Source organism: Aquila chrysaetos, chromosome 24 (genome assembly GCF_900496995.4).
Source record: "Aquila chrysaetos chrysaetos chromosome 24, bAquChr1.4, whole genome shotgun sequence".
NCBI lineage: Eukaryota > Metazoa > Chordata > Aves > Accipitriformes > Accipitridae > Aquila > Aquila chrysaetos.
Window position 1 is genome coordinate 3680155 of NC_044027.1, and position 121896 is coordinate 3802050.

General features: G+C 57.3%; 4 protein-coding genes and 2 long non-coding RNA genes across 17 annotated transcripts in view; 2 read left to right on the forward strand and 4 right to left on the reverse strand.

Moving 5' to 3' along the window:
- ATP2B4 (ATPase plasma membrane Ca2+ transporting 4) overlaps positions 1–12594 on the reverse strand; it is a 54114-nt gene extending 41520 nt beyond the window's left edge. For 3 of the 8 annotated variants that reach the window (XM_029999947.2, XM_029999949.2, XM_029999948.2), the window contains exon 1: positions 12451–12593. The gene's annotated coding sequence lies outside the window, so the exon portion shown is untranslated. Of the gene's footprint in view, positions 1–7003; positions 7023–11614; positions 11632–12450 lie in introns of those variants that run through there. The other 5 variants (XM_029999951.2, XM_029999944.2, XM_029999946.2 and 2 more) reach the window with 5 other exon arrangements.
- Positions 12595–49213: 36619 nt separating this feature from the next.
- On the reverse strand, positions 49214–53319 carry OPTC (opticin). Of its 3 annotated transcripts, none has more exons than XM_030000742.2 (7): positions 53190–53319; positions 51940–52275; positions 51353–51488; positions 50265–50423; positions 49960–50162; positions 49721–49816; positions 49214–49600 (listed from the first exon to the last, which is right to left on the reverse strand). In XM_030000742.2, the coding sequence occupies exons 2-7, from the start codon at positions 52162–52164 to the stop codon at positions 49430–49432; spliced, it is 990 nt and encodes a 329-aa protein (XP_029856602.1). In that variant the 5' UTR covers positions 52165–52275; positions 53190–53319; the 3' UTR covers positions 49214–49429. The 3 variants fall into 3 exon arrangements, with proteins under 3 accessions (XP_029856602.1, XP_029856604.1, XP_029856603.1); XM_030000744.2 differs by having other exon boundaries at positions 53254–53269; XM_030000743.2 differs by lacking the exon at positions 53190–53319 and having other exon boundaries at positions 51940–52821.
- Positions 53320–56881: 3562 nt separating this feature from the next.
- On the reverse strand, positions 56882–68426 carry LOC115335282 (proline and arginine rich end leucine rich repeat protein). Of its 2 annotated transcripts, none has more exons than XM_030000739.2 (3): positions 68136–68426; positions 60559–61514; positions 56882–58698 (listed from the first exon to the last, which is right to left on the reverse strand). In XM_030000739.2, exons 2-3 carry the CDS (start codon positions 61497–61499, stop codon positions 58104–58106), a joined length of 1536 nt encoding a protein of 511 aa, XP_029856599.1. In that variant the 5' UTR covers positions 61500–61514; positions 68136–68426; the 3' UTR covers positions 56882–58103. The 2 variants fall into 2 exon arrangements, with proteins under 2 accessions (XP_029856599.1, XP_029856601.1); XM_030000741.2 differs by having other exon boundaries at positions 58277–58698; positions 60563–61514; positions 68136–68408.
- A 3476-nt stretch (positions 68427–71902) lies between these two features.
- On the forward strand, positions 71903–79419 carry LOC121232586. Its single transcript, XR_005931356.1, has 2 exons — positions 71903–72750; positions 77937–79419. It is a non-coding gene; the product is annotated as an uncharacterized LOC121232586 (long non-coding RNA).
- A 16840-nt stretch (positions 79420–96259) lies between these two features.
- On the reverse strand, positions 96260–105018 carry LOC121232597. Of its 2 annotated transcripts, none has more exons than XR_005931379.1 (2): positions 104917–105018; positions 96260–96619 (listed from the first exon to the last, which is right to left on the reverse strand). It is a non-coding gene; the product is annotated as an uncharacterized LOC121232597 (long non-coding RNA). The 2 variants fall into 2 exon arrangements; XR_005931378.1 differs by lacking the exon at positions 104917–105018 and adding an exon at positions 96865–96940.
- An 882-nt stretch (positions 105019–105900) lies between these two features.
- On the forward strand, positions 105901–113168 carry FMOD (fibromodulin). The gene is made up of 3 exons (XM_030001136.2): positions 105901–106427; positions 108798–109808; positions 111882–113168. Exons 2-3 carry the CDS (start codon positions 108818–108820, stop codon positions 112031–112033), a joined length of 1143 nt encoding a protein of 380 aa, XP_029856996.1. The 5' UTR covers positions 105901–106427; positions 108798–108817; the 3' UTR covers positions 112034–113168.
- The last annotated feature ends 8728 nt before the right edge of the window (positions 113169–121896 follow it).

Genomic DNA, 121896 nt, shown 5'->3' on the forward strand with positions numbered 1-121896 from the left:
CCCCCAGGAGCGGGCTGGGACAGCAGGAGGAATGACCCAACGCTCAGATCCTGACCCCGAGGCTGGCAGCAGCCCTGGGGACACGGCAAAGGGCTGGCGATAGAAACACCCCTCCTGCCGCTCTCGCCACGTGGACGAGGGAGACGGGATGGGTGCCCCTGGATCCAGGGGTCCGGCACCCAGAGCTCCCACCCGTCTCGGCTCCGAGGGCTCCCGTGCAGTCCCACTGCGGATCACATCCCAGACAGACAGCGTGCCAGGCAAAGGGTAACTTCTCCGATCCCGGCTAGCAGGTATCCCTCGTGCCAGACCGCGCCTGTGGCAAATCCATATTTTTCCATTTAAAAGTCCAAGCAGAGAGGGGACTTTCCAGGCAAAGGAGAAGAGTAAGCAACCAGGGGGGGCTGTGATCCCCCTCCCTGCCCCAAAGGGTTAAAAAATAAAGCCGGCAAAAGTGTGTCTGCGATAGGAAAAACACACGCGCTCCCAGGGAGAGCGCGCCGGCTGCTCGCCGTTTCCCTTCCCGACATGCCCCGCTCCTGGGAAAGTGTAGGCTGTTTTCCATATATAACTGCAAACTGTTCCATGCAGTAAGAAGTCTAATTAAAGGGAGGGAGGGAGAGCGGGAGAGACGCAGAAGACCGAAAGGCAATATTTATACGAGGGAAGAAAGCCTGCATCCCGGGCACCAAATTAGACCCTTGCAGAGCAAAGCCCGTGATATCATCGAGAGATCAAATCTGGGCAGAACAGCAGCTTTGCAGAAGAGGCAAATCAGAGCCTGGAAAATATGTACCAATAAATAAGAGGAGAGAGCCAGATGGGCCAGGAGAGCACGGGGAGGGGCAGAGGAAGGAAAAGCTAATCTGAGCCAGTTGCTGGGATAAGGCAGAGTGCCACGGGAGGGTGCACATACACCCCCGGCCCCCCGCAAGCCTCCCGGGGTCCCCGCTCCCCGTCCCCCACCACCCTGTGCGTCCTGCGGCTGGAAAACCAGTTATTTAAGTAAATAGCAAGAATCTGCTTGAAAAATAAATGTTAAAGTAAAGCCGCACATGCAGGAACAGGGCTGGGGGATGTGAAATGCCAGGGAGGAGAGCGGCACGCTGGCACGGTGCAGAAGCCAGATGCCATGGCGGGTGGGGAGAGGCTGCAGGCGAAGGGGCACCCATCCCGGGCACCCACCCCATGCAAGGGGCGACCCACGCAGCACCCAGTCCTCGCCCCACTTAAACACACCAGTCCTGGCTCTCTCCATCCCACGTGCGGCTGCATCCCACCACCCCAATGCTTCAGGGGCACCCCCTTCCCCAGCATCCCCAGCCCGGCCAGGGCAGGAGGGGTACAGGGGGAGGCAGCCCGGGCTGGACGTGGAAAACACGCACCCGATCTGTTCTTCAAAGCCTCTTTGTTAGAGCTGCACTTCCCACAAGCGCCAGCCACAGCCCCAAGGTAATCCAACAGCCAGCTAACACATTCCCGGCGTTATTAAGTCCTCTGCCTACACTAGGTGTCAATGCATTTTAAAACCGTTAACATGCTTTAATTAAGTGCCAATATATTTAAAAGTCGCCCTACCTAGGCTGAGCCCTCGCGGAGAGGCTGGCTTACCGCCTGGCCACTGGGTTTGCTGCATCGCTCGGTGCCGACAGCGCCGTCGCAGACATCCTCGCGGGCACTGCACGCTCCACTCCCAACGGCGGCTGGGGACCGACCCCTCCGCACCCCAAAAACGGACCCGACCCGCCGCTACGCCGCTGCCGCCCCGACCCGGCGACGGAGCCCTGGTGTGCTGGGCACCGCCATTCCCAGCACCGCCATTCCCAGCACTGCCCCGGCCCCCATCCCCACCTCCGCGCAGGCACACACCCTTGTGCCCCGGGCGCCCAGCACCGTCCTGACCTGCCATCCTGTTTATGCAGCGTCTCGAACCCCACGCGCTCCCTTCCCCCTGCACTTCGGGCAACGCCCCAGAGGCTCCCAGCTGCACCAGTAACCCAGAGAAACTGGGATATCCCTTTCCTCAAGTGCCAGCGCGAAGCCGCTGGCGAGGCTCCCACCTCCTGCATCCTTCCAGGTGGGATGCTGCCCTCCAGCCCCTCCGGCGCTGACCCACGCCCCAGGCTTTGCCACCGCACACATCCTTTGTGCCCATAAATCGCACCTCACCGTGCTGGGGGAGGCCAGCCTGCCGTTCGTCCCAACCCCCAGAAAACCTGCTGTTGAATCTGCAACGAGTCCTAAGCTTGTGTTGAGCTCTACTTCAAGCAGAGACACTCGCTGCAGAGCCGGGACAAGATGCAACGGGGACAAGGACACCCTGCTGCGTGGGGGGGGGGGGTCCCACCGCCCAGCACCCCCACCCCACCGAGCGATGTCCCCTGCTAATGCAGAGCCAGCCCCGAAGCCCTGCAGCCTCTGCCCAGCCTCCAAGCAAGAGGAACAAACCAGCCCCGCATGGCACAGCGGAGCCCAGCACGGCCCCGGGGTCACCCGAGGTGACTGCCGGACACCAGCCACTTTGTACTGGCTGGACCTGGAGGCACAGGAGCTCTGGGAGGGTTTATAACAGTCCCTGCCTATCACCAGCATTTATACAGGTGGGTATCTAAGCACCAGCGCTAATCTGGGGATAATAGCAGCTTTAGCAGCGATAGGGCAGAGATTACTGCCGCAATCCGGGTGTTAGGGGCGTTTCGTTGGCAGTAAGCAGCGCAGCAGGCAGGCAGACAGAGCAAGGCGGAGAGGGGAATAAAGCGAGCGGCCAGCATCGCGACCCGGCTCCTGGCAGCTCCCCAGTGACACCAGAGCCCAGCACCGGGCTGGTACCGGGGTACGGGAGGCAGATGTGCTAGCCCACGGCTGGGGGATGCGCTGCCTGCAGTGAGCCTGCCCGCCATCCAGCCGGAAAAATGCAAAACCCACCTAGTGCCTGGGGTTTTGCATGGACAGGATTCCTCCTCCTCTTCCTCCTGCCCCAGGCATCCTACCCAGGATCGCCGGCATGCTGTAATCCCCCCTGCTCCCAAAGCTCTGGCTCCTCTTCTCTGTCCCCACATTTTCCTGGCTGCCCCGTGCATACGGGGTAGCTGCCCGCAGTAGCGGGGTCCTTCATCATCCTCTCCATCAGCCTTCTGCACCATCCTCTGACCCCAGGCAGGGTCAGGGCAGGCGTTCTTGCTCTCTACATAACAAGGACAGTGGGAATGCAAAAAGCAAGTCTCACTGCCAGCGGAGCCTGCTTGGTTTGGGGTCCCCCAGCACCATTCAGGGACCCCCAGCACCACCTGGGCTTCTTCTGCCCAGGCAGCACCCTGCTCCCACGCAGCCCCTCAAGGGGAGGCAGCCAGACAAGGTCCTGGAGCGAGGAGGCTGAGATTTGGGGAACCCCATCCCCTCCCTGCCTGCTTTTCTGGGTCCCTTCTTGGTGATGCTTTGCCCAAACCGATCACCTTGAGCGGGGACGGAGCACGGCGAGGTCTCAGAGGCTGAGAAACAGCAAGGCCAGTCTGCACAGGCAGCTGTGTCCGGGGGAGCAAGAGGAGGAAGGGAGGATCCCTCATTGTTCTTTCCAAAGGGAAAAGGGACAGTCCCCTGAATGGAAGTGCCAGGCAGGGCAGGAAACACCTCCAGCCTCCTCACTCCAGGCTGCATCTGCCCGTGGAGAGCAGAGGACACCTGCATGCAGCGCAAGTGCCCCCCGTGCTGCAGAAGCATGATCCACAACATCTTGCAAGGATTTGATGCATTTCACGTTCAACTGCAGGAGCGAGAAGATCCCCCGGCTGCTGCCCTGCAGAGAAACACCCAGACGCTGTGCGGAGGGGAAGAGAAAGGAGGAAGAAGGGCCATTCCTGCACCGAGACCCAGGTAAAGGCAGTGGGGAATGCCCAAGCTGGTGCTCAGCGAGGTGAGACCAGGCGCACAGAAGATAAGCCTGTCTGCAGATAGCAGGCGCGGATGGGAAGAGATGGAAATAGTGGGAAAACAACGCCAAGAAGGGAAGCAACGAATGGAAAGAGATGAAAGGCAGCAGGTCAGGAGTTAGCACAACAGAATTTAGCAGCGGATACGGAGCCGGAGCATGATGTGGAAGGATTTTGGCTCACCACGGCTGCACCCAGGGGACCAGCTGCACCCAGCCCTCGAGCATGTGCTGGGTACCAGGGCAGCCACCTCTCCATCACCCCCGGATGAGCCTCCCCCAAAAGAGGCACCTACAGAGCAACATCTCAGCACCCTGACCCACGGCTCCAGCCTCCTTCCCCAGCAGGCAAAGCAGCCGTCTCCTTCGGGAGCCGCAATCGGCTGCATTTGGCACCCAGCACACGCCAAGTAATTCAAGCTGCCCCTGGGAAGAGCAGCCCGCGGATTTAATACTCCGCAGAGCAGACAGGCGTTTGCAAGGCCGGCTCCCGGGGGCACAGCGTATCCCCGGGGATGCTGAAGCAGGTAGCGGGATGAGGTTATACAGCTGTTTTTTTCCCCCATGGGGAGGTGAGCAGGTCTTGGCTGCTTGCTTTCTCCCTCCCCCAGGAAATCTCCTACTCGTTTGGGAAACACCCCCAGGTGCCCTGCAGTTCTCCGGGGAGGAAACACTGCCCAAACACAATCTGTTTTGGTCCTTCCCTTTGTTTTTGGACAGTCCACTTGGGGTCAGATTTAAGAGCAATTCGTCACTTGGGAAATAACACCACTTCAGGCCTCCTCCCTCAAATAAACCTCAAAAGACATCATTTAGGTGAGCTTAATTTGGACAACTAAAAATAGCCAGCACTAGTCACACTGGAAAATGCAGGCTGCAGAGCTTCACGCTTTCACAGCTCGAGCCAGGACACGGGAGTTTCTGGCTGTGGGTGCCCCCGGCTCCGCAGATGTGCCCCTGGGTGAGAAGCACAGCCCTGCTCCCACGGGGGAATGGGGTGGGCACAGCGGGACCCACCGGGGACCCATCCCTGGGGCCCCCAGCACCCTGCACAGCTGTTCCAATGAAAGTTTTGGGTCCCCACACTTTCCCAAGCAGGATGCGGTGACTCACAGCCACGTCTACACCAGGACACCCAGGAAAGATCAGCCGCGCTTTCAGCTTCTCCGCAGCTAAGCCAAGTTTCTGGTCCCGGCTCCCTGCAGCTGATTCACCCCCGCTTCCCCCAGCGTCCCCAGGCAAACGCAGTCAGGCCTCTCCGCCAGATCTGCCCGCACACGGGATAAATCCCCTGCACTGAGTAATGCGTAGAGGCGGGTTGTTATTACAGCTTTCCTCCTGTTCTGTAGCAGTGGGGCTGTCACAAGCGATGCGACCCTCGCAAGGCACAATCCAAGCCTTGCTACAGCCCGGCAGCCCATCCCACCGGCAGCTCGGGCTCCTCCACCACCAGCCTGGCATTACCGGCTGCCGGCATCACCAAACGGCCTCTGGCAGAGCCACAAATCCAGCCTGCCCTCGTTTCCCTGCAATCCCCCCTCCTTGCACCAATCTCTCCCTGCTCCGGAGGCAAGAATAATATTTAACTCAGGTTCACGCTGGAGCACGAGCTCCCTCCCAGCCTGGGTCACCCCCAGGCTGTCTCCATCACAGAGGCCACGCTCGATCCGTGCTCCCACCACAGCCACGTGCCCACGGGAGAGCCCGGCGCCGGCAGAAAGCCCCTCTGGAGCGGGTGGTGCTGGGCTGGGAACCCCGGGGAAGCTCGGCACCGCGCGCTGCCGGCTGCCAGCTGCAGCGATATGTCACGGCACGGTTTTGTATGCAGCCGGCGCCGAGGCGGCTTTCCCGGCACACGGGACCGGCAGGCAGGCTGTACAGGTGCCACGCTGGTCTGGGAGCCTCACGCAGCAAACGAGACACCCTGCCCTGGATTTCGTGGCCAGCAGATCACGCCTGGAGCTGTCCTCCTCTCCTGGAGTACAGCCCGGCTCAGCCTGCAAAGCCAACGATAAGGTTGGGGCTTCAGCCCCTGCAGAAAAGAGATGAGATAACCAGACGCTCGAGGACCAAGCCATCTTCTCGCTCGTCCTCGTGTCCCTTCGCTGCCCGCAGCAGCCACAGCCTGCGAGACGGCATGAGCAAGAAAGCAGCCTTCCCATCTCCAGTTAAAAAGCATCCATGCAGCCTGAGATCCGCCTGCAGCAGCCGAGCGCTCGAGCAACCCGGGGTTACTTTTAAGTGGTTGGTGAGAAGGTGGGAAGAGAGAGATGAAGAGCAGGAGCACCTCCATGCCGTGCCACTAAGCCTCTGGGAGGGCCGAAGCAGAGAGAGACGAAGCATCAGCATTCCCGAGCAGGAACAAAGGGCGAGAAGAGAAAAGCCGAGGGCATGCCTCGGGGCTGGCTGGGGCGATCGGCACCTCCTGGGCAAGCGAGGGGTGGAGAAGGGACAGTAAAGCTCTAGCTGTCGCAGCAGGGTCCTTAATTAGCATCTTGGGAAACCATGCTGAAAATCAGACACCTTCTGTCCGAAATCCGAGCCCGGACCTGAAAATCTGATCGCTGGATCCGATGCTCAAAGAGCAAAGGTCACATCAAGTCCCAGGCAGGCCCTGGAACCGCGGTGCAGGGCTGAGCTCCCTCGTGGTCCCCTGCAGCCCAGCTTCACCCCCTGCCCCCCCCAGCCCCCCCGGTGGGAGCAGAGGCAGCACGGCAAGGGCCAGTGGCTTATTTTTAGCCTGGGGAAGGCAGGAGCCTGTGAGCAGCCCTCTCGGCTCTCGCCCTTGGCACGGGGCTCGCTGCTTTTACCGCTGCCACTGCTGAAGCGAGTGCCTCGGGCCTCAGCCCACCCCGCTGCCCCCCCGGCTCTGCAGTGCTGGGATTCAGCCCCCCCCCCCCGGCTGGCATCACCAACCGGCCCAATCCCTCCCCCGGCACAAATCCTTTCTCTGCCCAGGGAGGAGGAAGATGATGCTGGGATCAGCCCAAGAGCCGGCGGCTGTCGCGGCCCCGCGGCAGACGGATCCAGCTTATTTATGGCTCCTTAACGGACCGCGGCGAGTTAGGCAGGGCTGACCTTTCTGCGCCTGAGACAAAGAGGAGATGTCAGCAGCCGCGGCGGTGGAGGAGTCACAGGATCGGCGGCACGGAGCCCTCCTCTGCCAGCTGGGACGGAGCAGGAGACCAGACCTGTGCAGGGGTCTCGGGAGCGGGGAGTCAGCTGGGATCACGGGAAGCGAAGCTCGCTGGGATCCCAGCCTGGGAAAAGGAGGGATCGGATTCCTCCCTCCCCGTCCCTGCTGGACAAACTCTTCCGGGTAGGGACTCCTACGCGCTGTACTCTGCCCAGGCACACCAGCAGCTCGCTGCTCCCCTCAAACCCCAGCTGCTTTAGCAGGGGGAAAATATAGGGATACTGCATAAAATAAAAAAAAAAAAGGGGGATGGAGACTTGTGCCCGGCACCCCAGCGGCCACAGCAGCGCTCGGCTCCTTTGGCTGTCGGTGCCTCGGCTCAGCCCAGCTGCCGACTCATCCCTGCCATGGAAGCGTAGAAGCTAAAGTTTCCCCGTCAGCATAAAACACAGACAACCGGCCAAACCTTCAACTTGGCTTCTGCCACCCCGGCGAGGAGTCCCCACAATGGGGACCCGCCACGTCCCAGCTCGGGTGCCCGCAGTGGGCGGTGGGGTGCAGGGGACCGGTGTGTCCCCACGGGCTCGCCGCAGACCCTTGTGCTGCGGGAAGGGAAGGGCTGGCTGAGACAAGCTCTCCTGAGCCAGCCTTTGGCACTGTCCGACGGGATGATCCTTCCCGTGCCCCTTCCCTTGCTCCGAAGCGAGTTAGCCGCAGGATTTTTGGCAGCTGCACGGTGCCCCCTCCCCAGCCTGGCCCCTCCCGGTCCGTACGGCGTTTAGGACTGGATGCCACGATGCAGAAGCACAGATGTCGCATAGAGCCAGCCCGGGAGCACTCGGCATCCCCCCTCACGCCTGCGCCGGGGTCCCCACGTCCCTCTCCATCTGCCAGGGCAGCGGAGGCCCGTCCACACTTGCGAGAGCGGGGCCAGCTTTGCTGCTGAGGTAGCGCGGGCAGAGGGATGCTCCTGGCCAGGACTCCCACAGCCCCAATTCCCGATTCCCCCCAGGGTCATGTCACTGGGCATCAGCTTCCCACGTTTAAATCCAAGACCCCTCCCAGAAGCTCACAAATGCAGGAGGACACCAAACTCATCTGTTACTCAGAGAGAGCTCTCCCAGGATCTAAGTTGCTTAATTAGTGCTTTAAAAGAGTCACCATCCAGGTGGGTGACACACCAGCGGGTTGTCATGTGCTCCGCACATCTCAAGCATTTGCTTTCTTCGTTTCTCTATCCAGGGTTAGCTTGCGTTCCCGCCCCCCCTTTCCTTTTTCTAATGAATAAATAGAGGGGCAGGTTTTATAAGTCCATGGAAACTCTATTATCCCTCTGCATTAAAGCCAAAAGCAACTAATTAAAACATCAAAGTCAGATGTTTCATTAGTTCGGCCTCAGAAAGCGCTGCCAGGAGGTGGCAGGGAACGTGGCTCCCACGGCCGGCTGCACCGAGGGACCCCAAGGCTGGACCCGCACCCTGAAACACGGTCCCCGTCCCAGTGTCACTGGGAAGCCCACGGGGAGCTCTGGGCTGGCCACAGCTGGGCAGAGAGGGGCAGGGTGCTGTCACCCACCTGTGCCTCTCCTCCAGCCGGTCACTGCTCGTCGCAAGAGGCCTTTGCATACACTGATTTTGAGAGGTGGGAGGCTGGGGAGATGTGCACCTCCCTCTCCCCATCAAAGCTGCTTCCCCCAGGAGCATGGCCATCACCAGCACCGCGGGATGGGTCCCTATTCCGTCCCGGGCACAGCACGAGGATGAGGGAGACAGGTTCAAATTCCCAGCTCGCCCAGACTCATTTCCTCTTTCACGCACCGGTTCTCCACTTGTGTGATAGAAAGGACGTCGCTGCCTCCATCCATCCCGACCGGGAGGGCTCCAGGCAGCCAGCAGCCGTCGGCCAGCATCCCTCACCCTACCTAGATCCGCTCCCAGAAGCCCCCAGCGAGACAAGAGGAGTTGGGGGAACACCAGAGGAGGTGGCACCACTTTGCGCCGCAGCGGCCACCTCCTCGCCTAAGGATCTGCATCCCACTGGCACGGTCACGCCGAGCATCGCCGCATCCCTCCCCGGGCTCCCGCTCCGCAACGAGCGCGTCTCCGGCGCGCGGCGGCACCCGGAGCAAAGCGGGGTCCCCGCGCCACGGCTCGCTGGGGGTTTAATCCAGGTTTTCCTCCGGTTCCCGGAGAGCAGCGGTGATTTGCCAAGCGCACTGCGGCCTTCCCCGGCGGGGAGGGGCCCTGGGTGAGGAGGAAGCCGGAGCAGCAGCCAGCCCTTCCCCGGGCCCTGCCGTTGGGGAGCAGCGGATACGGGGAGCGGCAGCGAACGGGCATCGGCAGCGTTGTCCCTGCTGTAGAGCTGCTGCTGCTCAGCGCTGGGCTCCTCACGTCCCCCAAAACCCCGCGGGCTCCTTCCTTCCAGCGCCGCTGCAACAGGCGTGTGCAACCACTGCGGGCAAACTCCGCTCGTGGCCTAGCGGGGGGAAGCGAGGTGGGGAGAAAGAGGAAAAAAAACAAAAAACAAAACAAAACAAAACAAAAAAAAAAACCAAACCCAAGAGAACCTGCAGCCCCTGCGAGGTGCAGGCAGGGAAGGAGCAGGCTCGTCTCCCAGCACGGGCAGCTGGGGAAGGCCTTGGGGAAGAGAGGGAACTCCAGGCACAGCTCCACCCCGGCGCTTTCTACGGCAAAACAATAGCAGAGAGGAGCAGCAGTCTCTCCCTGCTCTTACTCACCCTGCCCAAGGACCTGTGCCACCCTACGGCTCACCCTTCCCTGCCCCGTCCTCTGCACGGCGGGTCCCAGCTCCTCGGGCGCAAGGCTCCGTGACGCTCCAGTCGGCAGCGGCGCACGCTAACAGCGAGAGATCCTCCGTACGCCAAGCGCAGGGAATTCCCTCCATCATCATACCGAAGAAAAAAAAAAAAAAAAAAAAAAAAAAAAACAACACCACCACCCAACAACACCTTTCAACCTCTCAAGCCTCTACCTGTAGCGCTTGAGCCACCTCCCCAGCACCAGCCAGCTCCAATCCTGCAGGGAAAGAGCCACAGCTTTGCAGAGGTGCCTGCGCGTCCCCTTGCACGAGGCTGCTCCCAGGGCAGCACCCACAGCCCCGCCGCCGGCAAGGGTGGGACGGGGATGGAGCCTGCACCCCGAGGGGCCGGGCTCTGGAGGTACGGAGAAGCCGGAGCTATGGGGAAGCTCTGTCTCGCTGCCCTGGATGCTTCCCAGCTCCGCTTGCACCATAGCACCGTCCCGGCAACCCCTCCGCCGCGCCGGTGCAGCGCCAGCCTCGGCACGGGGCAGAAAACCCACAAATCCGAATCCGCCGCTCCAAACAGGCTTTGGGGGTTCAAAGGGCATGTAGGTTTTGGGAGGCCTCCAAGACCACCCAGCTCCCTCCATCCAGCCTGGGAGAGCCCTCCGCTATCCGGGGGGGGGGGCACCTGCAGCCACCCCTGACCCCACCACCCGGTCCACGCCATCCCGAGGGGACGGGTGGGATTCCCTGGAGAGGGTCACTCGAGGGGGCAGCCGGCAGGACACCGGCACGGAGCCGGGAAGGGAACCCCACGCCGCTGTGGGGTGGGGCTGGCGGAACGCGGGGGCGTCAGCTTCTCTCGCTCATGATTAAATAATTTAGGTGCGTTTCGGTGCTCAAGGAAGCGAAAGATTGAGGGCACTGTCTGGAGCCAGGCAGAGCGGCAGGCAGCCGGCGCAAACCCTGGAGCAGCCAACAGCAGAAGCATCGTGCCCGTTTTGGGGTGGGGGCACAGAACGGTGTCCCCCAGCCCCAGGACAGCTCTGGACACCCCGTGGGTAGCTCTGAGAACTCACCTCCACCCCAGCTCGCTGCCCCTGGGTGCCGGCCAGGCTGTCAGTCCACGGCTGCCCGTCCACAGACAGAAACAGGCTGCACTGGTTTGAGATTTGCAATCCAAACCCCCACCCAACCTCAGGTCTCCAGAGATAAGAGCACAATAACCTATTGTCCCTCCTCCAGCTCCCTCCCCTCTCAAGATTTCGACTTGCCTCCCGCCAAGCAGAGAGGGACCACCCAGCTCTACAACCCCCCCCACTGCCAGGGGCTCCCCTGGACCCCACGAGGGGCACGACCCCCCGGCCCCTGCCCGCCGAGCCAGGCCAGGCAGCCGGAGCGGATGCTCGGAGGCTCCGGAGCCAGGGCGCAGGCAGGGCTGGGATGCAGGCAGAGCGCTGGAGGCAGAGGCAGGAGGCGGAAGAGGCTCCTGCCTGCTGGCCATGTGGGCCAGAGCCTGCCTGGTTTTCTTCTTTATATATTTATAATTTTTTTTTCCCCTTTTTTTATTTATTTTTTTTTCCCCCCACTCCTGTTTTCTGCTGTGGATTTGATCAGCTGGATTGGTGCAGGCAGGAGGGGGACGTGCCTGACCGTGGCGTGGGCAAACACCAGGCAGCCTCCCCATCCCCGGCGGTACCGGCGCTCTGCCATCCCACCCTCCATCCCACCCCCGGGTCCGGATCCGGCCCCACGCACACCCTACCCGGGTTACCCCATTCCAGACACACCTCAACCAGCTCCGACCGGGGAGCAGCACCCCTCCTGCCCAACGGATGGGGAAAACCACCCACGCAGCACCTTCCCCGCTCTGTCCTTGGGCTGCCGCAAGGCGCTCCCCCCCACACCCCCCCCCCCCCTCCGCCTGCGCTGCCTCTGCCCTTCCCTCCAGCACCAGTGCCAAGCTGCAGCGTGGCCTGGGATGGATGGAAGCATCGGCCAGACGGAGCCCGACCCATGGCGGTCGCATCCTGCACCCCCCCCAACCCCTCTGCAGTGCCACAACACGCTGCCCTCCAACAACACGCGCGACCGGGAACCCCACGCCCCCCCGCCTTCAAGGGCAAGCAACAAGTTGCAGGATACGACCAGAGCGGGTTCCCACCCACCCCAGATACTGGGGAGGGGGGGGGGTTACACGCCTCGCAGACACACACCACACACACCCCCCCCCCCCCCAAAAAAAAAAAGCGGAGGGACCGTGGGCATCCCACCATCCCGCCCACCTTCAGGGACCCACCCGGCTCCACGCTGCAGCGGGACCGGGCAGCTCCGGGGGGGGGGGGGGGGGGGACACGCCATGCCAAGCCCCCCCCCCCCGCCCCACCTGCTGCACCTGGGTGCAGCACCCCAGTGCAAACAGAGCTGCATACTGGGAGAGACTGGGGGGGGGGGGGGAAAGCGCCGTTCCCACCGCCCCACCCGCGGCGGGGGCTAAGCCCCCGCCGCGGGTGGGGCGGTGGGAACGGCGCTTTCCCCCCCCCCCTTGCACCCAACACCGCAAAACCAAGCACCGAAAAGCACCCCCAGGACACCACCCCCCCCCCACCCCGACACACACACTCACCGGTTCAACCCCCACGGCGCCCGGTTGGCGGCGGAGCCCCCGCGGCTGGCCATGGAGTGGGGGGGTATGGGAGAGAGGGGGGGGGGGGGGCCAAAGAAGCGGGTCCCGGAGCTAGCGGGAGAAAATGCTTGTCATGGCAACCCGTGCCGAGCCGAGCCGAGCCGAGGAGGGCTCGCCCCAGCCCGCCGGGGGAGGGGCTCTCTTAAGGTGGCGGCCCGCCCCGGCGGCTGCTTAAGGGGGACGGCAAGGAGCGGGAGGGGTCCGTACACCCCCCCCCCCCCCCACTCCGGACAGTGTGGGGACCTATCCCGGGTAGCACGGTGCATGCACCCCCAGGTAGCGCGGGGACACCCCCCCCCCCCTTCGGCAGCACTGGGCACGCACCCCCAGGTAGTGCGGGACCCCCCCCCCCCCCCGTGGCACTGCAATGTGTGCCCACCTGGGCAGGGAGGTGCACGTACCCCTAAGCAGCGGGGACCCCAAAAAGTGAGGGTATCTTCATGCATAAAGCCCTCCCCGCTCCGGGCGTGGGGAAGGCAGATGTCCAGAGCGCTGTGAACGATGGCAAAATTGGGGTTCCTCGTGGGCGCTGTGGTTTTGGGGTTCCTCGTGGGCACTGTGGTGGATCGCCAGGGGCTGGCGTGTGACCATTGGGGTGTGCCCAGCCCTGCAAAATCGTGGGGCACGGTCCTCTGACATCCCCTGAGAGTGAGTGTCCCCTTGGATGACAGCATCACTCGGGAGGGGTACGCGCACTCCGTGAGCTGCAGAGGGTTCAGCATAAATAACTGCCCTTTCGCCCAGGCGGATCCGACCCTCACCCTTTTTTAGAAGCAAGCAGGAGAAAAACCTTCATTGAGACGCGCCTGAAGCGTGTGAAACGCTGCGGTTGTACTGAAAGCGCAGCGTGGCATCGGTGCAGCAACGCTGGGTGTAGGCAACCTTAAATCAGCGTTAATCCCGTCTCTATCCCCACGTTTGGGCACGCAACCCGGTTCAAGTTAAACCAGTGGAACATCTGTGCAGGCACAAGCCCTAATTAGTGCTTGTAACGTTTTTTCCCCCCCTTGAGGGCCTGCACCTCAATAATTTTGCATTCCTGAGCAGTCCCAGGGCAACACGGTGCTGCAGGAGGCGGGTTACGCCGGGCGAGGCGAGCCAAGCCCTGCCGCGGAGTCCCCCAGCCAACGCTTTGGGCCCTTTGCCGGGGGAATTCCTACCCGGCTTGCGGGACCACTATCCAAAACCTGTGCTGGTAAAATCGCTTCCGTTCGGCTCCCAGGGAGCGGATCTGCCCGCTCGGGTGAGCTGATCGCGGTGCAGTTTTGGTGCACGGGCAGTTTTGGTGCAAGAGCAGTTATTTGAAGTCAACTGAATGACTTCAGAGCTGCCGATGTTGGACGTAATAAAGTCTCCGCATCCTTTCAGAAGTTTGCAGCACAGAGGGCATCAACCTGCTCTTGCGCTTTGCAGCGGAGGGGAGGAAGGGGCCTGGGCTGGTAATTCCTCACTCATCTTCAGTGGTGGGGTCCTTGGCATTTTCCTGGGGAGTTTGACAAGGTTATTCCTTCTTAATGTAAAAGACTCCAGGGCTGGAGACTCTCATGACGAGAACAAACCTTGTATCTCAAAAAGCAAGCTCAGGCATCTTCCATTTCTTGGCTCCACGGCTTGCCCACTACAGAAAGTGGGAATAAACATGCGGCTTTTAGCTGGTGCCTGGCTCCCCCTCCACCAAAATAAAAAGCAGACGGCACTGACCACATCGGGTCTAGGTGATGGCCGAACAGCTTGAAAATAGATGGCGGTGCAGGCGGCAGACAGTGCTTCCAGTGGGCTGGGATGCAAAACTGCTGTTGAGACATAATGGCCTTTTAAAACAGGTTTTCTGAGCTTGGAAGGAATCTCTGACCATCTGGATTTGGACTCCTGAAAGGAAATCAGCCTTCCTGCCTGGGGGAACCTGTTGTTAACAGGGCAATTCACGCTCTCAGAAATGCTGAGAATTTGCAGCCTCCTTGGACTTTGGATGAAATGGGGAAAGGCAGATTTTACAGTCCGGGCACTTGCCGTTGAAGGAACTAGCCAAAATCCTTTTGAAAAACGTGCTTCCCATCCAGTGGCAGCCTGCAATTACAGACCTGGTACTTAGCAGCTCCTGCCTGGTGTGTTTCCATTACAGCGAGAGCAACCATAAACACTGAGGCTGAAATCCCCTTCCATTTTACATTTAAGGAAAAGCACATGGAGGAAAAGTCAAAAGCCTGGCTGGAGCGGCAGCGGGAGCAGGACCATTGCCTCTGAGCGAGCAGCCAGACCCTGCTCGCACCGATGCGTCCCCACACACCACAGCCAAGTGGGGCAGAGCAAGTGAAAAGTTCCTTCGTGGGGTATTTTGGGGTCGTACAGGCCCGCGGCTGATGCTGATCTAAACCCGCTCTGAAGACTCTTCATGTGCCCCCGCTTCCCAGGATCGTGCCTCCGCTCGCCGGTGCCACCCCTCCCGCTCCATCCCGCTCGGTCACAGGGCCACCCGCTCTCCTGCTGTTGGGAGACACGAGGCTCCTCCGCCATCCCTGGAGGGGGGACAGGGGTGTCCCCACGCTGCTCTGCCGGGGGTACAGACGATGCTCTGCACTCCTGCACCCAGAAGAGGAGGGAGAAGGAAACAAGCCTTGAGCCAGCAAAGGCTCCCCACTCGTCTCCCAGGCGGCCAGCCCCGAGCTGCAGGAAGGGACCTCCCAGGATTAGCCGGGGCTCCGGCTGCTGCAGCCACGGGGGTGGCAGCAGGGACAGGCTGCTTCTCGTTTGGCTCTTGGCAGGAGCTCACAGGCGAGCTCCGAGGGAGACGCTGGATCCCGCTGGCAAGTCTCTGCAGGGCCGCTCCGCCGCTTTGTGCTTGTGCCTTTGGCCTCCTCGTTCGCCTTGGATGACGGCTGGATTTTCATTTGTTCCCTTATGTTCGCCCAGAACGAGCTCCGGCCGCGTGTGCGGGGCCAGCTCCGTGCCCGGCACATGGCTGCGGGGAGCACATCGGCTTTCACGGCCGGGATGCGGGCAGGAGAGGTCACGCTCCGAGCTCCGGCTGTGGGAGGGACGCCAGGACCGGTGCGCCTCGCTGCTCTCCCCTCTTTGCCGACACTTTGCCGACACTTGACGCCTGTTGCGTGCAGGCAGGGCTGTGCCAGGAGAGGAGCGGGACCCCCATCCTAGTGCAGGAGGCATCTTCCTCCCGCACCTCTCTGCAGGCAATTTCTGCTGCTTCGGAAAAGGAGCAAAGACTCCCACAGTGACCAGCGGCATCGGAACCCACGATCAGGGACCTAAACCCTGCGGGGAGCCCTGCTGTGATGGGAACCTCAGCTGTTATCCATAGTTTGGCACCTCTCTTCTTTTCCAAATGCTTTTCTGCTGGGTGCTCTGTAAGCAAAGCAGACAGCAGTCCCTGGCCTAAAAGAGAGCAGCAGCAACATAAAATAAATAACCCCAAAATAGAAAAGATCAATCCACCAGGTTCTTCTGTAAAAATTGGGCTTAACTGATGATTTCCCTTTAAAACCAGTATGAAACTGTAATAATTTGCCTTTAATGTCTCCCAGGCTGGGAACTTGTAGGTGGAGTTTTAGCCCAAAATGAATTGAATCAGCCAAGTTGTATCAGCCAAGTTACAAACCCATCAAAACCCAAGGCCAGATCCTGATCTCATCCCCGTGGGTATAAATCCAGCGTCGCTCCGCTGGAATCAACAGGGAAGATTTTTGTCATGGTGCCGGATAGCAGAGAGCAGGATTGGACCCCCAGGGTTTCTAATGGAAACACTGACTGACTCTTAAGCACAAGGCAGCGTCGGGCGTCTGTAAAATCTCTCTCCATTCAAGGGCTAAATATAGGGAGAGAGAGCGCCAGCGATTTGACTTTCAGTGCTCAGGGATAAATAAACCCCCGATCGCTGCTGCGGGAGAGGCTTTGGTGGAAATACCAGGGGCTGAGAGGGGGTCCCGCTGCGCCGAGGTCCCCTCCCGCGGGGCAGGGCAGGGGGACCCGCAGGGTCCCCGGCGGGAGGCAGCGCTGGCCGAGATGCTCCCAGGTGATTCCCACAGCCCTGCGGGACTGGTGCAAAAGGGGTTGGGGGTTTTTTGCTGCCTCTTCTTCCCCTTTTTCTCTCTCTGCTCAGCCCTGAGTGCTGCTGAGCTTCAGCGCCCACGGATGCCCGTTTGCAAGGCTCAGACTCATGCTCAGGGCAGCCTGGGTGCTGCCGGTGGGAAGGGTCCCATCACGGCCACACCAGTTCCCCTCTCTGCCTTCTGCCCGCTTTGCCTCACTTGGGTCTGGGCTTTCCCCTTGCTCTGGGGCAGCTCCCCATGGCTTTGCAGCCCCAGAAAAATCCCCCAGCCATGGGATTGCTAATAAACCCATTGCTGTGCTATTACTAATAAGCCTCTCCTAGGCCATTTCTGCTCTCAATTACTCTAACAGCCCTGTTAATTTCTAATTAAGCAGCTACTTCATTGGGGAAGGGGGCTGGAAATAAAAAGCAACCCAGAAGAGGAGAGATTTGGGCCCAGTTTTGCTTTATGGATGTAATTAGGAGGCAAAATTGTTCACTCACCTAAGGAATTCATCACCAAACTGCCTGCGAGCTGACAGACATGCTGTGTTTTCCCTGGGAGCCCTGTGACTGACGGTGCTTTTCCTTTCCCCACCCCTACATGTTCCCATTTGGAGCTGGAGCCACAGCAGGCTCTAAATCTATTAGTGCCTGTTATTAAACCCCTAATATTTGCAACAGCTGAGGAAGAGCCTCTGAGCTGCTGCTTCCCAAGCACCCGTGGGCAGGGTGAGGGGGAACGCCGTGTCGCAGGGATGCGATGAAGCCTCACCAGGGCTGCTGGCACGGTGGAGCTCCTTCCTTCTCCGTGGAGCACCCCACCAGAGCACCCTTTGGTTAGGGCAATGCACATGCCCCCCCCCTTGAGATCTGGGGGACCCCCGGTCCCCTCCCGAGGAAGTCGGAGGGAAATAGCTAGATCCTCAGCTCCATCTCAAAATGAACATTTTTCCCTCCAGTTCCGACCTCGTTTCGTTCCTCACATCAAGGAGGAACCTTGTACTCGGTGTTTGCATCACGGTAACAGCTCTGGGACCTTAGTGGGACTGAGGAAAGTCCCTGCTGCCAGGAGTGACAACGCGGTGGGTAGTGCTGAAAGAGAGGAGAGAGAAGTGACAGCGCGGGAGAGCCGCTCTCCCATCACTCGCAAGCTGTCAGTCCCGGAGCTGGGGAGGCGGAGGAGCGCCCGGGCTCCCGAGTCCTACTTTGGTGCCTTCCTTCCAGAGATGGGGAGAAAAGCCGGGCTGGGGCCGGAGGGCAATTCCCCAGGGCTGGAGATGCTGTTGGTCCCAGCCTGGGCGCTGTGGTACCCGGCACGGCGATGCTGCTGCAGAGCTCCCGTGGGGTTGTGGTACCGGGACGTTGGCAGGGATGGGGACAGCACAGCAAAGGCAGGGTTAACCCCAGCGGGTGCCTTTCTGGGGGGCATTTGTGCCCTCTTGCTGCCCCTCCGTAATGCTGTGGGGTCGGGAACAGCCCTCTGAGAGGAAGCTACTTCCCTCCAGCCCGGCTTGCCCCACTACTCCCCAAAAACCTGCTTTTGGAGCCCAAAGCACCCGTGAAAGGCCAGGGAGAGCAGCCGCAGGTCACCGTGCTGCGTGTAGAGCCTGGGCAGGGCTGGCGTTGCCCCTGCAAAACCACCCTGAGCCTGCAGACATTCACCTCCTCTACTCGCACATGCTTCGCTGCACAAAGTCAAGCTCCAGCGTAGTATTACCAAAAAGGCTAAGCCTCCCCTAACCCTACGTTAAGGCTGCTTGTTGGGCCCCTGGGCAATATAATTAAGGGGCATCGCTGCTATTTTGCTGGTGTTGATGCCACAGGGGAAAGCTGGGGCGAGCTCAGCCCCTGCAAACACCCACCATGAGGGGGAGAGAGGTGGTGAAGGTGGGTTGAAAAAGTAGAAGATGAAAAGGTGACCTCTTCCTGAAATGGAGAAAGAGGGAGAAGAGAAAACCATAAACACTGCCAACTGCGTCCACAGGAAAACAAAAAGAAACGACTATTTTATTTGAATAATAACCATCAATAATACATTGCTAAGAAGCTGCAGATGACTGCAATTAAAAAAAGCATTGCATTCCCTGAGCAAAATCTAAAATTATTCCTCACAGCTTCTCCGCTCGCTGAGTTATATTAAAATGAAGCGGTTCCTGGTGCGGCATGGCTCAGCAGAGCTGGGGAGCCCGGGTGGAAGGCATAAAAGAAGAAAAAAGGCGAGGAGAAAGAAGAAGAGCCCTAATGTAGGGGGTTATAAATATTTTACAGCCGAGGAGGAGTGGGGAGCCACAGATATAGATGCAATTGCGGGTGTCCGTGGTGGGAGGGAGGAATTAATCACATAAACGGAGGAGAAACTTTTCTCGAGGAGCACATGCCCACACCCACGGCCGAAACAGTTCTGGAGGGTCCCCGGGTGCCAGGGACGGACAGTTTCGGGTTTGCTCTGGAGGATGCATATGTGACTTGGATGATAACCTACCTCTGCCGGCCGCCACGGGCAGCATGCCGGGTCCGGGACAGGCACCGTCAATTCCTCGGGAAACACAAAGTGCAAGTATTTACTGGGAAAACCCCAAGAAACCCCACAGGTGGGGCTGGAAATGCTCCTTGCTGGGAGTGTGCCAGCTCCTTACTGGGGCCATGCTTTACAGCCCAAGTGTTGTGCAGGGTCCTGCCTCCCGTGGCCCCCGGCCAGCGTGAACAGCCCCGTGCACGGGCTGTCTGCTGCGGGTGCTGGTCCACGGGCTCGGGCACAACCTGCCCCCACGCCGGGGCTGCGGGAACGGGGTGACCAGTGAGCGGCCGAGTCACGCAGGCATGCTGCACCCTGCAAACTCTTCTCCCAGCTGCCGGCGGGCAGGATCCTGGTGCAGGAGAGGCTGTGGCTGCCGCTGCAGCCCGGGGAGCAGGGTAACACCACCGCACCTTGCACCCTGACATTCACAAAGCCAACACGCAGAGCAAACACCAGCTGGCAACTCCTCCTATCGCTATCCAAACAGCAGCTCCGCTATCCAAAGAGGAGCAAACAGGCCCAGGTGCTGGGCTCGCTGTACCTCACCCCCTCCCTCACCTCCAGCCCCTCTGCCCCTGCCCCTCCTCACCCTGGTGGGAAGGGAGCGGGGAACCGGCCCTCCAGCAACTCATCACTGTCACTGTCACCCTCCATGGGGACAGCAAACACTTGCCCTGAGGCAGCTTCATCTCCGCCCCAGAAGAGCATCAGCGGAGCTGGAGCAGAGCGAGGTCAAGGCCGTTTGTGCAGCTGGAGCCATTCCCCACCCTCCGCAATCTGCTCCGTCCCTGGAGCTGACCGAAGCCAGCGTGGGAGGCTGTGGCTTATCTGAAACTGCAGTGTGTGGCAGGACCCGGGGAATCGTCCCAAGGCCAAAATGTTTTCTCTTTCCCTCGCAGCAATCAGCTGCTTCCCAGCCATCCCAGGCACTTTGCAGCGGCGGGGACATCCCCATCGTCTCTGCCTCCTTCTTCCGCGGGCTGAGCAGAGGGACAACCCTGCAGGCAGCGTGGGACCCCCGTTCCCAGTTCGAAGCCTGGTCTCCATCTGCCATCTATCTGTCCTGGCATGGTCCTGGGAGCAACTGGAGTGCTGCTCAGTGCCACCGCCCCAGCCGTCTCTCCTCCCATATCCCCATCCACACTGATTGGAAAAGCTCAATGGCACCTGCTGAGAACCTCTGCAGGTATTAAAACCTCTGCGGCTAAGAGTGCCTCTTTAAAAATTAAAGCCTCAGTGAGAAAGAAATGAGTCATGACAGGGCGAGATGAAGCTCACGGCATCTGCAAATCGCTGAAGAAAGGAGAGCCAGCAGCAGGGCCGGGGCTGGCTGGAGCCGTGACCATCTCTGATGCACCGGGTGAAAGGATGGAGATTAAACGGAAAGCAGCCAAGGCATGGGACGCCCTATGGGGCGTGCTGGGGGAGCTGGATACTTGGGTGACAGCCACTGTACAGGTGAGGGCACCTTCCCTCACCCTGTCTCATCCTTCCCCACCAAGCTGAGAGCAGAACTTTTCTCTACAGCCCTGCAGACACCAAGCCCTGGCTCAGCATCCAGGCACACCAGACTTGGAAAGACAGATCCCTGCCTTGTCTGGAAAGGTGACAGGGGTCTCCCAGCCACCTGTCATGTAAGGCACTGCCCTGACCTGCAGCACCAGCGGTGGTCAGGCTTTAAATGCCTCTCCTGGGTCCCGACCAGCCATCCTCACCTGATGCTGAGCTCCACTCCCAGGCACCCGTGTGCGTGAGCAGCGTGGCTGGGGCGGCACCCCAGTTGTAACACCAGGTTCCCCAAAGCCACGAGGATGCCGAAGGCTCTGCTCCCCCCAAACCAGACCCAACCTCCTGGCCACCAACGCTTTCTGCTAAGTGCAAGACCCTACAACACAGCCAGCCCTGGGACATGGTGCTGTGGAATTACCTTCCTCAAATCCTGAATGCCCACAAACTTAACACTGCAGTGCCTAATACACGAGCTGGAATACCTTGTGCTGCAAATATGGCACAGATGTATCTCTTCTGCAAGACGTGCATGTGTCTCACATCAGCGGTGACGCCAGCAACTTATTTCCCTGCTGACTGCTGAGATGGCTGCTCTGCTCCTCAGCTGTGACGTGTGAACCTGCCCTTAATTTCCAGTGGCACCAATATATTTTCTTCCCTCCCTTTTTTCTCTGCCAGCCCCAGTTTGCTCCATGTAGGACACGACAGGCAGTGATAAAGCACCCTGAGTGATGCTGGGACGCCCAAAGGCTGGCACATCCCAGACTCCGGAGGAGCAATTAGCTAACGGAGGCCAAGGGCTGGGCTGGCCTCACCAGTCAGCAGTGTCCCTGGCAGCTCACCGTGAACCCGGGTCACGCATGACACATCGCATACATAAAGGATGTGTATGTATGAGTCTAGAGCAGAGCTCCCAGCAAAAAAAAAAAAACAGGGTTCGCTTTGGGGAGGGAAGCCAACAGGGTGTGTAGGCAGGAGGGTGAGTGAGCATCCTACCCTAAGCCTGAGCACACGCCTGCACCCCAGCTAAGGGGATATTGCAGGAGACAGGACAAGGGATGAAGCTGCACGCATCTCTGCAGGACTGGGATGCTGTGTATTTATATTTAAGGGTGCGTATATCCAGGCCAGGTGTTCGGAAGCTGGGACGCAAGCCCGCAGCCAGGACGCTTGTGTGCTCGGCTGACTGGTGCAGCAGTTGCCAGGGCTGTGCTGTGTGGTCTGGCAGCTGTGGAGTTTTGTACACATATTTGTAAATACACTAAGCCCATGGTTTGAAGAGGAAGACACGAGCCAAGTGCCTGCAATTGTCTGAACGGGAGCATAACCTTTGGGGAGCGGAGCCTTTGAGCTCTTTACTGAGCTCAACAGAAATTGTTCTGCTCTGCCAAGCTGGAAATTGGCTGCAGATACCATCACCCAGGCATTGGGTCTGAAGAATAGACTCTCCTTTCAGTCATTAGCTGTGGGCAACACTGCAAGCAGCTGGGGAGGAGGAAAATGACCAATGCAGCCCCTCGGGTCTACCACGGTGGCAGGTGTGGGCTCAGCTCTCCCCATGCAAACCCAGCCACAGGAAGAAACAAGGCAAGGAGATGTCTGCACCAGGGAGGGGAGGCAAAGATGCCGGACTCACCCCCCCATCATTTATCCTTTGTCTTGGTCCCTCCTCTGACTAATATCCTTCCTCCCGTTTGTCCTGCTCTCCTGCTTCCATCCCTGCCTGCAGCCCCAGCGATCAGCCTTTTCCTCCCACCGCCGACCTGAGCAGGGATTGGGAACATGGCTTCCAACCCAAATCCTAGAGCAAACCAAGAGGAGACAAAGCAGCCGCAGGACCGAGATGACTCCCTCCGGCAGCCCAGGAGATCGGTGTCCAGCTTTTGGACAGATCAGATGCTTTTTGTCATTAATTATCAGCTGATGAACGGCACCGCAGCGTTGGGCAATGGAGCCAGACGAAGCACAGCCTCACCGGTAGCATAATTCAGGCAATGCCTTTAAAGGGAAAGGGCTCCGCGGCAGCTCTATCTGCCCACAATGACTAACTCCCTCCCTCACACACCCTCTGCTCCGGGGGCTGTGGCAGGAACTGCTATCAGAAAGCAGAAGCTGGTTCCTTCCCTCTTGCTCCCCACTAAGATTTTCCAGTGACCAGTCCTTCTGCAGCGCTAATGGAAACTTGCCCAGTCTCTGGCTGTTTCTTCTCCAGGGTGTTTGTTTGGGGTTTGTTTTTGGTCTTTTTTTTTTTTTTTTTCAGCTGTCTCTTAGCATCATCTGCTCTGAACTGACTGCCCTCAGAGGATGAGCATCATCTCTGGCATTGCGCTATTGCCTCCGAACAGGGGACTCGCTTGGTTTTGCTTTGAGCACGGGAGACCCGTAAGGACATGCACCTCATTCCCCTGCACCCAGCTCCAACATGGGTCATGGGGGGTCCCCAGCAAAGGGGAACTAACCCCGGGCACAGAACACCACAAAATACAGCCCACCATAACAGCAGGGGCTGGCTCCAGCATAACGGGCACAGCTCTGCTGAGGACAGGCTCCAGAGATGCAGCGTTAAGAGTAGCCGGGGAGCAGGGAGGGAGATGGACGCAGCAAGCCCCCCTTCCCTGGGATTTGTTAGGGTGAGCCAGGAGCAGCAGCACGACCTGCAGAGGAGGAGAAGCTGCCACCCGAGGGGACAGGCAGGCCTCCAGCATGCCAGCCTGAAGCACCCAAAGATTCCAAAGGGACAGACCTGTTACTCCCCCAGGTACCAGTCTGATAACGCGGTGGAAAATTCAGACGCTCAAAACACATTTTGGTAGTCTGAAAAGCAGTTGGCAAAAGCCTCACACCCAGGTGCCGGGGAGCCTCACTCCAGCTCCCGGCAAAGCCCGACCTGCCCAGCCAGGCACCCCGCAGCTCCTGGCCACCTTCACAACTTCTCTGGCAGCACAAGGACTCTCAGCCAGGCTGGATCCAGCCCAGCTCCTCGGCCAATGCCACCGACATGAACCACAGCAGCATCTCCAGCTCCATGACTCACCGAGCCCGCTTCCTCCAGTGTACTAACTCAGTCTTAATCAACTCCTCAGTTATTAATTAAAAAGCCCCACAGAGTGTAATCCCCAGTCCATGCTCAACTAGAGGCAACCAACAGCCAAAGAGATCTCCTAGTGCTCGTTCCCCAAATCTGTTCCTAATTAGGAGTGGACTTACCCCTGCAATTAATTGCTGGAGTCATTCATTAGTGACTAGGTATCACAGATGATCTGTTTGGAAAAGGAGGCAGCAGAGTGGCTAATCAGTTCATAATGAATTGGGAGTGTCACAACCGTGGTAAAGCCTCCGTACCTGGCTGGGGGACAGCAGAGGCTGGAGGTTTCCAGCAGAAAGCTCCTGGCCTTGGGACAAGTGGGGTTGGGGGTTTTTCGCCTGGCTCTGGGAATGCTGCAGAGATGATGCTCAGGATGCTGCCAGCCCCAGGGGCTGTCACTGCAGACCAAGGAGCTGCTGGAGGAGCTGTACCCAGCATGACGCAGAGCCAGTGTCCCGGCTTACCCCAGCCCCGCGTCCCTGGCCGCCCGCTCCTCATCACCACGTCCAAGCCCCGAGGGGAGCTGGGACTGAAACAATCCTTCCAAAGCAATTACTCTGAACTAGCTGGTTTGACTCATCTCCAGGTATCAGCAAGCCTTCTGGAGAGCGCTCTGCCCAGGGCCAGCGCTGGGGTGCAGGAACCCCACTTTCTCCCTGGCTTCCCACCTGACACAGGGTTTTCCCCTGTGCTGTGAGCACTCCGCAGACCTGGAAAATCAACAGGGTCAGCTCACGTAACCCGGCATCGGGCAAGGACAGGGAATGTCCTCCACCATGTGGCATCACCAGCCTTGCAGGAGACAGCGGAGTGACACAGACGGGGTGTAAGGAGAGCACAAGCCCTTTCCTAACCCCTCCTTAAGCTAGGTTGAGGTCTTCTGTGCCTCAGTTTCCCCAGCTCCCCCCACCCTCCTCTCCCTCACCGCAGGGTGCATAAAGCACGGGAAGCCTGTTGGCTGCAGTCACCACTGAAAGCATTGGGTGCTATTATTAGCTTTAAGGGAAGTGAAAGTGTTTCTGTGCCTCAGCATTTAATTTTCCCTCCTAATACAATCTGCATGGAAACAAATTAACCCCCCTACACCCAGACTCACCCAGGAAATCACCAGCCTACAGGTGAAAAAGCCGCAGGGCCATTCCCTCTGGCTGGGGAGCAGCAGCTCAAGGCTCCCAGCAGGTTGAGGCTGCAGTTACAGCTGGTTTTCAGCAGTTTTACCATAATCAGGCTGTTTCGGTGATGCATGAGCTCCATGCTCCCTCCACCACTGGCAGGTCACCACAAGGGGCCGGAGCCCTTGGTGCCTTCACGACCGAAGCAGCTCCATGGTTTCTCAAATGAAGATGCTTAGGGAAAATGTGTTAAGTGACAGAGGAGTTGAGCTGCATTCTGGGCTAATGGCTGGTGAAATGACATTAAAAATGGAGCAAAGCAAACCCTGGAAGGTAGATGAATGTAAACAGCAAGAGAAACTGGGACGCAACTTCTAAGCAGGAATAGCTGTTTATTGCTGGTTGACAGGGGAAGCTTGGCTGACTCACGCTGGGGACGGCCAACTGGTTCCAGCTCTCCTGGGGACTGGTTTGACTCAAGGCTGAGTGACCGATGATCAGTCCCCCAGTGATGGGCTCTGTGACAAGGACCTGGTGGCTCTTGGCCCTGCTCTTAGTGAGGACAGATTTCTGCATAAGGCAGCAGTTCCAAGCCTGGCCAGCCTCACAAAACTGCATTTCCCCCAGCAGCTCATCAACATCCACATGCTTTCTGGCCACCATGAGCCAGGATGGGGCTGAGCCGATCACCCCGGGGGCAGATGGGCTCTGTAGTCCATCACCAAGTCTTTAGGGGAGCTCCAAAAGAGGGTTATTTGCTGCTTCTGTCTGGCAGCTGATAAGGCAGCTGAGGACAGTGAGGCTACCCTGGAGAAAGCTTGGGAGAGCACTTCGACAGGGAAGCAGTGTCCCCTAAATGTCCCCTTCAGCCCCAAGCCAGCACCTGGGCAGGCAGATGGGGGACAAGTGAGATGGATAAATAGGTGCTGCAAGGAAAGCAATGAATAATGAAGGCAGTTGGGCATAAGACAGACAGAAGTGGGCAGAGTGATGGATGTTGAGGGACAGAGAGACAAGCGCACGGCCAGACAGACAGCTGCATGGCCAGAAAGGCGGCGGGTGCAGGGTCTGTGGATGGAGGGGAGAAGGATGGGCAGAGGCAGCGTGCAAGGTGCACGCGTACTTGTGCTACCTCTGAAGGAGAGCCACCTGATGAATAATAATAATGAATTATGATAATGAATAAGCATTCAGGCTCAGCCGTGCTTTCATGCCAGGCTCATAGGGCTGAGGGAACCAGGTCTGCTGCAACCCTGCCTGCCCGCTGCCTTCCCTGGCCTGGTGCCTCAGCCAGCCCGGAGGCCACCAGGACATTAACCCGCTTTTCCATCAGCGGCTGCCGGCCACGTCAGCCAGCTTTTAATTAGACCGAGCACTTCCGAGCATCCCCCGCAGCCCATTTGAGAAGATCCGGGGGCTGGTAGAGCCCAGCCTTATGGCCAGAGCCTGCACTCAGGCAAAGGCAGCGCTCGAGACTCATTGCAGCTCCGTGCCAGGTCTCCGGCGGAGCTCCGCGCTCTGCCTGCCATTCGTGCACCCCCAAACCTGCCCCGTCCCCCTTCAGAGGTTATCCTCTAACAACTGCTGCCTTACCAGTGCTTCTGAGCGTTTGCTGCTCTCCCCGCCCCGAGCTGGGACAGTGCCACGACCTGCCGCTGGCTGTCAGAGGAGCCAAGCTGCGAGGAAATCTGGTGCGTCTCCCAAAGCCTCCGCTCCCAGAGCCCTGTCATTACGGGTATTTCGCTTTCCTTTCCTTCACTTTAATTTGCAGCCTCTGTGGTTGCGGAGCTGTGCTCCTCCCAGGAGCAGCAGGTCCCCGGGAGACGGGGGGAAGGCACCCACCCTGCCAATGCGTGGACCCTGCGGATACAGAGCATCCATCCCTCAACCCCCTCTGCAAACAGGACCCCCCCCCCAACTATTTTCTGTGGCACAGGGCCACCCGTGCCCAGCCCCATGCGCCTCTCGGGGGAACTTGGCAGCAGGTGCCTGCTCCTCACCGACTAATCCTGCTCCCTGCCACCGGCCAAGGGTTGACGGGAATAAACACATCCACGAGCCCGCTCACGACATGCCTTTCCATAAGGGGAGCGAACCTGCCGGCACCGCACGCTGCTGGCGGAGGTGCCGCTCAATCCCGGCTTGCTTCCAGGCCAGCAGGTCACCGGGTGCCAGGCGGGGAAGGGGCAGCGGGTGCTTCTGCAGAGCCTGAAGCCTGGTGTCTGCTGGGCACCCCTTGGCAGGGTGCTGGGGGTGAGAGCCCACCCGCAGCCCCCACCCTCCCAAACCACGACCACCCCCGGCAGCACATCACCTGCAGTCAGCGCAGCACCTCTGCTCGCTACCCCTGAATCCAGCAGCAAAGACTGACCTGCTGGTCACAGCACTGTGTGAGCTGAATGCAAAGAGGCCGTCAAATAAATTAATTAACGAGAGTGTTAATTAGAGAGGAGAAGGCTCTGGGAGAGCAAGGGGGAGGGAGAGGAGCTGGCTGACCTGTGCACCCCGCAGCAGAAGGGCAGTCCTGTCCGGGGGACCCCTTCGTGGGTTGTTCTTGCTGCAGCGGGGCCATGGAGGGGACACGGTGGGGACACAGCGGGGGGCGGCTGGGACCCCTGGGTGCCACAGTGGGTTCCAGGTGCTACCTCACCCATCAACAGGGATGCCCTTGCAAAGATAGTGCTCCAAGCATCACTTCCAATAACCGTCTGTTTTCCCATCCTGCTATGGAGACGACTCCTTATATAAACCCTGTTAAGTAGGACGGTCTTTTATATCTCTTTCTGCCATCGCTGCTGGTGGCTGTGGAGGCTCCAGGCCTCCGAGCCATCTCCACTGCCTGCTTGGCTACTGAGGAGAAAAGCGATTAGAGTGTGTGCAGCTGGGCTACCCTCGCACCCAGCCCCGTACCACAGCCGTGCCAGCGCTGGAAGGGACTTCACCCAGCCCAGGCGCCGGCCACTGGTGCCGTCTGGGTGCATCCAACACTGTGTCGCGTCACGGAGGGCCCTGGGGTGGCTTCAAGCCAGCACCAAGGGGTGGGGAATTAACTGAAGTGGCTGAATTCATGCAATGCCCTCCCCGGGGCAGGGGCTGTTGTAGCAGAGCAGATGGAAGGGGTGAGCATGAGATGGTGGCACCACCACACTCAGATGCCTTTTGATCCCCCCATGCTCAGCCAGGAGGGCCCCCTCACCAGGGCAGACCCCTGCCCAAGCCAGCAGCTGCCCACGGGACCACGGCATCCCCTAATTCACAAACCTTTATGGTTCCCTCTGGCCAGAGCATCCTCTCCTCGCTGCCCTTTCTGTGCCTCCCTGCTGCCTTTTCTCCAGCCCTGTCAGACATCTGAAATGACGGCTTTAACAAGGGTAAATTTTTGATGAACAAGCTATTAAATATTTGTGGCCATCGCATGAGCTTTCAATTATTCAGCATGAAAGTGCAGGCAAGGTGTAGGGAGCTCCGGCAGCAGTGTCCTGGGCTGCTGTGCTCTCCCTGTGGAAGCGGTGGCCGTGTGGGACATGGGATGCTCTGGGGAGCCTGGGCAGAGCCAGCTAGAGACCCTCCACCCTCCACTGCACAGAAAAACCTCCAGGGATGAAGCTGCTTCACTGGCAAAATCATTTTAATTCCCATGAAAACTCTCCCAGGGAGCAAGAGGCCACTCGAGCTGGGTGAAGCCTCATTGGGATGGAGGCAATGCTGTGACATCTCTCTGCAAACTTGAATTTGCTGCCTGGTTTCCATGCTCACATGTTTTCTGCTGCTCCTTGGATTTGCTGCTTCGGCCGTGGAGTTGCTCCCAGCAGCACAGCTCCGGGCTCGTGGTGTGTCCTCATTCCCAAGGCTTGCTTTGAGTGGGATCTGTGGGGACACCAGGAGCTGGGACACCAATCCCGCCGCTCCCGAGGCTGGACAAGGTGAAGATTTCCATTGCTCCCATTTCTGGGCCAGCCTCACAGAGCTGGTGGGCTGGGCAGGGGTCTGAACTGTCAACAGGGAGAGGACAGACATCCCTGCTCATCTCCTGCCCAGGGGAGGTTTGGGAAAGGCAGGAAAAGCAGTGACGTGCCGGACACTCGGAGGACGCTCATCACGTGCTCTGGATGCCCAAGGCTGTGGTTACGCGGGCTACACCTCATCAGGGCACTGGCCAAAGTCGTCTCTGCCCCTCTGGCTCCTTCCTCCCCAGGTGGGACAGGGCACGGTGCGACACGCATGCGGCCGGCCAGTGTCGCCCACCGGGAGAGCACCGGGCAGCTCCCTAAGGAGAGTACATCGGGCCATCCTCGGGATGCCAGCAGCTCTGCTGGGTTCCCAGCTGACGATCAAACCCTGAGCATTGTTTGAATCAGAATCACATTCTCAAATGCCATCGTTTCCCACAAAAGAGCGATGCGGAGCTGTGACCAGCTCGAGCCTGGGAACACTCCAGCGCTGCATTGTTTGCAGAGGCAGGGGCATCCCGTCCTGCCTTGGGCATGCTCCAGCTTGGGTGTTTCTTATTTCCCTACTGAAGCTGCTGCTTGCATTTCATTCCCGTTGTATGCAGCAACACCACTGAAGGATATTTAACAGCTCCTGGGTCTCACCCCTCCTCTGCCTGCTTCCAGCTTTCGGCAGAAGGATGTCAGCATCCATGGGGAGCACTGGGGAGGTGCAGAGCATCCTCAATCCCCCCAATCCTTGCTGCAGCCCACGGTCCCGGGTAGAGCTGCTGCTACTGCAAGTTTGGCTGCATTATTGAGGGAGCTCATTATTGCATTGGGGCTCCATCAGGGTGCTGGTTCATGAGCCGACACTGGGTGCACGGATGCCACCCAAACCTGCACCCCGCTGAACTTGGGTGCCTGCTGTCGCGGGGCTGTTCCTGCTCGGTGCTTTGCAGTCGGGCAGTCCTGGAACATACCTGGGGGAAGCAGCCAAGAGGCATAAACTCCCTGCTGAGCCTCTGCCAGCCAGAGGAGTGGCAATTAAAACAAAATGATTAATCACAAACAGTGAGTGGCTATAAAACATTCCAGTAATAGGAGTGAGAGTGGGGTAAGCAGCTCAGGAGCTGAAGAAGCTCCCAGCTGTAGCAGGGGAGCAGTGCTGTGTTTCCAGCAGGGTTTAGGAGACGAGTGCTGCTCCTGCCGAGGGCAGGGACGGTCCCCGGTTGCTCACAAAGTGCTGAGTTCCCTTTTGGCTTCAGAGAGAGACGAGCTACTTGGCTGGAGATATCCCCTTGGCCAGGAGACGGCAATGCTCGCTGGGCTGGATGCTCTTTGCTACGGCGTCCACGACATTGCCGTCTGCTCGTGACGGGGCTGCTCTCGTTTGGCTGGGGCGAGGGGGAAGGCCAAGGGCAGGATTTGCCCAGGGTCTGGTTTCTACCCATAGCGGATGCTTGGGCAGGGCGTATTTTGGATTGCCTTTCCCCAAGCATCACGTTGGCTGCATCTACACCCAAGCTGCATCCCTCTTTGTGGTCTGCTCAGAGCCCAGGGGAGCGTCCAGAGCTTCACCCCAATGCTGCACTCCATCATCCCCACCCGCGATGGGGAAGGCAGGGACACGGACAGGGGTGTAGAGCAAATAAATAACCAGGGGATCACAAAGGGGAGGACTGGCCCCATGCAGCTGGATCGCAACGGAGACCAGAAGCGAGGTACTCTCCCCCTCCTCGGGATGGATTTGGGTTGCATTTACTCCAGCGTGTTGCGTGTGTCTGTGTGCGCAGGCACGGGAGGGCTGGCAGCGCAGACTGAGCGTCCTGCCGGGCGCTCACGCCTGCAGTCAGGTATGCAAACTTTCTTCCCTTTGAAGAAAGGAAACCCAAGGATCGGCTGGGCTCTTTCATTGCCATGGCAACCCTAAAACATTTGTCAGAGATAATTGCTGAGAGGCCAGATCCTGATCTACTGTGGGCACAACATTGTGGCAGGTTGCTTTCTGCCCAACTGCTCCTCTTGTCTTTGAAACCTGCATCTTCTGAGCATCGCCATCCCAGTGCAGCTGGGCTGGAAACTGCAAGCAAAGGCCAAGGACGCCCTCCCCGTCCCCGACACCCTCCTGTCCCTGGGAGGTGCTGGAGGGCTGGGGCAGGGCTCCAGAGGGAGAGGGATGCTCTTTCCACTTGATACATTGGCTTAATATGAGGGGCATCCATTCTCCCCAAGAGCCTGCCCGAGGCAATCGAGCTGCATCGCCGTGGTAGAAAGGAGAATCCATTTCCAATGCTTTATTATTCTTATTAATAATAATTTTTAAAATTGACTTAAAATGGTAGTGCTGACCTTGGCACAAAGTGTGTGCTGGGACTCAGCACCGGTTGGGGTAAATGGGGTTTTTGGATTCATCTCAAGTCATTAACTCCTCCCAGCCAGTCATTAATCCCCAGGAAATGTCCTGTGACTTGGATCATTGCTGCTTAATTAATACAAGCTCCCATCCTCGGGAGCCCGGGGCCAAATCCTGAAGTCATTCTGTGCAAAGCTTCCCCTTGGCTGCAGGAGCTGCTCCCCAAGCCCGCGGTGGCTGTGACGCCAGCAAAACCCGAGCCAATACTGAGGGATGCCAGTGCTGCGGGATGAGGGTGCGGAGGGATGTGGGTGCTGCAGGTGCTGGTGGGGCCAGCGAAAAATTACGCACAGACAGGAGTCAGGGATAACATTTTGTTGTGGGTTTGTACAACACCAAGCACCACACCATGGCCAGGACAACCTCCCTGAGGCAGGAGCATGACCCTGAGCAGCGCAATATATTATCCTAATAATGCAGAGTCGTATGGGAAGCCCTCACACACACTCGTATTCCCTCCATCCCCAGCAAGGGATACGCAGCAAACACTTGTTTCTTCCCCTCTCTCTTCCAACAGCTCTCATGCAATTAGCTTTATCCCCCTTAACTTGTCAAAAATAGAAAATGCAACACTTCCTCTTCCCCGCTCTCCCCTGCCCTGGTCTTTCATGATCTCTGTTCTTAAAAGAGAAATAAAACCCCATTCATCACAATAATGATTTTTATTTCCAAACGTTGCCGGTGATTTATAGACCTGCTTCCCGAAGCCGCTCTCTCCTGCAGCAGAAATAGATGAATGTGTTTAGGGGTGGGCTGGGGGTGCCAGTGGGGGAATGGGGACAGGCAGGAGGGAGACACGGGGACACCGTGGGCGAGCACATGCCAGCGAGTCCCATGGCAGCACGAGCTGGAAAAAAAGCTTAAAATAAATGAGGTGGTCTGATAGGAAAGGGAGATGTCACCCATCCAACAGCCTGAAACGAGCCCCTGGTGCCACGCAGATGCAGGAGCATCACGGGGCAGCCTGCGCCATCCTGACCGTACCCTGCGGCACACGGCGCGGGCTGGGCAGCGTCGCCCGACCCTGCTGGCACTTGAGGCCGTGGTGACAAACGAGCCTGTAAAAACCTGAGTGATGTGGGGCCGTAAATCCCCCCCATGGATCCTGGTGGGAGCCATGCAGAGCATGCCGAGGAAGGTCACGCTGCCTGGCGTTTCCCACTGCGGTGATTACTGGTGGGCAATGTGGCGCTTAAATATCAGCAGGATTTTGGTCAGGGAGCGGTCACGGCACTGGGCGGCCGGGCAAAATGCCACCAACCCCATCTCGCAGGTAGTGCCACCACCGGTCCTCAGGCCCCCAAGCCACTGGAAGCCTTTTGAGAAGACCCTTTACCAGCCCCATTGCAGATGCCTCCAAACCCAGACCCTTCCCAGAATCACTAGTCGCTTTGCAAATTTAGGCTGCCTGTATATTTATTTTTGCCTGCATTTATTTGCCTGCATCTCCTTTTTTTTTTTTTTTTTTTCTGTTTGTCTGAAGTTATGGCTCAATTTCAGGAGTTAAAGAAAACTCAGTTTATAAATAGTTTGCTCAAAGCACCGCTTTCCAGAAACAACAGAAGTCAGGTCCCAGCGAGCGCTGCTTCCCCAGGGGAGGGTCGCCTCGAGGGGAGGGGGGATTTTCATCTTTCCCACATCATCTCCACAAACAACATCTAACCTTCCTGAGAAAGCTGGTGGGAGTATTTGAGGCGGCTGCTCCCTGGTGCTGGTATCACAGCCAGGACATTTCCCTGCTCTGAGAGTGACAGCGGAGCTGTTGTGGTTGGGGACAGCCCGACCAGAGCAGCACCGTCCCCGCTCCGCACAGGTCGCATCGCCCTGCTTGGAGCACGGGAGATGCCCCCAAGCCGGCATATGATGCTGACGTTGGGAAAGAAATGGTGAAAGGAGGAAATCTGGGGGGAATTGTCACCGTCGGAGCGTCCCTCCCTCTCCTCCCAGCATGGTGCTCCTCCTGAGCCCGAGCTGGTCACACGAGAGCCAGGCTGCTGCTCTTGTCACCCCTTTTAAGGCTGTCGCTGTTGTCCCCAGAGCTGCCCGCGCTGCAGGGCTGGGACCCGCTCCAGGAGGAGGGCAGCTGCGTGCCCACCGCTCCGGCTGAGCCGGGGAGCCAGCCGGCGTTAACGTGCAACGCTGTCCCCACTGAGACTCCCTCCACACCCTCGGAGAAAGCCTCCCCTTGGCCCAGCGAGACTAAAAACCCCGCAGATGCTGCAGGAGAGCGGGCTGGGGTGGAGGAGCCCAGCTCGCTGCCGCTTGCATCCCAAGCCAGTCTCTTGCAGAGGGCAAGGAACGATACAGCCAGATACGAACCTTCAAAGGAGACAGTTTCTTCCAGGACAGGGTTTTTGGGTAATCTTTGGAAGTAAGCATCTCGAGCCAGACTATCTCATCATACCCTGTGCTGCTTCCTGAAGCCATCCCAAAGGATTCAGCACCAGGAGGCTGGGATCCAGCCCCGCTGCCTCCACTGAGCACACAGGCAGGGTCGCCCAGCTCCCGGAGCCCTGCGGAACAAGCCAGGAGAGGCATGGCTGCTCTTACCCTGTTTTATTTCTTTCCCCCTTCATGGGCTAAAAACCAAAAGCAGGTGTATCATTTTTAAATTACTGGGAAGGGGGGTTGCGGAAAAGTCACATCATTTGGATCAGGTTTTAAGGACGCGAGTCATCAGGGTTGTGCGGAGTTGATGAGAAACATATAGCGTTTTGTCAAAGAAGAATTTATGTCAGCGTGACTAATGGGAGCAATAACGAGAGTGTTTGGGATGAATCATTTAGCAGAAACAGGATGGAGGGCATTGCTAATGGGAGGAACCTATAGCCGAGATTTTGGGAAGAACAGGTTCATCACAAAAGCCGACTGACACTGGAGAAAGCCAGGCAGATCCAGACAGATCCAGACAGCACGGAGCTCTGCCAGCCTCTCGGCCGCTGTCCCGGCGTGCCAGGACACCGGCACTACTTGTACAGCCTGATTTTCCTTCTGACCCTTTTTCCCTTGCTCAGACTTACTGAATTTCTAGGGGCCAGGCTGGCGTTTCTCCAGGCTGAGGAATCCACAGGTATTGAGAGCAGCAGCAGCGATGGGCAGATGCTGGCGTTGGGCTGTTGGAGCTGGTGTTATGTGAGCCAGCGAGGTGGTCTCAATTTGACTTTTTGCCTTTTTTTTTTTTTCTGATGCTGTTAAGGCGCTGTCTGCACCAGAAAACCACCCAACAAATTCACGGATCAAGGATACATCCTAAAAAACTGAGGGTCAAGAAACCAAGCGCTCTGCAAGGTGCCCTGGAGCAAGCCCTTCCCTGGGGGACCATCTCATCACTTCGACGGTACGTGGAGAGCCAGCACCGCGGGACGGGGACCATCATCCCCAGCCTTACCCTGTGCGGACCTTGATTCATCGTGACCTCTGGTTCCTACAGCGATGCGGGAAATAGTGCTGCCGATAGCCGGGACCACTACTTTCCAGGCAGCAGAGATCACTGCCCGGCATCCTACGGGGACCTAACCCCTCCTGGGCACCCCTTGGTGCACGCCTGCCTCCGGTCGAGCAAAGGATGCTGCAGGGTGAGCGGGACCCAAAAGACCCTGGATCCGAACATCTCTCCCTCTCTCTGCAAAGCTTCAGACCAGGGCTCCGCTGGCGGCTCTCGGCCGATTTCCCGGCCCAAAAAGCAGCACCTGATGCGCGTCTCTCCTCGGTCAGGGCTTCACCACAGGCCCAGCTCCCAGCATCCTGAGGCTTCACAGGGACCTTCAGCTTTTAAACCACATTTCTGGCTCTCTGGCCCCTGAAGCAAGCAAGCCAGGAAACTCTCACACCCCAACCGGGCAATAAAACCCCTTAAACACCCGTATTTCAAGGTGCCGAATGCACGAGAGCCGGCGGTGGGCAGCCAGCAGTGTCAGGGCATGTTCCCATGGCACGGCAGGACGGCTCCCAGCACCCCTCGCGCAACCATCCCGCACAGCAATTAAATACACAAATATTTGCTGCAATCTGTTTTCTATCTCCGTGTCCCTCCTGGGCTCGGCTCGCCCCTCCCGGCCCGAGGAACGCCGGCATCTGCTCCTGCTTAAAACGCACTTCTGCAAACTTGCTGGCTTGTTCCAAAAAGGAGGGAGATGGGGGGGAAAGACAGCACTCAGCTTTGCTAGCTTTTGTTTTTTTGTTGGGTTTTTTGGTGTGTTTGTTTTTTTTTTTTAAAGGAGGGTTCGTTACATCTCCCTCTCTCTTTCTGTTCCTGCTCAGTATGGAAAGTTTTGCTTCAGCTCGCCCTTGTGACTGGAAAAAGAGCCAGTTCACCACAGCAGAACAAGGGGGCTGTTTCTTCTTTCTTTTTTTATTCCAGAGTTCTTAGGAAAGCATTTTTGCAGGGAGGCTGCCGGAGAAAGGCAGGACCGAGGTCTCCGAGGAAACCCCTGGCAACAACCCGGGCTGAGAAATGATGAGGACCAAGATGTGGGGTTTCAGATTGGCGGGTTTGGGGGGTACGTGGGAGAGAGAAGAGCCTGGGAGAAGGCGACAGAACCGCTGCAGAGGGGAGCAGTGTCCTGCCGGCCAGGGCAGAACCGTTGCCCTCCCCAGAAAAAACCTGCGCCGGCGTTTGGGGCTGGGGCTGGCACCAGGGATGCTCTGCCAGGCAGGGGCCTGGATCAGTCCCCAGAGAGCGGGTCCCACGCAAAAAGGCCAGGAGGTGATTTCAGCTGTCCCCAGGTGTTTGCTCGTGCTCGGACACACTCGTGTGCGAGGGCAACGGGAGGAATCAGGGCAGGAAAGATGACGGGATTTGCCCCGGGGTCGCAGCGTGGGCTGTGTCAGAGCTGGAGCAGATGCTCCATCTGCTGAGACCTGGTCCAAGGTTTTAACCCTGGCTCCATGTTTCTTCCCCCTGATTTCCCAGGACGGTTTGGGAAAGGCAACATGCCCTGGTCTTTCTGCTCCCCCAGATTCCTCCCTTGCCTCCATCCTGGGACTGCAGGCAGGGCTGGCTGGCTGCAGGCAACTCCGGCAAAACCCAGGGAGAGGCAAGCTTTGCATCAAGACCAAACTGCTGCGCTTTCAGCATCAAACTTCAAGCTGACGGGGGGGTGTCTAAGTGAGAAGACAGAGCCAGCACGTCCTCCCCCACCTCCCCAGAGCCCTTTGGGGCCAGGCAGGGATTTCCACCCCCAGAATGTGACCGCAGCCCTTCCCAGGACAGCCGGGATTCGTGGCCAGCTTCCCGCTGCAGGCACAGATGCTCCTGCCCCAGGTGCCTGCGCTTGTGGAGTCAGAGACTGTCGCGACGGCAGGAGCTGGCACAAGCTGTTATACAGGGACCCCGGGGGATGGTGACACATCTGCGTCACGGATGACAACACTGAATGGCCTCAGCATCACTGCTCAGACCCTCCCCACCGCCAGATAACACCCCAGCGGCTACCAGAGGCCAACTTGAGCCTTGTCAGGCTGCCAGCGCTTCCCCTCGCTCTGTGAAGGCAGGAGGAAGGGGAAAAAAGGGAGCGCAACGGGATGCTTGTAAAACCCTGGGTTTTGTCCGTAATAGACTCTGCCCCTTCTCCCAGCTGCATCCCAAGTGCTGAGCATCTTTGCCCCACTCCAGGGTTTATCCTCCAACATTGGGCTCTCCTCCACACCCCTGAGGGTAGGGATGCATCAATCCTCCTCCCCCAGCTGCAGGAGACCCATCTTACTGTGGGTGCACAGAGGCATCGAGCAAGACAGCGCTTTTCCAGCAAGGAGGCAGAAAGCCAGCCTGCCGCAATTATCAAATCCGACAGCTATCGCTGAAAAGCAGCAGAAGGACGCGGCGGAGCCTGCCAGGGCTCTGCTCAATGAACCAGCCCGTCGCTCCGAGCAGGATGCATTTGTGCCCACTCCTCTTCCTTCCCCCTGCAGCCACTTTAGCATCAAAGGGATTTCCCTGCACGGGGCAGGGCGACGATCTGCTCTCGTGCTGCGTGCTCCGAGCATCGCTGGCACAGCTCCCTGTAAAGCATTTGTTAGCACTCGAGTTGGAGCAGCAGGAGGAAGGGGGTGGCACAGGGAGCTGAAATAGCTCCTGGCTCTTCCCTGCATCCCTCCACCCTCCTCAAACCTTCCCCGGCTGGGAACTGGATATCCCACTGCCAACCCATCACAGACTCTCTAACAGATGCATTTATGGGCTTGTTATAATTTCAGGTTTCTATTTGATTGCAAGGGAGGCATCAGACCCAAAGCCAGTGAAGTCCACGTGGACACCAAAACCCGATTCTAGGTCAGCTACAAAGGACCCAGCCCTGTCCGCACACCCTTGCAGGCTGAGAGTGCCACCAGGCTCGGCAAGGAGGTGATACCCCCCGGGCTTTGCTGTAAATCCCTGCACCGCTCCAGGACCCAGTCCAAACACCTCTGAGCCTGGCCACTGGCTTCGATTCCCTTTTTTCTTGAAAAAAAGGAAAGCTTGGAGCACACTTGGAGCCTGAAGAAGTTTGCAAACAACCCAGCCACGTTCTCCAAATCCTTGCCAGCTCTATGGAGGCATTGAAACATTTGATTAGAGTTGCATGAGATCTGCAAGCAGATACAATAAAGAGAAAAGCAGGTCAGATTTTGACTGCTCACCAACACAGCCACCATTTCATTAAGTCAAGTTGAGCCATCAGCACAACCACCAGTGGGAATCCGACACTTGTCAGTGCAACAAGATCTTCCAGCACTCTGGCCACAAAGCATCGACCATTGGTACAGGGTTCCCAGACCCACCTCCGCCCCCGTCTTTCCAAACCCAAACCCCGCTTGTGCCTGGAAAAGCTTGTGCAGGGGAGGAGGGGGCTACTTTGGGAGAGTCCTTTGGGTCCAGAACCAAACCAGAGATTTCTCTGGAACCTCCTGCATCCCTACGGCTCTGGCTGCATCCCACTGTGAATTTGGAGAGCCCTCGCTCTGCCCCAGCATCTCTCCCAGGCGGGTGCAGCCCGCAGGCTAGGCCCCCACCTCCTCTCCAGGAAAACTAAAATCTGGAATTAAGTTATTAGTTTGATTAATACTTAGGGGGCAGAGAAGGGTGCAAAATGTATAGACATGCCAGTTTAATAAACAAGCTGCTCTCAGCTCCAGCAAGGCTCCCAAGCAAAATCTCCGTCGTGCCGGTGCTCTCGGCGTGCCCTGCGCTTGCCGCACTGGAGGCTGCATTTCCAACCTGCAATTGCAATGGCTTGGATAAGACGCAGACTCATATGGATGGAGGTGGTCCCTATCTGAGATATCATCCCACGCCTCATTGAAGGGGATTATTGCTGGATCAGTGCAACAACAAGATCTTCCAGCAGTCTGGCCACAAAGCATCGCCCGTTGGTACAGGAGAAATCCCTGCAGTGGACCAGACCATTCACCAGCATCCTCACCCTGACTGATGCCAGGTCCCCTGCCAGCCCTTAATATTTGGCACCTGTAGATGAAGCAATTTCCACACCAGGAAGGAATTGCTGGTATTAACCATCCTGCAGGAGGATGAAAAACCATCACCGAAAAGAAAGGAAAAAGGACATTGTTTGAAAATCCAGACCCCAGGCTGGAACGAGTTAACCGCAGTCTGTTGCCGAGATCCTCCCCAACCGTTTCAGTAGGATTTCAGTCCCCTTTCAAAAGGGGATTTTGCAATACATTTACTTACATTGCAAAATGAAAAGTAATTTGGAGCTGAGAAATGGATTATGCTCTGCCGAGAAAGTGTTCAACTGGGGTCTTTTGACAATTTGGAAAGCTTTCCTTTTTCTTCTAAAAAACATGTTGAAACAGAAATCTGTTGAAACCGATGTTTTTCTATAAACATGCTGGGTTTCAACAAACCTCCATTTTTCAAGCAAAAACAATTTGTCTAAAAATTACCAGCCATTTCTGCCTGGGACTGGTCTCCTTTCCATGGCACGTGGTTAGATATTGCCCCCAAAGCATGCACAGCCCCCCAAGCCTCATCACTGGAGTCATTTCCATGGCCATGGACTTGCAGCAGGGCTTGGCCAGCAGCTTTTTGGGTGTCAGAGGTGGTTTTTTGTAGTCAGAGGGGACCAAGCAGCCACCATGGGCAGGGAGCATCACTCCAGCTTGTCAGGGAAGTCCCAGCAGAGAGACAATAGCATCCCTCCTGCAAGGATTGCACCCAGCCCCACAGCTGCTACTCTATTTGGGGTTTACTTAAGGAAAAATTCTATAGTTTTCAACTGAGAAGTGTTTGGCATCATTTAGTACCCCCAGCTGCTGGGACTCTCTCATCTGCAGCCATGAAAGCTGATCAAAGCACAGTGGAGAGCCACAGCGGTGGAGCCACAGATCGATGGGGCCACAATTACTTATTGATTTTTATTTTTTTTTTCTAGGCAGCTACTTTAATGCCACTGGCTTTCCCCTCTCTCCGGGCCCTCACCACACTCACTCTCTGCAAGACAAATGGGCAGGATGGGTCAGAGCAGGAATTTCCCCCGCTTGATAATCTCAGTCTTTAAATTTTCTTTAAGCTTTAAGGCAGGATAAGCAACTCCCCTGGCTGCACAGAGTCCTGGCCCCTCTCCCATGATGGGGACACCAATCACACACATTTCCAAACCCCCAATAATTAATGTTGCAAAGCCAAGTTTCCAAGCTGGGGCACGCAAGGCATTACGACAGCCAGAAGCGGGGGCTCTGCCGATGCTGGGGACAGCAAATACCGAGACAGCCATGGTCCCTGCCCCTCGCGGGGAAGATGCTGTGGCTCCAGCTGATTGAAGCAAATTCATGGCATTACCATATTAGCAGCCCTGCACTCTCTCCCCCATCTGTTACCCTAATGGGGATTATTATACTTATTACAGTCTCAGCTGCCAATGCTTATTGATTCTGACACTGCAGCGGTTTTAATCAGGGATCCGAAACATGCTATTATTGGTGCCAAAGGGTCATCAACACACAAACAGAGCCACGATGACAAGGACAAAAATAAACCCCGGGGCAGAAGGCAATGCCGGGCGGACAGGGAGCTCGATGGTGGGGGGACAGTCAAGCATCCCCAAACCAGGCTGCTGGCGGTGACGCTGGGGGGGCAGGGGAGCAGCAAGGCAGCTGGGAGCAAGGTTTGCTCCGGAGCAAGCTGCAAACCACGGAGCACCTGAGCAGCTGATTTTCACACCTCACACGCGCGCAGGCGCAGCCGGCCGCCTCCGAGCCGCCGTTCGCCTCTCTCCCCCCAAAGCCGGTGAGTCACCGAGAGGTTCTTATGCAATTGTGGCAAAAAGCTCTAATTGCAGAGATAATGCCACGGGAGTGACACGTGCCAGCACCAAGAGCTGTGGTGTTCGATTAGAAATTACCCACATACATATTTATAGAGCCTGCCTCTGATTCAACCCCTTCCAGCACGGAGCCAAGAGCCATCGGCCCTTTCCAATGTCGTTCTCCCCCCATGCCCCCCCCTGCAAAAAGCAGCAGCCCCCTCCCCGCAGCATGCACGCACCGGGTCTCTTTCATGGAAATCACCTGCTCTCTGCTTAAAGCAGCTGTGGGAGCAAATGCAAAATAAATATACTTAAAACACAAATAAATAGAGACGCAGAAGGCGCTGCAGCAGTACATCGGTGGCCCTTCCCGCGCTCCCACTGCTGGTGTTCATTAGCAATACAGCATGGACGGGGCAGGCTGCATCGATCCGCTCAGCGATCATTAATTCATAAGCACAACCATTGATTTTTGCGCATGTCCTCATGCAAGTTTTATCAGCGGAGCCACGTGAGCGCCCGCCAGGTCCGGGCATTGCCGCGCACGGTGCCAGCAGCGGCGTGCGGAGCAGCTGGCCAGGGAAGGGCAAACCCAGCTTTGCCACCCCCGGGGATCCTCCCAGCCTAATTATCCTCTTGGCAAAGCCACCTAATGACCTGCTGGAGACCAGCTCCCTCCACTTCTTCTCCACCTGCTTACCTAAGAGATGCCCCGCTGCAGCCCTGTCCGTCCATCCGAGACGTCCCTCTGTCCCCAGCCACCAGCATGCGCCTCCTCTGTCTCTTCAGCAGGCACAAGGGAGTCTGGATCCAGGCAGGAGGTTCACAGGGAAATGGAATAACGTGCTTTTGAGCAGACAAAAGAGTATTTAAGATGCTGAATGGGACTGACCCAAGTCACCCCCATCCCCGCTCCGCAGCCCCCACCGCGCCTCTCCCGTGGAGGACCCCGGCACCCCCAAACCCCCATGCAGGGCTCTCCATCCCTGTGCTGAGCCAAATTTCACTGGGGGTGATTTCCTGGTCGGGGGGAAACTGAGGCCACAGATGCGTGTGAGGGACTGGTGTCCTCTTCCACGGCTCACTGTGCCTTGGGAGATGCCCCTGTCACTCTGTGCCTCAGTTTCCCTTACTTACGGAGACCTCATCCCCTCTTTGCCACGAGCGCTCGGAACTGGGGGTGAGAGGGACCAGGGCCAGCAGCTGCAGGTTTGGGTGTGTGACCAGCACATTGCAGAGCCCTTTTAGGGTCTGATTCCCCTTTCACTAACGAGGGGGTAAATCAGAGTAATCTCTTGATGGAGCTGGAGGAAACTCCCACAAAAGAAAAGCCACCCCTGGGCTGTTGCCCCCCAGTGAGCCCCAGGGCTGCTCCACACTGCTGCGGGCAGAGCAATCGCTTTTCCAAATGCCTCTACCTTCTGCAGTTGAACTTGTTGTGCCACGGCAGCTCTTACTTCCCCCTCCACAGACAGAGGCTCTGGGAGCCGACGGGTCCCTGGCTCTCACAGGAGGGACAGTCTGGCATCTCCCGGGGAGCCACTTGAGATGCAGAACCCATCCCTGCTCTTGCCAGGGTCATTTTTTTCTCTCCGCTTGGCTGGCCCGTGCAGACGCTTGTCACCCGCTCCAACCGCAGCGCCTGCCTGCTGCGAGTCCCCGGGGGGCAAGATGAGGGGGTGCAGCCCGGCTGCTTCACCTGGAGCTGATGGTCCATCCTGGTGGGACCAGGGTAAGGATAGAGCTGTCCACTGCAACCCTGTACTGGGAGGGGGGGGGAACCGTCCCTGGTGCCCCCCATCACCTGGGTGACACTGGGAGGACAGAGCTGGCACTGGGCAGCCCTGGCCATGCTGGGGAGGGGGCAAGCACAGAGACAGCCAGAGAGCACGGAAAGGTGGAGGAGAGAGCTCAAGCAATCCATTTGCTATGTGCATCGATTCCTAATGCACCCGGTAGCCTGCCTGGCTCTTCGGGGAAGCATTAGGAGACGATGCTTAGAAAAGCTATCCACGGCCCACTGCAGTAAAACCCTCGATTACCTCACCACCACGGCTCGGAGCCCGCGGGGGACAGGGAGAACGGGCGCAGGGCTGGACGTCCCCAGCCGCCAGCGTCCCTCCAACCTCCATCCATGTGTCACCCATCCCATGGATGGACACGGGGGGAAAAAAGTCAATGTCCTGGCCGCATGCAGGGGCTCTCCCCGTGGGTCCATGCTACCCAAGGGGGTGCTGCCCTCTCTGCAAGGGTAAAGACATCCAGGGAAGCGGTGACCCAAATCCTCCCTACCCTGGTCTGCCTGCCTCCTCCCTGCCTGGGTGCAAATGTGGTTGCAGAAAGCAATGTCTGACAGCCCCTACCCAGCAGCCATGGAAAAAGGCAGCGAAAGGGCAGCTTCTGGGCTGGGGTGGGACGGCAGCGAGCCCCAAAGCTTTGCAGGCAAGTGCCTCCCCACAGGCAGGGCTGTCCCAGCTCTTCAGAGAGCCCAGCAGTGCTGCACAATGGCTTTGGCTCTTAAGCAGAGAGGTGAGGGAAAGCAAAAACCTCTCCATCCAGCTGAAAGCACCAGGGGAGTGACAGGCAGGTAGAGATAATTACTCAAATTGGAATTTGGGGTAATTACATTCTGCATTCCTGCAATTTGCCCTGTGGGGAAGCCTTTTCACAACCCCCCGATAAAACAGATTTATCATCAGCTGAACACCAGGTCCTTTCCCTGTAATCTTCAAACTCAAACATATATTTCTCTGATCATAAATTAGCAATACTTGCACTTGCTCTCTCAAAGCTGTTTCTCTCTTCCCCCTCTCCAGGTTTTCCACATCCTACAGAAACGGAAGATCCAGGCTCCGGCTGGTTATTTTAAAAGACGGCGATCAATCAGGCATGCCAAGCTCGGCTCTCCTCCTCCCGCTTGGGGTCCACGGCACACCAACATGCCGGCTGCTGCTGCACCAAGCTCTTCCTTAGGGGTGCATCACCCCTAAACCAATGGGTGACCACCCAATTCATGCTTGAAAGAGTTTGTTTTCAGGTCAGTTAAAAAAAAAAAAAAAGTAGAAATCTAAAGCCAGGAATGGAGGAGCCCTGAGCTGGGGAATGAATCCCCAGTGGGGCAGACCCGCATGCCCAGCAGGACACTGGTCCTTGTCCCAACAGCCCTGGAAAAGCCTGGCTGGCAGCATGGAAGAGCCATACTTATTGGCATTTTTCTCCATTCCATAATTTCTCCCCGGTCAGACGGTTTGGCACGCTCAGCCGGCGGATGGGAGACTGTGCAGGAGCAGAGAGTCACCTTGGAAATGTCGCTCGAGAAACTCTTCCCTCTGCAGCAACAGGCCAGGACTGCTCGAGGGGAGGATCCAGGTGCCCCGAGGCTGGCAGCAGCATCGGGGTGGAAATGCCCCCCATTTTGGGGAGACGCCAGGGAGGTGACACTGTCACTCCTGGCTGCAACAAGGACATCAGCTCACATGCCGCAGGCTCGAGCATCCTCCACATCTCCCTGCAGAGACTCCCCCCGCCTCAGCTCCATCACCCCCAGCCTCCCCACCCCCCAAAAAAAAAACCCCAGGCCCCACTAAGCTCTTCCCTCCACAGGAACTGGGTTAAACTGGGGGGGGCCCCCCTCCCAGAGGACACGTGCCTCCTGTCGCAGAGCCTTTCCCAGGCGTCAGGGCTCCTGTTGACAAGACCTAACGCAACATTGCTAATAATAGCTGTATCTTGGTCGCATCTCCCATCCTGGAGCAGCTCATGGCAAAGAGTCCTGGAGCCGCTTGCTCCGGAGCAGGGTGGAAGAGGAGAGCCAGGAAAGCCCCAGGGTGCTGCAGGCACCCCCGGCCCTTAGCAGACCCACAGTGTGCTGCAGGGAGGGGGCTGATTTTCTACAGATTATTTTTATGCTAAGCATTCACAATTTGGGGGGGGAGGGGGGATGTGAAGAGGGAAAGAATGTGTTTTCTTCTTTCTCTTCCTTTTGCTGTGTTTTTCCTCCTCCTTTTTCCAGTGGTGAAGTGGAAAATGGGGAGAGGAAAAGCCCAAGCAGGTTTTTTTTTTCTCCCATCCTCTATTTCCATTGTTGAGTTTCCCTGAAGTGGCCTGGGCAGCTGTCTGCACCCTGGTGATAATTCATGAACAGCACTTTCATCTCCAGAGCCCTTGCAGCTCCCATCTAATGAATCCCAGCACTGGGGTCCTTCAGAAAAAAAAAAGGACGGATCTGGAAACTGAGCAGCAACACAGCTCCCCCCGGGTAGCAGCTATTAATTACTCCATTAGTGTTAGGGATGTACAACATCCCAGACCCTAAGGCACCAATCGGGATTTCTCCAGATGAGATGCTGTATAAAATACAGGCAGGAAAATGAGTTTCTGGTCACTCTGGTGGAACGTGGTCCCGGGCCAGCTGCCTGGGTTGGGGTCAGGGAGTGGGACACATCGAACCCGATGTGGCAAAGTCCTGCCCCGATGCCAGGCGGTGGGAGCTCGCCGAGGGCTTCGGCAGGGCTGCGCGAGCGCTCCAGCCATGAGCTGCACAAACAGCCGCCCTAAACGATCGCATGCTAAGCACAAATCGGTGCCTTGAGCCAACAGCCAGTTAAGTGCTATAAATAAAGCTGTTATCATCCATGCCTCACTCGCTGAGCAAGCTGGGCCACAGCGCTTCCTCCCCAGCAGCGTTTAAGGGTGATTTCTAGCCCGGAGGAGGCCAGGAGCTTGTCAGCATCCACACTTTGGCGGCCTTTTTCCATCCTGCCATTGATTTTGCACTTGACCAATAAATCCACTGGTTGCCTGCCCTGGGCACAGGTGGGGGACAGAGCTGGCAGACACGGCCGCTGTCCCAGACAGGGAGGACCGTGTCATCTCTGTGGCCTCTTCCCAGCTTGCCTGGGTCCCAGGAGGGCCGAGAGCCTTCATCCTCCTCCTCCTGCTGCTCTTATTGCTGTTTCAGGTCACTGACCCCAGCCACCACCACTCTGCTCCTGACCTGGTCCCCCCCAACCCTGCACCAAGCTGCCTGTGCTGCCCTGGCTGAGAAGCTGCAAAAAGACAGAAAAGGACAGCTCTGTCCCCAGGCGGTGGCAAAGGGACATGGCCCAGCATGGCACAGGTTGCTCCTGGTCATGCTGGTGGGAGGGAAGCAGATAAGAAATCTGGGTGAGGAGGGGCGGGGAGCAGGAAGATGGATGTGCATGGTTATAGGAGAGGAGCTCCTTTCCCACTGGGGGATGAGGACCTGCAGGAGAAAGCTCAAGCAGAAGAGGATGGAGGCAGCTCACGGGCAGGTGTAGCAGCACGTTGAGTTCCTGCAAGGATGCCACACGCTGTCCCAGCTCCTCCTAAATCAACCCGAGGGAAGGAACGTGCTCATGTCACGCTTCCCAGGAGACAGAGAGGCAGAGGAGGGAGAAGGCTGCTGCTCTCCAGGGCTCGAAGACTTTCCTGTCTCTGTTTTGGTGCCGGTTAATGATGCATGGCCAGGGCTGGGAGGAGAGCATGGAGGGGGAGGGCAGGATGGAGGAGGGGGGCCCATATGGAGATGCTGCTCCCGGAGAGCAGCAAGATGCTGAGCTGGCGTGAGATCGGGAGCTCAGCGAGACATTGGCTGTTAGAGCCAAGCAATCAATATGTGAAAATCCAGCCCAGGCGAGGAAGGTGACCTTGAGCAGCAGAGAGAACGGAGGCAGGAGAGCCGCATGAATTACACGCGGAGATGCTCTCTGGCTGAGGGAGGAGGGATGGAGGGGAATGAGAGGGACAGGCAGGGTGTGAGCTCTCTGCCCGGCTGCTGCAGAGCCTGCTGTGTGCCCAGGGACAGGGCAACCGCGGACCCAGCCCGAGAGGGCGGTCAGTGCCCAGAGTTAGTCTGCTCTTCCCTGTCGACCCCTGCACACCCCGTACCAGGCAGCATACAGCTCCCTGCACATCCCTAAAGCAAAACAGTCCCGGAGCGGCCGCCTGTCTCACCTATCCCCTCTGACCAGGGCTGCTTCCCAGCGCTCCCCCAGCATCGTTTAACTGTCTCCAGATACGGGGCTGCCACCGTTTCCCATCAGAGACTACTCTGAAGCCCTGCAGCTCCTGCTATTACTCAGCAAACGCTCCCGAGATGAGCGACGCTTTGCCTTTGCACAGCTCCAGCTCACGGCTTCTAACGGGCCCTGCGCTAATTCTTCTCTCCGGCTGCTCTGCTCCCTCCCTTGCTGCCGCCTGGCCCTGCGTGCCTGCGGCGGGTCTGCTGCTCTGCTGTCTGCTGGCCCCGTTAGCTGGGCTCAGGCGATGCCCGCGGCAGGCTGGCAGAAGCAGCACGTGTCTCTCGGCAGAGATGCACAGTCCCTTACATGCATATATGCGTGGGACAGGCTGTGCCATCCTATAAAGCCTCCGCCACAGCAATGGCTTAAAATGCAGGCAGGTCCCCAAGGGCAGGCAGTGACCCTGCCCCTCGGAAGCGGCATAAGCCAAGGCATCAGCTGGGCAGAGCTGCAAACCTCAGGGGATGGAGAGGAACCAAGACTCCCAGCTGCCTGGCCACAGCCTAAGGGACGTGGGGCAGTGGGCAGCAAGGGTGACAGAGGAGGCAACCAGGTCTCAGACACGCTACCAAGCCAGGTTGAACTGGGGCAGGACTGTCCCGCTGGCGGGAGGGCTCGGGACAGCCCCTCTTAATGCCCGCTGCCATCTCCAGCCCCGGGGAAAGGCTCTGTGCCTCCACGCTGCTCCAGGGCAGGATCCAGCCAGCCACTCTGGGGTGCTCGGGGAGAGCCTGGGGGCAATGCATCCCCATGGAGGGGATGAGGCACGTCCGCAGGGTGGGAAAGGGCCGTGGGGCCAGCGACAGAAGGGGGTTGCTGTTCCCTGCACCATGCTGCAAAGACAGGCACGGGTTTCTTTCCCCCACTGCAGCAGCAGCAAGGACACGAGAGCACAGTTAATAACTACACCAGCAGAACAGTGGGACTGAGCCCCCAGCAGCCCCCTCCCAAAGCCAGCCCCAGCCTGGCCCCCTCCAGGACTTTGGGGAAGGAGAAGACCTGCTGCCCCAGCCCGCTCCCTCCTCCCCAGGGGTCTGAGAGGACCTGAGAGCCGCACAAGGCAAGACAGCACTGCTGAATCTCAATTCACCCCCAACAAAGCCCCCTCCGAGCCACCCCATTGCTCTTAGAAAAGTTTGGGTTCTCCAAAGCCAGCAGCCCCATCTCCCCCAGAGACATCCCTCCACCTACCTTACTCTCCTCCCCCACGAAGCAAACCCTTCTTTCCCCTCTGCAGCTCCTTTTAATCCTTCCTCTGCCAACACCGAGCACCTGGGCTATTCCCCAGCTGCGTGGGCATGCCCGTGAGACGATAAAACCACCCCAGAAGGAAGGTAAACAGTAGAGAGTGAGTTTGCAGTCCGAAGTTAAGGTCAAGCATTTCCAAACACTCTGCCTTGCCATCTAGTGGGATGAACGCGAAGGGCCGGGGCTTGCCGTTGGGAAAAGTTGGCCAACTCCATCCCGCTGGAGCCGAGCCTGGCTCGCAGCAATATTTCATCCCACGGGAGCAGATGAGATCACCGGGGGTAAAGGACGGTGCGAAGATGTCAGAAGGATGGATGGGGAAGGAGGAGAGCTATGGGGATAGACAGACAGGGGACAGATAGATACAGCTGTTTCAAGGATGACATGACAACGGTGGTAATAAATCCTGGCATTTTAGATCTAGCCTGAAAGGAAAGGCTGGAATAGCTCCAAAATCCCATTAACCAAGGGCCCTGGCTTTTGGATCAACGTAATCCATCCCTGAGTTGGAAAAGAAGGGGGAGGGAAGGGGGGTGGTGCACACACACATGCTCCGTGCCACCGGCATGCTTGTGCCCGTGCTGTGCCAACGAGGCAGGCTCGTGGGCACGAGCGCCCAGCGGTGTTTGCAGTGTGCCCATAGATGAGAAGCTGGATCTTCTTGCAAGGTTTTCTCCAGCCGCCTTAGTTTGCCTCCCCGGGCTTGGAGGATGTGGGCTGAGCTCAGTGGTTTCAGTTCAGGATTTTGGATTCTCCAGGGATGTGTCATCCTCTCACAGTATGCGTGTTTGTTACATGTGTATAAAAATATAGAGGATGAATACATTATATTTAAAATATCTCACCACTGGGCAGCTCATTTCGGGTGTTGAAAGCTGGGATGATATGAGATATTTTAACTCCCTCCGAGTGACTCTTCCCTGCTGGACCTGGGACCGTTTGGCTCCCAGGCTCCGGTGCCGCTCCAGGCTTTCTCTGCAGCTGAAGCACACCCAAACCCAGGGACACCCTCCCTCCGGGCAGAGCTCATGCTGGAGACCCCACTTAGTGCCAGGACAGCTCCCAGTCCCAGTGGGGGTCAGGGTCTCTGCAGAACAGGGGCCCCGGGACTGCAGTGGGTCTGGGGTGAGGTGATGGAGGACTCCAGTTGCCCCGTGCTCAGGTTTCCTACGGCATCTTCTTTGGGAGCGCACGGGGACAGCCCAGCTGCGGCCACAGCTCACACTTGGGTGTGCAACCCTCCTCCAGAGCCACACAGACCCACCTGATGGACCTGGCGATGGCTGAGGGGACACGCGGGTCAAACCTGATGTGGCCAAAGCATCGCCTCTCTGGAGGAATGCAGCTCCCCATCCTTTTCCAGGAAACCCTGAAAGCAGACACGGAGGGGTCTTCCCAAGACCCTGGGAGGGAATTGAGGAAGAAGCGGGACACAGGGAAGTCCCTGTCTTTGCAACCCAGCACCGTTCACAAAGCAGCTGCTGGGCTGGGGCTGGGCGAGAGCTTTCTGCTGCTCTCACTGTTGAGAACAAGACACTGAATGCATTTGTAAAGTCTTAATTTTATTAGAGCTGCCTATCCCCTGCTCCGTTTGCCCCAGAACCGAGTTCACCTCTGCACGGAGGCTCAGCTCACATCGGGGTTAAATGCATCTGCCTTAACCCCACATTTTCCATGGGGCAGCAGGGTCCGAGGGGGTTTGGGGTGAGGGCATGGTGGGTCCGGGAATGCTCGCCATTGTTTCCCAGCGTTGGGGCCGTGGGGCTCAGAAGAAGTGGCCCGTGGGCAGGCGGGGCAGGCAGAAATAGGCGTTGGGGAAGAGGCTGAGGTTGATGGGGTTGCCATCGAGGCGGATGTCCTCCAGCGCCCTGCGGATCTGGCTGTGGTCTTGGCTGTTGCAGAATGTGTCCTCGTGCATGGTCTGGATGTTGTTGTTCTGGCCAGGGAGGCAAAGGGCAAAATCAGATTCGAAGGGATGGGGAGGAGAAGGAGAGGAGGTGGTGGTGGGCTTTGCTAGACTCAGGTACAGACAAGCCTGGGTCTGGGCTCGTCTCACCTGGAGGTGCAGGGAGCGCAGGCTCTCAGGCAGCGGTGCCGGGATATAATCCAGCTGGTTATCGGACAGATGGAGAAACTGCAACTGCTTCAAGTCCTGCAGGAAGAGGGGAGAGATGAACGTCCCTGCTCGCAGCCCCGCTCCGGCCCTCTGCGCCATCCCTTTTACCCCTTGGCATGGCAGGTTTGGGCTAAAACCAGCCTGGATTCATCCACCGGGCCAGCAGCCCCAGCACCCACCCGGAAAGCTTCGGGCCGGAGGCCGGTGCTGGGAATCCTGTTGAGACGGGCGTCCAGCCGGACGATGCTGCGGGGCAGCTCGGGCAGCGCCGTCAGCCTGTTCTCGGGCAGGATGAGCTCCTGCAGGCTGGGGAGCAAGCGGAAGGCATCCACATCTGCCCAGGAGATGAAATTGCTGGTCAGGTCTATTCGCTTCAGCTTCTCTGGAGGGAGAGGAGGGAGGAAATGAACAGGGACCCACAAAGAACCGCTTATTCCCCCCGTGCCCCATTGCAGAGCCTGGCCATTCCCTTGCCCGGACATACTCAGTCCCGTGAAATCGCTGGCCCGGATCGCGCCGATGCGGTTGAAGCGGGCATAGAGGTATGTGGTCTCCGGCGGCAGCGGCGGGATGTGCTCCAGGTCGGCGTCGTCGCAGTAGACGGAGGTGCTGATGCACAGGCAGAGCAGGCAACTGGGCAGGACTGGGATTGCAGAGACAACCCTTGGCATGGCACGGCACAGCTCCCGCGTCCCCCACAAAGCACCGCAGCGTGCAGGGAGGTGGGAGGCCGTGCCCACGTTGTGGGTACACGAAGTCTTTAGCACCCAGAGCTGTCGCAGCCCCAGCACCTTCATCAGCGAAACAGCCCAGGGCATCTTGTCAAGGGAAGGGCCAGAAACTCTGAGCCAAAAGAGCTGCTAATAAGTGAAACTGCTCAGGGCCAAATACCTCCCACGGGAGAGGGGGAGATGTAAGGTTGCCAAGCACAGCAGCGTTACACCCAGGGCTCACTTGGCCCCCTTAGTTTTTCCACAGAAGGAAACAGAACAAAAGAAAACAGTTTTGCATCGAGCAAAACATCTGTCTCAGCTGCGTGAGGGTCCTGGCAAGCCGGGCAGGGGTGGCAGGAGGGGTAAAGCCCTGTCCCTCCCACGCACATGCTCCCTCTCCTCTCCCCCAGCGCCCGCGAGACTCAGCATCCATTAGTGGGGGAGTTCAAAGCAGCAAGGCAACAATTTCCCTTTGCCTCCTACTTAATTTGTCCCAGTCCAGAGTGACAGAAAATGAATAAAGATATTTATCCCTCGCTACAGGATTTTAATTGTCACTAATCTAATTGCTACTCTGTCCGACTGTCGCAATGCCTCTGCTCATTAAAATGTTGCTGCTTTGCTGGAGCTCTTGTTTCCCAGAAATGTCTCGCTGCAGCCCTCCTGCCTGCTGTGTGATAAGACGCACCCCCAACACCCCATCTCCTCGCTGCCCAGGCGGAGCAAATAACTGCTGCTGTCTGCTGGTGGCAAAAGGATTTGCTCCCTTTTCTCCAGACCACCAGCCCTGCCGCCCCTGGGACATGTGGCTGCATCCCATGGGAAGCAAATCCCGCTGCACCCCGGGGTCTGCACTCACACTGCACGGGGATGGGTGCTGGGCGGACAGGGCCGGCGGTGGTCGGAGGCTGCAGCTTCGGGGTTTCAGCCGTGGTGCCCAGGTTTGGGAGAGCCATGGGGTCCTTGGGGCGAGGAGCCAGGGTGCCAACCTCGACCTGCAAATACAGCCTGGGTGTGAGGGCTGGGGTAGCCAAGCAAGTCCTCCCACTCCCCTCCAGCGCAGGAGCTCTGGTCGAGGGGTCGAGGGCACTGGGTAGGTCTTACTGAAAATCTAGCTCCTCCTCAGAGAGCTCTCCTAGCTCAGGGTTTCAAAAAGCCCCCCCCTCATTTGCCCAGGGATGCAGGAAGCCTCATGTCCTGGCATCCTGCAGTGATGCTCTGGCCAGGCGATGGCAGGGGACAAGGAAGCCAGTGGAGGTCAGGGTCCGGTAAAGCCTTTCCTGCCATCAGCAAGAATGGTGGAAGAGCCACACAGGCTTGTAGGCTTGTGCAAGAGGCTGGTTCTCCAGCTATGCCCCATCCATTCCTTGGAACAAGCCCCTTTCTCGGGATGCACCCAGGGAAGACCTGTCCCACACACTGGGTGCTCTCCTGCGTCCCCCTCACCTTCGGAGCAAGGTCGCCGTAGTCATAGAGCTCCTCATAGTTGTTCAGGTCAAGGATCTCACCGTAGTTGTCCAACGTCAGGTCATAGTTGTCCAGGTCCAGGTTTTCGTAGAGTGCAAGATCAGCTTTTGGGTTCCCTGCCTTCCTCTTCTCCTCCTTGGCTGGGACAGCCCAAGCTGCCCCCAGACACAGGCTGGCGATGCCCAGCCAGGCCAGGGTCCGCATCCTGCACCTGGCCAGGGTCACCGCTCCGAGGGCAGCGCTGGGGACCGCAGTCCCCGGAGGCACAGGGCTCCGACAGGGCCAGCAACGCAGGTCAGGATGGGGCCGGGTGCCCTGAAACGGTTGCAAACCAGTGAAAGCAAAGAGGGACGGGAAGGCAGGACTGGCACGCCGGCTGCAGCCAGCCCCGCTCTGCAGCCGTGGTGGGGACTGCGGCCACCACGGGGGACAAACGTCCTCCGCCCCCGGCCCCGGGAACATTACGCCGTCCCTTTTCTTTTCAGCCCATTTCACGCTCGGCTGGATGGCTGTGCAGGAGAGGCCCCGCAGCCATGCCGGACTGCCCTCGCTTCCCGGCTTTCCCAGCCCCGAGGAGGCAGTGAGGGGGTCGGGAGGTGATGAGGGGCTCGGGGTTCTGCTCTGGCCCCTCGAGGCAGTGGGTGAAACTGGTTGCTGGCCCAATAAACCCAGGAGCCAAGCAGAAATGACCCCAGGAGTCCTGGCATTCTGCTGCTCTCCCCTTTGCTCGCCCTGCTCCTACACCCAGGTCCAAAGCCCTGAGGTGCTGTTTCCCAGCCTCCAGCATCCTGGGCGAGCCAGCACCCGAGGGACCCGAGGCCACAGGGTCCCTGTGACTCGACCCCGAGCACAGGGGCTGCCTGCACGGGGACACCCCCACCGGAGTCCATTCCCAAAGGGAGCTCACTCCCACCCGAAGCTGGTCCCTGCTCGTGGGTCCCCAGCACCCACCGTGCACCCTGTGCTGCAGCATCGCCCACCCAGCGGGCTGCACGCCCACGTGCGCACCCACGGCAGAGCAGGCGGAGGGGCCCGGCACCCAGCAGCCTCCCACGCGTCTCTCCTAAACCAAATGCATCAGCAACGACCCAGCCCGGACTTTTTGCACCCCGGACTGAGGATGCTGCTCCCTAATTTCTGCCAGTTTCCCACAGATTAAACCTTTACGAGTGCAGCGAACCCCACCACGCGCATCGCCGGCCCCCAACCACCCCAGCCCCGCAGCTCACCCCAGCCCGGGGGGGGGGGTCTGCTCGGTGCTGGAGGAGCAGAAAGAAGACGGCACGGACGTACCCCCTTTCCCCTCCTCCTTGGTGTGGGAGAACCCCACTCCGCTCCCGCAGGCTGGTGCACTGGCAAGGGAAGGGCTGCTGGGCTTTTAATGTGTGGAGAGGAGGGGGGGCTGCAGAGAGGGGGCCTGGCATGGCTGCTGCCGAGGGGAGAGGCGGGATGCGGCCAATCAAGCTGGCAGTCCCCCACTGGGACCTTATGTTGTCCCCAGGGGTGAGCCAGCCCCAGTGGTGGCTGTCCTCCAACAGCCCAGGTTTGTGTCTGGGGCTGGGAGGGGTGGGATGGGATGGGATGGGATGGGACGGGATGGGGACTGTGCTGCGCTCCCTGCCTGGTGTCCCCATGAGCGATGGGGACACACAGCCCTGGGCAGAGGGGACAGAGCCAGCTCCATCCCTGCCCCAACCAGCCCAGGTCCTGCCAATCCAGAGTGATTTCCAGCTGTGGCCATCCCCAGGGATGCAGGAATGGCAAAGCACCAGGCACAGCCCCCCTTGCTGTTCTGGGTTTCAGCTGGGTGGGATGTTGGGGCTCGGTGAGCATCCCAGCCCTGAGGAGAGTGTGGGGGAACCCGCTGCTCCCCAGGGTTTGGGGGTCTGCACAGGCCCACCCCAGCAGCCAGATGGCTGATGATATTCTGCTCATCTCCCCCGACTCGCCTCCTGTGGGGCTCAGCACCGCTCGCCCATCCGCGCACCCTTGCTTTGGAAACATGGGGGTGGTTTGGGGAGGGGGAGCTGGTGCGGATGCAGGGGGGAGCAGTGCGGTTCCCCTCACCGGGGTAGGATGGGAGACATCCCCCATCTCCCTCTGTGTGCACCCACGTGCTTTGGGGCAGAGGGACTGCTTGATACCCCCTGGTCCTGCTTCATCCTCTGGGGGAGGGAGGGGATGTGATTGCCAGGGATGTGTCCTGTGGGGTTGGGACACCCCAGGACAGGCAGGGTGTGCACGGCAGCCCCCCGGGCTCCTTGCAGCGCCGGGCAGCCTTGTGCACACACAGCCACCCACTGCTGTAAAAATGTTCTTCTCTCCCGCAGGCAGATCGCAGCCCACGCATTCACCCCACCCGAGACATCGCACCCATCTGCCGGTGCTTGCTGGGCAGGCGGGGACACCCTGGTAGCCCCCCCCCCCCCCACCAGTGGGCACGGGCTTTGTCTACACACCCGCAGCCCCCTCGCCCCCAGCCCACAGCGTCCCCCTTTGCCAGGACAGCCCCAGTCCTGCTCAGCACGGAGCAGAGCAAAGGGCCGCCGCTAATCTTCGTTAAGCCCCTCATTAGGCGGCTCAGCAGCCACCATGATGGAGGCAATGTGGCAGCTGGGGGGGGGGCATTACAGCTGACCCGGTGCCTCGGCTCCTTGGAGGGGCTGCAGGCACTTGTCCTGGGTCGGCTGCTGAGTCCCCCCCTTTCCCCGGGGAGCGGGATCTTTGGTGCAGCACGGCTGGAGGGGACATGGCCTTTGGATGGCACCTTCTGCCCCAGCTCGGGGGGAGATCGGGGGGCAGCTCCTGCCCGGCAGCCCAGCATGGGGGAAACTGCTGCAAAGCAAAAGCCTGAGCTGGCGAGGGTCCCCGGGGGCACCTGGGGTCCCTGTTTTGCTGCCCTTAGAGAAGCAGCCGGTGTCCGTCCTTGTGCCCGCTTCTTCCCTCGTCCCCCGAGGCAGCGGCACCTCAGCAGCTGCGACGAACACCCGCACGCCTGGCATCGCCCGAGGGGTCGGTGCGGACCCTCACGGCAGGGGAGGTCCCTGCTCAGGCACCCACAAGTGGGCTGGGGTGGGGGTCACCGGCTGCAAGGGGGCTTGATTTGAGCAGTAACTCATCCTGCTCCAGACTGCCTCTCGCCATATCCAGCCGCTCCCCAGCGGGCCCACGGCCCTCGCTCCAGCGCCGGGAAGATCAGCACCCACCATGCTGAGGAGCCCCCTTTGATGCCCACCCCAGCAGCCCCACTCAGCTCCCACACACCCACACTAACGAGGGGTTTCCAGCCTTCCCCGTGACCCCGCAACACACACGGCGAGGGGAGGGCTTCCCACGCCGATGGCCCGGGTCCCATTCCCAAGGTGGCACAGCGACTGTTTGCAGAGAGAAGAAACGAGCCCCCCTGCTTTTGCGGTGCTCGGCTCCCCCAGGAGACAGGGCTGACTTCCCTGGGGAAGCAGCAAGCGAATGTACGCCCGAGAGTGCATGATTCACGCCCCGATGACAAAATACGGAGATTTTATTCTCCGGCACAAAAAAAACATAAGGGGAGCTCGCTGCCTGCGCCTGCTCTGCACACACACACGCACACGCATCCCCTCCTGCCAGCGTGCACGCTCCCGTGAGCAGCCCCACGCCGCAGCCCATGCGTTTGCACCCACGCCCACAGCCGTCCTCCCTCTCCGCTCATGATTCACGTGGGGAGAGCAGCAGCAAGAGGAGATTTTTGAAGCTGCGGCGATGGGCAGAAGGATAAGTCGCTGCCTACACCCGTTCCGCTCGTGTGAAAACGCGCACGCACCCCGCACGACCGCAGCCCTGGCGATGGATGCGGGCTCATTGCCGTAGGTGGGAGAGATGCCTCCCCCCTGGCTGCCCCCGTGCATGCCCTGAAGCTCCTCCGTGCCGCTCTCCCGGGGCAAACTCACCCCAGGGACGTTTGTCCGGCTTCCCTGGGAGCGTGAAGGTGACGTGGGTGCAGCTCAGCCCGAGTTCACACACCCTGACACGCAGCGCACGCAGCCATCGCCTTCTCCCAGCTGGCTTGCAGGGACAATATCGCCCATCAGCTGCAGCCACGACCCTGGGAGCTGCAGACGAGGTCGGGCTCTCTTAATTAGCGGAGGTGCTCATTAAGACAGGCACATGCTCCATAAGCTTACCCACCGCCGCTCCGCAGGGAGGTTTCGCAGGCGTGCCTGCTGCTTTGACACTGGCACTGCTTGCGAGTCCAACCCAGCATCGGTTCAAGCGAGGGCACACCACAACCAACCAAGCCCTGAGCCCACCAGCCTCCTGCTGCGGGGACCCCTGGGGTCTCCCGAGCTCCGACCGGTGGGAAGGTTGGCCCCAACAGAGGAAATCTGGTCCTGAATGAAGCGGCAGCTCCCGTGCAGCAAGGAAGATGAGGATGGATCAGAGAGAGGCAGGTCCAACTGCAGCTCTGGGTCCTTTGTGAATCATTTTATTTTCACTGCTGCGGAGAGTAGGAGTGAAAATACCATTAAGTTGAAATCAGTTGAGAACTACATATGTCTCTAGATATATCTGTACAGTCTACCAGTATATATACACATTATATATAAATATATACATAGGGTCTCCGGGTTTAAGGTTGAAACCTGTCGAACCCAATAAAGCCCACTGGAGGAAGATTTGGAGAATAGTCTTTTATGGTGAGAAAACAAGCCTGAATTAGCACAGGGGGTTCATGAACCTTCCAGCACTGGGAAGGGGGGAGCACCCAGCTCGCAGGGTCGCTGGTGTGTCCCCAGGCTGCAGGGAGCATCCTTGTCCCATTCCCGGGGAGCGGGACACAGTGCCCGTCCATGCCCGTCTCAGAGAAGGGTCAGTTTTGGTGGCTGAACACAAAGGAGGTAACATCTGGTTTCTTTGGTCTATTGCTTTAATGCTTATTTCAGTTGGATTTTTTTTTTTTTTTTCCTCTAATGCTCGGCCTTAAATCTAAATCCTGAGAATCAGGAAGAAAAAAAGAGTATAACCTCCCCTAAACCCAGACACCCTATATATGCAGGTACAGCTATCAAAGAGGGAAGCAATACATGTGAAAACAGGGAGAAGGGGGAATAAAAAATAGCTTTTCCAAAAGAGTAATTCTTCCTTTTTCTTTTTCTTTCCTTTTTTCTAAAAAAAAAAAAGGCAAAACCAGTCATGTGTTTGGTTCAAGAAAGCAACAGAGAGTAAAACTTCCAGGAGGTGGGAGTCAAGGCAGGAGGGCAGAGGGACTGTGAGAACAGAGCGGAGATCTCACGGGTCAACCCAGCCCCGGCAGAGCCCGAGTTTACACCCACGGCAGCATCTGACCCCAGGTACCTAAATACGAGAGCAAGTGTCCCACTGGCATCGCTGCAAAGCAGCCGGCTCTGCTTTGCCCCCGGGGAGGGGGTCCCATGCCCAGGACAGGTCACCAGCATTGGGGTCCCACAGGCTTTGGGTCCTGCCTGCATCGGGGAGAGCAGGGGTTAGCTGGAAGCAGCAGAGCGCGGCCGATGCGCTGAGCCCTGCATCCCCGCAGCACGGGGAGGATGCAGGATGCTGGGAGGGGGCTGCGGCACCATGGACTGATGCTGCTGGGGGGGGGGGGGTGTCTGGTGGGGATGAAAGCCTGGGAGGGGGCTGGTCTTGCAAAGGAGGATGCGTGGCGTATTGCTGCGGGGAAGGTGCAACCCACGCGGGGCGCAGGAGAGCCCAGCTCCAGCTGCAGGGGCCAGACGGCCTCCCCGCTCCCTCCTGCCAAATTCACACCACCACGAGGGAATAAACCCCTCGGCCTCCAGAGCAATGCAGAGCCAAGGCCGAAGCCCCCCAGGAGGGCCCAGGCTGGAGGAGCGTGTCCCTGGCCCCGGGGCCCTGGGACGTGGCCACGAGGTGTCGTTGCCGGTCCTGCCGGTCGGTGCCAGACCTGGCCACCCTCCTCCTGCACGGATCCTGCTCCCCTTAGCCACCCCGCCACCGGTACGCCCGGCTGGCATCGCCCTGCACCCTAAAGCTACAGGGTGGCCATCTGCAGCCTCGGCACACCAGCCCAGGGCATCCCTCCTCCACCTCCGTCGCGGCTGCGGCCACCCGGAGCAATGACACGACCCAAGTCCTGCAGCGAGGTTGACCCCTGGGCTCCCTCGTCAGCTCCATCCGGAGACGCTTTTTTGGCTTGGACCGAATCCAACCTCCCGAAACTCTGCCGGATGGAAGGGGAGAGAACAGAGCCGGCTCCAGGGCTGGCCTGCGGGAGGGCAGAGAAGGCAGAGCCCACGGGCAGGGAACTGGGGTGAGCGTGGCAGCCCCCCCGGGCTGATGCTGCGGGCTGGGACGGCTGCTGCGAGGCGGTGCTGTCCTGCAGGCAGTGGTCCCCAAGGATGCACACGCCACGCGTGTCCACGGCCACTGCAGGGGAGGAAAGGGGGAAAGGCAAGAGGGATGGAGGCGGGATGTGAGCAGGGGGAGAGGGAGGCAAAGAGGGTCCCACGTGTCAAACACTGACGGGGGTCGAGTCTCTGTGCAAAGCCAAGTCCTGGGAGAGGCACGCTGCGGGGCAGGGTTAGAAAACCACGGACTGCAGGAGGCGGAAACACATCATCAGGTCCAAGGGGATGGGGGGTTTCAGGAGATTCCCATCCAGCCGCAGGTACCGGAGCCGGGGCACGCTGTCCAGGTCGGAGGGGGAGAAGTCCTGGATGGACATCAGCGAGGTGGGGCAGATCTGCGTCCCGTTGATTTCTGCAGAGAGGAGAGGAAAAGCGGGGTGCACATTAGAGGAAAGGGAAGACAGAGAGGGATGCTAGAGACCCCCCTCTCTGCCTGCCTTTCTGTCAAACCCCAAAATGGGGTTGCTTTGCTACTGAGGGGGAGAATCCCCAGCCTCTCCCAGAAGACGGCGCTGCCCCAGCGAGAGGAAAATCTTGCTTTTGTTCAGAAATGAAGTAGGTCACGTTCAGCCAAAGCGCGATGAGGGATGCAATGTCATTTGAGAGAGAAAAGGGATTATTTCAAACATGAAACCTGCCGAGCCAGCCCTAAGCCTTCAAAAAAACATCAAGGAAATATGCTCCAGCACCGTTACACTGAAGATAACGTCAATAACCATCTCGTTGCTTGCTTCTGGATTTCCACGTGTTTCTCCCCACCCCAGGGCCTGCATTACGGAAAATAAACCTGGGGATTCTTATGTTGTTACCCAACTCCAGGGACTGAAACCTTATAGAAGCTGGGTAAAATAGGCAAAAAAAGAGCTGGGACATGATGTGCATGGCCACGCACCATCTCTCCATGGAAAGCCCTAGCAGGGCCTGCATACCGGTGTGTGTGAACCCAGCAGCAGTCACCACCTTTGCCCCAAAGTGCCCCTTGGCTCCAGTTTGGTGGTGTTTAAATAAAATGCAGATTAACTGCCATTTGAACCAGGCATTCGTCACTGCATCATTATTCCGTGGGAACCGACCCCGGTGGCCCCTTGAGAGAAGGGATGTTCCTTTGTGAGGGTTTTGTCCCTCTCCCTGGCATCACATCCCATAACGTTATTAGTGCTTGCCTGCAAAGAGCAGCTTTCTTGCTCGTCCGTTCCTGGCTCATGTTCAGCACCCTGTTTGGGCAGGAGCTGGCCCACTAAAGCTGCTCTGTGATTTTACAACCCCTCTTTGGCAGTGGACCACTCTTACACATAAAGCCATGCGCCATCACTGCGCGATGAACACCGCAGCGTGGAAGTGCTTGTGTCCCACCACTTGTGGGGACCAGTGTCCTGCCCGGCGGCTGCTTCACAGGTGAGTAATGCCCTGGGTGGGTCCTGCAGCCCCCATACACCCCACCGCAGCCAGAAATAGAAGAGCCCAGCACACTTTTCCCAGTGCACATGGAGGGTTTCTGGCAGGAGCACCGCATTCTTGCTCCCCTGTGGATTACAAGGACAGCAGGTTGCTGGACTTCTAATAGCAGAAACATCTGGGGTGACCAGGAATGGGTCTCTGTCCTCTTCTCGAACATGCTAGCTATGTTTACACATTTCACAGACCAGCACCTCTCCCATGAAATTGCAGTGCTTTGCCTGGAATGGTGTGAAACTGCCCCAGTTGGTTTGCCAAGGCAACCTCCATCACAGCCTTGTTCTCCCTGTTCCTTCCTCTGTGAGGCTCAGCTCGAGAGCTAAGCTGGGTTATTTCTAACCATCTTGACTGCGTATTTGGCATCTGTTCTTAAAATATGTGCACAGACTCTCCTTTTTAAATATCCCTATTTCTGAGCCCTGCTGGGGAAGTAACTATTTAGATGGCAGGTGGCCCCAAAGAAGAGCTGCCCATGACAAGGAACAAGAAAAGCCCTGCAGCACCAGAGGGAATTTAGCTCTGCTCCTCAGCTACCGCCCTCACCCTCAGGCCACCCTTCCCCACTTGCAAATCCATCCCCCTTAGGGCTTTATTCACCTACAAAGAGCCCCCAGCTCATCTCACCACTGCATCCCCCTTTGAAGGGTTCACATCCCACTGGGTGAAAAATGACCTTTTTCAACAAAACACTTGCCATCCTCAAGCCCATCTGCTCCCCCTCAGACCTCACCACAGCCTCCCGACCAGTCAGTGCAACTCACTTTCAATGGAGTTGTTATTCAGGTAGAGGTGCTCCAGCTTGGGGCTGATGAAAGGGACGTTGGTGAGCTTGTTGTGGGCCAGGTGCAACACCAGCAAGTTGGTGAGGTTGAAGGAGTTCTTGGGGAGCCCTTTGTCAGAGATCTGGTTGTAGTTGAGCCGGATGAATGCCAGGTTGGGGAACTCCTTGAAGTAGTCACTGGGGATGTCCTCAATGTTGTTCCTGTCCAGGAAGAGCTGGTGGATGGCATTGGGCACCCCGGGGGGCATTTTCCTCAGGATGTTGTGGGCAAGGTTGAGTTGCATGAGGTTCTTGAGTCCCTTGAAGGTGTTTTTGTTGAAGACCCCATCGCTCAGCTTGTTGTGGTGCAGATCCAAGAGCACCAGGTTCTCCAACTTGTTGAAGACCCCAGCAGGGATCTTGGAGATCTGGTTCCTGCTCAGACGCAGCTGCTCCAGGTTGGGTGGCAGGAAGGAAGGCACCTCCTTGAGCTGGTTCTTCTCCATGTAGAGGAAGATGAGGTTTTCCAGCTTCTCCAGGACCCGCCTGTCCACCTTCCGGATGCGATTGTTGTCTAGGTTGACCCATTTCAGCCCCGTGGCATTCCTGAAGGACTCCTCCGGGAGGTCATCGATGAAGTTGTTCTGGAGGTAGAGGTAGTGGATGCGGGACGGGATGATGGGGACCTTCCGCAGGTTGCGGCTGTCACAGTAGAGGGCAGAGGGGAAGTCTGGAGGGCAGTAGCATTCTCGGGGGCAGTCGGGGAAGACGGAGGGGGGACCCGGCGGCAGGGGTGGGGGCAGCTCCGTGGGCTCGACGGGCTCAACGAACTCGGGAGGTGGGCGGGTGGGTTTCCGTGGAGGCTTCCTCCGCTGCCCGCTCACCTCTGAGATCAGCACAAGAACAAGCGGGAGAAGCAATCTGAAGGCCACCTTCATGGTCCAGATGTTTCCCTGAGGGAGGCAACAAGAAGAGGTGGGTTAGGAAGCTCCTGATTTAGGTACTGCACCATCTCCCATCTCCCTCATCACTGACAGGCAGGAATTTACCCCACATCCCTGCCAGTAACCTGCTATTTTCTCTCCTTCCCCTTGGAAGTCATCTTTAAATCCAACCCCTCTCTAGAGCATGAGTCACTGAGATCCCCTCTCTCTGGCTCAGCTTTATGCCATAGAGGGGGGTGTTGGGGTTTTTTTATTTGGTTTTGGGTTGGTTTTTTTTTTTCACATGCCACCCCCAGCACTGCCCCGCAGAGCCTGGCCCCCCCGGGAGCCCCAACACCACTGTGACCTCTCCCCGAAGGATAGATTGCCTGTTCAGACACCTTGATGGATTAGGCTTAATTTTGCACTTGAGCCAAAAAATCAATGATTCAGTAGCAAATTGGCTAAGCAACAGTATTGGGAGGCCAGCAGCAGTTAGCGGGGCAGCAAAGATGGATGGCCCTGTGCTTCAGGGACAAGGCTTTAATGCAGGACAGCCCATTTTCAAGGCTGCGTGATAAAAAGGATATTTGCAAGATTATGCATGGGCAATAACAAAGGTGTTTGGCTATGCGGCGCCCTGTGCTGCTCAAACAACTGATCCATCACCTCCAGTCCCACTGCAGGGTGCTGGGCTGGGCTAGTTATTTGGGGAGACTCCCAGGAGGAGTGGGAGATCTGGAGGGATCAGGCGAGGTCTCTGCTTGCCCCGAGCCAGGGAGTTTCTCCTGGACACCAGCCCAACACCTTACACACACCACCTCTCCCTCTTCTCTGGGTCGTTATCAAACTCATGAAGGCTGCCTGTCCCATCTCTGCCCTCCCCGCTGCTGCCTGGAACAGCAGCAATCATCCTTGCAAGACTGTTGCTGGTAGCTCTCCAGCTGATGCCTTGGAGGATGGAGGGATCCAGCTTGTTGCAGATGAGCTCCCCAGAAAGCCCTGTGCAGAAGGTGCTTTGGATGCTCTGACGCTCCCTGGGGCCAGCTGGAGCAGACCAGGCTGTGGGCTTCCTGGGCAGATACGTCGGGGTGCTCGCCAGGCTTTTCCCGGCGGCATTTGTCACCCCAGCAGGAACAGAGCCGAGCTGGATGCACAGCGAGGCAGATGGAGGAGCGAGGCAGAGGCAGGGTGGGAAAGAGAATGAAGTGAGATGAGACAGGGAGGACGACGGGGAAGAAGATCAAGAGACTCAGAGGAAGATGGATCTCCTGGGCAAACGGAATGACTGCTGTGGGAGCCAGAGCTGCTGGGACTGGAGCATGGGGCAGAAGCCATTGGTGATGCTGGCGCTGGCGATGCTGATGCTGGTGAGAAATCGGTCTCTCCCGGCTCATTGCTCTCTCCCATGGGACATGACGGAGCGGAGCTCGCTGGCACGCAGCCCTGCCGTCGTGGCCACAGGGACCAGCAGCACTGGTGCCGTGGATGCAGCCAGCGCCGCTCGGCTCAGCATGCCCGGTGGGAGCAGCAAACAGGCAGGGCTGAGCCAGGCACATCATGTTTGCCTTTGGGCAGCAGCAGGGAAATGTCCCCAGCCCTCATCTGACCAGCAAGCAGCACAGACCAACACTGCTGGGGTAGCCCCCCCGCCACATCACCCCCCTTTTGCTTAGAGCTTCCCGCCAGCATCCGCATCCCACCCGGGGACGCCCTTAGGGCCCTTCGATGGGCCACTGCTCCCAGAACTGCGCCAGCCCGGCTCCCTTTGAAGTGATCCCATGCATTCCTGGGGCTCCAAGTAATTGACTTTCTCCAAGAAAAGATCCTGTTCTTGCTCCCCCCCCCAGGCCCAGCCTGTTACTTTCCTACTTTCCTTTTTGTCTCCCTCGGCTCCCATCTGGCTCTGTTTAACCCTACAAGCCTCAGATGCCTGCTGTTTTCAATCAGAGCTCTGGCATCTCGCTGGGGGAAGGGAGGAACAGGGGAAGAGCAACGGGGCCCAAATGCTGCCAGATATTCAGCTCAGCAGTGCTGCAGTACGTCCCCTTTGGGGATGTACGTGCGTGCTTCTGTGTTGTAAGAGTTCAGATGCAACGGCGGGCTGCAGAGAACGGGCAAATTCATGACAGGGAGCTGCTCTACGTGCAGTCCCCTCCCTGGCCCTGCAACACCCTGCTCCTTTCCCAGTCACGTCCCTCCCTGCACGTGGCTCTCCCCCCACCTTGTCCCAGACCTTTCCATGGGATTTTGCCTCCGCTCCAAAACTCAGACCTGGATTTTAACACCCACAATGCCTGGGGGAGTGGCGGGGGTTGAGGTCTGCATTTGGCCTGTTGCAGAGGGGAGGAGGCAGCTGGGACACGATATTCCAGCCAGTACACGCTGCAATCCGGGCGTTCGGCGATGCTCAGCTCGGGCCACCCGGCAGCCGCCCCGGGCAATGTCACAGGGGGGTGGGGGACAGGGCAGAGCTGTCACCCCCTTGGTCTCAGGAGCTGGCTGAGCTCTCAGCCCTTCCAGGAACAACCTGGCCCCGCACAGCCTGCACCATCCCCTCTACACGAGGCTTTAACGCTGCAGATGTTTAGGGACTCGGCATATAGCAGAAATAGTCAGTGAGCCAGAAATTCAGGCTGGAGAGCGGCAGCATCATGTGGCATTTGTCAGCACAGAAGGAAAGTGTCAGGAGGCAGATGCAGCCCCTTTTATCTGCTGTACCGCCTGCAACCCGCTGCCACGTCCCCATGGGGACTGCCGCAGCCCCTCTGCCCGTCACAGCCAGGCAGAGCCAGCGCTGCCACGACCCTTCTCAGCTGCCGGTCCCCACCAGCCTCTCCCTGCAAAGCTGCAGCTCCCGGCAGAGGCTCTGCGCACCGCTCCCCAGCCTGCTCCGGGAAAGCAGGACCCATTTCCAAGCAATCTGCAGGAAACCAGTTCACAGCCAGCAGTCCCCGCAACAGCCCTGCCTCCAGAATAACGGGGATGCGGGAAGCCTGAGGCCACCACCAGCTTTACAATTGCCTCCAACATGCTAAAAGGTTCAAAGCCAGCTCTCCCTGGACCTGACACAGTCGGCAGTCTGTTCTCCATCCAGTTTCATGCAGTTGAATTTACTGGCATGAACGCAAGCAGCCAGATTTCAAAATCCCACACCCTGATTCTGCACAAGCACCGGCTGCCGAATCCGCGGCCAGAGCCGTGGCACGGTGCCTGCTCTGCAAATGCCTCCGCTCGACCTATCTCACCACTCCCTGACGGACAGGACAGCTTGGATCCTGGGTACCCACAAGGAATCCATGCAACTGGAATAAAGTTAAATCATGAAGCAATGAACGCATTCAGGAAACCAACCACCTGGTGTGGAGAAAAGGCTCGATTCATGGACAAAAACAGTTCTGACACCCCTGAGCAAGACCAAGGCACCCAACAGATGCCACCCCAGGGTTTTTTCCCAGAAAGAGGCAGCTGCTCCCTCAGTCATCACATTACAATTGACAAAAATTCGGCACAACAGCTGGAAATTCCAGCCCCAAATGCCACTGGTGTTTGCTTTCCAAATAGTTTACCTTCGCTGCATCTCACTAACCCACAGCTCCTAAGCAGTGCTCCCTGCCAGCCCAGTGACTGGTGCCAAGGGCAGGCAAAAATCACAACCTCCGGGGCAAGAGCGAGCTATGTGAAGGTCACTGGGGGATTTGTCACTGGCAGAAGTCCAAACGCTGTCCCTTGGGTGTCTTCTGCCCTCCCCGCCTCCTCTTGCAGCAGTTAGATACGCAGAGAGCAACAGCTGGCTCTGGACAGCTATCACCGATGTATCTGGGATCCCTGCTCCTGGGGAGGGGCTGGGAGGGATAAAGGGAACTTTTAACTTTGGAAGGAGAGGAGAAAGCCTAGATGGCTGGACCAGGGATCCTTTCCAGCCTGTTGCCCATAACCCTGCTAGCTCCCTTCACAGCTTTCCCACTGGGACTCCCAATTCCCATCATCCCTGCAGCCCCCACGCTGCAAAACACCCCCAGCCAGCCTGAGAACTCGCACCTTGGAGCAGAACAAGGAGGGCAAGCTAAAAATAACCGAAAGGAGCCATCAAAGCTCCCTCGTCGGCTTCCCTCATGTCCAACCACCGCCAACAGCCTGTTCATGTCTCTGCAAGAGTCTGGGTCTGATCAGCTGTAACCAAAACAGGGAGCTCTTTATCCAGCGGCGCTGGAGAGCTGGGAACGGTGGAAAAGGACTAAATACGGTGCGAGGCTGTCCTCCGAGGGGAGGGCAGACACGCTGTCACCCAGGCGTCCCCAGGGGACCAGAGCCCTGATGCAACAAGCAGCTCTTCTCGCCCTTTCCCAGCGCTTTCCCAGGGAGAAGCGGAGCCGCAGGCAGCCTGCTTGGCTGGGGCTGGAGCCAGCACACCGCCGAGGCAGCCGCGGGGGCTCGGCCCCCCGCCGCGTCTCTTCTTGCGGGGATAGCGCTCTGTCCACGCAGGGGATGGGTGTCTCAGGAGACCACGCCAGAGAGCAGCTCGGCCGCGCTCCTGGGCTCTCGAGCAAGACTTTTGGGCTCAGCCCGAGGACTGCAAGACATGGGGATGACAATGCATGGCTCCAGTGTCCCTCTGCGTGCCAGGAGGGTTTCCTCACTGTACCACAGTCACCGGACTCATTGCGAAAGGCTTGTTGCGTTCGCTGCTCCCTCCAGCAACCTCCCCCCGCAGCAGGGTCTGTGGGAAGGCAGTCCTGGCAGAAAACACCTTTCTGCTGCCTTCTCCATGTCAGCAATTCCTCCCTCCTCCTCCCTCGCTGCATGTCCCGACCCTTCCCAGAGCTGCTCCCGGCTCAGCCCGCCCGCAGATCTCTCTGCCACACACGGTGGAACTGGCTGGACACAGACAAAAGCAAATCACGGGACAAAATGTTGCCAAAGCCACTGCAGCCCGGCCCCGCAGCCTGCCCCCCATGCACACCCTGCTCCCCTCCAAGCAGACACCTCGCCTTGCTCCCCCCGGCTCTACTTTCTCCAAGGGTGGGAAACTGCTCTGATGCCTTATCAGCTGCTGCTGCCTCATCCCTCCCTTCCAGCCTCTTCCCGAGGGCAGAGGAAACCTCCCACAGCTGCGCTTTTATCTGTTCCCAGGTGAAAACACTCAGCCCCTCGCCTTCCCCCCTTCCCCAGGGCAGCAGGGACACCCAGCACCCCGCATTTCGGCTCCACGCTGCCTGTCCGGGGCTGGCCGAGGAAAGGGTGCTTCCCGGGAGGCAGCTCCGACAGCTTGTGGGATGCCATCAGCCGAGCACCACATAAGGAAGGCCCATGATCGCAGGCTCCCAGGAAAGTTTCCAAGCCCTCATGTGCGACATGCTTTGTGTCCAGCTGCCAAGGGGATGAATTTCCATTTTCTGCCTTGTAAATGCTTTTCCTAAAACTCTCAGAGAGGGAAGGGTGAGTTTGGGATGAGTCTCTTCTGTGCAACAAAACCTTTTCCCCAGGACTTCAGCGAACATCATCGCTGCCCTGTTGCTTCCTCCCATCATCTCCTGCCTCTGCCGGAGCTGAGACAAAGAGCTGGCTCCAAACGGGACCCACACGGCAGCTCACCCCGCGGAAGGGTGCGGAGAGAGGGCTGCACCTCTCCGCCTGCCTGGACCGGGCTCAAATCTCGGTGATCGAGGCAGCAAAAGTGGTGTTACATGACCTGGGCATGGTCGATGTGATTCAGGCAGGGCTCTGCCTGCCAGGCAGGAGAGAAGGGCTTTATCACCTACATTTTGGGCAGAAAACCAGCTTTCTGGAAAGTGCCCCTGCAGCATCGAGATGCTGTTTGGTTGCTCTCTCCCACCTCGCTCTCAAAGCGGCGCGATGCTGGTCCTCTCCGCAGGGCAGGAAAACTCCCTGCTCCCTGCTCCCCGCTCCGGCACGGGGGTGAGGGGCTGCACACAGCCCCCCCTCCCACAGGACCAGGACCCCCCAGACGCCCCCAGTCCCCGGCCGTTTCCCCAGCCTGGCTGTTGGAGCCCGTGCTCAGCACAAGGAAGGTGCCGTAACCCGATGTTACCAAAGGCTCCCTGGCAGCAGTCCTGGCTCCGGAGGGGTCCGCTCGCCTTTCAGCCTCTCCCCCCTCCTTGGACGCTTTCCCTGCTGCTTTCCAAGGCAGGGGACTGTCCTGGGCATGGCTCAGGCTGTGCAGCCCCCCCACACACACACCCCCGGCACCCCCAGCTCTGCCTCCCTGGCCGCAGAGCCAGAGCTGAGCGTGCGTGGGGTTGTGAGCGTGTGAGAGCACAGGTCGGGGTGGGGGAGACAAGGGGGTCCTCACTCACCCCCGCAGAAAGCGCCTGGCAGTAGCTGCAACACTCTCTCACACAGGACTTTCCTCCGACTTTGCAGCCCCAAGTTCCCCCCCCCTCCACCCCAGCCTGCCCCGTGCCGAGAAAAAACTCTTTGCAACAAGAGAAAAGGGAAGGAACAAAGACTCCAGCTGCTGAAGAATAGAAAAACCAACAAGAGGAGAGGAAAAAAAGGAAGAGCAGATGCTGCTTTGAATGTAAGGGAGGCTGGAGAGGGCAGGAGCATCGTGGACCAGTGCAGCGTCCTGGATCGGATGGTCAGGCAAGGCAAGAAGACCCTGGGGGAAAGCACCTGCCTACAGCTTACCTGTGTGCACCTCTCCCTCCTCCTGCCTCTTATTAATCCCCAAAACAAGTTTCTCTCTGGCTGTCTCCCTCCTCCTCCTCCTCCTCCTCCTCCTCCTCCTCTCGGCACCGCGGCTCCGCCACGAGTGAGCCTCGGCCGAGCACGGGGGTTTTGTTCCTGGGAGCCGCTGGCCGAGGGTGGGTGGGAGCGCGGGAGGCGGAGGGCTGGGACGAAGGCACGATGATGACAACAATAACGTCTTTATCTGGCAGCCAAGCGCTGCGGGCTCTGCTGCGCACACATGGCCTGCCTGCCGGAGGGCTGGCGTTTAATAACAATTCCTTCTGCTGCGGAGGCTGCTCGGAGCCCGTGTTTAAAAACAAAACTAATTAATAATTTAAATAAGCCCTTCCCTTGCCACGGCCCCTGTTTTTTCCAGGAGCGTGCGTTTGGGATGGCGCTTTCCAGCGACACGGCCGAATCGCAACGGGGGTGCAGAGCGCGGGGGTTCGGCGTGTGTCACCAGCCAGCCCGTCCCCGGGGGCTGTCCCACCCGGGTCCCCCAGCTGCCCAGAGTGACTTCCAACTGCCCCCCACCCCTGCTGAAGGGAGCCAGCCCTGTGCTGGGGTCTCTGCTCCTGCCTGGCAGATGGCACCCTGTAAAACATGAGGCAGGGTTCATTTGCTCCCAGCTGGTGATAAGCTTTAATTTAAATCCTGATGGCACTTAATAAAGAGAAGGGAGGGGAGCCACGGCAGTGCCGTGCAGCCGAGCGGGCCACGGGCACGTGGCCACCGGGTTTTGCATGGAGCCTCAGACAGATCCCAGGCTGGAAAACCACTGTGCACCGAGAGGACGTGGCCGAGGGACCGCTGGGGCTCCCGAGCGTCTGCTGGGGCAGGCGTGTTTGTGGATGCTCAGGGGGGACATTTCTGCTCCAAGGAGCCCAGAGGCAGCCTGGGACCTGTCGCGTATTCAAAGCTCTCAGGCACAGCCCAGGCATGAGCAAGGAACCCCAGGCGGTGGGGGGCACAGCAGCCTCGGGGATCTCCCTCCTACAGGCATCCCTGTCCCAAGCATCCCTGGGATGTGGGGTTCAGGGGGGAAGGGGTCCTCTCCCTCCCCGTGAGCAGTCCTCTCTCCAGCCTAAGCCGATCTGCAGCGAGGGCCAGGAAACTTGAGCTGCTTTGGCTCATTGAAAACCCTGTCCAAACTCTACTGGAGCCTGGCAGCCATCCAGGAGGGTCCGATCCTGCACTCCCACACTCGGCTGACGGTGGCTACCAACAGCGAGTTCTAACAGCCAAAATCAGACCCTCCCCCAAAGTTCCCACCCGCTGGGCTCCCCCACTTTGCCCTGGGCTCCCCGCAACCCTTAAATATATTTGTTCCCAACACGGTGCCCTTCCCCTTACCCCAAAACCGGAGTATTGCTGGTGAGTGCTGCCCGCTGACTGCCAGGAGCAGGATGGTCCGAGGGCACAGCCCTGGCCTTGCAGCGAGCTGGGGCACGCGGATGCCTAAAACCAGCAGGTAGCTCGAGTGCAAGCCAGGAAAAAGAATGGAGAGAAACCACATAGGTATTTCACATCGTTTAAACAAAGGGTCGAGATGGAGACATGTGTTTGCCAGCTGGAGAAGGATCAGAATCAATAGGGAAAGAATATGCTGTTTGGAGATTCATGCCAATTGCTTTAAAAACTAGTCAAAAGTGCCTAAATCCACTGGGACGTGTTTCATGGTTTTTTTTCCTGCTAACTAACAGATACTCAGCTGGGCACTGAAAGGGGGAAACTGAGGCACCAAATGGGGCAATTGCTTGCACAAAAGCCACCCTGCAATGTCAGCATGTAAAGCTTTCATATCCTAGACCTTATCCACCATGCTGTCTGACCTGCAAAGCTGCTAACACAGCTCCTGTTGCTGGGAAGCATGAAAACCTTCAGCAAATCTGGTGAGTATAAATTTTGCTCTCAGCCAAGGGACTTTGTTTGTTGAATTTTCTTTCTGCAGGAATTTCTTTCAGTGTCCAAGTTTCAAATCCACCATCAAAGACGTCCTTTTAAATTTTTAAGACGCAACAGGCTGGAGCCTTGAATGTGGCTCTGGGCACCCCGTGCTCGGTTTATTCTACGTCTTCAGCAAAATCTGGCCCCGCTCTTGCAGGCAAAAGGGATGACAGAGGGTGGCCATGGAGCAAACCTGCTCTCATGGCTCTTGTTGGCTTGGGGAGATCACAGTCTCAGTGCCCTTGCTGTGGACTAGCAGCATCCCGGTCATCCGTGGTCCCCTGATGCCACGTCCCTTCAGTTTATCCCCTTTCCCGGCCACGGCCTGTTTGTTCTGCAGAGGTTTGTAACAGAAATACCGCTTTGGTCTGGCGGAGGAAGGAGAGGAAATGTTTGAGCATGAAAGCACCAGGAGACAGAGCCAGGGCTGCGAGAACGGCCTGTCTCGACCAAGGGCAACATGAGGGACAGCCATCGAGCGAGTAAACATGGAGGAATGTGGTCCCCAGCGAGCCCAGAGGCTGCATCCCACCAGCCCATCAGGCACAGTGAGGTTTCGGCACCCGGCCATGCCCCACTCACTCCGGCCATCCCGGCAGGGAGTCGACTACAGCTGTGCAGGTGCCCCAAGGGACAAAACACCAACAAGGAGCAGCAGAAGGTTTAAGGAGGGGGATGTGGGCTAAAAAAAACCCCATTATAGCTGGTGACTTCACTGTCTCCAGCTGGGAAACGGTAGACACAGAAAAGCACCTGCATCCCTCATCCTCCCTGTCCTCGCCATCCATCCCGGCCAGACCCCTTATGCACCACATCACGGTGCTCATGCGTGCATGTGGCTCGTATCAGGTGCAGTTAAAATAAGCATCCCCTGCCCTTGGCAGAAGATCGCACCCTGAACCTCCTCACGTTGATTTCCACCAGTGCAGCCTCCCTGGCTGTTTGCAGCTCAGGCTACCGCAGCGTCTTCATTTCCCCCTGGCCGGGGACACCACCGAGGGGACAGCCCTGGGGGACATCGCAGCATGCCAAGAGCTGGCAGCCCCAGCCCCAGGGGTTTCAAGAAGGGGCATTTTGCAGAGCAAAGCAGTGCGGGAGGCTTCTCAAACAGAGCCGAGTGAAGGGCTGTCCTCAAACCAGCTCGCCTTCCCCACACCACAGCCTGGGCTCCTCAGGAATAGCAGCTTAAAATGTTTATTTGGCCAGAGGGAGATGCTTATTCTTTCTTATCCCAGCATCAGCCACCCCGTCCCAAGCTGAGCCTCTGCTGTGCTCGGTGCTGTACAAACACAGATGATTTACAGCACAGCGGTTCTTTCTGATGGCCAGATCTTAAAACTCCCTTCAGAGAGCTAAAAAATTTAATTTCAGAAGAGGGGGCGGGGAGGGGGGGAAGAAGCAGGAGGAAACCTGAGCTGCCCTGTGGCCGCTTGGTCGGAGCAGCGTGTGCTCTACGCAAAACATCAAATCTCGAGCGTTTGGCAGCAAAGCCTCGCAAGCCAGCCGTGCTCTCCATCGTCAGCCACTGGTGTCGTGGGAAGGGGCCACTGAGCAGGGACAAGGAAGATCCCAGATGTCCCCCCAGAATGATGGCTGGCGGTTTGGGATGGACCCATTTGCCTGGGACCGTGGTGGGAAGGTGCTGTGCTCTCCCTGGGCTCTCCCTGGGCTCTGCATGCCACCACTGGTGTTGGGTGGCTACCAGCCTGGAAAATTAAACTCAGGTTCCCCCAGACCTCATCGGGAGCCAGGGACAGGAGCCAGGGACAGGGGCCTGTCCCAGCCCAGGGTTGCAGCCCCCTCCGCCCCAGAGGGAGCACACAGCTGATATAGTAGAGGTCGAAGGTTAGAAAGGCAAAGCTGAGCAGAAGCATAAGTAATTAAAAGTAAACTGGGAGTTTGGTGAATTTAGGATCTTTGCTGAAAATGCACAACTAGGACTTTGCTTGATAGATAAGGCCGGAAAAGATAAGAACTTTTATCCTTGCCTCTGTCCTTGTAGATAATTTAGCTTGAAGTACCATACGGGTAGCATCACTAACGTAAACATGAGAAGCACTAACAAGCCTTCCTTATGATAAGATGGTACTAACGAGCACTCCTTAGGATAAGTTGTTCAAAATATATGAAGGACCATACTGCGCAGAATCCATCAAGAGGGGTCAAGTAGCGGACAAGTGAGGAAAACTATGGAAGACCACCAGAGGACTCCTGAAGACCACCATTAGAACCTGAATATGCCTTCACAAAGGACATTTACATATGCTAATAATTTCCCAGAAAATTAATGAATATGTATAACAATTCTCGGAAATGTAATGAATATGCATACAGAAGTTGTATATAAACTATATGACTAGACCTGGCGGGTGTACACGATGGGTGGAGCGATCCCCTGTGTACCCAGCGCTGCAATAAAGAATGCCTGCTTTCTAAAACTCCAAGATCGAGTCTTAGAGAGTTTCTGAACTGCCGATTTACGGTATCAGTTTTGGCGACCCAGATGGGACCCTACTCCTGAACCTCAACGGATCCTGGGATCGCAGGGACCTCAGCCGGCACCGGGGGTTTCTTGGAGGGGACCTCGATCCCTGGACCGAAGAGCTAGGAGTAAGAACCCTGGTTTGTGAGTATAAGGCATTCTTTCGGATTATGTTTGGTTTGTAATACCCATCCATCATTCGCAGGCTTAGACCGCGCTGGTTTGGAATATAGGGAAAGTACCCTATGAGCAAGGGATAAGTCTCCCTTTTGAAAGAAAAGAATGATAAGTCTCCTTCCAGAGGGATATGTTTCCCATTTGAAATGTTGAATGAATGGATGTGGCCACTGTAATAATTTTTAAGTTTGTGTGTTTGTTTGATTGTCCTATTTATTATCCTGTGTAGTATTTGTAAGAATTTTAGTATTCCTTGTATATAAATTTTGTCTCACCTGTTAATTGTTTATTGAAATGGGTGCAGGGAATTCTACCGGAGGTGTATTAAAGAGATCTCCTTTGGGATGTGTTTTACAACATTGGAAACAAATCGCTGGACCCCCAGGGGGGTCAGCCAAGAAAACAGAATTGATAAAATATTGTAATCAATGGTGGCCTCTCTATAAGCTGGATAGTGGTGAAAAATGGCCAATGAATGGTGCTTTGAATTATAATACATTGTTACAGTTAAAGTTGTTTTTGAGGAGAGAGAATAAGTGGGATGAAGTAATGTATGCAAATATGTTTTTTGAGTTAAGACAGCATCCAGAGTGGCAAAAGAAGTGTGGAATTAACGTAGCCCCTTCTGACCCTTTGGTTTTGGCATTAGAAAAGAATAAGAAGGAGGAGAATAAAGGAAAAGCTTTAAAAAGATGCTGTTCTGCATGTAGTATTGGACAGAGGTGTTTGAAGTTAACTCAGGAGGAAGTTGGGGAGGATTTGGAAATGCTGGTAGCACCTGGCCTGAGAGCCCCGAGGCAGGGATTTGAGTTCTGTAAGAAGGAATCTGAGGATGAGAGTGATGGAAATACTGATGAAGCTGCCGGTCACACTCCGGTAGCTGAATGGACTCGGAGTAGGCGGGGTGTTGCCTTGCAAGCCCCATTACGGCAGGCTGTTGGGAATGAGGGACTGGTTGTGGTTCCATTTTCAATTTCAGATTTGAATAACTGGAAAGCTGCTGCAGGAAATTATCAGGATGATCCAGAAAAGGTAGCGAATGCCTTTGAATTGATGGTTAAAATCCAAAATCCAGATTGGCAGGATGTTGACGCTATTTTACAGATGTTGTTTGATAGTACGGAAAAAGACATGGTTCGTAGGGCTGTGAGAACTCAGATTCAGGCACAGTTAGCCTCAGGGATGTTGCAAGGACAAGTAGAGAATCATTTCCCTTCCGCCGTTCCTGGGTGGGATCCTAATGATCCTAAGGATAGACAGATGCTGGCACGATATCAGAAGTGGGTGTTGTTTGGAATACGAAATGCAATGCCGAAAGCTATCAACTGGTCTAAATTGTATGAGATTAAGCAGGACAGGAAAGAGTCGCCAACTGATTTTTTGAATAAACTAAAGGAGGCGGCTCGGAAATATACTACTCTAGATACTGAATCAGAAGAAGGAAAAAGTCAGTTGGCAACTTTCTTTGTTGAACAATCGTCTGATGATATTCGGAAGAAGTTACAAACGTTGCAAGGAGCAGAGGCTAGAGATATCGGAAAGATGTTGGACATTGCTTGGATAGTGTATAGGAATAGGGATCAAGAGAAGGAAAGAAGGAACGCGAGATTAATGGCTGCGCTCGAGAGTATGCAAGTGTCTCGGAGGGGAGTAAGGGGGGGATCAAGAGGTGGTTTTAGAGGAAGAGGACGAGGACGAGGAGTACCAAACCCGACTGTGGGACAGAATCAGTGTGCATATTGTAAGAAGGAGGGTCATTGGAAAAAGGAATGCCCCTCCTTGCTGGAATTGAAAGGAGCGGGTCACCTGTGCTAGCAATAGAGGATGAGGATTGAAGGGGACCAAAGGACTCTTCCCCAGCAGAGCCTCCGGTTATAATTAAGCTGGGGAATGAGGAGGTGGAGTGTTTGATAGATACAGGGGCAACATATTCGGTTTTAAATACAATGCAACCTGAATTAGGGACCGACTTGGTAAGAGTTATTGGTGCGACAGGAATCTCTGAGCGGAGGCCATTTTTTAAACCTTTAAAGTTCAAAATTGGAAAACAATGGGTTACACACCAATTTCTTTATTTACCAGGTGCACCAAAACCATTGATAGGCCGAGATTTGTTAGAAAAATTTGAAGCAGAAATAAAATTTAAGGAGGGGGAAGTAGAAGTACTGATACCAGAATCTAAATATAACCAAGCATCAGTATTTTTGTTACAGGAAGATAAACCAGTGAGTGGAGAAATACCTACAGAAGTGGAGGAGGCAGTAATTCCCTTTGTCTGGGCTGGAGAAGTACCTGGAAGGTCCAAAAGAGCTGAACCTGTAAGAATAGATTTAAAGCCAGAATCAGCACTGGTAAGGTTGAAACAGTATCCTATGAAAAGTGAAGCTAAATTAGGATTATTACCATTGATACAAACGTTTTTAAAATATAGATTGTTAAAGGAGTGTGAGTCTAAGTATAAGACCCCAATTCTGCCAGTGACAAAGGCAAATGGAAAAATGTACAGATTAGTTCAGGATTTAAGGTCTATCAATCAAATAGTGCAGGTTATATATCCTGTGGTTGCAGATCCATATACCTTACTGACAAGCCTGACGGAAAAGCAGCGTTGGTTCACAGTATTGGATTTGAAAGACGCTCCTTTCTGCATCCTGCTTGCATTTGAAAGTCAGGAGTTATTTGCTTTCGAGTGGGAAAATCCAGAGACGGGAAGGAAAACTCAGTATACCTGGACTGCACTACCACAGGGGGTTAAAAATAGCCCCACTATTTTTGGAAATCAGCTTGCTAAAGAACTCAAAATTTGGTGAACTGAAAACAGAGAGGGTGTTATGTTACAATATGTAGATTATATTCTATTGGCAGGAGAAACTCGTGAAGAATGTTTGAAATTAACTATAAGTCTTTTGAACTTTCTCGGAATGAGCAGTTATCGAGTGTTGAAGGAGAAGGCCCAGATAGCTCAAGAAACCGTGATGTACCTGTGCTTTGAAGTCTTTCAAGGACACCGACAACTATCCGCGGAAAGGAAAGAAGCTATTTGTCGACTTCCAGAGCCAAGCACGCTTCGAGAGCTGTGAACCTTCTTAGGAATGACAGGATGGTGTCGTCTGTGGATTGATGAGTATGGGCTATTGGTGAAAACATTATATGAGATACTGAAAACCTCCTCAAATAATTGTCTAAAATAGACTGACGAAGGAAGAGCTGCTTTCAAAAATCTTAAACAAGCATTACTGAAAGCACCCGCACTTGCATTACCTAAGTTGGTGAAACCTTTCGAGTTATTTGTCCGCAAATGAAGAGGAATAGCATTGGGAGTACTTACCCAATTTCTTGGACCTTTGCGTCGAGCAGTAGCATATTTCTCTAAGCAATTAGATATCGTAAGTCAAGGATGGCCTGGTTGCCTAAAAGCTGTGGCAGCTACTGTGATATTAATACAGGAAGCTCATAAGTTTACCCTGGGTCAGAAGATCACTGTATATGTACCACATATAGTAATCACAGTATTAGAAGAGAAAGGGGGACATTGGTTAGCTCCAAACCAAATGATAAAATATCGATTCTGCTAGAGCAAGATGATACACAGCTTATGACAACAACGGTTGTGAATCCTGCTACTTTCCTAGCGACGGAGTAGGCAGAAGAGAATCCAGAACATGATTGTTTACAAACCATAGAGGAAGTGTATGCCAGCAGGTCAGACTTAAAAGACACTCCCCTTGAAAATCCAGACTTAGAATTATATACTGATGGGAGTAGTTTTGTTCAAAATGGAAAGCGAACGTGTGGATATGCAGTAACAACAATATCTGAAGTGATGGAAGCACGAGGTCTATCATCAAAAGTATCCGCACAAAAAGCTGAATTAATTGCTCTCACTAGAGCTTTGGACTTGATCAAGTAAAGGGAAACGTGTAAATATATGGACTGACTCAAGATATGTATTTGGAGTGATACATGCCCATGGGGCTATATGGAAGGAGAGAGGACTATTGACTACACAAGGAGCAACAATAAAGCATAAAGAAGAGATCTTGAAACTTTTTAAAAGTGTCCAAGCTCCTGCTGAAGTAGCTGTAATGTATTGCAAAGCTCACCAGTCTGGATCAACCACTCAAAATCAGGGAAATAAACTAGCCGATTGGGCTGCAAAAAGGGCTGCAGAAAAATGCACACAAGTGGAAACTTTTGTCATAACTCCTGAATAGAAAATAGTGTTGCCAGATAAACCCCTATATGATAAACAAGACTCGAAATTAATCGAGACCTTAAAAGCAGAAAAACGAGAAGATGGATGGGCGGTCACACCATTGGGTCTACTGGTAGTTCCCTACTCCCTCATGAATGAATTAGTGAGAAAAAAACATTACTCTGTTCATTGGGGGACTGAGAATTTGTTAAAACATTTACAGAAGTCAATTATTAGTAGGAATATGGTAGAAAGTGTACAATTTGTAACTGAAAGATATGAAGTGTGCTGTAAAAATAATCCAAAACCAGAATAGAATTCATTTCAGGAAAATAACTGAGGGAGGGAAGAGCACCTGGTGAGTATTGGCAAATTGACTTTACTGAATTACCCAGGACAAGAGGATTGAAATATTTATTAGTCTTTGTAGACACATATACCGGGTGGCCTGAAGCCTTTCCATGTCGCACCAATAAAGCTTGAGAAGTTGTAAAAATTTTATTAAAAGAAATAATTCCTAGATTTGGAATACCTTTTGGGATGTCATCGGATAGGGGTCCTCATTTCATAGCAAAAATAATTATGGAATTGGCTAAAATGTTAAATATTACTTGGGACCTACATACGCCTTATAGACCTCAAGCTAGTGGGAAAGTTGAGAGAATGAATTATACTCTCAAAACACAAATGAGTAAACTGTGTCAGGAAACTTCAATGGATTGGACACAAGTTTTACCCTTAGCTTTGTTAAGAATTAGAATACCACCTAGGGGCAGACAATGTTTAAGCCCCTCTGAATTGTTATATGGAAGGCCATATCAGACTCCTGGACTACCAGGGGAGATGAGAATACAAGGAGAAAGTGATGTAGCCAATTATTTAACTGCTTTGGGGAAAACTCTGCAAGAATTAAACATCTATGTGGTGTTGAATAAATCTCTGAATCTTGATTCACCAGCTCACCCTTTTCAACCTGGAGATTGGGTTTATCTCAAGTCCTGGACATAAGAACCTTTACAGGAGAAGTGGAAAGGACTCTATCAAATTTTATTGACTACATACACAGCAGTAAAATTGAATGGAAAAGGACCTTGGATCCATTATTCAAGAATTAAGAAAGCAACTCCTGAATGGAAAGTGGAACAAAAAGCTCCACTGAAATTGAAATTAACGAAAGGTGTCTGATCCATGTTGATGCTTATTGTGTAAAGAGAAATGTGGAAATTATACTTCCTTGTTTATCTAAGTCAGATGATTAAAGGAAATGCTATTGCTGACCGCCCCACAGGATTTCACAGCTTTGTTAGATGGTTCTTACCTTGGTTAGGGGTAAGTGAATTGGAGAAAACTTTAGTGAACTTTTCGGCAGTCATTGAGAAGATAGAGAACTATACAGTGGATGCTATCCAAGCCTTCCAAGTTGAAGTTTCCAGTCTATCTAAAATGGTTCTCCAAAACAGAATGGCACCTAGCCTCTCAAGGAGGGGTATGCCCAGTCATAAGCACCAGTTGTTGTGTTTATATAGATCAAACAGGGAGGATTACTACTGATTTGGAGGAAATATGGAAACAAACCCAACAAATTCATAGAGTAGCCATGGATGACACGTCCTGGGGATTTGAAGAAATCTGGGATAAATTAACTTCATGGTTACCGGGACTAAAATGGCTAAAACAAATGTTTTTTATAATAACACTTACCATCATTGTCAGTATTACTGCTTGTGTATTATTGTATTGTTGTAAATGCATTACCAATCAAGTATTCTGAGAAAAAGATTAGTGAATAAAATATTCACCAATTTTAAAGGAAAAGGGTGGATTGATATAGTAGAGGTCAAAGGTTAGAAAGGCAAAGCTGAACAGAAGCCTAAGTAATTAAAAGTAAACTGGGAGTTTGGTGAATTTAGGATCTTTGCTGAAAATGCACAACTAGGACTTTGCTTGATAGATAAGGCCGGAAAAGATAAGAACTTTTATCCTTGCCTCTGTCCTTGTAGATAATTTACCTTGAAGTACCATACGGGTAGCATCACTAATGTAAACATGAGAAGCACTAACAAGCCTTCCTTATGATAAGATTGTACTAACGAGCACTCCTTAGCATAAGTTGTTCCAAAATATGTGAAGGACGATACTGCGCAGAATCCATCAAGAGGGGTCAAGTAGCGGACAAGTGAGGAAAACTATGGAAGACCCCAGAGGACTCCTGAAGACCACCATAGAACCTGAATAAGCCTTCACAAAGGACATTTACATATGCTAATAATTTCCCAGAAAATTAATGAATATGTATAACAATTCTCGGAAATGTAATGAATATGCATACAGAAGTTGTATATAAACTATATGACTAGACCTGGCGGGTGTACACGATGGGTGGAGCGATCCCCCGTGTACCCAGCGCTGCAATAAAGAATGCCTGCTTTCTAAAACTCCAAGATCGAGTCTTAGAGAGTTTCTGAACTGCCGATTTACGGTATCACAGCAGCCTCCACACGCAAGAGCCAGAGAGCTGGGAGAGCGTCACCACGAGCCTGGGAGAAACACTTGGCTCCAAGCAAAGCTCTGGAGGGGGAAGTGAGCGAAGGGGAAAAGTATGTTGCTTTGTAATGCATGGATCCTGCTCTCACGTTGCTGAGATGATGCATGATGTGCTTCCTCCCCACCCCCTCCACCAGCTGCACACGGGGCCGGGGCAGAGCGTGCCTGCTCCATGCCCACGTCTCCACCTCCAGCAAACATCTGGAAACACCTGGGAAGGTGCTCCATGAGCGCGGCTGCTGAGGGGACACGTGGAAGGCGCTTGAAGCCCCCCTCCTTGAACGAAGCAGCCCCAGCCCAAAGCACTCCAGAGGCACGAGGACACGCGGGTTCAGCTCGGCGCTTGGCCGGGGAAGGCGTTTGTGTCACTGGTCACCCCAGCACAGGGATCCCAGCGCACAGGGAGGGAGGGAGGCAAAAGGAGGAGGTGGCCTGCATCCCTTCCATGCAGATATGCTCATCCCATATACCTGTCCCTTCTTCCCAGGTGTGGCCTGGCCTCTCCATCCACCCCTGAGCATCTCCCACTGCTTGAACCAGGGAGCAAAACCCCCGCGGACCAGGACACACCAGCACAGATGGACAGAGACAGGGCCAGGCTGGAAAGAACAAGCTGCACTCGCTCCCAAGTAAGAAATGCAGCCGAAAAGGCAGCTGACCTCTGCCCCAGCCAGGTGTTTAAAAGGAAAGAGAGAAAAAACAAGAAATAACCCCTGTTTTGAGTGCAGCTGCTGCTTTGGTCATTAAACCTACGGGCAAATCTCCCCTGGAGAAGAGCCTCATGCGTCGGGTGCCCGAGCCCAGGCGCTGCGACAGCCAGGGAAGGGTTAGGGAATGGAAAACGCCTGCAAGCCGCTCGCCCTCGCTGGCTCCCAGTGCAGACGCAGCAGAGGAACGTGAACCCCGCCGCAGCGCCTCAGCTTCCCGCCCGCAGCCGTAAACCCCTTTTCCGCTCGGGTTTTGCCAGAGACGTGACGCTGCGTGAGGAGCCAGCAAACGCCGCGAGCCAGCCTAAATCAGGATGGTCCCAGCGGCTCCTGCCCCGGAGCCAGGCACGGCCAGCAGCCGGTCCTGCCCCCCATCACGGTCCGAGCCGAGGATGCGGGGTGGGGAGAAAGGGGGATCCACATCCCCCATCGTCCTCTGGGGAAACTGAGGCAGAAGAGAGCGTCGCGCTTGCAGGGCCGCGGAGCCAGCTGTCTTTTCTGTTTAGACAACCCATAGTATTTCCAGAGTTGTGCAAAGCTTTTATTTTTATTGCTTTTCAGCCTTGGCACGGAGGGGCTGATGCACACACCCCCACACCCCCCAGTCTGAGCACTGGGCTGAGAGTGCTCGCATCTCAGCCCCGAGGCTCATCTGCATCCCCAGCGCAGAGCACGCTGCCCTCACCCAAACCGCCTGCTGCCCCTCCCGACGGTACCCGCTCCATCAAACCCATCCTCCCAGTCCGCCCAGGAATGAGGCCAAACTGAAAGCAATGGTGTCCCCATAGGGAAGGAGCAATCTTTCCAAGAGGGGCTGAGACCCAAGCAAACTCATTGCCGGGACAGCCTGGAGGAACCTCGGTCCCTGCCAAGCAAAAGGCAAAGTGGAAGGAGGGGTGTGAAGCTCTCTGGTGGGACAGGGACCAGCCCAGCGATGGGGAATTGGCATCGTGGCACACGGGGACCCCATCCCCGCTGTCACAGACGGGGTGACAGCAGGACAGGCCCTGTCCCTGGCGTGGCCATAGCGTGGCTGCCAGCTCCACTCACTCTGTGCCACTGCCACCGAGCCCCCCCAGCCCTCCCTGCATCCCCCCCAGCCCCTCCCTACCCCACCTCCCATCTTCTGCACTATTCTCGTGGCTGCTTTAAGTGCAGGGAGGGGATACAGAATTCATCAAACCTCACATTTCTTGGGGATTAAATCATCCGACTCATTTCTTGGAGGGAGAGAAGTCCAAAACCCCTTTTTCTTTTTTTTTTTTTTTCCCTGCAAGGCTGAGCAGCCGCTTATTAGCTCTTGGCAGCGGGGCCAAGGGCTGCTGAGCACATCAGCTCATGGCCACAGCGCCGGGGGCCGAGCATCACCGTGGGGCCCTGGGAACCGTGCCTGCGCAGGGCAACGGTGCAGGAACCAGGGGCCCCCTCCTGACCCTGGGGTCCGTCCGTCCCCCCCCAGCCAAAACCCAGTGACACCCAGACTGGCTTCTTGCACCACATGCCCCTGCACCCCCAGAGAAAACAGCCCCCCGTTATTCCCCAGCTGGGCAGCTCCAGGCATGGTACAGAGATGCTATGAAACGTCCCATCTCTCTGCTCATGTAATATTAGGGCTGACGTTTTAAATAAGCAAAGACAAAGTGATTCCAAGCTCCCCAGGGAGGCTCCCAGGGCTTGCGTTTCACCATGGAACTGTTCTTTAGGAAGCGGTTACTTGCACCCTCCCCCAGTAATGCTGCTCCGTCTCAGAGGTCACGTCCCATCTGTTCATCCCAAAGCTGCCTCCAGCATCCTGCCACCTACTTTGCAAAGGGGGAAACTGAGGCACATGCCCGGGGAACCGATTTGGCAGCAAGAAGCAGGCCTCCTGCGCCCACCCTCCCCGAGGGTCTGCAAGAAACCCAGCAAGGCTCCAGCACATCCAGCTCTCCCAGTGCCAGCTGCTTTGCTCCAGCCCTTGGAAAGCGAGGACATCCTCTCCCTGCTCCTTATTAGCTCCAGCAGTTTGACCTGTCACTGAACCAGTTCCTATCGGTGCCGGGTTTAGCAGTACATCACGCTGGGAACAAAACATTTTGGAGCTGAGTGAAGGAGCTTTCTTGGCTGGTGGTTTCCCCTTACCCCAGCACAAAGCAGCAGCAGTGCCGCTGCCCCGTCCCAGCATGGCCGGGAGCAGGGGGAACCCCTGCCAGCCCCCCCGGAGCAGCTGGGGATGGGAGACCAGCTGGGGCCAGCACATCCCAGCCAGGGGCTGCAGCTAGAGCAGGGCTGGGATTGCCTTTACTCCCCGCCCGCACTGTCACCCCTGTTTGTTCCAGCCACAGACCCCTTAAATCCCCAGGGAAGCAATTTACCCCCCGGGGGCAAACAGTGCCAACTGGGGACCCGCTTTGCGCCCACTCTGCCCTTCTCATGGCACAAGGCTAGGGCACTAAGGGTGACCCCCCCCAATCCCACCCCCCGCAGGGATGGGGCCGACAACTTCCTCCAGCCAGCAGCTCTCCGGTGCTCCCCAACACGGGGAAGGGACCGCCTGCACCCCAAGCCACCCCCCCCCAGTCCTGCCTGCCCCCCCAAGGCTGACGGAGGGGGGAAGAGCTCACGCCATACCGCTGCCCCACACGCTCTCTGCGATGCTTTGCTCGCTTCTTGCTCTCTTGCAGCACTTTGCAGATGGCCCCGCGCTGGCACCCCGAGCTCTGCAGCTGGCTGCCTGCCAGCAGCCACACTTGATTTAGCTTTTAGCGAAAGAGAGGACAGCTTTCCCCTCTCCTCCTCGCTATTCACACAGGACAAGAGGTAGCTGCAACCCCCCCCCGGCATGTCTCCCACGGGCTCAGCCAGGCACAGCGCGCATCAGACCATGCTGGCAGCAGGGATAGGGGGGGTACCGTGCTGGCAAAGATTCCTTCAGCCACGACAGCACTTTTGATGATGGAAGGGTTCGTGGTGTCAGCTCAGCAGTGGGAAGAGCTGCCAGTATTGGTTAAAACAAGAACAAGGGGGTGATTCAATGAAACTCCAAATGAAGTGCAATGGAAACCATGAAAGCAAATATTTCGAGCCGAACACACAATTAGCCAGTGGGACCCATCACCACAAGATGCCGCTCAGGCCAAGGGTTTAGTAGGGTTTTAAATAAATACATAATAAAATACATGAAGGCCTGCCCACACATAGGGAGACTGGGGACATCGGGGTGGCAGGAGTCAATGAGCACAAAGACTTGGACAATCCAAAAGGCATCAGGGATGCAGAAGAAAAGGAGTCACCAAGCTGCCGTGGACATCTGCCCTGTCTTCTGCGGTGACACACATCTGTCACTGCTGGCCAGGCCTTGCTGTGCCCCTGGGAAGGTCCTGCGGGGGTGGAAGCAGGGGGTGCCCACCATGCAGATGCCCCTTGAGCCCTCCGGCTGCCCAGCCGCCGCAGCGGTGCCCCAAGCCGAGGGCCTCCATCACCTCCCTCGCACTGTCTGGGCTTCGTCACCGAGCTGCTGTTTGCAATGGAAACACCTGAGTCGCGTCTAGTCCTCCCTTGGGTTTGGCCTTCATCCTCGCCTCCTCCTCCTGGTCCAGTATTTTTCCTCTCTGAAGGCAGGAGCCAGCCGGACACTTTCCTCGCGCGGCATCAGCTGCCTCGGGAGCCCAGCTGCTGCTCCCCCTGCACCCCCAGGCAGAGGGGACCCACCACTGCGGTGGGGACAAGGCACAGCCCCGGGCGTCCTGGTCCCTGGCGCTGTTCCCCCTTGGAAAAATTAGTTGGGATGCTGTGATTTAGGGCTAACGGACCTCTACGGTAAAACCAGCCCTGTCCTGGCCAGCAGCCCCCACTGGAGAAGGCACGGCTGGGGGAGACCCTTGTAATTGCTCTTTACTGGTAATAAATATTCTCCTCCTGTGCAAGAGTGAAACAGCATGGAGAAACTTCTACAGCAAGATAATAGTGCGTTATCCTGATGGAAGCACAACAGTGTCCCTTCAACCACAGAAGCTCTTACAGCGAGCCTCTTCCCTGCTCAGCTGTCCCCAGGAAAACCCCAGCCTGGGGACAGGCACCTCCAAAAGCATTTCAGCCACAGCCGCCAAAAGCACTTGAGATGTCCCGAGCTGTAGACAGAGCCGTAACACCTCGGCTGGGAGATCTCCTGCGTGGAGACCGCACTGAGCACACGGCGCGTGAGCTGCCCCGGCAGCACGGGGCGGTGGCGGTCCCCAAGGTCCCCGTGCCGGCGTCCTCCTCCGTGCATGCGTGATGGGGAGGCGAAACCAGAGAGCACATACGGGCTGGAGGGACCGGGGATGATGAATGCACAGGTCTGATCTGGGGAGTAATCTCCGTGGCCCCATTATATTATTGCACATTACACCCGGTGCAGATTTGCCTATATTGCTTGGCAGCGCGCGAGTAGAAAACAGGCCTCTGTCAAAACCCCAGAGATACTCAGAAACTGCTCCAAATATTACAGCTATAAATTCAGCTCATTTTTCTAACTGCTGAGAGCTGCCAGGGGCTTTGACTTAATCCATCTCTCCCTAACCCTTGTGCCAGACCCCTGCAGGCACCCGTCCCTCCGCAGCTCTTCGCCCAGGTCCTGCGTCACAGACCCTGCCTGGCTGGCAGAGCTCCCTGTCCCTACCCCGGGCAGCATCCCACCCCACCGAGCTTCCACCCGTGCTTTCCCACACTCGGGCATCCTCAGTCCCCAGGGTCTGCCCTCGCCCATCGCCCCTTCTGCCAAGTTGCCCCCCTCCCTCCCTCCCGAGCCACGGCCGCATTTGCAGCGGTGTTGGGGCTACTCGGGCACGCTCAGGCTGCAGTGGCCGGTCCCCAACTCTTTCTGCCTCCGTTGCTCTCACCACGAAACCAAAAACCATCTGCTCTGCCCAGCATCCTTTCTCCTTTGCAAGCAAGTGCTCCGTTTTCTCATCTCAGCCTCTTTCAAGGAATAAAGATCCCATGGGAAACGGGTCTCTTCCCTCCCCAGGAAACACCTGGGAGGTTTCCCCCTTCCCTTCAAACAGCCCCTTCCCTGAGCCAGGTTATTTCATTCTCACACTCGGCCATGCCCGAGCACCTGGGGTGCCCAGCCGGGAACAGGGGGTGAATCCAGCCCTCTCCCCTCCCCTGCAGTCGGATGCACGGTGCTTGCAGGGAAGAGTTAACTCTTCCTCGCGGGCACCGCACATGGGTCAGCTGTTGAGCCGGGAAGCATCGGTGGCAGCATCAGATTTCCAAAACCATTCCAGGAGCAGTCCTCCAAGGGCTGTATCCTCACACCCCTCTCCCCATAAACGCTCCCCTTCCACCCTGGGGAAGAGCAGGGCTGTAATTAACCCGGGATCATCCCCAAGCTTGGCAGAGCTGGGAATCATCCAGAACACAGACTCATCACCCAGCCCTTCTCCTGGTTTCGTCTGGCCACTCATCACCCAAATATTTGAGGCTCGGTTGTGCAAAGAGCTCGTTGTACAAAGGGATGGAGCAGAAATCTGTTCAGTCGCTCACAAGGGGGGGTGGGCACCTAATTTCACCCTGGATGATGGGGGGCTCAGCATCTCCCGTGTAGGAGCAGCACCAGGAGCGTTGCCTTCGGGTCTGGGATGCTGGGGCTCACCGCTCCCATTTTGGGGGCACGAGCTGGCAGCGCTCCAGCAGCCAAGGGGGAAAGCGGGAAGAGGTGCTGGGTAACATCCCTCGGTTCCCTTCCTTCAGCCCCAGCTTTGCCTTGAGACAGGGCAGCAGCTGCAGGGGGACAGAGGTTGGCCGAGCACCCAATGACCCCCCCCCCAGCTCTCAGCATGCATCGCCCCGGGGAGCCGAGCACTGCAAAAACTATCAAGTGCAGGTGAAATGGCATCCCTAAAAACAGTCTCGATTTCCCATTAAGGGCTTTACTGAAGGTAAAAATAGGAGTGAAATATTTTGATTGTATTGAAAAAAAAGTAATGTTTCTTTCAACTCCAAGGAAGATTTTTCCAACAGTTCTGTTTTACGGGAAATGTCTTATTTTTGTTTTTGTATTATTTTGGAGTGGAAAAAAAGCAGAATATGGGGCCTTTCCAGTGAAACTGAAACTCCCAGTCCTGTCCAGCTCCAGTCGCCTCTCTCACTCTCTTCTTTTAAAGAGAGATCAACCAAGGCCCAGAAATGGAAAATGCAATGCACCAGAAGAGGCTGCTCTGATGAGGTTTCTGCCTCTCCTGGCAGCACAGGAAATCTCATAATGAAAGTTGTCTTGGCAAAAATCCCAGCTTGGTTTAAACAAACTCCAGAGGCCCCGATAGTCAGGATTATCAATCACAGCCCAGGTTGGGCTCCAGGTTTGTTTTGCTGGTGATGGTTTTGCTCCAAGTCTGTTTCTGCGTGGAGTCGGTCCAGTCATTGCACAAGCTTCAAGATAAACTCTTCATAAACCACGATGAAAATTGGAAGCAAAGGAAATGAAGGGAAACAGCAAATAAATCAAGTTCCTCCTGTATTTTCCACCTAGCCGAGCTCCATCCCTTATCACCCCGTCTCTCCCCACTTGCTCCCAGCCCTTTCCAGCCCTTCCCTGGCACAGCTCCACAGGCACAGCCTCTACATTGCCTCCTGCAGCTCTTTTCCCTCCTTTGCTGGAATTTCTTTCTCCTCTTTCCTTTCCTGTTTTTCCAGGTGATCTGGGGTGAGAGGGAGCAGAAAGTTTCCTATGCTGGTGTCCCTCCGGACCTGCCCTTCCTACTCTCAGAACAGGGGCGACAAGCTCTGATGCCCATCAGCATCTCGGGCTTTTTCTTCCTTTTTTTCAGGCCAGGTTCAATGAGGGGAGAAGCAGTGCAGACACTCTCCAACCAAGTAGCTCCACTTAGCAGCAACCTGGTTCCAATTATTCCTCCAGACGGGTGTAAGGGAACAAGAGCCCCAAGCCTGGGAGAGTTTAACCCCTTTGAGGAGGGAGAGCGGGGGAGGACAGGGGCTGTCTGGAGGCTGCACCCAAGCCCTCCATCCCCAGCGGCACCAGGGATGTGGAAGGTGAAGCTGGGGCTAGGCTAGAACAGGGGGCTTTCTGGAGCTTCGCATGGAGAATCTGGGAAGGCAGATCCCCCCCACAGCCTCTAGGTCACCCCCTGGACCCAGCCAGCTCCAGGTAGCTCCCAAGGCTCCGGGGAGGGAGGAGAAGGGGCAAACGAGGCGCATTGGCAGGATTTGGGAGCCAGCACTGCAGGCGGCTGGAAGGGATGGACCTCATCCCTCCACCTCCATCCTCATCCCTCCACCTCTTCAGTCCTGGGGTCCCCATGCAAACCCACCATGCCCCCCAAAGCCCAGGGGGGCACCTGGAGCCTTCCTTGCCTTGAAGAGGACGGGGGACGCCCGGCAGGCCCCTGCCACATTCCCGCACGAGCGAGGAGCCGGAGCAGCCGCCTCCTTGCATCCCGCCAGCAGTCTGCCAGCACAGCCTGAGATCCAGGGGTTAAATCCCCAGGCTGGTGAGTCAGAAAATCTTTGATGCAGCCAGAAGAAGCTGAGTAATTTGTGTATCTGCAGAGGTCACATTGCCTCCTCTCTTTTTATGTCTGTTACTCATGCTGCTCCTTCCCACTCTCCCTCCGCAGCCTGGACTCTCCTCTTCTCTCTCTCAAACTCACCAGCTCTTTTTACTACTGTTGCTATTAATTATTGGTATTAGAAGAGCCCCTGGCAGCAGCTGCCCATCCCACTTGGTGCCGGTCCCCATCGAAGGCAGAGCAGTGGTCGGTGCTAGAGCCTTCGCAGTTGGCGCTCGCCCCGCTCCTTTCATCTCCCTCGCTCCTCCCGGGATATCCATCGCTCTCTGCTCTGTGGTTGCAGCTCAGGCCCGAATGGCAGCATTTCTATAGGAGAAACCCTGCCGCCAGCTCCGGATCTTACTTCCCACAAAGTTACTTAACCCCTGAGCTACAAGCCTCGCAAAGCAGAGAGGCACAGCCTTTTACATCTCTAGTTTCAAGCCCATCGCCTTGGCTGGGCACCGGCACATGCCTGGGGCTCTCCTGCACTCCCACAAACCAAGTGACAAACAACAACCACGGCAATTAACCACGGCAAAATCAGGAACGAGCTATAGTTAACAAGACACACCTTAAAGCACTGCATCTCCCAAGTAACAGTTTTGATAATCCCAGGTTGCTACAAAGCACCAGGGCAGCCAGAAAGACTTCCCTGCATTTAATCAAATCACTTCATTAGGTTGTTTAATAAGCAAGGGAGCTCTGGGAACACCGGGGTTTCACTGCTCTCAAACAGCGTTTGGAGAAGGAATTTATGGTAGAGCTATTAAGGCCCAATCAATCTGCCTTTAATCCTCCCGCAGCCTCCACACCGCATAAAGCTTCCCCGCTCCCACTGCCCTGGGTGACATTCGGGCTGCCCCACGCAAGGGGATGCTTCCCCAGGAGCTGCCTAAAGGGATGGAGGTGGTCCAGGCACGACGTTAAACCATCCCCACCACCAGCATCGTCCCAGCTCTCATGGGCCAGCAGCAGGGATAAGGGTTTCTGCACATCAGCCGGGGGCTCTACATTACGAGGGGGGCCAGGGAGAAGCGCTGAGCCCCATTGGGTTCGTAGGGCAGTGGAAAGGGCGACACATCAGAAACCGCACGAGCAGAACCGTGCAGCGCCTCATCCCGCACACCCAAAGTTAATTGGGCTTTTGCTCAGGGGTGTCGGCGTAAGAGCAGGTCCCCCCTGCTAGACCCCACTGCCAAGAGCTGAAATTATTTCCCTGCGGCATTTCGCTGCACAATTATTATTCATACTCCCTGCCCCTCGTACTGCCTTTGCACATCAGGACAGTTACAGCAATTTAGCAAAGAGGCAGCGACCGAACCGAAGGGTAGCAATCACTACAGCCCTGTGGTGCCAGCGACGTGCCTTTGTGGCCCCGGGGCTGGGATGGGAGCCCGGGGATGGCACCCCGTAGCCAAAGGGAGCCTTTTCAGCCTGGGGATTGCAATCCCAGCTGGCGCCCGTGGGATAAAGCGGCTGCGAGAGGACGAGGCTGCGGCCAGAGACCCGGGTCAGCTCGACCAGCTCCTGCCAGCTGCCGCTTGTGGGTCTTACGGAGAACTAAGCCCCGGGCATTGCCAAAAACCTGGGAGCTGAGCTGTTTGGACACTCTGGCTAGCAGGGATTAAAGCTGACAGAGCCCCTCTAGCCTCTTCCTAAAAGAGAGGGACACTCGAGCCGGCACCTCCCGAATGCCTTTCCCAGACCTGCTGCCCCGAGGAGCTCACAGCATCCGCGACGTGCTGCTGCCATTCCCCGGTCCCCTCCAGATGGATTTGCTTTGCATTTTCCGAATTGGGCCTTTGTGTTTCCTGCAGATTTTTCTAACCTCTCTGTCCTCTCTGGTATTTGCAAATCCTCCCAGTTCTGCATCCTCAGAGGATTTTGTGCATGTGTTATTTCCTCCCTCATCCAGAGCGCTCCTGAAGCCCAGTAAACACAGCCGGTCCCCATGGACCACCACCAGACCTGCACTTTCCATCTTCCGACTTGCAGAGCCCTGAAAATCCTCAGATGAAGACACAAGCATTTCCCCAGCAAATTCAAGTCCACGTACCCCGAACATCTGCCGGCCTCGGCTAAAAACCTCCGTGCAAGACACCAAACCCCACCTGATGCTGTTCACCACAGGCCCGAGCGTCCTCAGCTCCCAGCACAGCACCAACACCCAGCGTGGCGTGGAAAGCGGGACCTTCACTGGCTCATCCCCCAATGCCTCTGCAGTTCCCCCAGGCTTGAAAACTGGCTGGAATCACTGGCTGAAGGTGCAGGCTTTCATTCCTCCATCCAGAAGTAACTGAGCTGCTGCCAGCAGCTCAGGGCATTTGATAACTCCCCGGCTAATGCAATCGCTTGCACTCAGTAGTTACAGCTGCTTCTCACCCCGCACCTGGGAAGACCCGAGATATTGCTCAGAGGTCGGGTGTTTGCAGGCAATACCAGCTCTGGGTATCACTGCGCCTTTCTTTTGACGTGTCGGACCTCAGCCTGACGTGCTGGCAGCTCACGTCGCTTTTCCCAGCCCCCTGCTACCCTCCCTGGCCCCCTTCCCCTCTGCCAGCGTCGTGCCTTGCGACGGGAAGCCCCGTCCCCAGGGAGCGTTTGTTCCCGCGGCCCTCAGCCTCCAAAGAAAACCTTGGGAAGTTGTCAAAGCAACACGCCCCAGCCTCATCTCATTTCTTCCCTTTCTTTTTTTTCCTTCTTAAGGCACAGTCCCTGCGGTGGCCATCTCAGCCTGCGGCCTCTCGCCGAGGAGCCGGGCACAGGCAGGATCTGGCCAGAGGCACTCGCCCTGTCCCGGCGTGCACCGTGGCTGGCGAGCTGCGGCTGCAGAGCCCTGCCAGGCCTTCCACCCCGACAAGCACCAACATTTCATAATAAATACATAGCTCAGGGCTGGAAAATAAGCGTCTTTCTGTTTCTCTCTGCCTGGGGAGTTCGGCTCTGATACTTTAATATTGCACATTTATTTTGATTGAAGCAAAAGTGGACTGAAGGCCGAGCCAAGCTGCCAACACTGTAAAATCAGCTGTCAGGAGCCTTCCCAGAAGCTGCCGTCCTCCGGCTGTGCCCACCACCGTGTTTGCCGTGGAGGGACGGGCTGGAGCTGAGCCAGAGCAAAGCACGGGCAGCTCTGGAGGGCAGAGCAGCTGCCCTGGGGGGCATCACCCCCCCCCAACATCTTCTCACTGCAACAGCACCACCACAAAAGACTGCCTTCTGCTCGCAAGGGTGGATGCTAAATGGCAGCATGGCCAGAAAAAAAAAAAAAAAAAAAGATTGACCCCAAAATGGTGAAAATCTGCAGACCTGGGGGGTGTCTGTTGGAGCTGAGCTGCAGGCGATGCGGGGACTGGCAGAGCTGCCCCCACGGAGGCAGCACCCTGGGGTGTTCGGGCTCGGGGAAGGCAGCCGGGCTGTGCTCCGGTGCCAGGCGGCTCAGCTCTGCCCCTGCAAGGGCTGGCTTATTGCAACAGGTCAACTGCACAAAGCACTCACCCCTTGCCCAGAGACCTCTCCCACGGGTGACGCAGCCCGTGGTACCCGTCGGAGCCATCGGAAACAAGCGCTGAGGACCCACCAACTCAGTGCACCCATGGAGCCGGTCCCCCAGCAGGCCAGCCACGTCCCGGGCTGCAGATAACCCACCCAGGCCTGGTCCGGCGCTGCCGGCCGGGATAAACACCCGGTTCCCCGGACAACAGCCGGGGACGGCTTCTCTCCAGGCTCCCTGCCCAAGCCAGCGCTGCCCCGCGCCGTCGCTTCACGCCTTTCGGCATGATGAGCGGCGTGTGTAATGGCTCCAATTAAGAGAGCCGGAAAGCTCCAGGGAGCTGCGGCTCTGCTTTCCCAAATGTCAGGTGGAGGTGGAGCGGCAGAGGAAGTGTTTTCATCTCGAAGGCATCTGCGTCGCTGCTTCCAGCTGAGGCAGATGCTCTGGTAGCTGCTCCCGTAGCCTCCGAGGATCTGTCTCTCCTGTGGGTGGAGGGTTGCAGATGCTGGGGGACTGAGAGGGCTCCAGGCCCTTTGCCGCGGTCCCCAGCATCTTCCCAACATGGCAAGGGGACACAGCAGCCTGGAAAAGCGTCACTGGTTTCTCCTCCTTTAACAGCCACCAAACCCTGCCCGAAACAAGGAAAGTTCCTGGGAGGGAAGGGGAGGCACAGGGCAGCAAACGGTGCTGGCCCGATGGGCGTCTGCAGCAGACACCGTCCCTCTGTCCCCGGGGAGGGGATTCAGCATCTCTGCCCTGAGCCAACCCCAGCACCGGCAGCGGGGGACGTGGGGCAGCGAGGGACATGGGGAGAAGGCGGCTGCGTCCCGCACAGGCTGTTTATTTTTCAGTGTAGACCGGGGCTTTGCTGGAGCTGGAGGAATTCATCTTGCTGAAAGAGCCTTGTTTTTCACGGAGGAAATGAGACAGCGCGCTTTTAATAGGAAATAAAAACACATAAAATAAAGAGAAACTGAGACACAGGCCTGGAAAAAAGCGGAGCCATCCAGCTGCGTCTCGCCAGCAGCCTGGCCCCTGCCAGCAACCCCGGCAGCTGCACCGGTGTGCACAGCACGGCCGCGGCCACGCCGCTCTCGCCCCCCCAGCCCCTCGCTCCCTTCACCCATCCCCAGCACCCGGCAGGCGCATCCCGCAGATCTCCATCGTCTCCGTGTGGACCCACTTCCCTCCCTGCCCCTGTGCCCTCCTTCTGCGCACACCGGGTAGCAGGGGTTGTGTGGGGGGGGTCTCTGGATGGGTGGTTGGGTAGATGGGTGGATGGATGGATGGATGGATGGATGGATGGATGGCTGCATCAATAGATCCAGCTGTTGTCCTTCAAGGAAATTGTTGATGCTTCACAACCAACCTCCCTGACGTTTGCAACAAGGAACCATTCAATAAACCCCCGAAGGATAGACTCTTGCCAACACGCCACCAGGGTTCAGCAGGTTTCATGCGGGACTGGAAATTAATATTGATACGGCTTGGCAGTGACAGTTGGGGGTGTTGAAGCCTGGCCAACCTGCCAAATGTGAGCAGGGGCCGTGTGCGGGACAGAGGCAATACACAGAAATGGGGTTATTAAAAATATGCCCAGCGAGGAGTGCAGGGAACGGACCGTGCAGCACCCACGGCTCAGGGCAGGCGTGGAAGCCGAGGACATCGGTGGGGAGGCAGATGAGGGCAGAGCCGTGCTGCTATGAGGACAGCACGGAAGGAAAAGCCCTGATGATTTTCTAGCTGACGGGGGCACCTGATGCCTTGAGTTGAGCCCTCCATGGCTCCCAGGGGAGCTCTGCCACCCACCCCGGCACAGGGCACGTCGTGAGTGGGTTTGCCGGCACCCTGCGGACACACGGACACCATCCCCGGCAGGTACAGCCTGCCTCTGGGAGGGGAGCAGCATGTGCTTCAGCAAACACGGAAGGAAAACCAGCCAAAGCCTGGAGAAGAGTTTTTCCAGCTGCATGTTTTACAGGGATTTGCACTGGGATCAGAGACCATTCGTGGCTCATAACTCATTTGCATTGATTAAGTGAGGCAATTAAACAGCAAGGGAAGGGCTTGCTGGTGGGAAATGGCTGCGCGGAGGAAGAGGATGGGGAATAGCCCTGGAAACACGTCCGAGAGCAGTTCACGGCTTTATGGTCTCACAGTAAATATCTGACTAAATTGGAATGAAATGCACATCTGGAGGCAGCACCGGGGAGCGTCTGTCCCTCTCCGTCGGGGAGCCTGGGGCCTCGTCCCGACGGCATCGCGCTGCCCCGCGCCCCTCGGACCCTGCACCGGAGCTGTCCCCCACGGCCGGGGCGGGCGGCAGGGCGTCCCAGCCTGCTGGATCCTTGGACCATCTGCCAACCCACGGCTGGGGCTGGCACCATCCTCTGCTCGGCAGCTGGAAATTGTCCCCAGGGCCCTGGAGGGACCATCCTGAGCAGCAGCTTTACAGCCTGCATTTCTCTTAACTCCTCTCTGAGCCTCAGCCAGTGGCCCGGCAAACCACAAGCCTCACACACCAAGTCAGAGCTCCCGAATTCAAGGCTGAGCGTTCCCCATCGCTCCGGCGTTGCTCGCACACCCGCCCAGCTACGGCCCGGTTTCTTTCCGTCAGGCACCATCCTGACGTATGAAATCAAACTCCTCCTTACGTAGCTGTTGGCGATCGATCGAAGAAAATAGCCGTAGCTACGGATGCAAACAAGTGATGTTTCCATACTGGGCTGGCTCCAGCCCTGTCTTGGTTGTCTGCAGAGAGCCGCACCCAGGGCTTGAGCCATGCACCAAGGGCTGGGAGGTTTGGTGACTCTGACCTGGCATTTCTTAAAAACCTGGGCACAGCAGCGCCTGGGTCCCGCTGGCTGCATGCAGCCACCCCGGAGCTACAGCAGCTCCCGGCAGCGGCACAGCGCCGGTATCAGAGAGCGGTTAAAGCCTTTGAAACCGCTCCTCAGAGGCAACCTGCCGGGGATTTCTGAAGCTGCAGACACTTCAAGACAACCTCACTTGGAAACATTTAATTGGGAGGGCTGGGAGAGCAGAGGAAGCCTGGGGCGTACGTAGCCCGCAGGGAGAAAAGCTGGGAAGGAGCTTGCAGTGCAGGGGCTTGGGCTCCAGCGGTTACCCCAGTGAAGGGGGATGCTCCCTGAGCCATGCAGCCTGCAGCCGTGGGGCAGAGCTGTAAATCCCCCCGGATGATCTTTGCCGGACAGGGAAAGTTTGGGAGAAAGAGGCAGGAAGAGAAACCTAGAAGGAGTTTTCAAATCACTCTTGCAGCCGTTTCCCCAACAAAAGCTCCTTCAGTCCCAGGGCGGCTGGCCCCTTGCGTGCAGCCAAGGGTAACATTTGTGCATGTGGAGCTATAAGGAAACGTGTTTATTTTTCAGCACATTCGCTGAAACGCCACATGCTTGGGTGGGGGGGAGGTAGCGACCAGGGGCCGGCTCCTCAGCTGGTGGAAGCAGGCAGAGCTTTCCCCAGTATCGGTGGGACCGGTGCCAGCCCACGCCAGCTCCGAAACCCATCCCGGAGCCCCTGCGTGATCCCATCCTCTTCCCCGCGACACCCGCATCCCTTCTCCCAGCAGCGACGGCCGCGCGTGAAGCGCTCCATCCTTTCCCAGCCGCGCCGACGCATCCAAAGTCAGCCGGGAGCAGGGACAGCAGGAGCATCGCCAAGCGCCTGTGCCGATGCGCCAAAAAAGCCCACGGCACATTCACCTCCTGGCACCGTGGCTCAGGGAGCACCAGGAGCCGAGGGGGGCCCCCAGTCGTCCCCCCCCACGCCAACCCACGGGCCGTGTCCGCTAGAGGGAGAGCGTGGGAGCCGGCTTCCATCCCCGGCACCGCACGGCACCCCGGCAAAGCCGGCAGAGCCGTGGGGTGCAGCTGGGGCTGGGTGCCCCTGAAACCGGGCTTCCCCCGCACGCAGCCCCCCAGCTCCGGCCGCACACGCGTTGCCCACCCGAATCCTCCCGCTCGCACCCGTGGCCCCAGGCAGCCCCGTGACGTGGGGCAGCGGGTGCCATCCCGCTTAGGCTGCAGGGTGCTAAGCAGGGTGCTGAGCTGGGGGGCTGCCGGAGGGCAGGAGGGGCTCGGGCCCCCCCCCCACGCACCGGCCACGTGAGTTTGCAGCTGCTTCCTGGCAAAGGGTGCGCGTAATCGCTACCAGACCTCGTTGCGCTGCTTGCTAATTAACCCCGGGCTGCTGTGGTTTCCCCTACAAGACCCCCGGCCCGTTGCCTTGGGGGGCAGAGCCCAGGCAGCGGCTGCAGAAGCCCCCTCCATATCCCCGGCGCTTGCAGGGAGCGAGACGAGCGGTGGGCAGCAGCAAAGCCTGGAAGCAAACAGCACAGCCCCCCCCCCCCCCTCCGAGTCACACTAACACTGTCCCTGGCACCGTCCATGGGGTCAAAGCTTTTGTTGAGTTTAAAAACAAGAAAACACGTTCCCACCCCTCCCATGAAGCAGCTGGAGGGAAGGACCCTGCTGGGATCAAGGCCATCTTTGGGGCCGGTTCCCATTTAAATACCTGGGGGTCTCCTGGAGATTGCACCAGCGGTGACAATGTTTGCTCATGGTTTCCTGTTAAACACACCTGAATGGAGACATTTACTTAGGATTTCACATTATTAACAGCCACAGCAGGAAAAGGTCGGGGAAAGAAAAAGCCGATGTTATTTCCCAGAGGAAACGCTTGGTGAGAGGATGCTGCCAGGGTTTCCTCCAGCAGCTCCACAGCAAAGGGGAATTTTCCCCTTTAAAACACCCAGAGAAAGAAGCATCCAAAAAAATTGCTGGAGGGAAACACCCCCCCCCCGGGGTGAGCAGGATGCGGCTGCTGAGGCCAGGATGCTCCGGAGCCATCGTCGGGTACCGCTGGCAGCCCGAGCTGTGCGTAACCATTCATCACCGGCCCTCGGGGGCGTTACGTGAGAGGATTAATTAAATTTTACACACAGAGCTTAGCGTGGGGCTGGGTGTGATCGTGTATTATTCATGCGTTCAATAACACAGCTGATTTATTAATGAAAAGGTCAGACTCCCTGGAAGTGAAGGCTTCTTGTAAAATTGCTTTGAGCTGGGATGTTTCGGAGGAGCTGCTGGAGCAGAACTGGCTCGGGGCTTGGCCGTCCCAGGGCTGCACCCGCTGCCGGTTGGGACAGGGACGGTGCGGCGAGAGCTGCCCTGTTCCTTACAGCCCATTAATCCCCGTGCTGCTTCGGAGACGCACGTTCCCACTCCAGCACAGGCAGACAGCAGTGGAAATATATATGCAGAAGCCTGGAGGAGTATAGCTACGTCTATAGGGGCGGCTTCCTGGCTGCCTCCTCCCTGCAGCCGCTGCTTCAGCCATGGAGGACCTGGGGAGCCAAAGAGACCCAGAGCTTACACATCAGCATCTCGGTCTTGCAGGGAAAAGGGAGAAAGCCACAGGCAGCCAACCCCTCCCTCCAGCGCGGTGCCGGCCGGGAGGGAGCTGGCTGTCGGCAGGGAGAGCGGGAGCTGGAGCAATCTCCAAAAAAAAAAAAAATAATAAAGGAAGGAAATCCTTATAGCAGGAGCTGTTTTCCCTGAGGTTACTCTTGGGGACTAATAGCCCACCTACCTCTCAGCCCCGTATTTAGCTTGGCCCCGCTTCGGGCACCCCCTTTCCTCTCCTCGCCTTTCTCCAGGAGGGCAGCAAACGCCACGCTTGGGGCTGAGCCGCAACCAGCCTGGCTCTTCCCAGGGAAATGCAGGAATATCTCCAGCATTTTCACACCCCCGGGGCTGTCCTGTGTCCCTGACACGGTGCGATGCTCGCACGGCGTGCTTGCATGTGACGGCTGAGAGGATGGTTGCCTGCAGACAGCAAAGGGGACATGCGGTGGGTGCACAGAGAGCACCCCCAAAACCGGACCCCGTGGTCGGGTTCAGCCCTTCCCCTCCATGCCTGAGGCACCAGCCGTCCCCTTTTCCCGCTGCACCGTCCCGCACCAGCCGGGGCCGGCTGTCGGGCTCAGCTCGGCAGCGGTTTCCCTCTCTCTTTGAAAGCAAAGACAAAACTGAGCCCGAGAGCCAGGGAGAGGTCCGGGGGCTCCCAGACACAATGTGCTCCGCTGCGCAATTGCGAAGGGAAGGACGGAGGGGAGAAGGGGGGAGAAAAACACCCGGGGGGGGGGCTCTGGGGGCCATGCAGGTGGGGATGCAGCCGAGGTGCAAGCCCTAAGCAAGTGGAGGGGGTCGGGGGGAGCGGGGAAATTGCTGGAACCAGTTCGGGGGAGAACAGGGCTTTTCTGGCTGCCTCTGCTGGGCAGGCTGAGGCTGGGAGGAGGCCAGGAGCGCCGGGCAGGGGTTTGCCATGGATTCCGGCTTGTTTCTGCAGAGCAGAGTGTGGGGGGCACCTCGCACACCCACGGAGCCGCCACAGCCAGCGGCAGCAGGGGAGGGGAGCTGGGTCCTCTAAACAGCTTCTCCCAGCGTGAACAGGCACCCCGAAGGCAGGAGGAGAAGCCACTGGTGCCTCTGCTGGGGATGATGGAGTGGAGGCAGCTGGCAGCCAGCCCTGCTCCGATCAGCCCGCACACACTGTCCTCGAGAGGGCCGGCGGAAATCGAACGAAAACAAAGCAAGAATTTATCAAACCACATGTAGCGTGGCCGGGGCACGTCTCATCCAACCCTCCCGCTGCGGGCGCTTCCAAGGAGGGAAATGCAGGCAGGGGCGCAGGAGCAGAGGTCTGCCAGCCTCTGACTCGAGTGCAGGGGGTTAGTGCCAGCTCCGTGCAGCGACACGCTCCGCTGGGATAACCCGGGAGAGAGCCCGCAGCAGGGACACGGGTGCCCTGGCTCCGGGGACAGCCCCAGCTCGGTGCAGGAGGGGCCGAATCGCAGGCTGGGGCGGCTCGGCAGCTGCACCGTCGCATTTCTCAGCCTGTTCCAGACCCCGAGGAGCTGCCAGACTCCTTAGTCTCCTTAACTCTCTCTTCTTGACTTGCAGAGATGCAGCAATGGAGATGCGGTCGCTGCCAGGCTGGGAGCAGAGTCCCACCATGCCCTGCACGCCAGCGACCCAGGCACAGCTCTGCCCATGGGGACGCTCACCCCCAGCCCCCCAAAAATCACCCCACTGGGGCTGGGGGTGCTGGGAGCAGCTCAGCAGACATCTGCCTGCGCAAGGCTTTTGCCCACAGGCGGGAGCGGGTGTTATTTTCTCCCTGCCAGCAGTCAGAACGCTCGTCGAGATTTCCAAGCATCCGTATGCAGGGCTGTCGGGAAGAAGCCGCTTTGATCATCGCTAATTATTGCTCATGGGCTGACAGCACCCGCGTGAGCTCTGCAGCACCCAGCCCACCCCCAGCTCTGCTGTGTCTGCCCACGGACCCCCGGCAGCCCCTCACCGCCCTGGCCCCTGCCTGTCCCCGCTCCATGGGGCTGCAGCACCATGCCGTGGGGATTATCCACATCTCAGCGCCCACCCTCCGGGTGGGAAAGGCGGACGGGGCACAAGGGATGTGCCCCAGAGCCCGGGGCATGGCAGAGAAGAGCATCGCCACCCCAAACCCAAGGGGACAGTCTTGTCCCTCCAATGCCACCTCCTTCTAGATGCTCCTTTTATCTCCCTAAATTGTGAAGGCAGTGCCATGACCCCAAGTTTCCCCCAAACAGCTCAATTCAGCTGAACGGCAGTGAAAGCAGAGAACGCCCACACCCTGCCTCTTGCTCCTGTTTATCTCCAAAGCTTTTTTTTTTTCTTTAAAAAAAAAAAAGAAAACCATGCCTGCCTTTAGTCTGGAGGAGTGTTTGCAGCTCGGAAGAAGGCCCAAGAGTGTTGATGGGAGCCAGGGCAGAGGAGGGCAGAGGTTCGCTGCAGTGGCCCCTGGCAGGGCTTGGCTCTGCTCTGGGTGAAATGATGCCAGGGTGAAGAGGCTCCGGGCAGCGGGACGTTTTGATTTGTTTGCTAGTTCGGGAAGCCAGGTGGCAGGAGCAGGCAGGAACGCTAATGGGTTTCCCAGGCAGCTGATGTTTCGCTTTTCTTTAGGGTTTTTTTTCATATTTCAGATGCTTTAGAGAGAAAAACAGCCCACGCACCGTTTGGGAGGGGAGTTCAGTGCTGTGACCTTCCCAGAGCCGGGGGGATCCGCGAAGTTGGGGGAAACCACGAGGCACTGGAGAAGGGCTGAGCACGCCATGGGACAGCAGGCTCGAGTGCCCATCACAGGGCTCTGGGATGCACCCAGCTTCAGAAGGCACGGGAGGACAGGATCAATCCCTGCCTTACCCCCCTGCCCACCAGCTCTGCCGCTCCTACCCCAGAGCTGGCTGCATTTCACTAACGGGAGTAGATTTGGGAGGCTGTGCATTTTAAGAGCGTTATCATCATTTAACAGCAATGATAGATGTGTGGTTTTAAAGGCACCCCGGGACGGGGGACGATTGCCCTGCTCCTCTCCGACAGTCCCTGCTGAGCTGGGAGGGACCGCCAGCAGCTTGACTCTGTGCACCAGGACCCTCTCTTTCTTTGCTGCCTGATGCAGCTCAGACTGCTGGTTATAATTTATTAATCTTTACATGGGTTTATATTTGGCTCCCAGTGTGACTGCAACCCTGTTTGCAGAGAGGTTTGGGTACCAAGCTTGCCTTGGAGGAGGAGGAGGAGGTCTGCACTGAGCCCTCAAAGCTGGAGAGGAGAGACCTGGGGAGGGGGAACAGGTTTGGGGACGGCTTTGGGGACAGGCAGAGATGCGACTCTTGGCCTCAGCACTTTGCAAGAGGGCTCCGAGGCTCCCTGCTTGTAGGAAACATGACGTGAGATTTTCCCCATCCAGGAGCCTCAGTCAATGGGCTGGAATGAACCTGTCCCCTCCTGCTGTTTGTTCAGGAGAGCTGGGAGGCTTCGGAGAGGAGCCAAGCATTCAAAGGGCCTTTGAAAACCTGAATTGAAGGCTCTGAGCAAGGAAACGCTGCATTTTTTCCTTCTGCTCCTTGGACAGCTGCAGCCAGCGCCTGGCAGCCTTCAGAGCTACCTTCATGCTACGGTGGGGAGAGAAGGGGTGAGGCAGCCAGGTCCTGGCGGGACACCTTGCTCAGCCTCAAAGCACAGAGCAATCACCACTGGCAAATGTCCTGGGGCTTCCCATGCCCCTGTCCCCTCCTGAGGTCCAGCAAGCTGCTGCCGTGTCCCAGCGGAGCTGCTCTGTCCTGCGATAGCTGAGCACAGGGGCTCTGGGTTTGGACATGCATCACCCTGGGGAGCAAGGGGCAGGTCCTGTGCCAGACCAGCAGATCAGGGTACGGCGGTCCCACAAACGGGGCTGGGAAGGTGTCAGCATCCTGCCAGGTTTGGTCCCGACACCATGTGATACCTACGAGGAGAACCGAGCGATACCCACGCAGCCGTGGGCAAACATCTGCATCAGAAGCCCGGGCACAGGCAATAAATTACGGCGGCAGCAGAGCCTGTGACACCTGACGGGACTATGTGATCTTTGCAGCTGGCAGCTCCCCCGCTGTCCTCCCAAGTGGATTTGCACTTGGCTAATCTTGTGCAAACTGCTCTCCTGGCTCCTCTGCAAAACTCGGAGGCTCTCAAAGGTATTTCAGTGCGTGCTCATAACCAGCCTCCGTTAGCCATGGAGCTGTTAGTGCTGTAAAGCATACATCTAGGGACAGGCAAGAGAGCGACGGGATGAGGAAACACTTCATAGTTTCCAGCTCTGTTCCAAATTAAGCACTTAACCTTTTCAAACACATTTTACAGTGGTTGTAATAAGCTCTGACCCTCTTTGTGCTGAGGCATCCTCTCCCAGCACAGCCCAGGGCACTACCCACGCTGCAAGGGGAGAGGCACCGGAGCCCATAGACGGAGATTTAAGAAATCCGGCGTCTTGGGTTTGCAGGGAGGCGGATGAGAGCACACACGCTGAGACCATTGGGTACCCAGAGCCACGTCCGTGGGGCTGGGAGCTGTGGAGCGGGTTGCAGGGACATTCCTGGGTCTGGGTGCTGGGAGGGTTGAGTCTACCCCATAATAACCCGCAGACCCCGAGAGACCAGGGAGTTATTACATGAGGCTCCAGAGCCCCTAAGGCAGCCTGTAATTAGGGTGGGATGGGGCAAAGGCTTCCCCAGCCAAACTAGCATTTCCCAGTGCTGGCAGCCGTGCCAAGTCAGCAGCTGGGGAGGGTAAGGGGCAATTTGGGGTTTGCTCTCCCTCCTCTGTGCCCCCCCCCCCAATAGATCTGGAGGCAAATAGGAGCTGCTTGTGGCTACAGCACAGCCCGGCCCCTGTCGCTGCTGGACCACGATGGGATGGATGAGCGAGGACGGGGGGGGGGAGAGGGGCCGTGGGGCTGCTCGGCACAGTGCAAAGGTGGGTGTCACTTGGGGGTGGCACCGGGTACACGTAGCATGTCCAGGGCAGGGGACAGAGCAGTGGCAAGGGGACACGGGTGGGGGCCAGGAGCTGGCAACCCCCCCCTTATTTTTGGTGCCAAGGCACTTCTCTGGTGCAGGCTCTTTTTCGGAGCCCCATGGCACGGAGCAGCTGGGGCTGGGGAGTGGGATGCAAGCGAGCGAGCGGGGCTGCAGCCGGCCACCGATTTCACCACCCCAGGTGTCCTGCGGGAGGGAGAGGAGGGGAGCAGACAGCGGGTGAGGATTCCCAGCCAAGGGCTGCCTCTCATCCCATTTCTAGCCAGGGAAAGCCTGGGCTGAGCCCTTGCAGCTTGCTGCACGTAAGGGAAGCTTTGAAGCACCTCCCATGGAAATGGGATGACCCCAGGAGCCCCGGGAGCATCGGACCTTGCTGACACACGGGAGCTGTGGTGAGAGCATCGCCCCGACACCCTGCACCCGCATCAGAGTTTCCAGCAGAGCCCCGGGGCTCGCTTGGCAGTCGCGCCGTCTCCGAGTGACCGACTCCCTCCAGATTGCCTCAAATCTCGATTCAAGAATGTTGTTTGGGCTGAAGAATGCAACGCTAAAAAAGAAAAAAGGGAAAAGAGAGGCCGGGGTGAGAAGGGAGGTCGAGGGAGGGTTTGCCCTGCCCTTCCACGCTGACCTTTGCGTTTTTGGAGAGGAGGCTGCAGCCGCCCAGTGCAGACATTTGCCAGATGTTGAGTGTGTTCCCTCCGCCCGGCTCAGCCAAGGCTGAGCCCGACGGGACCCGATGATCCCTGCTCCTCCTCACCCACTGCCTGCACCCCCTAAGGATTCTGTTTCCCTGCCTGCCTTTCCACTGCCTGCTCGTATTTTGGCCATCTTTGGAAATCAGGTGGGGGCTTCCAGGTGAGTTTGTTTTCAGCAGACCCCTTTGAAAAGGAGCAGCACAGCCCTGGGAGGGGGCCGTCCGAGATGATAACTGCTCTGAAAGCCATGGGGCTGCTCCCCCAGGCACAGGGGAGCCCAAGCCACCCTGCAGACACCAGCGCTCTCGCTTCAGGGCACGGTTAGAAGAAGGAGAGGGTTCCCGACACGGCACGGTGGGATGGAGCGATGCAGAGGTACCTGGAGAAGGGCACTCACTGCCGGTACCCGCTCGAGAAGTTTCTCCATGTTTTACAAAGGCTGGAAAGAGCCAGAACCAGCGAGGAAAAGGAGGTTTGGTTGCAAACATCCAGAAAGACCATGCAAACCTGGAAGCCACAGACCTCCAGGCACTGGCTCCAAAGCCTTTCTGCTCAGGCTTTTGTAGCACGAGCCTTGTCAGGAGGCCTGATGCAAAGAAGGGGCTCTGGATCGTGGCTTCATGGGCCACTCCACCGCGCAGGCTCTGCAGGCGATGCCCCACGCGTTTCCACCCACCCTGCCTGAGCAAAGCTGGAGATACCAAGGGACAAGGTCTCCTTGGCTCCTGCTTGGACTCTTGTCACTGGAGTCCCTTAAAAAAGCAGCTGGGACCTTCACCCTTCAGGGATCTGCCTTTAAAGACTAGGTCTAGGAAGGGACCTGCAGGACCTGCCAGGCAGCCAGGGCAGGGCATGGTGAGATTGCTACACGAGCAGCCCTGTCTTCAAGCACCCTGAGCCCAGTGGGACTGGTAACCCCCTCCCAGGACAGGGAGGGCCATGGAAATTAAAGAAAATAGCATGAGTGGGAGGACAGAGCAGCCAACAGCTCCAGCAGAGCTGAAACTTCTTGGAAATGTGGAAGAGGCAGAAATAACATTTCCATGAGTAAAAAGGGAAGCTGCTCAGAAGTAGCTGTGCTTCTGACAGTCGCTGTTTTTGGATGCCCATGGTAGGTTTAATAGTTCTCCTTTCATCCAGGCAGAACAAGCTTTAGCCTTAGCAAGAGCATCAGAGACTTTTCTTTGTTATGCTGTGAAGCATTCAGTCCCTGTGCCAAAAGCATCCTGACAAACCCATGTCCATCCAGAGAGAAGACAGTGCTCCCGGCTCCGAGCGCAGGTTTTGCAAATTAAAGGCAAACGCAGGCCAGATTCAGTGGTTTCAAATACAAAATTCAAGAGGATTTGATCAAAACAACTGGAACAAACCCAACCAAAATAGACACTGTTCACATCAGTTTGGGTTAGAAAACCAAAGCAAACCAATACAGGCATCTGTCTGGCCCTGATGAGATGCAGACTGCGACTATTGGAGTAACTGCTCCGGATGAGATTAGGCAGCGATAGGGACCATTGGCTTGGAGCAAGCAGGACAGCATGTTCCCAGCTCCTGTCACCAGTTCAGAGCTTTCTTTGAACTGTCAGCAATAAGGAAGAGGGGTTTATAGGAGGAGATGTTGAAAAAGCTTCATGGAAGTCACTTGGGAACAGAGAGGAGCTGTTTTGCACTGGCCTGAAATGAGCAGTAGCACCGAGGTCTTACCAACACCCACCTCACGCCAGGCAAACGGACCAAGCAAGAGAGCCCTGCTAGCAGCTTGGGAGGTGCTGGCCACCTGGAGCATGAGATTTCAAGGCTGGATGGAGAAAAAAAGACGTATGTGGTTCTTTAAACAGTAAATTTTCATTTCCCTGAGATAGCCCTAAACTGGTCAGAATGAGATTCAACAGAAAGCCCTGGTGACTGTGGGGAACATAGAAACTGAGCTTAAGCATATTGTTATTCTGTGGTTTAGGCTGGGAAAGGGGATGTGGCCATGGGCAATGGCACCGTTCGGAACCAGCTCATGCAGGGTTCCTCAGCACCCACAGCAGGTGCGGGACCCCGGTGGGTGCTGCGGGACCCCGGTGGGTGCTGCGGGACAGCCTCCCCCAAAGGGCGCACGTCCTGGGTCATGAATATTTTTAACTTCCAGAAGATGGAGAGGTCACACTCCTTATCTAACCTAGCTGGGGACAGTTTTCTTTTCCAGAAAAACATCCAAGCCCTGTGAAAGCCTCTGAGCTGTTGGCCACCAGGACACCTCGAGCTGCCAGAGATGTGACGTTGGTTGACACCGTCCGAGCGCCGAGCAGCAGATGTTACTGGCTGCCACTACCCTCCCCACCATTTTCCCTGGAACAGAGCTCCACAGCAGCGGGAAGAAATCCCTCCAAGCGGGGTCATTCTCCGCATCAGCCCAGAGCCCTGAACCACCTCCCTGCCCACGGTGAGAGCCCTTCTGCAGCTCCCCTGAGCTGCTGCAAGCTGCCACAGCAGTGCTTGATGGGCAAGAAGAGGTGCTACCAACCGAATGAAAGCCCCCACCCCATTCTAGAAAGGTTTTACCTCCTTTTAGGCAGCACAACCCCCCCCCCCCCCCATCCTCTTTTCCCACTCGAAGGCAAGGCTTTCTCTGAATCCTCTCTCTCCTTGCAGATCCCGGCCCCATGCTGCGGTGCAGCGAGCTGTGCTTTCCAGGCACACTCTTCCTTCCCAAATAGACCGGCTTTCTGGCAAAGTCCCCACTGTACAGCGTGTCCTTCGCAACCCCGGCTGCCAACCACCCTGAGCATTCCCCCTTCCTTACAACAAGGACCTTTGGAGCGATAAGGATCTTTGCAAGGCTCCCCAGGGGAAAAGGAAGCTTTGGCCGGGAAATTTCAATGGAAAGCAAGGAGAAAGGAAGCCTGGAGGGAGTCTGGCACCTGCTGAGCTTCGCTAAGTAATTCCAGGCTCCTGGGAGGACCTGGGCGTGCTGCTGGAGCTGGGCACGGGATGGCGATGGGCAGTCAGGGCTCCTCCTTTCCTTGCCTTGCTGGAGGAAATGCTTCGACAGCCCTGGAAGAGCTGTCTCCAAAGCTCAAGTGCACAGAGAGCCAGGATGGGGACTGGGGGGGGGGGGCTGTGACAGCACCCACCGCTCCCCCACTTTGCAGGAACCCCCCAGGGCAAGGCTGGCACTCGGAGGCGATGAGCCTTGTGGCAGGGAGAGCTGCAAGTTCTCGTGTCTCTGCCCAACCACGGGTCACCCTCGGCACCCGCTTCCCTGCCCCGTCCCCCCACACCCACTCCCGGGTCGACCTCGGGGGGATGGACACCCCCATCCCGGTCGGATGGGCACAGCCTGCAGAAATGCCAGCTTGGCATCTCTCTCCTGCCAAGCTGAAGATGAATTCCTGCTGTCACAGTGGCCCTTTGGTAGGCAATTTATTTACCTTGGATGCTGCAGCCTTATCGTTCATGGAAATGTTTATCCTAAATATTTAATAGCAGGACTGCATAAACTGAGGCTTCCTGGGGAAGAAGCCCAGGCTGCAGGCAGAGCAGGCACTAACGTCTCTTCTTCTGGTACTACAAAAGTTAAAGATAATTTCTCGCTTCTCCCTAAGAATCACATCCTCAGCGCCTCAAAATCAGATATTTTTTAATCTGTCCAGAGGCCTCCTCATCATTTCCTGATGAGAAACACAGGAGACCTAACAACAGCCCTTTTAAAAACAACATCCCCGATTCCACTAACTCGTTAAACAGAGAGAGCCTGAAAAGTGCCAACACTCCTATGAGAAAAGACGGGAGAGAGAGAGAGAGAGAGAGGGAGAGGGAGGAAAGAAAAAGCAGGTTATTTATAACGCCAGGCAGCATTAGGGTCTCTTCAGTCTCTCCTGCAAACTGGCTGCTGCTGGGAGGTCACTCCCCAAAAAACCTGCCGAGCCCGTGACCTGCAAGCACAATATTTGATCTGGGATCTAGGGCGGGCACCAGCCTTTGCAAATTGGGAGACACACTCACATGCTGCTTGACACACGGGAGATCCCAGAGAAGAGCAGCGAGGCTTTGAAAAGGAGGCTCTTAGCTTGGTAAGTCCTTCTCTATATTTATTATGATTTTTTTTTTTTTTTTTTTTTGAAGCCTGATTTCCATACCCTTGCCTCGGCGGGCGGGCGGCTGCCACGCGAAGCACATGCCAGCGACACGGGTGGCACAGCTCGAATGCCAGCGCTCCTGAGCTGCCGTGGCAGGGAAGTTCTCTCCTGCTACCCACGTCTCCTGCCCCTCTGGCAGCTCCTTGCCCACTTGGCCGGGAGCTGGACACCTACAACCATCGAGATCCAGGTGCGGGCAGTGCCGGCTCGCTGCCCCCCTGCCTGGCACAGCTCTGCCCGTCCCGTCTGCCGGCTTGCAGGGGAAGGGGGAGATGGTTTCATGCCTGGCACAGCGGCGATGGGGGGGCAACGGGCAGAGTCCGTGGTTGACCACAGACTGTGAAGCCTCTTGCTCCGAAACCTGCTCCGTCTCGGGGCGAGGAGCTGACCCCATTAGCCCGGCAGCTTCTGGCACAGGAGCGTGGGGACCAGGAGATGACACGGATCTCGCGGCCGGCACGCTCAGCTCAGATCCCACCCCTAAAACTGGGCTGAAGCCCACTGGGGAGGGGAGAAGCAACCTTCAAATGAAGCGGGGGGCAGCGGTGTCTGCTGAGGACAGGCTCTGGGGTTACCAGTATGTTGAAGGGGAGCACTAAAGAAAGTGGAGGGACCCCATGGTTCGGTCCTGCCCCACACAGAGGGGCCCCCTGAGAAGGGGCTGCCGAGCAGCTCTGCATGGGTGGAGAAGCCCCTGCGCAGAGCAGGGCGGCTCTGGTATTTCAGCAGGCAGAGTGCCCTGGAGCAGGCGGGAGGAGGAGAAGAAACTCCTTTGCGACTGCCAAGCTCCCCTGTTGCACAGAGGACCACGTCTCATCTGCCCCTCGGCTGCAGGAGCACGCGGAGAGGGAAGGAGGGAGAGAAGGAGAAAGCGAGGGAGCCGTGCCTGCCCGCCGCCATCTCAATCCCTCTTTTCTTCCAGCGTGAGCAGCCTGCCAGGGTGCCTCGGTGGCAGGGCAGCCGCTGCCTCGGAGCAAACTGTGCCCTCTTTGTCTGCCGGGCGAGATGTCCCCTCCTCGCTGCGGGACGGGGACGCGGTGAGGTGCCATCGGGTGACCCCACGGCCACAGCGAGGAGGGACGCTGGCCCGCGCGTTGCACATTGCCCACGCTGCGGCTGCCAGAGCGGAGCTGGCAGCGATGCACCGGCAGCACCACAGCCCCGTGCTTCCAGCCACGTATATAGGAGCCAGCAGGCAGGAGCGGCTCCTCTCCCCCTCCGAACAGCATGGCCCTGTGTGTTTCCTGGAGGCATTTCAAGATGCTTTGCTCCAGGCCGCTCTGCGTTCTCCTTTAGCACCGAGACGAGGAGTCAGGATGAACGGCCGTAGCTGGAGTCCTCCTGCCTTCGGCACCGCGGTGTGCCGGCACACCGCCCCGGGCACGGCACGGGGCGGCTGGGAAGCCCACGCCAAGCCAAGGGGCTCGGGGACAGGTTTGCCTTGCTCTGAGCCCTCAGCCCTGCTCTTTTCTGGACATCAACCCTCGGCAGGCTGAATTTCACAAGCAGGGTCCAAGCACCAGGTCTGGTGATGGCTCATTCTCTCCCTGGTCACACTGGCCTCGAGGGGCCGGCGGATGCTGCCCCTTTTTGTGTCAGGGCTGAGCTCAGGAAATCTAAGCTTGAAAGTGGTTTAGTTTCAAAAATAAGCCAGAACTTGTTTACCAGGATTTACATCAGTCCCAAGCAGCACGAGCATCCTGCATTTTCGTGGGGGAAGGGAGAGCTGGATGAAACCCACAGCGAATTATGTCGCCAGCGAGTGTAGCATAAATATAGCTCCATCGAAACATGCCTTGAGCTCCATCAACCTGTTCTCGCAGCTACCGCTCTCCTCCGCTTGGCCGGAGAGTGGCTGAGTCCTTTCTCCTCCCTCCCGTGCAGAGCCAGTACAGGTGAATCCCAGGCACCTTGGGGCAGAGCTGCATCACCTTACACAAACTGGGACCGTGTTCCCCATATCTCCATCCTCGACTCAGTTGTAACAGAAATACCCATAAGTAAAGATTTTGCAAGCAAATATCCACTGGGATGGAGGTTTCTAACAGGCCTGAGGTGAAAAGGGGAAAGATCAGGTAACTGCAAACAGGGGACACGTCTGCAGCCGCATTTTTTGGGGTAGGATTCACTCAGGTCCCTTGGTTCTCCAGCTCTGCTGCCAGCTGCCACCAACCCCATGCAGGGCTGCAACCACATCCAACCCCGCTGCTTTCCCAGGCCTCGGGGTGCAGTTCGCCTGCCTCTAGCCCTTACATCAGACCTGACACTGCTGACGGTTTCCTCCCCATTTTTCCCCCCACCCAGGTCCCTCCAGCATCAGCACCATGCATTGGGCCACCGTCCTGATCATCGCTGGGCTCTGCGGAGCCTCCCTGGGCCAGTACAATGAAGAAGAAGACATGGCTTGGTTACAGTACTACATGCGGCAGTCCCGTATGTCCTCCTATAACTACATGCCCTACTATGAGGATGAGAACACCCCTTACGTGTACTCTTACCTCCCAGCTCCAGACACGGAGGCAGGGCCCGGCCCCGAACCTCAGCAAGCCCCTTCCTGGCAATGTCCCCAAGAGTGTGATTGCCCCCCTAACTTCTCGTCAGCCATGTACTGTGACACCCGTAACCTGAGGTACCTGCCCTTCGTGCCTTCGCGGATGAAATACGTCTACTTCCAGAACAACCAGGTCACCTCCATCCAAGAGGGGGCTTTTGACAACGCCACGGAGCTGGAATGGCTCGCACTGCACAACAACCAGATCAGCAGCGAGAAGATGGGCAAGAGGGTCTTTGCCAAGCTCAAAAACCTGGAGAGGTTGTACATGAACAACAACAACCTAACCAAGATGCCCAGCCCCTTGCCCCGGTCTCTGAGAGAGCTCCACTTGTCTTACAATCAGATCTCCAAGGTCCCCTCCAATGCTCTGGAGGGTCTGGAGAACCTCACAGCCCTGTACCTCAGCCACAACTACATTTTTGAGATGGGAGCATCCCTCAAAGGGCTCAAGTCCTTGATCCTTGCTGATCTGAGCTACAACCACCTCAGGAAAGTCCCTGATGGGCTCCCAATGGCTTTGGAACAGCTCTACCTAGAGTACAACTACATCAACACCATCCCTGATGACTATTTCAAGGTCTCTCCCAAGCTGCTCTATGTACGGATGTCCCACAACAGCCTGACAAATCAAGGTCTCTCTACCAACACTTTCAACAGCAGCAGCATCCTTGAGCTGGACCTTTCTTACAACAGGCTCCAGAAGATCCCCCGGGTCAACACCAACCTCGAGAACCTTTACCTTCAAGGGAACCAAATCAACGGTGAGCAGAAACGCGTCAACCAAAGCGCGGTGGTGCAAGGGATGGTGGTGCAAGGGAGGGATGGGGAGGTGGGGATGCAGAACCTATACTTCCCCGCAGGAGACTACCTGGGCTAATGCTTTGAGCAGGAAGCTGGAATTTGGGAGAATTCTAGGTGGCCCTGAGCAAGGCAGGAATGGGGCCTGTTGTCCCAACACACCTGGAGCCGAGAGGCTCTCAGCTCTGAACGCTCCTGTGTGATCCACGAAGCCATTGCACTGGTTTTACTGAGCATTTAGCAGAAGCCTGAGCACCTTCTGGTTAGAGATGCCAGAAACCAGCTGTGGGTAGAAGCTGATGCACAACCTGGGGAAAGGACTACGGGTTTAGTTTGGCATCGCACACAGGCTGGGGGGTCACTGACAGAACGGACAGAGGTGGGGGGGTTCCCATGGTCACTGCACGTGGGAACACACATCACCCTGGCCAGTGCTAATGCAGGGGACAGGGATGAACCCCGGCGGTCTGCAGAGCTTGGGGTCAGTGCAGCCCCTTTCTCCAGTCCCTTCTGCCCACCTCCCTCTCCACCTCGCAGGGCACCGGCACAGCCCATGGCCCCAGACCCCCCAAGGGTCATGGTCTGCAGCCAAGGGGCACATCCTTGCTGGGGCTGGGACAGACGGGAGCTCTTAGTTATTAGAGCCATCAACGCAGCATCTTCTGCCAGGACTAAAATTCACTTCACTTAATACACAAATAAATAAAAGGAACAGATTGTTCTGGGGCTGCTATTTATAAAAATAAGCTAGGAAAAAAAAAAAAACCAAGCAATGTCCTGGAAAAATCCAGGCTTGCTGCTCTCACCTGCCAGGCCCCAAGGGCAGGACCCTCCCGGAGCGGTGCTGGAGCCCCTGAACAAACCTGGGATGGGGACGGGGATGTGTCAGTGCAGCCATCAGCTGTTGCAGAGGAAACACACAACCCCGCACCGGGGAACCGACAGAAACACAAAAACAAGAACAGATTCCCAAATGTTTGCTTTCAAAATTTGTAGCTGTTAACGTCTGCCCACAAATGCCATGAAACCACCGTGGAGCCGTTCAGGCTTTACAGCAGTTTCTCCTCCAGCTGCAGGTTTTGCCGCTGACCTTTCAAGCATCCCCCAGGAGCGAGGGGCTGCGGGTCCGGGTTGGTGCAGCACCAACCTCTTTGGGGGGGGGTGTGGGGGGCACATCCCACCCCAGGGGGTATCAGGGCCGGGATCGTGCCCCTCCAGCCGTACCGGGACGTCCCCGCTTACCTCCCCGCACACCGCAGGGCTTGCAGCCCCCCAAACCCCCGGCCTGTGGGCGCAGGGGTCCCCCAGCACCCCGCTGCCTTCCCCAGCAGCATCCCGGCCTGGAGCTTTGCTGCCCTCTAGTCGGTCGCTTCTCTCCCAAATCCTGCACAAAATTTTTGGAGTTTGCCCCTTTTCCTCCCTCCAAACCCAGGCCGGGCTGGACTGGAGTTTCCCTGCCTGGTGCTGGCGGCAGCGGGTGGCAGATGAAGGGAGAGGGGATGTCCGTGGGCATGGGATGGGGACAGGGATGTCCTGGACACGCTGCCTGGGTGGTCCCACGGTGACCAGGGCAGGAGTCAAGGGCTGGAGGCTGCAGCGTACGAAGCCTCACAAAAGCCGTTGCAAATAAAAAGCAACGTTTTTCCTCTGACTCCACCCGGCTTTTTTCCTACGAGCACTCCAGCCAGGCTGGGCGAAGGCAGCAGACAGCAGGCACTGCCACCGCTTCCAAACCCTTCAACAGGCAGAAGCTCGCAGGCTCCTTCTGACTGCAGCTAGGAGCACCAGTTACTCTTTTAGCTTAAGAGCGGAGGGTCTCGAGTCGAAATTGCAGGAATAATTGGTGATTTGGGGGCGCTTTCATTTTTTTCCTGCCCACCTTAACATAAACCAGCTCTCAGAGGTCGGTACCCTCAGACCCATCTCCAGAGCAGCCCCCCTTGACATTTCTCACTCCCCAAAGATCAGTCACATCACAAAGGTTAGAGCCAGGGCCGAAGCCGGTGCTCAGCTCTCCGTCTTCTCTCCCCCCGCAGAGTTCTCCATCAGCAGCTTTTGCACCGTGGTGGACGTCATGAACTATTCCAGGCTCCAGGTCCTGCGGCTCGACGGGAACGAGATCAAGCGAAACGCGGTGCCCCCCGACGCCCCGCTGTGCCTGCGGCGTGCCACCATCATCGAGATCTAGCCCGGCCCCCCCCCCCGGCCCCCTCCCCATCCTCAGGACTTGGCTCCCCCGTTCCTGGGGAGACACTCACTCCCATTTTAATGCAGCTTGACAGTTTGACTTGGCTTCCGCAATAGTGCAATAAGGGTACTTCAACACCAGCCCACACGGGTGGGCAGGAGCCATTCTTCCCCGAACGCTCCCTCTTCCCGGCTCTCCGACCACACAGGGTGGGACAGGTCCTGGCTCCGTTCCCCCTCTGACCCCACCACGGCCACCCCCCAAAGCGCTGCACCCCCATTCACCTTCTCCCCTGGTTTGGGTGGGATGCAGCGGGGACAGGGGAGAGCTCATCCCACCTCCAAAACATGGCACGGAGCATCCGACCCCAGCGGGGAGGGGTTCAGGTGCGGGTCCTGCAGAACCGGCGGATCTAAAATGACTCACCAGCGGTCACTGGGAGGAGCATCCGGGAAGTTGGGAGCTGCATGAGTAAAGGGTTAAAGATATCTTGGCTGCCAGCATCCCTCAACCTAGCATGGGGAAGAGCAAATCCACTCTTTCCCCTCCCTTTTTCCCCCCTTCCATCAGCCTCCTGCTCCAGAGATAAAGGAGAGAAACCTTTCCTGCTGCTGCCGAGCAGCTGTCAGCTGCTGAGGTTAGAGAGAAACAGCCTGTTCGTGGACCGTGGCCAAGGGGGGGGTCTCACATCTTCCTTCCAGACCACTGGTTCAGGGCAGGACCAGGGGTGAGGGATGGAGCAGTTCCCAGTGCCGTCACCCCCGGCTGCCTGGGGAGCCCCCCCACGCCCAGCTTCATCCCAGCCACCAGCTTGGCTCCCAGCTCTCTCGCTGCCCAGGCAACCGGGGTCTCCCAATTAAAAAAAAACAACCAAAATCACAGCGACATGTGCATCTGCAGCACGTTTGAATTCGCCAAAAACACCCAACTTGGTTCCTTGGACGGTTTAGTTTGAGAACCAAAGGGGCAGCTGAGCTTTGGAGATGACCTGCAAAGCTGAAGCGGTCATCCAGACCCTCCGCATTTAAACTGCATGCTAACACTATAGAAACAAAAACCCAAAAAAACCTGTACTATCACTGACGCATGAACTGTAGATATCATACCAACGAATAAAGCCCTTTCTGTAACTGCACAAAACGTGTCTGAGGAATCCCAAATGCAGAGACCAGGGTCTGAGCATCTGGGCTGCTCTGAGCACTGTAACCTCCCTTCTTGCAGACCAGATCTTTCTGCAGACATAATCTGGGCTGGATTTGCCGTCTAGTGGTTGTACCACACACAACATGTGCATACGCCGCCTTCCTCGCACCGAGGAGCTGCTGCTCCAGCACATCCCAGATGGGGTCCATGCAAGGACATTTATAGAAGGGAAAAAATACACATGGAAAAGTGTCAGTTGAGAGAGGGAAGGGATGGCGGTGCCACTGGCACAGTACTTCTGGTTGTTATTTTCTGGATGCTTTCATGTTCTCCAGTCTTCAGCCTTGCTTATTTTTAACAGCTAAGCCGGAGGATGCTTAAAAAAAAAAAATTTACACGGGCAGGATTTTTACAGATCTGGAGTTGCAGAGAAAGTGCCGTTTCCCAGCCTGTGGGCCTCTCCTCTGCACACCGGGGGCTCGCTCGGCTCTGGGTTGGTGCCAGCCGGGGAGGCAGAGCCTGCAGGCCCTCCGTGGGGTGCAGGGGGGGGGGGTTCCCTGCTGGCCTTCCCCAAACAGCCCTGGTCCCTCGCCCTGGCCAGGGGCAGCCCCCCCAACTCCAGCCAAGGCTCCTGCAGAAGCCAGGCGGGAGGAGAGGCAAGAAGACCCTGCTCCATCCCCGCAGGCCACCCCCTTCCCCATCCTCTCCTACATCCCAGGGCGGCACCGGGACGTGCACATCCTCATCGCAACCTCCCGCAGCCAAACCCCATTCCCTGCAGAGATGCAAATCCTCCTGGAGGTACCAGGACCGGGGACCCCAAACCGAGGGGATGCCCCTGCACACCCAGCTGGCCAAGGACCCCAGGGCTGTCACTAGATGTCGGCGTTGCCTGTCACATGTGGTCCCATCCCGGCCGGCCCTGGCTTCCCCTCTCCAAGGCCATGTCCCCAGAGAGCAGCGCCCAGTTTTGGGAGCTGCCCTGCACCCAGGGGTGCCCACCACAGTCTGTACTTGCTTGGGCAAGGCTGGGCTGAGACATGGGGTGAAACCCAGCTCCCTCCAGGGAAAAAAGGGCTCGGAGGAAGGCACGCCTGACCCTGCTTCTGAAACAGCGAGAGGCGAGCGATGCTTGTGTCGGGCTCCCTCCAAGGCTGGCAGCAGGGCAGCACGGGGGGAGTGGGCTCTGCAGAGAGGGAGGATGTCCCAGACCCCCGTGGACGTGCAGCCGGTCAGCTCCAACGCAGGGGCCTGTTGGCATCTGGGACCAGCTCCGATCTTTCTGCCATCAGCCCCCAGGAGAGGTGCCACAGCCCATCATCCTCCTCCTTCCTTGGGGCAGCATCCAGCAGGCCAGGTGGGAGGGGGACAGGGACAGGACTACAAGCACCCGAGCCCACACCGTGTCTCCATGCTCTTCAAAAGCAGCAGGGGAGGATGTCTGCAGGATCCATCTACAAACCAGCCAAGCACCACCCTCTTCCCAGTCCTCGGGAGCTGTCCAGGCACCAGCACACATCGCTCCCTGTTCCCAAGTCAGGTTTTTGCCTCAGAGCATCCACACTCCTTCCCAAATCAACACCAGCCTGCAGGAGCTGAGGGTCCAGGGGGTGTTTATAGGGAGGCCCCAGCCCATCACATCTGTGGGGAGAGAACCTGGCAGTAGGGTCTAGTGGCAGCAGAGCAAAACCCGGGAGAAGCAACCACCAAGTGCTGCTTCTAGCAGCTGCTTTATCCACACAGGGTGATTGGAATTGCTGATTTACACCAGCTGGGGCACTGGCTCTGCATCCCGCAGGGGTGGAGATGAGGGAGGCACAGGGTCAGTACAATCCACTGCCCTGCTTCTCTGCACCCCACCCCCCCCCAAAAAAAAAGGGGAGACCTCATTGGTCCTGGGTGAGCCCACAGGCACCCAATCACTGCCTTGTTGTGGTGGGGATAGCAGGGATGGGGGCTTGCCCCCCCTCCTCATCCCCTTCCTCCTCCTCCTCCTCCTCCTGTTGCTGGGAGGAGGTGTGGGGTCTAGGGGCCCCCAGCAGCCTGTATCCCACCGGGAAGGAGGAGGGGGGAATGCAGGGCTTTGTCCAGATCCACAGAAAAGCATAAAGGAGGGGAAACCCCAAACCAACCAAAAAATAGCTCCCCAGCCCCCTTGGAGGTGTGCCCCGAGCACAGAGGCTTTGTGGGGCTGCTGCAGGAGGTACCAGCAGCTGCAGCTCCCCCAAAGTCATATTTGGACTGTGGGCTCCTCCCAAGGACTCTCCTTGGGTGGGATGTCAAAGACACCCCGCTGCTCCTGCCAGACCCGCTGCCCCCGCCATCACCCCATGGCCACAGAGGGGCTCGGGCCACCGGCGTTGGACCTGGGAACCCGCCTTGGGGCTGTCCCTGCATGAGACCCTAAAAACCAGCAGCTCCCACAGGGTGCCCTATGGGGACAGGCAGGATTTCTCCAGAGCTCCCCTGAAAACCCCCAAAAATTTCTTCTCCACTTTTTTCCAGCCTCTTCCCCAGATTCTCTTCCCCTCCTCACTTTTTTTTTCCCCTTTGCCGCATACCTCAGCTCAAACGCTTCCCAGGCTGTTTGCAAACATCCCTTTAAGAGGATGTTTCCCCAGGAAGCACAGGATTTGTGTTTAAAAACAACCCCTCAAAATATTTTCCTTTGGAGAAGTACACAAGAAAGCAGCAAGGCAGCAGGCAATGGGTTTGACCCTAATGTGGCCGGGTAGGCAGAGCCACCCCTCAGTCAAGGGACGTGAGCTCCAGGCACGGCATCATCCCTGTGCTTCAAATTCCGCATGCAAGCATTTGCAGAGCTGGCGTGAGTCACGGCCCAGGGAAATGTAACCCGGCGTCACGTCCTTCGGCGCTTCCCTTTGCTCAATTCTTCTCAGACTTAACCTAAAACCTTTACTGAGTGGAGGAGTTGTGCGGACAAAAGGATCGGTGGCCAGGTCACGGCTGCCACCGCCACGCCTGGCCATCTGCAGACGTGCTCACGATGTGACGAGCAATAAAAGTTGATTATTAATAAGCTGCTTGGATCCAGCCCACAGCAGCTGCGACGTTGCTGGGAAGAGATAAGAAAACTGCAGAGGCAGCGGGAAAAGGTGCCGGGGAGGGGCCCGGCACGTCGTCTGTGGCGATCACCAGGACCCTTCGCCTCCCCGGCATCGATCGGGGATGAGCCGGAGTCCCATTTCACAGAGGAGCAGACTGAGGCTTGGAGGAACAGGGGGGTCCTGCTCATGCAGCTCCACATCAGGAGTAAAATGGAGCTGGGATTTTGGTGCTTGGGATTTGGGGGCTCAGGATTTTGGGATGCATAGCCCAGGGGCTAGAGCAGCTGGTGAGGTTCAGCCCCCCCCCAGGGGACCGACCACTTTGGGGGGACCATTGGGGAAAGGCGGTCCCGCTCCCCAGCAGCATTTGGGCATGGGGGAGAGGGACGGGCAGGAAATTCCCAATCTGTTCAGCTCCCATTCTTGCCTCCCCTTTTGTTTCACTCGCCATCTGTCCCGCAGCCCCGCGCGCCCCGCGCTCCCGCTGCACGTGCCGTAAATATCAAGACGGGCTTTGTCTCTGCTTCAAAAAGGCAGCGTGGCCCTCGTGCCCCAGCCCTGACGCGGCCCCCAGCCCTCCCCAGCGGCGGCTGCTGCCAGCCTTAAAGCTGCTGGAGGCTGGCATGGCCGCGGGGGCTTTCTGTGCCGGCTGGCTTGCTGTCAGGGGGTCTGGGTTTTGGGGGGGACAGGCTCAGTGTTGCTCTTCTCCCCTCCTCCCGCCCTGGCAGGTTTTTGGGTCAGCGCTAAGAAGGGGCACATTGCTCTGACACCGCAACCATCCGTAGGATCCAAGAGCACGGCCTTGGGGCTGGAGTTGAACCCCCTCGCCAAAGTCACTCCAAAGGGGAAAAGGAAGAAAAAGGAAAACTCAGCTCCTGCACGCTGGCAGAGCTCAGCAGAGACCGCCGGCAGGCTCTGCACCCCTGCGCTAAGCAGGGCTGCACCCCGAAACAGTGCCACGGTCTGCACCGACCACCCGGAGAGGAATTTGCGGGGGCAGACCCCAGCCAGCCCCTCTGCAGAGTCCCCCCACAGGGGCTGGGAGGGGGACAACCAGCCCTCGCGCTTTAAGGGAGAACCACGGCCGGTGTCTCAGCCCCAATCCAGCCTTTTAACTCACAACAAAGCAGCAAACGAGTCAGCAAGGGCAGCTGCTCTGCTCCAGCCCCGTCCTTCCCCTTTTCTGTTTTATCCGGTGCCATAATAGAAATAAACTCCCTGGTAAAAGGGCATTGTCAGAGGGAAAATGGGCCTCGCCCTTCGTCTGGCAGCTGGGAACGCCGGGGACGCGAAGGGCTTAGGGATATTGTTGCCTCCAGCTGGTTCCCAGTAACACATTTCCCGGCAGTTCCCCAAAGGAGCGGGTGTTGCATTCGCACGGGTGTTGTGTCCCCCAAGCAGCAACACGGAGAGCTGCCCCTTCCCTGCGGGGCCGGGCACTGCTGTGCCAGGCACAGGGATACCCACAGGGACGAGTGGCCTTTGCAGAGGGGCCGGGGCAGGTACGAGCCCCACGAGGGATGCCCAAACACATCCTGACATGAGCTGGTGGGTCCTGGGGTGCAGAGCCCAGCATCACCCTTAAATCCTTCTCCTTCTGCCGTGTTAGTGCTGTCTGGGACGTGGGGCTGGCAGGAACTGCTCCGTAGCAGTAGTAGCCACGGGCAAAGCTTAGACATGGCCCGCGAGATGCTCCTGGGTCAGTGCCACCGGTGCAGAGACGTGGTAGAGGGGGGAGCCCCACAAGCCCTCCTCCCTCCTCCGGTGCTCCCCGGAGCCGGGAAATGCACTCCCCCAGACACGCAGGGCTTGCCCCAGCTACCAGCTCCAGGCTGGGCCCAGAGCCGTGGCTCAGCGGAAAGCAGATGACGAGCAAAGCGAGCCGCCCAAAGCCCTGAACAAAACCCAGGCAGCTGCTGAGACTCACACGCCCGGCTGGAACCTGCCCCGGGCTCTGCGCTCCTGTCCCAGACACAGACACGGCTCCATGAGGAAGCACAAACCGCCCTGGGGCAGCGAACGCAGCCTCTGGCTGCTCCCACCATCCCGGCTGCCTGTGCCCTGCCCTCTCCTCGCTGCCACTGCCAGGGCATGGGATCTCTCAGGGATGGGGACACAGCATCACTTGGGGACAACGGGCATGGTGTCCCTTGGGGACAGGGGCATGGCATCCCTTGGGGACAGGAGCATGGCATCCCCTGGAGATGGGGGCACAGCATCACTTGGAGACAAGGGCACAGCATCCCTCAGGGACGAGGGCACAGCATCCCTCAGGGGTGGCAGGGCAGCACACAGCCTCGGGTCCCCGAGGGACTCACCCCACTACCATCGGCGGCTGTGGCTTCTGCCTGCTGCAGCATGGGACATGTTGGGGCACCTCGCTCTGCCCGGTGAGCTCGCAGGGTGCGGCGCAGGGACGGCGCGGCGAGGGGGAGGATGGAGGAGGTTCAGCACCACGTTGCCCAAGACCAACAGACTCCTCAAATGGCAATAATTACTATTATAATATTTAATAAAAATTGTATGCAAACCCCTCGGTGAGCTGAGCGAGCTCTGCCCTGACCCGTACAGCGCAGAGGCCTCTTTTCTCCCCAGCTCTCAGCCCTTCTCTGGGAAACAAAAGGTGCAAAGTTTAGTGGTGCATGAAAGGAGAAACAAAACCCCGGCACTGGCTCGGCCCTGGCCCTGCCGCGGCCCCCCCACCGCCCCACCAGACAGATGGCAACAGTTGTCCCCGCACACCAGTTGCTCGCTGCCGCCAACAAGCCCCTTTTATCCCCCAAGTCATAAATGAGAGCGTTGGAGCCAGCCCCAGCGCAGGGGAGCAGCCGCTGCGGAGGGGGCCAGGATGGGGCCGGGGCTGGGGCTGGGGCCGGCTCTCCCCATGGGATGCTCAGTGGGAAACAAAAAAGCAGCTGAAAGTGGCTCCTCTCCCCCTGCCCATCTGTCCCAGCCTTGGGACCCCTTCAACCCAGGCACTCGCAGCACAGTGCTGGCTGAGGCGAGTTGGCCCCCGGGACCCCCGAGCCCCTTGGTGACACCCCAGGAGCGGGGAGATGTGGGAACCCACCGCAGGGCCAGGGTGGGCTGTCCCTCTCCGGACCCCACTTTTGTCCCATTCGAGCTGCTCACCTCAATGGGGGATGACCCCTCACCAGGGCTGTGGGACGTGCCCGCCCTCAGGGCACTGGCAGCGGACCCCCACTCCCCTTTGGGGAGCCCCTTCCCCTCTCCCTCCCCGCTGTAATTTTTAATAAACCAGAGGGTCTGCGCAGGACCCGCTCTGTGTGCGCTCCTGCCCGAAAGCTGGCACAGGAGGAAGCAAGCAGGCAGGGAGCGGAGACAGGGCTGGGGCTGAGCCTGCCGGCAGGTTTTGTGGTTGTTTGGGAGGAATTTTTTTCATTTCAAGTTAGCATTAAGCAACGCCGCAGCCCGCCCCATCTGCTGCTGGAGTCCCTCCAAGCACAGCAAGCCACGAGCACTGAGACGGTTACTGCGCCGCGCGGGGGGGAGGCAAGTGGGCGTTCGGCGGCTGCGGCACACGCGCTCGCATCTGCCCATGACCTTTTTGGAGGAAGGAGGGTTTTTTTTTCCACCAGGTGGTTCAGTTTTTAGCAAGGATTGGAAAGGCAGAGCAGTGCCTTCCCCTTCACGCTGGTTTGGGGACGCCGGCCACGTGCGACGCTGTTGGGGTGCTCGGAGATGTACAAGCAGAGACAAGATGGGTCACGGCTGTGGAGAGCTCAAGGTCTGGTCAGGGAGAGCTCAAGGTCTGGTCATGGCCACTGTGCAGCTGCAAAGGGAGGCCAGAGAGCTGGATGAGGGAAGAGGAGGAGGAGGAAAGTTTGTCAGGAGGAAGGGCAGGCAGGGAGCGCAGTCCCCAGCCAGGAATCACTCTGCCATCCCAGCCAAGGGACAGAAACCAACAGGAGCCCACATGCCAACCCAGACCCCGGACCCGATGCCTGCCCACGCCCCGGGGGGCTCAGGGAAGGGCTCGGCTCAGCCCTGCGGGTGCAGAGCTGGAGGCAGAGCTTGTGTGGGGGCTCCACCACGGCGGCAAAGGCTGGCAATGCCAGAGTTTGCTGGTGAGAACAGTGGCGATGCCGGAGATTGCCAGCGCAAGCAGCAGCAACGCCGGAGTCTGCCGGAGGGCTGCAACCCAAAGCACCATGGGCTTGGCGCAGCACCAACGCCTCCAAACCCCACAAACCATCTTCCCGTTGCCGGGCCACGTGATTGCAGAGTTTCTACGGCTCCGGTGGATCCTGGGAAGATCACCCAGGCTCCGGAGCACCGCAGGCGACGAAGCACCCCAGGGCTCGCGCCTCCCCCTTTTCCCAGGGCTGGGGCTGGGTGCTGCCGGCTGCGTCTCCCCAGATACAGGCGAGGGCCTGATTGGCCTCGTCTGAGCCGAAATAGCCGGTCGCTTCCCATCACGCCGTCAGCAAACAAAGACGGCAGGAAGCACCTGGTGGAGGCCAAGCCCTGCACGAACGTGCTGGTGCGGGGAGGAGGCTCAGCGGCGCCTGGTTTCGCTTCTGTCCCTCCTCCAGCTGCAGAGACAAACAAGGGAGAGCCCAGAGCATCGGCTGCCATGCCGGTGCCGTCCCCGCTCACCTCTTTCCCTTCTGAGCAACCTGTCCCATTTGCCACCGTTTCAAAGGGGCTCGGCTCTCTTCCCAGCTTCAGGGTGGGCAGGAGGTAAAAGCTTCGAGGCAAGGACGGTAATACCAGGACTGGCAGGGGATGAGATCTGGTTTCTGTGGGAAGGGCAGAAATAACCCCAACCAGCAGCTTCGCATCGTAAATGCCAATGTTGCTTTTCTGAGAAATGCCCAATTTCTGCTAAAGGGACCCCAGGAAAGAGGAGCACAGAAACACACAAAAAAATCAAACAAACATTTTGCTATGAGCTAACCAAAGTATCCTCATGGACCCAGGGGGACCCCATCCTGGGGCGGTTGTTACCGCTGGGTCAGGACATTCCCCGCGGCTGATTTGGGCTTTGCACAATCTGTGTTTCACCAACAGACCAGCCCCCAAAACTGCCCCAGCTCCTGCGACAGCACTGCTACAGCACGCACACAGCTGGGAAGACTTGCACGGATAGCAGGCGGACAACACATCAGTGCAGGGGACAGGACATTAAAGCCTACCCACCTTTTTACTCTAAATAGGCATTAAACACCCTTCCAGACTGCTGGGACAGGAGAAGAGCATTTTCCCCTGAGAGACAGCATCACCCATGCCGTCCTTCCTCCCTGCAGCAGGATTTTTTGCGGCAGTAACTTGTTTCTAGGTGGGTATCACACACGTAGGGATACTCTCTGGGTTTAAGTCCTGGACCCCGCTGTGCCGGCAGAGCTCATCTCTCCTGCGCGGAGCCGGGAAGCAGGCAGGTGTGCAGGCAGGTCTGTCGGCAAAGGGCTGAGCTCTCACCAAGGACACGTCAAAGGCAAATGCTCCTTTATGCAACACACCGATCTCTGATTACAGAGGACAACATTTGACCCAGGCTCCTTGAATCAGACACTTCCCTGCCCTCCCAGAAACACCCAAATAAAAAATTCCAACAGAAGCCCAGCAAAAGGCTCAGCAGAAAATGAGTTCAGATTTCAACAGGCAGGAGGTGGGCAGCACTGGACGAGT

What these genes read in the sequence shown, in the direction of transcription:
- OPTC (XM_030000743.2), bottom strand. Translation starts at nt 52,422, where the DNA reads ATGTTCCCGGGGCCGGGGGCGGAGGACGTTTGTCCCCCGTGGTGGCCG. An exon ending in CAGCGATTTCACGGGACTGA is followed by an intron (nt 50,163 to 50,264) that starts GTATGTCCGGGC and finishes CTCTCCCTCCAG; the next exon opens with AGAAGCTGAAGCGAATAGAC. An exon ending in TGCGCTCCCTGCACCTCCAG is followed by an intron (nt 49,601 to 49,720) that starts GTGAGACGAGCC and finishes CTCCCTGGCCAG; the next exon opens with AACAACAACATCCAGACCAT.
- LOC115335282 (XM_030000739.2), bottom strand. Translation starts at nt 61,499, where the DNA reads ATGAAGGTGGCCTTCAGATTGCTTCTCCCGCTTGTTCTTGTGCTGATC. An exon ending in AACAACTCCATTGAAAGTGA is followed by an intron (nt 58,699 to 60,558) that starts GTTGCACTGACT and finishes TCCTCTCTGCAG; the next exon opens with AAATCAACGGGACGCAGATC.
- FMOD (XM_030001136.2), top strand. Translation starts at nt 108,818, where the DNA reads ATGCATTGGGCCACCGTCCTGATCATCGCTGGGCTCTGCGGAGCCTCC. An exon ending in TCAAGGGAACCAAATCAACG is followed by an intron (nt 109,809 to 111,881) that starts GTGAGCAGAAAC and finishes CTCCCCCCGCAG; the next exon opens with AGTTCTCCATCAGCAGCTTT.